Below are 140,755 nucleotides of genomic sequence, written 5' to 3' on the forward strand. Positions count from 1 at the left end.
CAGACCAGGGCAGAATTAAGGACCAAGGTAGGAGCAGCGTGCGAGGATTCCTCTCCTCTGTTCAGACTCGCTGATACACTAACGTCTGCCTAAGGAAGCCCAAGTCCCGCGTTATTCAGACCTCCCTAGGCTTTTGGATTTTGAATTAACGTGGCCGGTGTCTCCTAACGTTTTGTACTAAGAGAGATGCACGGCTTTAGCGCAGCAGGCACTGCCTTGCAAAGTGTTTTACAAGAATGAGGCTAATTTTGAAGCTTGGATTCAAAATCAAATTTGCTCAAAGTAAATTTGCCCTAAGAACGGCTGTGAAGATACTGTTCTCCTGTTGAGAAGGTAGAATATAGCCAGGAGGTTTTGACGTGGACAAAAAACGTGGGTCCAGGTTCTAATTTGGAGCCACAGGTAGTTTGTTGTATAGATCGCAGACTTCTGTCACGATCATGGACAGATGTTTTCAAACCATTTGTAGGGAAATTAAATATGAGGGTAGGTGTACTATTCTGTCCTCATCGTGAACCGTTTTGTACCTGGTCGTGCAGCTTTCAGACGGGAAAGCTTTGCCTTCAGTTTTGCTTCCCCACTCTCCGTCGCCCCCCCGCCAAAGTGGGATTCTCCCCTGCCTGCCGAGCCTGTGAGGACTGCAGCGGTAGCAGTATTTAGCCAAATTTTTTCATCCTGCGAGGCAGCAGGGAGAAGTGCCCGATTCCAGGGTGCGTGTGGACATAGAAACTGCCCCGGTTTAACCAAATCCATTTGTAATCACTTTCATTAGAAGGTACCGCTTCTGCTTCTGCAGCGGAGATAAGAGCCGATCGTTTCAGCGTGCTAGAGAAGCAAAGCGAATTCACAAATCAGATTAAACTGATTTAACAAGTGTTTCTGATTTAAGTAAATTGCTTTAGTAATGGGCTTAGCTAGATTAGGGTAATTTCTGCATGCCTACATGCGCTAAAACAGAAGCATGATGGGTTTCTCATTCCTCATCACTGACAACTCATTGATTTTGGTGATTTGCTGTAGGTTTTTATTGGGTGAGGCCTCTCCTGGGCACGTGAAAGCGTATGACACAGGAGGCATTGCTGTTCCTGCACAATGTAGGAGGGAGAACCGGTCCCATTCCGTGTTTTTTGACCTGCTGAAAATAACTCTGAGAGAGAAGAGGAAGGAATCGGGAATTAACGGGCTAAATCCTGTCCCGGGTGTAACCCAGCTGTCTGCAGTCAGACAGTGGTGCTGCCCTAGAATTAATTTGGCCAAAGGACTTATTTTACCAGGTAGGGGCAGAGAAGCTGATTAGTAGTCCACACTGGACTACTTTTTGACTTGAAATATGAAGTTCCAATATGTGATGGGAGCTATCTTGGTGGAGTGCTGCTTTAAAAATTAATAAAGACTTTCCTCACAGCCACATTATGCGGCATTCTATATAGACTATGATCTCATAACCTCCTCCTCTAGCCTGCACACGCACCGTCTGCTGAAACCTAAGATGAGGTCTTTTTTTTCACTTAGAGAGCACTCCCCGGTCTTCACGGAGGCGCAACTGCGAAGCTAATCAAAATCAATGACTTCTTGGACGCTGTAAGAAAAAAAATCAGAGGAGCAAGAGAGAGGAACTGTGCTTGTTTCCTACCCATTGGTACGGTACAGAAACCCCCACCATCTCACACAGCTGTTGCAATACAGTAAGAACAGCACTAGGGGAGTATACAGCATGCCTTCTTTTCCAATACAAACATCAACCAGGGTTAAAATGGATATTTTAAAAAGGATAAAAACACCCCTTGTCAAAAAATGGAGGCATTCAAGAATAGCAATTATACCAGAAAATGTAAGGCTTTGACAAATACATACCCTCTAGTAAGTAATTCGATTTATGTACAGGGAATGCTGGCTCTGAAGTGCTGGTAAGCTCTTTCTCTAGGAAAGCTTGCTTGACCCAGCAAGTAATAGATGAAAGTCTCCAAAACTCAACCCTCGGTTCACACTAAACATCCAATTTAGAATTACAGAAGTGAAGCAAATCAGGATTAAAGCAGGATTTGGGGTACTGGACATGCTCCTGTTTACACTTGGGAAGCACCCTAGATTTGGTTGGTTTTTCATGAGAATAACAATAGGCAGCACATGTCTTCTAACGTTTTTGCTGACTGCTGGGAAGCACCGAGGAGGAGACTGATCCCCTGGGAGCTCTGGGTTTTTTGGTTTCTTTACAGAAAAGCCTGTCCGTGGGAGAGGAGCCAATCGCTTCACTGCTGAGGTGGATCACAGACTCAAGGGGCTTTCCCAAGGTGAGGACGCCATGGTAAGGACAGAACTTTCTCTCCTTTTCCTTTGCTGTGCTGTCACGTGTCAGGGGAACTGCCTCTTTGGGAAAAACACTACAAGAAGTCTCAAGGCTGCAGACCCAAAGAGCCAGCGTGGCAGGAAAAGCAACGGCAGTGCAAACTGTACGCCCGGAAGATGCAAGGGAAAACGGAGTGATGCATATTCCGGGTAAGAAGTTTATTAAACATTCAGAACTCAGGAGCTGATCACTGTTAAAGATGAGGACTATGTGGGAGGGCCCTCTCTCTCGCACTGAGAAATGTACGGCGGCTCCTATGCCGGCTGGGTTGCCACCAGGCCGCCTCTGCGTGCGTGGGGTGCACGCAGACGGTGAGGGAAGGCTGTGCGGGGGTGGAGGGAAGACCTCCTGCAGGCTGCAAAGTGACACACCCAGTCTTCCCGATCAATTGTTTTCTGTTCCAATTTGACTCGTGCAATACCGTACACACAATTTCACTTCCTCGTTTGAGTGATCTCTGGAAAGTTGTATTTTGAAGGCTAAGCCCGATCCAGCAGTCACTAATCCAGCACGTGCAGTGCTGCTGAAATCAGCTGAGGCTCCTCCTTTTGCTAGAAGAATTCTTACTTATTTCAGTAGGAGACTGAGCTGGGAGGGAGGGAGTACAGGATGCCGAGTATTACTGAGCACCAGGCCAAAAATGCTCGGAAAATGTTTTATCGGTCCCTGTGGTTCTGAGGCCATCCAAACTCTATCAATAGACAAACTACACTTAGCTACACGATCCCTCCCAACACGGCACATAATATAAAGTAGGGCAAGGTTATTCATTAGGAACAATCTGCTCTTTCAGCATAGCCCTTTCTGCTGTTTGTGAACTGACTTGGATCAATAAAACCCATGAATATGTGTGCAGGGGCCCAAAACACATCAGTGAATATTTGATAAAGGGAGAATTTAGCTTTTAGATTCCTTAGAAACGTTTCACCTGCAGTAGTGAAAAATGCGAGGTTTGACTGGGACACGGTGACGACTCAGCTTGTTCCTGGGCAGGGCGAGGGTTCAGAAGTATTTTTAAAAGACAAGGAGCCAAACTTCCTTTGGAAATTGGGTTTTTAACATTCCTTTATGCTTTTGAAAATTCCCCCCTGCCACAAGAGGGACAATCTTCTGGTGCAAATATCTGAAGCTGGGAAAAAACGTTTCTAAAAAACTGTGCATAACAATTACTCTCAATAGCATCTGGAAGGTATCCTGAATCTGACAGGTAGGTTTGGCTGCAAGAAAAAAAGCGCTCAGTAGTAGACTGAAAAAAGCCCTTTGACTCCTAAGGACAAGTTCTCCTGTTATCCCCTAGCCTATCGGTTAGTCTAGATATAGTTCTCTTCCCTGGTTCACAGGATTTGAGACCGCTTAAACCACCATCCAGGAGAACACCCAGCTCCGAGGCTGTAGGAGGTTCTGCGCTAGCAGACCGTGACACGTACACTGCAGTGGAAAGAGCTGGCGTGTCTTTGCCACCTCAGTGAACGCCGCTTCCCCAGCTCTGAACCGTCAAAAGAAAAAGAACTGCACCAAAGAAAATTAGTTTTATAAAGTTCTGGGCTAGGTTATTTGTTTTGTCTTAATTTATGCAGAGATCCAAAAAAGAAAAAAAAAATAGCACCTTCTCAACAAGTATTATTTTTTTGCTATCTTGTGTATAAATATTAATAACCAAAATAGATTTCTCCTTGTCCCATGTTTCAGAACATCCTCTTAGGGAAACTGTAGCACCACAGAGAGGCAGGTTAGCCCCAGACAAATATTAAATGTAGCACCAGAGAAACTAAAGTCATAAGAAAAGCTTATTTCACCTGGTGCTATAGCGCTTAATATATACACACACAAACTGTCTGTTGTCCGAGCTGCTAAGCACCTGTTCCCCCACCACCACGGCTAGGACGTGCCCGCTTTGCAGCAAGTTTGGTCTCTCAAGATATTACTTAACTCTGGATGTATAGATTATTTCTCATCCTGCTGCACTGAAAGTAACGTTTACGCTGCCATAAACAAGGCGCGGTGGAGAAAATGCTGTCACAGCAAGGACATCACTAATCTTTTGACTCAGACTGCAGGAGCGTGAATGCTCAGACCACCATCATCTACAAGGAATGTTGCTTACGTTCTCAACAAGGCATGCACGTTTTAACGTATGCATACAGGAGGGTTTACATTCTTCTATATATAAGCATGTATGTGTCTCTGTTTTGCTGCTGGGCCCTTGAACAGCTCCTTCTGTGCAAATCCTTCTTCACGTTGCCCAAAGCACTTCCAACATCTTCCACTTCTTTCTTTATCTCCACTCTTCACAGCTGCTGCTCAGGTTCTGGATTCCCTGGAGGAAAAGGGGAAACAATTTTCTCCAAGGGCACAGGGTTTTCTCCAGCCTAAGAAAGCAAAAGAATTGTGTTTGGTTTTAATTATATTGATGCATTGGTTACAATAAAAGCTTCTTTTAAATTTATGATTGAACCCTCCTGCTAAATTTACTGACAAGAAGAGGTATATAATTTATGGGGATGCTGGTTTTGTGGTTCAACACAAGAGATTACGCCTGCAGCCCCGTGCTACTGCCGGATTTCTGGTGAGCTCTCATTTTGCAAGGCTCGTTATTTTGGGCGCTCCATCTTCATTTACATCACGTTAACAAAAATGTTAACTTTTCGGGAAGCCATTAATTTTGTCACAGGTAGGCAGTGGGTGCACTGAGTATCACAGGAGACTGGAAGAGCTTGCTCATTCCCGGTTCTGCCACTGATTAGATTTGTGGCCTTGGGCAAACCACTTCTTTCAGTTGCCGCTGTAAAATGAGGGCAGTAATAACTTATTTGCCTCATAGGTGGGCTGCGAGCCTTAATTAATAAAATGCTCAGAGAAAGGCACCTATCTAAGTGCAAATTAGCAGGAGAGGTGCCCAAGGGGCATCTCCGATGAAATTCCCATGTCCCACATTTATACCTAGGTTGGTTGATACCAGCATTCGCTGGGGTAGATCCCACCTCTCAGACGGTGTTGTCTAGCTTGCAGAGACTGTAACAATAAGTGATCTTATAAAAACCTCAGTGGAGAAATCTCTGCTGGCCTTCTGGATGAGGTGATTTCACGCGGGTGGGAGAAAGGAGGGGGGAGTAGCTGACTATGCAACTGCATCAGCTATGAAGTCAGAGTGTAATTAGGGCTGGCAAACAGCTTTGGGGCAGATTCTGGTCGGCATTACTCTGATGTAAACCCACAATCATTTCCCTCCCTTCTGTAGCACTACCCTCTATGCCAGTGGGAAGGTTATCGCGATTTGGTGGCACTGCCTCTGAGATGAACTGAAACCTCCACTGTGAGGAAAGTGGGCAAATTCTGGTGCTGCGATGGACTCTGAGTAACCTAGAATGTCTCTGGTTCAGCCTCGTAAGATTTAACCCTATCTGCTTCATCCCAGTCACCGTCAGCTGCTCCAGCCGCTGCTGCGCACGGGATGTGGCAGTTACAACCTCTCCCTCCCTCGGTTTACAGTCTTGCTTTCTAGTTTTGATGAATATGAAGAAACAGTGCAAACAGCTGGAAGGACTAAAGCCAGAATGAATCATCTAGACTTGAAGCACATTTTCATTTGTCTTGCTGTGATCAAGGGTACCAGCTAGCCACACAGTTTCTAAGCCTTCTGTATCTGCATGCACGCAGTCTTCCACATACACACCTGCCCTCTGGACGTACTGGAGGTATTTTGAAAGAGTTTTTGTAAAGCTACTTAGCTTTTTTGGCAGAACGTGAATAGGAAAGGTGTTCACTACTTGAGAAAGTATGAATATGGTAACACTGGCTCCACAAAAAGAGCCACCAGAGCACAGACCATCAATAAACAGCTGGCAATATGTAGCCCAGGAGCTGCAATGCATCCCTGTTCGGCATCCCGCCTGCCTGGGTGGGAGGGGGTGGGAGGCAGCCCTTCCTGCAGCCCTGCGCTCCCACACAGGCCTCCTGGGATCCCCGCCTGCAACTGCACGCGCAGGTCCGGGCCCGTGCTGAGCACAGACAGACAGACGGCACCATGGCTTGCTCTAGGCTTGTGAACCGTCACGAGGAGGAGGTGCTGGGCACCTGCATTCCTCACACAAGATGTCTTTATAGACATCTTTATAGCTGGGGTGGGGAAGCAGGGCACGACCTGAGCTGTGTGTAGGGTACTGAGGAACAGGGAGGAAGAGCCCATGATGTGGTTGCTTATACTCCAAGAGGTGAGATATTTACCCAAGTTACACTGGAATAAAGACTTCAGGAGTTGATTAAAGGATTTCCTCCAAAGCAAAAACATTTAATCCTAATTTATTATTTCTCCTTTAGTAGCACTTCCGATTGCCAGCGATGAACCCTTGTCCTGCTGTGCCATCTACGGCCTGCAGCATCATTCTTGGTGTCATTATATTTTACAAAATGTCTCTCTGTGTCACTTAGCATATAGAAAATCTATAAAAACCTGTAAAAGTTGATAAATCCTAGAATGTCTTGAACTCCGAGTGATAAATCTGCACGGGGCCAGGCAAAGAGCTCAGCACAATGTTTATGCATCTCACAAGCCCTATTCTAAGAGCTTAAATGGCTCTTAAGTTCTGCATCAGCCTTGTGCTGGTCTTCTGCATAAAGGTGAATTTCATGGAAAGAATAAAGGAGAACCCCAGAATCCTGGCCTTCAGCCCATCTTTCAATAAAACAATTCTGAATATCCTAGGCTGTGTTAAAGCCATTTCTGGGTGCATATTGGCTGCATTGCCAGTATCTGAATCGTTAATGGAATATACTTTGAGCCAAATTCTGATCTCATTTACAGGACTGTAAATCCAGGGTAACCCAACTGACTTCAGTGGAGTTACTCCAAATTTCCCACAATAGGCACTCAACAGATAGATCAAAATTTGGTACTTCAGGTCTGAAAAAGGCTGAGGAAAGCCAAACTACACCCCATTTGTTATACTGGGGTGGATAGTAAGATGGAAAGAGAGCCAGCAGATCCCCTCTGCAGAGCTGCTGAAAAATTGCTTATTTTGCATGCCATTCATAGAGTCTTGAAATTTTGGGGGCAATTGTCCACTACTATCAAAATTTTTCATTCACTTATAAAAACAAAGGATTATAGCTGACTCCGTATATGAAAAATGCAGCGTCTGTTGAAAACATGGATTGAAGTAACAAAGTAAAAAAAATCTCTTGCTCTGAAATTTTTCATGGGAACCAACATTCCCTTCGGTGGTGTATCCCTCTCTTCCTGGTCATTTAGGGAGATGCAGATTCTGCACAGAGAGTTGCTCTTATTCATTGCACCTATTAAGCAATAAGGTTGTGAGACGACAAATCACGTTGGCTGATACTTGCAAGACCACCTCAGCCAGCCCCGACACATCCCATTGCTTTTTACAGATACGGGCATCTCAGCTTCTCAATTACTTTGAACTCTCCAGCCTTAAATCCTACAGTTCTATCACACAGCTTGCTAAGCTGGTGTTTACCACAAAAAAGCAAGCTGCTCTTCTCAGGGATGCTGAGTCGGATGGGCATGAAATGACTCGGGTAGGGGGTCCCTAGTCTCATCTCAGCATTTCTTTGACTAATCTTTATTCAGAGACAGGACGCAAAGCCATGCTTGGGTACCACCTGCATAAAGCAATAGGAGAATCTGAGCTCATGTCCCCTAAAGCAGTTGGCAAAATGAGTTCTGCTCATGGCTAACGTGTCAGCATGTAACTTCTTGATTTAAATGGATTACACAGGCAATTCGGTTGGCACACGTTCCACTCCTAATAAACTAAATAACAGCTATTGATATACTTTAAGAAAAAAAAAATATTCAAGGGCTTGGATTGCTAAGGGAAAGCTTGAGGCAGGGACAAAACGAGGCGCTCTCGCTTCCGTCCTCACGCAGCAGCAGGTTAATGAGAAAACAAGGGCTGGGCAAGAGCCCTGTCAAATTCCCAAGCAGCCTGCATCCATGTACACTCACACTTCATTAGCATCTCTGCAGGAAACGGAAGGGTAACTTGGAAAAGCAAAATGCAGTTAGGAGGGGGGTTGAGAGGTAAGACAAAAGTAGAGTAGAACTAGTAGGGAAAAACTCAAAAGAATGGTGTGTCAAGAGAGATCTTAGTACCGCAAGACCAAGGAACCCAGACAGGGTAAACAAGTATCTTGGGGCTCCAATCTTTCCACAAAGTGGCCTGCTCGGCCACAGCCCACCTGCGGAAAGAGGCATTCCTGGACTGCTGTTTATTTTTGAAAGCTCTGCTGCTTGTTTATCATGAAAGTTAATGTTGAAGGTTTTCCCTGTGCGGTTCAGCTGTGAAGTTGGGGCAAGGGTGGTGGGGACCTTTGGCATTTTTGAGTAGGATGCTTGCCACTAGGAAGAGCAGGCTCCTTCTTCCTTAGTTATCCAGGAGGATAAACAGCAGCACTCGCCTCTTTGTGCCAGGGATGCGTATGGGGTGCAACACGCTGAACGTTTGTCCTCGTGCAAAACTGCAGCTCACTGCTGAGCGAGTCGGCTTAGTCCTGCGCTAGCTGTACTGCCTCTGGTCCTTAATTTTCTTTGCACTCCTGCACAGCTCAGTGTGACATCTCCAGAAATCTTATCAGCCCAGTTTTAATACAGATAATTAACTGCACTGAGACTTTGGACAGAGTGGCTCTGCATGAACCTCGCAGCAAACAGTGGGGGGAATTACTGGCAACACAGTGGGCACAGAACCAGGCTGGTGAAGCTGGCAGGGACAAGTAGGGTTTGCTTTTAATACACTGCCACTTCTGAACTAATAGAGCGAAATACAAGTGACACTGAATGCCAACCTGGCACATGACAACTATACTTCATGCCCTGGCTGGATATTTCAAGGTGATGTCAGATTATATATTATAAAACTGCCATTTGCAAAGCATTCATCCCCAAATCCCAAGCGTGGTCCACAGATACAAGAAGCCAGTCACATGCAGTGGCCCTAATCCTGCTTCCACTGGCATCACCTGTGGGCCGTGAGAGCAGAAGCTTGCAGTACACAGAAGTACACAGGATTATTCCCTAAGCTGCACTGTTGTGTAAAGCCACAAGGACCTGAGGGAACAACTACCGACCTTCTTCCTCAGAAACAGTACATACGCTCACAGCAGCCAATACAAAATGCTATTACTGCTTGCAAAAGCAGGAGGGGAACTCAAGTAGTAAGCCAAGCTGAAACGGGCCTTTTCCTCTAACTTCTCTGTTCCTTCTGCGCCCACTAGATCACAAGACAAATGCTGACTTTGCAGCACATTTATTAAGCGTACAAGTTACTCTCCTCTTATGACCTGTTCCATGAAATTCCAGGCTCACAAGTGCTCAGAGCCTGGACTTTACATTTCGTTAGAGAACAATATTATCACTGCAAAGGGTCTCTGAGGATGGCAGAAAAATATATATTTTGATCAGAAATACTCTGCTGAGTTAATAAAACACTGCTGCCTTATCACGTCTCTAAGTCTAACCCAGCTCACCGCACTGTCACCTGGGCTCTGAGGCACTGCAGAGCATCGGATACCTCCACTGTCATGACCAAAGTACTATTCAGGAAAAATAGAAAATATTTTTAATGGCAAAAATAACCCAGAAACTGAAGTGTAGATGATATATGTAATTATTCTGGGGTGCATTGTATTTTTATCTGCAGCTTGGTCACTTGTGCCTTAGAAGCTTGCCAGGAGTTGGACAGGTCTGCCTGCTGTGGATAGCGGCAACCAGGAGACTGTTACTAGTTTGTTATTCTTCCACATCTGGCCTCTTTATCCCTGAAGCTGCTTCACATCACACACAAGGATCTTCTTTTCAGAGACTCACATTTGTATTGGTGTCCATAAAGCCCCAGAGCATTTGGAGGCAGCTCAGCGCGTCCTGTCTGCGGCAGCCTTTGAAGCTGCGAGGAAGGACTGTGCATGCTGAAGAGCTCGCCTTGGTTGTGTTGAGGATAATGCTTTGCCTTTCTATAGTGTCTTTATCAAAGCAATTTATAAGCAACTAGTTACTGTTGGACCTGAAGCACAGAAAGCCAGGTGGAGGTGAGAGCTCCACAGAGTCAACACCAGAAGAGACTGGGAAACAAAAAATAATTCTGCCTAAGCAAAACTATGCAAACCTTCACAAAAAAATAAAAATCCAGACAGCTTTGGCCTCGTGGGATTGTCAGGAAGTCTGGGCTGAGTGTGTGCACAGATCCACGGGGCCGGCGAACAGGCTTTCTCTGCCAGCCCTTCTCACCTGCCACCTTCACTACATGGGATGAAGTCCCAGCCTGGGCAGGGAGGAATTTCCCTGGGCTTGTTAGGGAGAAAAGGACACCAGAGACAGTAGATAAGGGAGATCACTGCAGTCCCCCTTGGATTTCAACTTGTTTTGAGCTCAGAGAAGCAAGCAGAGTCAGACAGGTGGGTTTGCTTCCAAACACTAGAATCAAACTTTCCACAAACTGATGGGAAGGGGAAGAAGATCTCTAAGCTCTGCTCCTGACCACAGCCCCATGGCTCTAACCCCTGCCCTACACCACTGACACTCTCGGAGGGCTTTGCTGGGCACAGCTCTGCAGACACCATCCCCCATGATTCTATAGAAATTGAGGCTTTGATTCATCAAAACCTCCAGTTTTGTTCTGGTTTTGTTTTCAAAGAAAGCTTTCCAAAGGTAACCAGCTGAACCTGCTGACAGATGCGGCAGTTGTGGCTCAGACAGACAGACAACAACAATGCCCCCTCTATACACCAGCGCACATACCCCCCCCACACACCCCCAGTGCATACGCACATACCTGCTGGAACACCTTACTTTTAAAGTCTCTCGAAAACTACACTTTTTCCCACCACATACTTAGGTATCTAACTGTACTTCATTCACCAAAAAGCATGTAAGCCATTTTGCAACGTAAGACCTGATTCCTGACAGCCAAGGTCTGGCCCAAGCATTGCGAACAGCCCAATTAAACTGAAATTTTATGAGGTGAGCCCAGTATTGTTGGCATTTTTCAACTGCTTTATTTTAAGCTCTTTTCTAAACCCTATCCAAGCTGGTGGGTTATGAGTATATGCTGAAAGTCAGACAGGCACTTAAGGTCTTTCCTGAACACAGCCAGACTTTGAGGGACATTCACAGATATAATTTAAAGCGCCCAGAAGAGGACCCCTTGCTCCTCATGTCTGTGAGGAGAAATCCATGTCCCAAAGAGCACTTCAGAGCACCCAAAATCCCTGAGGTGACTCAGATATTACCCTAGGCTGGAGCCTCACATTTTAGGGTACTTGTGACAACTACCGCCCTCCCTTACAATGGCTGTGAGCTGCTTCCCTCCCGAAGACTTTATCCCTGTTAGATCGCTGGTGCTCCCAGGGCTGAGGGTGCAGAGCTGTCCCCAGCAGCCCAGGAGGTGTCACCGGGATGACAACAAGGGTTACAGGACCAGGTATGTCCCATTTCCCTGCCGCTGGTTTGCTCGGTGGCTCTGGAGCACAGTGGAGGCTCTAGGAACCTGCAGTAACCAGGCTTAGATGCTTTTCCCTGGCTGGTGACTTGAAACCTGCCTTGGCAAAAGCCTCTGGCACTGGGCAATGCATTATCCAAAACACAGAGCCAGGCACAGCAAAATTCCCAGGCTGTCTCGCTGGATGGTCCTGTGGTGACATCTCACCACCCAGGGACATTAGCGATGGGTGCCTCATAGCACCTGTGGGTCTACAGCCTGCCAGGGGATGGCAGGCCACAGGGGAAGCTCCTCCACTCGCAAGAGGGCTGGAGGCTTGGCAGGCACAGGTGTGCAGGGCAAGCACCCTCCATCTCCCAGGGCAGGCAGTCGGGGTGACACGGGACCTGCTCTGATCGCCCCGAGCGGCCCTGCACCGTTGGCCCACGGCGAGCACAGGCTCACTCCGTGCGGGCACAGAGCTGAAACCACCCCATGAGAGGATGGATGACCGGGCTGGGCGGGAGGCACAGGGCTGGAAGCAGCGGAGGTTTGGGGAAGGGGAAAGGGTTCGGTTGAGGAGGCAGAGGAAAGAGGGAGAGGTCGGTGTGAGGTTAGCGCCGGTTCCCGCAGCCCGGGGCTCCGAGCGCTCCCCGGCCGCGCTCAGCCGCCGCAGCCCGGCGGGTACCGCGGACAGCGCGCTCCGCCGGCCCGGGCCGCGCCGAGCCCCCCGCCGGAGCGCGGCCGGACAGAGCCGGGCCCCCCGGGCCGGCCCCCGCCGCTCCGCCGCACCACCCCCAACCGGGCCGGGCCACGGCGTACCGACCCCTGCCCCGCGGTGCCGCGCCGGGCGGTGCCGCGCCGGGCGGCACCGCACCCCGCCGGCCGCCCCGCCGCCCCCCGGCCCCGGTCCCCGTCCCGCGGCGCGGTGCCGACCTGTTGCGCGTCCCGCCTGCTCCCCGCTCCGGCCAGCGCCCCTCTCGCCTAGAGGCTCCTCCTGCGGATCAGCCAGGCCAGCGCGGCGGCGGGCGGGAGGGCGCACAGCAGGCACACCAGGGCGGCCAGGCGGCGGCCGGCCGAGGGCCCGCGGCCCCGCGCCTTGCGCCGCGCCGCCCGCAGCTCCAGCTCATCGCCCAGGCGGCGCAGGCGGGCGGCGACCAGGCGGGCGGCGGCGGAGGGCCGTGCGGCGCGGCCGGGGCTGCAAGGGCAGGGCGCGGGGGGGGCCGCCGTGCAGCGCGCAGGGGCACATGGCTGCGCCGCCGCTCGCCGCCGAGTGCCGCGCCGTGTGCGGGAGGGCGGGCGGGCCGGGCCGGGCCGGGGCGGCGGCGGGCGGGGGACGGGGGGGTTACATCATCCCCCGCGGGGCGGCGCTCGGCCGCGGGGAGCGGCGGGGGGGCGGAGGGGACAGTGCGGGGGGGGCGGGGGGACGGCGGTGGGGATGGAGGGGGGGATGGAGGGTACAGGGCGGGGGGGGGGATGGAGGGGACAGTGCGGGGGGGGCGGGGGAGCGGCGGGGGGGGATGGAGGGGACAGTGCGGGGGGGGTAGGAGGGGACTGTGTGTGGGGATGGAAGGGACCACGGGCGAGTGGGGGGGGGCAGCAGGGGAATCGAAGGGACAGTGGGGGAAATTGAGGGGACAGTGTGGGATGGGGGGAATGGAGGGAACAGCAGGGCAATCAAGGGGACAGCAGGGGATGGAGGGGACAGTGTTTGTGTGGTGGGGCATTTTGTTACCTAGGGATGGTGTGGGAGTTTGATGGGACAGAGTAGGGATGGAGGGATGCGGGTGACAGCGTGGGATGGCGGGGACAGTGTGGAGATGCCAGGGGGGCAGTGAGGCGATTACATAGAGCTGGAGAGGATTTCATCACCCAAAGCATTACTGATTCTCATCCCATTTCAGGTGGCCAAGGCAGGAGTGCACAGCCCCAGGCCCTCACCCAGGGGACACAGAGCTCCCCCAGCTGTCAGCGCACAGGAGGAGGGCTGAGACCCCCCAGGCATGACTCCCCATCACACACCAGCCCTGGGATGGCAGCAGGGGCTCCCTGCAGCTCCCTGTGGGGCAGGAATCACCCAAACTGGCCCATTTCTTTTCTGCCTGGCAGGGAGACTGCTGCCACCTCCTTAGCAGATCACTCTGGCATTGAAAAGGGGTGTAAGGAGACCCTCCTGGGGCTCACCTTCCCAACCCGTCTACTCTCCCTGGAGCAGCCCTGCATCCCGCTACAGGTGAAGCTTCTGCTCTGCAGCCCCTCCATTTGCAGGGCTCACCACGGTCAGCATATGCACCCCGGGAGACCCTTCTCTGAGTTCAAATGATTGTTTTGTAGTGAAAACAAGTCTTTTGTGGGGTTTCTACATACAGGAATTCCTCCTCAAAATGAGGTAGTTCAGGTCTTTCCCGATTCCAAAATGCCTGTTTGTGTTCATTAAGTTGGGTTTTGTAACCTGTGCAAGTAGCAACAAGCTGCAAAGCAGAAAAACCAGCAAGTGGCTGCTGAGGATGCTGAATGGCAGCAGCCGGAGGTGGAGGCGAGGGCGTAGGTACCTTGGCACAAGCTGCTGCCGAGAGCAAGGGCTGCGCGTTTTAACATGTTCACTTGTGCCCAGCGAGGACCAGCTGTCTGAGTGAAATGTGGACAAGTATTGCTTACCTGTTTTACTTTCCTAAGCGCTCCACTGAAGTTATGCTGAAGGCTTGAATACTTGTGGCCTTTCCACTCCTCTGGGCAGCTGGGCTGGCTGAAGCAAGAGTAGCTCAGTGCCGTGTTTCAGCGGTTGGGTTTAGCCATCATTTGGAACACAGCCTTTAAGCAACAGGGTGGGTTGATACTGGAGAGGCACGGAGCAAACATCATCTCCTCCCCACAGCGCCATGAAAGTGGCAGCTCTGGGGCTGCATTGGCTGCAGGAGGAGGTGGGCACGATTTGGGGTGCGCTGGGCAGGGCATCTTCCCCAGGAGGTGCGATGGACATGGTGTGGGGCAGGACCAGCCCTGCCCACAGGCTCCAGTTCAGATCTGGCCAACAAAACGAGTGGAAAAATGGGTTGACCTGGGCCCGTCACCTGGCAGCAGAGCGACACACCTCTGTGCCTCTTCCGTAGGCAATGGCCCACTCAGCGGTGTCTCTTCTGTTCTTCTGGGGGCAGCTTTTCCCCCGTGGGGCCACACGGGTGACCCTGGCAGGAGGCAGCTGGGGGCTTCCCTGGGGAGCCCAGGGCGCCCGCACAGGACACTGCCCTCACCCCGGCCCTCGCTCGGTCACTTGTGGCTTCCCAAGGCCGAGCCGTGGCCGCCGGGCCCCCGGGCCTCCCGCCCCAGCCCTTACCCCCATCCCGGGTCCACAAAATGGCGGCCTCCGGCCCCTGTCAGCCGGGCCGCGGCCCGCCCCGGCGGCACTAGGAACCTTCGCGCGGCGGAACGCGCGGGTGAGGGGGGCGGTTTCCGGGCCGGGCCGGCGGGAGGCTGGGCCGGGTCCGGCCCCGCCGCCATGGCCGAGGGCTCGGCGGAGCTGGAGCTGTTCCGCCGCCGCTGGCGGGAGGAGTTGGCGGGGGGCGCGAAGCGGCGGCGGCGGGAGGCGGCGGAGCCCGCGGCGGAGCCCAGGAGCCGAGCGAGCGCCGAGCCGAGCGAGCCGGGCTACCTGGCACTGGCCCGCGGCCTGCTGGACGGCGGCGCCCCGGCCTGCCGCAGCCCGTCACCCGCCCACCCTGCCGAGGAGCCCGCGGGGGACGGAGGCGGCGACAGCGACGACTTGTTGGGGCAGCTCATCCGGGACCTGGTAGGGCTGCGCGGAGCCGGGGCCGCGCTCGGCTGGCGGGGGGGCCTGGGGCGGCCCCGGCGCTTCGTCTCGGGGTCGGGGCCTGGCGTGGCAGGGGCCGGCGCGGGTGGGAGCCCTGGCGGTGGCGTGGGCCGGGGCCGGGGCCCTGGCGGTTTGTACCTGGGAGGGGGTGGGAAAGGGGTACTCTTGGGTTCCTGTGAGCTTATTCATAACCTCAGCTTCTGAATATGTTTTGTTTTATAAGCTGTTAACCCTCCCAAATTACCTTTTTTTTCCCCATAAGATATTTTTTTTTCTTCTAAAGGTTTTGATATTTGATGCAGGTGCAGTAATTAAGGGTATGCTTCATTGTGACGCAGCAGCGTAGTAAGAAAATAAGTATTAATTCTTTAAATAAAAGAGTTAATTTGAAAATAGTCTTAAATACAGTTCTGAACTAGATAAAAGTTATTTTGGTAAATCCTCCAAATGCAATAGAGATTTTATTTACCGCGTAAGAAAACTAGCGGGAAACCCATTTTCTTGCTTCTCACTAACCTAACTGTGACTAATTACTCTTTGCTTAAAAAAATTAAAAGGAACAGATTAAATTTCTGTCTGCAAGGCACAAATTAATCCATTTACAGAATTAGTGCTCCATTAGCACACAGGAGCCCAAATCTGTCTCAGAGGGGATGGTAGTATTTGAGTTTTGGATTCATTCCAGTAGACTTTTAGATAGGCTGGTGCTGACTTAACATTACCGCTTCGTTTGCAGCAGTGAACGCTGTGCTGAAGACAAGCTGTGTAAATTTTTGAGATGTAGGAAGGGAAAAGCTTGATCTGCCTCTAATGTTAAGGTTGCATTAGAATGGAATTAGGATGAGCCTTTGATTGTGCTTTGTCCCAAGCTCATGCTCACAGTTTGACTATAAATACTCTTGCAGATTAGTTTAAAAAAAATCTGTATAGCTGTTTCCCCCCCCCCCCCCCCTTTTTTTTTTTGCTGGGGAGGGAACTGTCAGTCTTGACTGTTGTGTCTGTACCAGTCTGTCTGTAGGCAGTCTGGCTTTCTGATGATATCTTTGGGTACATGCAGACAGACCAGGTTCTGCTGGTTGGATGCGAGTCAACTCCAATTTGGAAGCAATATATTCGTAGTGGTGCTGTGCCTGAGCTCATAAGCCTAGAGCTAATAAGCCTTGCCGAATGGCTCATCTTATTTGTTTGGGCAGCACGTTGCTCTAAAATGGTTATGCAGCTCCTGGATCCGAGATGATTCACATCTGGCCAGCTTGAGGTCTGTCTGCATGTGGCCATGGAGTTGTGCTCTCAGAGTTCCTTTTATATTTTTGTTTGGTGTCCCCTTTTGGAAATAGATGCAATTTATATCACATGAAAGCAAATAATCTTCTGCAAATCCGCAGCAGGGACTGGAGCCTGTGGTCCCTGTGCAGAGGGAAAGGGAGCTGTTTGTGCAGGAAAATGGTGGACAAGGAAGGAGAGGAATGGGAAGGTTGGCCACAGGTGTAGTTTAAATAACTTCAGAACAAGCGCAGGGTTCCAGAGTTTATAAACTGCGGCTGTTTTGCTAAAAATACCTAATGGGAACATTGCCCATATTTGTGCTGCCTAATCATTTATCAAGTGTAGAATACCTTTTGCATTAAAAACTTTCATGCAGCTGTATTATACGATAGTTTTCCTCTGTAACTGTACTTCAGATAAACACAGCTTTGCCTATTTTTGCCACTTCATTGGCACTGCAAAGTGTCCAGGTTTAAATGAACACGGGGTAGTTGTAGAAGAGACCTACAAAGAAACAAAGGTACTGGGGCTAGAGAGGTGCTAAGAGGCAGGGGGTGATCCTGATCTGGGTCTGCCTGACTTTCTGACAGCAAACAACTGAGATAGGTTTTAGCCGAGTAGCTGATTTTGTGCATGGGGATTGATGGAGAGCGGTGAGGTGTTTGGGAGCACCTGTGGGGGTACAGAAACCAGGAAAAAAACACTAGGGAGCAAAACTTCAAAATGGGTGCCATAGAAAGGGTCAGAATGGGCTGATCTTGCTTGCTTTCTGTATTATATAGAATAAAAATTTAGAATGTCCAGACAGAGGGAGTGGACAAATCTTGATGCAATAACTGCAGGAAGTAGGGTTAATAATTATGAAGTTAAAACAAACAAAAAAATCCAGGAAAAAAAATATGCTGCACTTCGCTGTAAGACTAAAATGATGGATTCTTTGGGTTTGATTTTTTTTTTTAGGTACTTAATCATTTAAAGCAGCAACTCCTTCAGAACATGTCATATTAAAAAGACATCTATATGTTACTAGTGAAAGACAGAAACAAACTGTAATGTGATCTCCATTCAGTTTTTATATCACAATATTTGTTCATTTTGCATCATCTGTGTTTGAAATCTTCTAAGTGAAATTAATAATGGCAATATGTCTTCCAAGTGCTTGTTTGATCTCTTTGACACTGAAACCTTAGACAAACCTTTTTACTAGGACTTGTATCTTGCCCTTTCTCTGTCATCTGACTATAGATAAGCCTTACAGTTCTCCTCAGTTTGCTTTTTAGCTCCTCTTAGCCTTCTAATAGTCTTTACCTGATATGACTTGCAGAGAACAAAGAGTAGCTCAGGTAACTTTGTGCTAGCATGCACTGGCTGATGTTGTGCTGATATAGGAAGGAAAGGCAGAATTACTTCTGCCTTTTTTATAAAACTGTAATTGCACAACAGGATGAGTGAGGATACAATGTCCTTTCTTCCTACTATGGTAGCTTTTGCTACTCTCTAGCTGTACGTTAAAGAAGCCTAACAAATTATTTTCTCTTCTTGCTTTTCAGAATGAAATAAATGAGGTTCCTTTCTTTGATATCCAGCTGCCTTATGAGCTGGCACTGAAGATATTTCAGTACCTAGGCAAGACTGAATTGGGAAGGTGTGCTCAGGTAAGTGCTGCTGACAGCTTGCTTCTCTGATACCCCGTAAAATTGGCAGAAATATTCAAGAAACAGTCAGGCACCTTGATGCAGGGGAGGTGTGTGGTAGCCCTAGTAGCTCAGCTGATTGTGCTTTTAGTTATTGGAAACACTTCCAAAGCTGAATTAAAAAATAATAGTAAATGGGCTGGATTTATAGCTTGCAGTTGAGTAGAGTTAAATAAAACATTTGTGGCTTGGGCAAAAGCAAAGCCTTAAAATTTAATACGAGTACTTGCAAAGGCCTTTTGATTCAAGCAAATGTATTTAGAAAAAAGTGAGTGCCTTGCTGCAATATTTAGAACTGAACACTTTGCAGTGCTAAGGGCATGGCAAAAAAGCTGTTCCCCCCTGCTTTTCAGTGTGTGACTTGACTTGAACCATAAAAATTGGAGTAGTAACTTTTTGTCTGTAGTAATTTCATGTGAGGCTGAACTCTTAAATGACACTGATTTCCTCCCCTCGCCTCCACCCTGGCAAGGTGCTTATATTTTCCTTTGGTGATACTTTAAGATAATACTTTCACCAGTCTGTACTCAGACACGGTCCATAATTTATGTGTAGTTGTAAACTGCCTGTCTCTTCAGGTAGGTTTACTAACATAGACACGCACACCTGACTACTTAGGACTGTTCAGGCCACACTGTTGAGATTCTTTATCTCCTTTCCTCGCACGTGGAATGATGAACCTCCCCTCTGAATGAGTCTTCAAAGCAAACTTCATTGGCAAGTGCTGATTACCCTGTGAAATAGAATAGAGTATAGTGGATATTCATTGTCCGCTTCTCCCATGGCTGCTACTCAGTGTCTCAGGCTGGTGTTCACTGAACTTTTATGTACAAAGCACATCTTGCAAGTTTGCAAAAATCCAACCAAACTCATTCTTTGTGTAACACTCAAACCATGCCCTGACTATAAGAGTAAGGAATGTTAACATGTGAAAATTGAAAAGTGACAGACAGGGTATAGCTTTGTTGTGGACGGTAAACTAGACACAAGTATTAGCCAAACGGCACGTGCATTGAAATGAAATTGGGCTCTTAACATTCAGTATGAGCAAGTCATAGTGTTCAATAGCTACAGGTGGTTATTGCTTGAATCTTTGACTTGCGAATACCATTTAGGAACAAGAACTGTTAGAAGAAAAATAATCCCTCTTTTAGGGCTTCTGTTGCAGAAGGGAAAAATTATCTGGGATTATTTTTTGGTGCTGTCCAGGAGACTGAAGCTTTCAGATATGCTCAAGTTTTTGTCGTTTGAGGTAGAGATATACAATCAGTGAAAGCTGCATCCCATGAAATGGAACAGGATTGCATTTTTGAAGTGGATTATTTTCAGGTTATTCTTTCTCTGTCATCCCTCAACTTAGGCATGATCAGTTTACCTCATGGCGTAGTAAAATGACTGGCTGATGAAGGGCTGCTCCTTTTCGCTGCACTTGGGCTGCACTTGATTTCTCTCTCTCTCGCTTTGTTGCTTAACTTGAACCTGTTCTCATAAGATGTATTTAACACTGAGAAAATTTTCCGTATTTCTCATTTGCCTCCTAAGACTTAAGTCAGTTGATCCTACGTGGCAGCTGACAGGGAGCTGAGCAAATACCCACTGTTTACAAAACTTTCTGAATGAGATGAATATCCAGTGCTTTTCGTGCAGAGCTGGCTTCTTTTTAAGTGTTCAAATAAAAAGCAAAGCAATAAAAATAAATACCATTTTCATTTTTCTCTTGGTGGTTTTGTTTTTGAAGGGTGGGAAGCCCTCTTCTGTTAAATGGAAAGCCCTGCTGCTTTACGGTGTTATCGTAGAAAGGTTTTTTTATTAAGGCGCCTTGGGATTTTAGTGAAATTGGGCCAGTTAGTGGAATTGGCATCATGAACTATGTGAGTGCCTTTGGAGAAAACTTGTTTGCTTAGTTCTTTATGCCAAATTGGTAACCGACTAACAGTAAAGTAGCCTGACTGCACAGCCTCTTTGAGATTTAATGACACCACAGACTGCTCTGGAGAACTTTAATTTCACCCTGATATTTCTCCCTCCCCCTCTTCCCCACAGCTTTTCTTTGATTTTTGGAATTAGTACTGTAAAACACAAACTATCTGTATGGCACTTGAAATATGAAAGCCATGTGCAGCATGTAAATTAATGGTGTCATCAGTTCCTGAGCTCTGGTGGGTTTGCAGTAGCAGTGCGATATTGAGTAGCATCCAGCTACTGTTCATATCCCATGTTTATATTTCAAAGGGGAAGGTATCCAGGACTTAACATGTCAGCAAAACAGTCCAGAGTGATGGCAGAATTTTCCCTCTGCTTTGTGCCAGCCCTATGAGCAACTTTTGATTCTGTTCTGATGCCTGAAAGAAGTATTGATGCTATGAATGACTCTCTCCTGACTTCTGTGACAAGTGGGTTTGAGAACAGTCAGTCCTTCCTCCCGGTTGTGTTGTAGAGGGACAAGAAAAACAATCACTTGGGACACCACAAGTATGACAAATTGAAATGCATCAGAAGTTCTTGTGGTATTTGGGGCTGATACTGCAGACATCTGCAATTAACTTCACTCATCGTCTGAACCCGGCCTTTAAACTCTCAGCTTTGTGATAAGGTGATGTGTCTAATTTATGAAAGTCTCCGTATACTTACAGTTGTTACTGCTTTCTAGTAAATACCAGAGACTGCATAAATCGCATTTTGTGGTGTGAAATGCTTCTTAACAATACGTACTGAATTTTGGCCATCCTAAAGCAGTTTTATTTCTGAACAGGTCGGTGGGAACTTGACTTGAACTGTTAGCATTTTCATCTGCGAGGTGGTTTAGAAATGTTTGCCAACAGAACAATTGTGTATGTATCTAGGACAAGAGAGACTGTTTCTAGGAATTGAAGAATGAATTGTCTTGCATAAATCAAGACTTTCAGATGCTTGCCTCTAGAGCTTCTGGAGTTATCAAACTGTTAGGCTTTTAATGTTTAGGCATTTAAAAAAAGAAAATCTCCTGTATTTTTTTGAGCATACTTTTGCATCAAGGTTGTATATGGGTAAAAGTAATCATCCATCTTCCTCATAGTTTAGAGAGGGAGAGAGCAGAGAAGTGGATGGATAAGGATATCCTGGGCTCAGGATGAGATTTAAAATAACGTTACGGCTCTGAATTGAAAAGATGAGCAGATTCCACCTGGTAAATGTGCATCTGAATGGCTTTGGATTAAATACCGTTTGATGCTACATATTGTGCTGAATTGAAAGTCCAGATATTTCTAATTGAGGCCCCTGGCTTCAGCAAATGAACCCTTAATATGTCTTTGTGTGACTAGGGAAGAAAATACAGCTAATGAAACAAAGACAGTTATCAGATGGAGATGGATGAATAAACCATCATTAGGATTTGAGCCAGTTGATTTAGACAGGATTAGAAGTAGTCTAGGATTTGATGGAAGAGCTGGGGTTTTTTAGGTTTTTCTTTTTCATGGGGGAGGAAAAAAATCCCCCAAAGGCAAAACAAAATAGCAAAACCTGTGTCAATGAAAGCCTGTGAAGTCCTTCAGAACATTATTACTTGCTGAACTGTAAGATATAAAACTGTTCCTGTGTGGAGCTCAGGGGAAACCAAAGTTTCTTTGCTGAGAACAGTCGAACTGTAGTAAAAAGAGAATAGGAACACTAAAGACAAAATTAAATTGGGGACTCTAAATCTATAAACAACTCTGTAAGATGTTGTCATTGATCATTGTTGGAGTTTCTACATAGTGTAGATTGGGAAATAATTATATTCGTAGTTTAATAAGAGCTGTGTGCGTCTCAGCTACTCTCCAACAAGCCGAATGTATGGGTGTGTATAAATAAAGCTGTAATGCTCTGCCTTTCAGGGCCTCACCTGAAACTCTTAAGTCAAGCAGATCTAATAAAGCTGACTTCAAGCCAATGGTTGGTTTTAATGCAGCAGCTCACAGTGGTGCTGTAAAGTGAAATGCTTGAGACACTTTTATTAGAGATTTCTTGCAGCTGAGGCTCACTCAGTGGGGCTTTTACAAGGGATTGTCATGCCAGTTTTGGTGCATTAAGGAAAGGCTGCGTTAGGGACCCTTTGGAAATTCATGCTTGTAAAGCAGCATGATTCGATGTAATTTGATTAAAAAAAAATCATAATAGGATAGGATCTTTATTCTGCTTGAATGTTTGCTCCTGAGAGTTGAAAAGGCAGTCTAAATTTTATGTAGTGTGTGTGTCCCCCCCCTTTTTTTTTCTTTAAATTGTCTTTATAAAATGCTTTTAAGACCTTGAAACTAGAAAGGTCTGTGCAACATTGTCTATTTTGGCAAACTCCAGAGATGTGTGTGTTGTTTTTTTTTAAGCAAGGCAAAAGTTGGCATAGGTTCACTTGCTTTACTTCTGCTTGCGTGTTAGCCTGTCCCCTCAATGTCAGCAGAAACGTGCTGGTGTTACGGGAGCGGGGCAGAGGTGCACTTACTGTCGACCGGGCTTGGCCGGGTGCTCAACTCCTGCAGAATAGTTGGTTTTTTGTGTGTCAGCAAAAAGCTTTTTCCTTTGAGCAGTAATATATGGATTTATATTACTTTAAAATCAAACTGAGAGCAAATTCCCCACTAAACTGTAATGGTTTCAGATTTGGATTGCTCTTTTTTTTGTGTGTGTGTGTGTTGTTTGGTTGTTTGGGTTTTTTCTGTTTTTGAACTTCCTGAGTGTGTCCCTATAGGGACAGGAGCATTAAGCACTGCTTTTTTTATTACAGGATGATGTATAATGCTAGAGGAGACTTGGTGCTGTTTGTGTTATTTCTGTCATTTGTAAGGCAGTTATTTTTGCCCTATCCAGGTTGTTTTCTTTGTCTGCTGATGGAAGGGGATTGTAATTTTGCTAGTTTGGATTGAGGTCTTTTAGAGATTATTAGTTCTGCTGAACTTGGGTATTCCTGTTTGAGAGCTGCTCGTATGTGTAGGTATATATGCAGGTGACTGGGTCCACCTCCCTTTTTTCTCTCATATAAAATTTTTGGTTTTTTCCTTGGAAGAAACAGGTCATGAGAGATGTCTTATGATGCAATTCTTGATTCCTAGTGGGATGTTGGTTTTTGAGAGCAGTAATTATATGTGTGTGTCTTTACAGCAAGACCAACAGACAGCACAACGTAAACAAGATGGCTGGAAGCGTCATAAAGTTTTCATGGGGGGATCTGTGCTGCTCACTGCAGAGCGTACTGTCCCTCTGTTTGGGGACTATATAGTATGCAGGGAGGTTTGGGGCCATGTGTGTAAGATGTTTTTGCACTTATTGTGACCCAAGGAGACCTGTAAGACACAGGGTTGTGTTGATGGGGCTGACCTGCTTTCTGGACCTTAGCTGCTGTCTCCCCGTGACGTGGGTGTTCTCACTTGGTTGGGCTGACTAGTCAGTCTTGGCCTGATGCTGCGCTTAATACAGCAGACTAAGGCATGGTTTTCCAAGTCATCACATGTCAAATTTCACAGATCACGTGACACTCTGATTTATTTTAGGTGGGGGATGTCGTTTTCCTAACCTCTCTGTAAGCCTGACTGTATGCTTTATTGTTCCAATGGCTTATCTTCTGCAGGACTTCTTGCAAATCTGTACCAGCCACAGGGATCTCACACTTTCAGTATTCCTCATGATATATAATTTTTTGACCCTGTACTTTGTATTTGAAAGCTGTGGTTTTAAGAAGTCGGAAGCAAGGTGTGCATGATAATGATAAAATACAAAGGAGGTTAATATTTTAAAATTGAGAAAATATAATAGTTCATCTTTCCTCCCCCTGTGCTGTGCTGTATCTGAGCAAAATGGGGAATGAATGGCAAGTAAACATGAAGATGTGGTCCTGTGAGAGTCTGTATCAATGGGAGACCTAGATGCTTGGTGTAATCTTGGGACTGAAAAGGGCATTAGAGGCTTAATTGTAAGTTGCTAAAAATGATGTCAGCCTGAGAAGGCTTTTTTAATCTTTTGGAAGCAGCGTACAATTGATTGCTGCTTTCACCAGTAGCAGTTTTCATTGGTTACATCTGTTTTTTTAAACTAAGAATTACAGAGAACAAATGCTACTTAAGTTGGCTCTTGCCTCTTGAATCTTTAATTCTAAGCCCACAATTGATTATGATGAAGCTGTTCTCTCTGAAATGGACAGCAACTTGAGGCTACTTGAAAAACTTAATAATTCATTCCTGTTTATGCATACTGTAATACAATAGGTTATAAATCACTAATGTCATACACCTAATCAGGCATTGTCAGTGGGACTTTAGAGATATGGTGGTGTCATCTGAGAGGTTTCCTTAGCTACAAATCTGAAAATAAATTCATATATTTGCACTAAACTTAAAATGCTGTCATAATTGTTTTCTTCTTTTTCCTTCAAAATTTGCTAATACACTGACATTTCAGGTTGGCATTGTGGCCACTAAACACTGGCATCCATGTTGCATGGAGTTTTAGTGCAGTAGAAAATCAGTTACTTTCAAAATAATCCACAGAATGCAAGCATTTTGTTAAGGGGGTGGTTTTTCTATATATATAGTATATTTGTTGAGATAAGAATTAAGGCCTATATTGCTTTATATGTGTACATTTCAGATGATATTTAAATAGTTTTATATTACATTTAATTTTTGCTTATAACTTTATGCTATATATATATATATATGTAAAAATTTGATTTCTAGGTTAGCAGGATGTGGAAAGTACTTGCAGAAGATGAGGTGTTGTGGTACCGGCTGTGCCAACAGGAAGGATATCTATTAGATACGAGCATCTCTGATCATCCCTGCTGGAAGCTCGCCCTCAAGAACTGCCGTGCCAGAGAGCGCGCTTTGAAAACCAACTGGAAGGTAAAAGGGGATTTCTTTAATGGGATCCAGATGCTGTAGAAATATGGGAACCTGGTTCAAGCAAGTGGTAATGAAAAGTTGGTCTTTTGTATTGCAGCTTCTTTTTGCCAGTTAAAAGGGGAAAGCTGCTGAAGGATTTATGAGGCTTTGCCCTAGCTGTAATACCTTTCCCCCCCCAATGACTGATTACTTTTTGGAGTGGGTCTTTGTTTGCTATGATACTCCATTGACTTTGGTGAAAGAGAGACGTTTATACTTCAGCCACCCCTTGATAATGATAATCAGCCTTTTAAGATGAAGGCTCCTTCCTCTGCTCATTACATAGTCTGGTTACAAGAAAGCTATCTTTGTTGTTGTTGTTGTTATAGTTGTTTCCCTACCTAAAGATTATGAATGATTACAAAAAGTGATAGCTTCATTCTCTTTCATTTCTGTCTGTAAAAATTCCAGGAGGCAAACATAAAATAGATGGGTCTTCTCTCTCAGGTGCACTGTCAGTAGCAATAGTAGAGCTCGGAATTTCCAAGAAGCAGCAAATAAACTTGGTCAATGAGTATATTGCAGTTCCCACGCCAAGTCTCGTCTTTCTGTGCAGAACCGCATCGGTGCTGTGAGCCAGCTGCAGTATGAGGTGGGAAAAATCCTTTGTGATGTACATTCTTGCGACGGAGTTGTTATTGCTGGGTGAGTATGAGGTTGCATAATGCTCATTTAATCCTCGCTGTTTATCTCATATACTGCTTTTTAACAAATTCAAAAGAAGCATTTGTTTGGGGCAACAAGAAGGAATTTTTTCTAATGGCAGTTCCTTTGTGGGTAAGGTAAATTGTTCTTAAAGTGACTGAAAATGGTTATCTATGAGTAATTTCAGCAGTGCAAATTTTTATTGTACTATTCAAAAAGCTATCTCACGTACATATAGTCCTTGTAAAAACTATAGTACTTTCTGATTAACTGTATCTATTGGTTTGCTGTGGAAGCACTCAGACTTTATTAAATATTGAACACATCTACTGAAAATGCTCTTTTTATGATTTTTTTCCATAAATATCTCTTAATCACAAGGATATCTTGCCACAGCACACAGAAATAACTTTAAAAGGACTGTTACTTTTCTCCATTGTTCTTTAAAAGACAACCTGGGCAAAAAAAACCACCCACCTGAAAACCAGAGTAACTCACTCTTCTGGTTTCCTAATATAAAGCTCTGTCAGGACCATGATTTCAAGTTAGCGATTTGTTTTACACTCTTAAATAAAATTTTAAGAACCTCCTGAACTCTTGGAAGAGGTGAGTGTGACTGTCTCATTAACTGTAAGGCTTTACTGTATTCTGCTTGAATTTTACAGGTTCAGTCATTAGTAGCCCTCCAGAAGAACTCACACAAGTAAATAAAAATGATATCGTCCTGGGGGCAATCAGAGGACGTTGTCCTTAACGTACCAGAGTTCCACATTTTATGGTAGTACTTCACGTTAATAGTATGCTTGTGCATTGTGGGATTAGAGAAAATGCTCAAAAGAGTATAAAATTCACTCGCTGGTTAAGGAAAGGTGCCTTCAAATATATATCCATAGAATCATAGAATGCGTGTGGAATCATATTGCGTGTAGATAACTCTTATTTACATTGAAACGTTTTCGAATGCTGTTGAGCAGCTGAGGGCAGAAATCTGAACTAACAGACGGCAGGAGGGAAAAGGGAATTTTAATCTTTGATGGGTTTGCTGGTTGTTTTGTGATTTGTGGGGGTTTTATTTCTGTGTTTGGAGGTCTCCCTTTCTATCCCCTCCATCCTGTTCGTTGACTATTGCTTCTTTTTCTCTGCTTTTTATGGAATGTCTTTGCTCCTGTAATCAGTTGCAATAAAGCAATGAAAATGCTTCTGCTGAAGAGCTGTGTAGTCTGTGACCTCTGGAGGGGCAGTGCCACACAGTGGTTAACCTAAACAGCGGCCATGGGAAGAGGCTTGAAGAATTTGTGTGGCTGGAGATCTTATGTTGACTCCTGCCTGATGCAGAGACTTCCTTGGGCCACTGATAAGGCACGGCAGCTCTCAGGCTGCTGTGGTCCGCAGCTGGGATCCAGCTCTGCCGATAGCAGCCTGACTTCTTTTGTGCCCTTCAGCTTGGGCAGTGTGTTTCCTGGCCTTGGCTAGGGATCTACACTACTGTATCTGTTCCACTGTATCTAATGAAACCTCCTGTACTTTTCTGGGAGCCAGAAACCCCAGTTGTCTCTACGCTGATGCCAAAACCTCCTGCTCTTCTTTTTCTTCATTTTCTCCATTGGGTTTATATCCAAACATGCAGTATATAAAAGGTAGGCAGAATAATTTTAATCTGTAAAAAATCAATGAACAAAGGAGATAAATCCTGTATGTTAAATTCTAATAGTCCATATTTAGCTTGTGTATTACAGAAATGGGGTTTAGGCAGTTTCACACAGTCTTTTCATAGTGGTTCCCCAGTTCCTCCAGTATCTCTTGATTCTTCTGGTGAGTTTGCCTCAATTGGCATGCTGAATGGAGGTGGTGCCCTTAAAGAGTTTAGGTTCCTGTAGGGCTCATGGAAATAGGTGAGCAGGTAAAGAGACCACTGAGGGAAACACTGCACGTGCATATCCATTAGGAAAGGCAATGTTATGGGTTTCACTCAAATTACTTTTCAGTAACTTCCCTTCTCTGAGAAAATGAATTTTAGTAATGAAGTATCTTTTTGTGAAGCTGTGAGCGTACATTTGATAAAACAACGTGGGGAAGTCAGACTTTACCTGGTTAGTAAATGAAATGCTTAGCGTATTAGAACACAAAAATTATAGTACTTCCTTTACTGTTTACTACTTGCCCTTCACTCTGCTTTGGTAGCTTGAGATCTCTGAAAGCATCTCTTAAATTGCTGCAAGCAGAAAACTGTTGTGTGAATCTTTCCCAAAAGAAGATTAATTTGTTGTTCTGCCAGCGATGATCGAAGTCTGCAAGACAGTAGCACACTGCTCCTCCCCTCAGTAATATCTCATAGTAAGTAGTAAATATCAAACAAGACAGACTTAAAGTTATAACTGAATCTTCCAAGGACGTTGTTAGATCTTGCAGGGGAATATTTCGTTCATTATATGCATTTGGTAAGTATTTAGGATAGGTAGGTTGAGGAATTTGTTGGAGTTTTGCTTTTTTGTTTTGTTTTTTTTAAACCGAACATAGCCATTCCCTTTCTCTCCCAGCTTATAATATTGTACCTAATGGCATTGTGCTTTCAAATTTGTCATAAAAGTGTAATGAATCTGGTGATCAATAGCTAGCTGCTACATTCTTTCAGTACTGAAGAAGTAATTTAATAGCTGAGGTTAACAGAAGTAAATTTTCTTCTCAGTATAAATATCAATTATCTGTTACATTTAATGATTATATCTCCAGTTTCCCAAACACTTATGTGCTTAGCTTTACATGTGAATAATCATAGATTACAGTGATACTTGCCATGTGCGTAAAGCTACACAGACGTGTAACTTTGCAAGACGTGAGGAGTTGGTGATGATCTTAAAGATAATTTTGTATGGATCATTTCCCAGATCTTCTAAGCAGTTTCTTGTGGCACTATTTACCTTTGGTCTATAGTCAGGTTGCTGCTCTGGAGAAAAATAGGGCCACTCAGTTTTTAGCAGGTTTTTTGATGTCTGACTTTGGGGAGCAGCTGCAGCGCTCTGGCTCAGCTCGGTCAGGCCAGCCAGGCATTATTCTCTGTCTTTACAGCTGGAAACTGGCAGTGTATAGCAGCTGCTCCCTGGTTTCAGGAGGTTCAGCTCAGGATCTTGGTAGATCAGAGAATGGTTATAAAAAAGGGGTGGGGAGAGAGGTTCTCCAGCAGAAATGCTGGGGCTGTTCTGTATTTGGGGCCTTTGAGCACGCCTGGGAAAAATCTTACTGGGTTTGAAACTGCTGTGATAGACCTTTGTTAGCCAATGTAAGATCTGCGGTAGATCTAGCATGCTGTATTATACTGCTTGAAACTCTTCTGGGAAGTGGAATAACTTTTATTTTGGTTGTTGTAAAGCTTTTTTTTTATTATTTTTCTGAAAAGGAATTTGTACAGCTTGTGGACAGTGTGACCTAAAACAGCAGCTACAAGTATGATCCATAGAGGCATAGTTTGCCTGAACTGGTTCAGGAGTGTATCTCTTTCCTTCCTTACACAAAGTTAACAAAGGTAAACTATACGGGGTTAGCTCTCCCTTAGAGAAATGTACCTATTTCATGCGCTCTCTTCTATTTTCTCCACGCTGCTGCCAAAGCTCAAGCCAGAAGATGGCAGAATATCAAGGATTGATTAAGTGCAACCTGAGCTGCGAGCCGAAGGTGGCTGCTAGCAGCTCCACTTTCTCAGAGCGCCTTGCATTTACTGGCTGACATCAGATAATTCAATCTGGCCTGCATGCAGAGCATCTTGTGTTTATCATTAAAATTTCATCCCAGTGGTTACGATGCTTGTTTTTTGGGTCAGACCTTGAATCCCTTTTCATTTGAGACAGCGGTGTTTGTGGTTACCTCACTCCCAATCAATGTTGTATTCGCTAGCCTTTCTACAGTTACATGTCTCGAAGGATCTTCTTTAAAGAGATGTGGTCCTCCCCCCTCTCCATATTCAATTCAAATGTAATTTCTTTAAGTCAGAGTTTACTTAAAGCAATTATGCATCTGCTCACTTGGCTTTTATAAATTTCTACTGATGATTAGGTTCACTGTACCTGACACACACAGAGTACTTTTTCTTTCTTGGCAGTGCTGGCAGCCACGCTGATGGGCATTTGTAGTCAGAGGCTAGGTCCTCCTGGAGATACCAATCTCGGAGCATGCATCTGGTCCTTGTTTGAACTGTGTTGTCATTACACAGTGGATCCTGTGGTGTAACATGTCTGTAACATGTTGTGAGACCGTTTTGCTGTCTGACCGGGTCTGTCTGAAATACTTAACGTGTCCTTGAAACTGTGCAGTAAACTTGCCTTGTGTCGGTGGTGATCATCTCATCTCACAACTCGCCCCGTTAAACCACACCAAGTCTGCTGCGAGTCAGGGTGATGTTTTATTGTGCACTGCATTAACTTCTCTGTGCTAGTGGAAAGGGCACTGTGGCTTTGCTGCTGCTGTTTGTAGCTCTGAAAGCTTCCCCAATGAAAATAAACGAGAGAGATCCAGAGTCAGACCACCTTTCCAAAGACCTGGAAATATAAAGGTGTCTGATGCTTTTTCATTCTTCAGTTTTCTTTGACTGAAGGAGGAGTTGTAGACTGTTAGTTAGGAGTTTGCATAAATGGAGATTTAAGGGCATGCCTCTGCTGTGCCATAGAGGCCCGTCTACCAGATGCTGCGTGAAATCCTGCACTCCTTACAGACCCTTCTGGGAGTCAGCCCTTGGTTCTTCTCTTTGCATTTTAACTTCAGAGGTTTTCCTCCTTCCCCCAGTAAGTACTATCTTCTTTCCTAGAAGTTTTATTTTCTTGAGTTAGGGCTAGTGAAATTCGTGTGCTTTGAGTGCCTCAATAAATTTGCAGATTAACACTTCCTCCCTTTTCAGGGTGGAGCACACCTGTCACAGATCTATTTCTCCAAGTGGTGTTCGATAAAGGCATTGAGAAGCAAAAGAAGAACTTTCTAAATATCCTGTGTGGTTAGTGGAATCATCTGTTTTAGAGGTAGTGATTGTTTTGATTCTCTCATACTGAGAAACTAAATGCACCGAAATAATTATCATAGTTCAGTTCGGTTGTCTTTGTTCTGAAGGAGTCTTATGGGATTACAGGTTAAACACTGCAGCACTTCTGAACAATTGAGGCCTTTCAGTTTAAGTCATTATGAGCAACAGACATACATAAAAGTAACTGCTACTATATGGTAGATCTCTTTGTTCTCTAGGATCACCTCCCACACTGCTTTCCTCTTGCTCAAAGGTGACCTGCAAATGACTTTTTAAAAAATGGGCTTGCCACTCTTTCTAGCTTCATAATGATGTGTGAAACTAGCCCGAAAGGCTTGAAAACACTTCTCTGCACCTTCTAAAACTTCATGTCAACTCTCATCTAATTTGGTTTTTTTGCTATAGGGCTTGTGGGCTATTCTCAAGGTATTTATTACTAGCTCTTGCATCTTAATTCAGTGTGCAGACCTGAGGAAACCAAAATATTAATTAGTAATGAAAATGAATAAAAGTTAACAAACCAAAGTCTTAAACAGCCTGAATAAACCCCTGCCTTATTTAATTGCTTGAATTTCACTTGTATAATGCCACAGCTTTGACAGGTTTCTCCCTCCCCTCCCAGTGACTGGGAGCCTGGATGTAAAACAAAGCAGTAAGGCAGAAGGCAAAAATACTTGACTTTTTCCTTCAACCTTCCCCAAATCCTGTGTGTTCTTTTCACTCATTATCATCACTGTTAAGAAGTAATAAGTGTCAGACCTTTTTTTTTTTTTAAGTGAGTCACCTTTAGGAGGGTTGAAAGCAGGATGACATCATGAGTTCAGAGGGGTCGGATGACAAACTATGGCAGTTAGGTAAGGTTGTGTTAAGTGACAAACATGTTGGCTTCTCTGTCATCTTGTGAAAAAGAGCCTTTCAGGTGAAACCAATAGTAGAAGCCTGATACTGACTTTTTGTGAAAGCTGCTCTTCCAGCCTGCCCAACCGTTACCCTATTGGTTTACCTATAGGTTTTGTTGGCTGCAGAGGAAGGCATTGCTGCAGGGAGATGCGCTGTGTGCATAGTGATGCCCAGTATTCTGAAGTCACAGTAGTTCTTTTTGAGCTTGTAAAGCCTGGGTTTCTGCTCAGGCCAGACAAACACATCCTTCTTTCTAGTAAACTCCTTGAATGTTTCATTTTTATCGTTTTCACAACATACCAGCCTCTGGGCGGTTGCCGTCAGTGCCTAGAGTTTAGGTAATACTTTTCCTCACCGTTTGCAGTGTGCAGCAGTTTGTGTTCCTTCCAACGGGTAAACATTATCAATTTGAATCACCATTCAAATGGTGATTTCTTGCTTGTATCTGAAGCTGGAGCCATTGTTTTTCTTCTTCGTGAAATAACAGGGCTGATGGATCAGATCCTTCCCAAATTGCATCATAGCTCCTCCTGAATTCTGTTGAAAAAGGTGATTTTTTTTTTTTTTTTTTTTTTCCTCCTGCCATGGCAGTAGTGTTAGGCAGTACCTGCAGTAATATGTTTCCTTGGTCAGACCAGCTGCTTTTAATTAATGGGCCAGGGCTGATGCAAGCCACTGGAACCTTGATCTAAATGATGGAAGATTCTTGGCCTTAAAAAAAGAAATTACTAGAGACGGTTTGGCTTTCTCTAACTTGTGCTTTTGTAAGTGTTCATTAAAATGTTTTGCCTACCTTATAACCCTTTGGCTTGTTTCTGTTCCCTTGGTATGACATTTGCATGCACTTAAAATTAATAAGAAAGTGAGGCACGCGGAGGTACTTAGGTTGGCGAAATGTTAATTTTGTTACAGAGAAAAATGATAAGCTGCAGAACTGCATGTTATCTCCAGCAGCTTAACCCACTTTCTAGAGCTACGATTTCCTAAATGAGGCCTTAAGAACAAAGGTATAAGCTTTTCCACAGCTTAGTTTCTGTGAGTGTGGTCCACAGATGGACGTGGGTTGATGAATTGGAAAGTCAAGTTCCCAGCAGATGAGTTTGGGAACTGATGGTAGGGATACTTAGAATGTATTTCCTACATGTTAAATCTTAAAGTGGTTCCAGATCTGTTTTGGTACAAGTTAGTCACTTTTTCATAGCTGCACTCATATATCAAGCAACCCAAAATAACGCTTAGAAGGAATCTGGGACATTACTTTTCTACTTTGTGTTCTTCTGTCAGTGTTAGGATTGTTTCAAATGCTGTTTTTAGTTTACCCCCACCTGTTTTTTTTCTTGTGGTTTATGGTGTAGCTTTCTGCCATGCTATATAATAGCAGAAAATTTTCTCTTTTTTCTTCCATTTGTATTTCATTTTTTTGTCATTGTGTTCTATTTATATTCCTTTCTCCTGTATCAAGTAGTTCTGTACTCCGTCATTGCCACTAGATGGTTTTCCTGGTTCCTTCCCTTAAGGAATCCCTTAGCCACGCTACCTGTTGGTCATGTATGTAGTGGCACAATCGATGTCTCTAAAGTGCAAAGGAGAACACAGGATGGCTTGGGAACTTTTACCTCTTTCATTCAGCCTTACTCTGTGAGGCATCTGGTGTGGTAAACTTATCTAATGTCTCCATTACCCCTCACTTGAGTAGCGGGTCTTACCATTGAGTATAAAGATGGTAACAGAATCCATTTAATTTTGGTGTTTTCTGTTGCGATGGAGGTATCTTCCAACTTGCAGTGTTTCTGATGGAGAATCTTTCTAAAATTGAACGTTGTGAATTACAACTGTCTTATTTGAGCTTTATAGAGAAGATGAAGCTTAGGAGTAATTGGAACCAACTCACAAAGGCGTTTGGGCTTGGGTTTGCGTGTTTAATTGGACCTTATTCTTAAGCCTACTGTGGGGGTCTTTGACTTGATACGTTAATTAACCACATGAAGGACTGGTTAGTTGCTTTTGGTGGAATAAGGATGAAAGGCCCGAGATGCTTGTTGCAGCAAGACAATGCAAAATACTCATTATTTTACTTGCTTATCAACAGGCATCCATTTAAACAGAGCTATAGCAGAGATTGTTACTTGAGCAAAATTCCTACTGGCTTCAATAAAATGCATTGACATTGTAAGGACTTCATAATAAGATCTTTTGAGTATTAACAGATGGTCACTGACTGCCTGAAACAAAGTTGTTGGGTTTTTTTTTGTTTTGTTGATCACCGCAGGTATCTGGAAACTGAACAGACTTTGCCTTCTGGAAATCAAACCTGACTGTGAAACAAAGGTTTCTTCTTTCTCCTTCCTTTTTATTTTCTTGCTACAAATTCTGCAGAGAAAATATGGAAAATGTAAACTGATTTCTGAAGTGTCTTATCAAAAGTCTTTGGTGTTCAGACCGACTTAGTGTAGTAAGACTTGCCCTGGAGAGGTGTGCTTGAGGCAGCCTACAAAATGCACTGACACCAGCATCCTGTTTCAACAGAAACCCGGCGATGGTCTAGTTGACCTGCTTGTTTGAAGTGAAATTCTGCAGTGCCAACAGTAAGCAAGCCATGAAGGAAAGCAGTTTGTCTTTGCTGCTGCCATGGACCGAATGAGTAGAGTCTCGACTGTTTTGAAAATGTTCCTGTTAACAGTTTTTCTTTTGTGTATTTGTCAGTTTATATATTAGTTGCAGTTGTACTTTGCACAAACACTAATTAGACAGCCATCAACACTCAGGGCCAAAGGCTTACTAACAATGCAACTGTGATAGCAGTGTCTTAATTGGTTGAGTATAATTGTCATTAGGCAACGATAAAGACATCTGGGGCTCTGGAGAGAGATCAGCCTCCCCCTCCTCCTCTTCCCCAAATTTGTTCTGGCTATTGCTATCCAACACAGTTGAGCCTTTTCAGATGAGGTTCTGTGTTTTGACCAGTTTCCTGATGTTTTTCTCCTTATGAAATCGTCTGCCTCTTCAGCACCACTTCATTAGAGCGGTGCCCAGCCTCCATCTCTGCTTCCTCCCACATGTGCTCTGCACTTTGCCACCTGCTTCCCAGCCATCGTGGGACATGAGCAGCTTTTAACCCTCAGCTCCTTCTCCTTTGGTCTTCTGCTTTCACTTATGTGAGAGGGCATGAGGAAATTGTTCATCTCATTATGACATCACTGCCAATAAAAAGTAGTAGTAGAAATGCTTTTGATTAATAAGTAGGTATTTTTATTATGGTACGTTTGCAGATACCATATGAATTTAATTTCTTTTTGTTTCTCTATACCATATGTATTCCACATATTGTTGCTCAATTTCAGCAAGGTTTTTATGCATATCTGTAAAGCTTAAGCTGAATTTGGGGATATATTTTTACAGATGTATACATATCTGTCCAAAATTATAGAACTGGCTTGTCAAGGAGAAGTACAGTTAGAAAAATATAGCTCTTGCCTTTTTCCTGCTGCTGCTTCTCATGTGTACACACTGAAATGTTCAGAAGAACAGGAGCGAAGTGAAACGTAAGTCCATACAAGAAGGGGAGTTACTTGGGTGGAGAGTCTTTGTTGACTGCTGAGAAGGATGACTGTGTCTGGTGAATAGGGAGAGAAGCACACAGAGCCAGAGCTGAAAGCCAGGGGCTGCACGGATGAAACACCTTGGAAGGCATCAGGGCAGGGAGTATCCGGAGAGGGGCAAACTTGGGGTTGTAAGCAACAGTCTCTTTCTTCTTCCCTGTTGTGCTTGGGAAAGCAAGACTTTGAACGGCCTTTCTAAATGCAGTAAATCAGCTATGGTCTCTAATGTGGTTTTGCTTTTTTGTTGTTTTTTGGTTTTTTTTTTTAATTGAACTTGAGAACTCAGAATTTGTAGGTTTGGGTGTTGGGTTGTTTGGGTTTTTTTGCACAAGTGGCTTGTACTATGTGTTGGAGTATTTACCTGCTACTGCAATAATCATGTCATTACACCCTCCAGGGGAAAAAAAGAAGCAGCTGAATGCTGTTGGTATTATCGCAAATGTATTTGTTGTTACATTTAAACAGGAAGTGGTTTGGGTATTTTTTTTTTATCTCATTCCAGCAGAAAGCGATATGGGCCTTTCATGGCCGTCTTGATAGAAAAATCAGTAAGTGAATGAGTTTGGAGGACTGTGCCTGTTCTGGGGCAGAAGACTTAAATCTAGGGTTCTTTCATTCAGTAGCTGGTAATCCAAACAAAATTTTCATGGTGAGGTGTAAACGTTGTTGGGGTAGGAAATTAATAGAAATACTGAAATTAGCTAAACATAGGTTCTGTGAAATGCAGTGTGTTCTCTTCAGCCATCTATGTTGATACAGCAGATTTGCTAATTATCTGTAATAAAACAGCCTTTTTATTTTTTACAGTAAGGCAATGCTTTAATAGTTTAAAAGCCTTTGGTTGTGGTTACAAACTGAAAGTGTGTTGCTCTTTACAATAGCATTAAAAGTGGGGAGTTGAACCATTAAATTTTTTAGTTCTGAATTGGATTCATCTGTGTTTGAAATTCTTCCAGTTCAGTTCTGGTACAAGCCCAGCGTACGCTGGAAGTGGGCATGCGGTGGTGATGGCCAATGGAGCGTGTTGTCAGCTGAGGAGATGGTTTATTTCTCCCATTTCCCCATGCTGGTTCCCTGCCCAAACCTAGACCTCCACTTACATTTCCAGCATGATCTTGTAACACCCCTCTAAATCCTTTAGGTTGCCGCAGGGGACTGATTTGTTGTCATGCTGCACTGCGAAGGATGTGAGTGGTGTTGCTGAGTGAGAAATGGGCGTAGGAGGGATACGGGAGGGATGGGGGCAAAGATGCCTTGCGGCCCTCCTCTTCCTGGTGAACATAAAGCACTTGTCCTGTCTTGTGGTGCACTGATGGGGTTTCTGGACAGACACGCATGAAGGTGGGGTTTAGTGGGCGCTTGTGCTCCCCGTTCTCTGTCATGACGGAACTGGAATGAGCACTATGGCCAGGATCCTCTTACGGACGGTTCTGTAGTATCTGTCTGAACCCACTAGAGCGTACCTGAGGTACACGTAACAAGCTCCCATGTGCAGCAGGTCCTTGCTAGGGGTGGGAGAGCAGCAGGGCTCCATGTTACAGAAGTGAAAGCTCTTCAGCATGTCCCTGTCCATCACTGGAGAGGATGGGGGTGAGGGTGAGGAGGCTGCAGGGTGGTCTGATGCAGAGCGACCAAGCAGAGACAGTTCCTGTGTTTAACAGGTCCCAGCACAAACACATTGGAATTTTAGTAAAATTTATTTCTAACTGATAGAAACGTTTGGTGGTTCGGTTCCAGTTTAAGCTTAGCTGTAGAGGTGGTTCAGGTGGTTCTTCAAGAATAGAGAATGGTTCAGACTAAATTTTTATTTGGTTGAATTCTCAGAAAAAATGAAAGCACTTGCTGTGGTAGTGTGTTGTTGGACCTTTAATTCCATGATTGTGGTCCATGTTTTTATTTACGTCTTGAGCTCTGGATCACTTGTGTTGCATGCTACATAGAAAAATCAGAAGCAGTGTGCTCAGAGGATTAGTCAGCCTGTGCCTCCTCTCTATTCCTGTCATTCTGTTTTCCCCATCTATTTTTTTCTTTTTTACATTCCTAGACTGGCCTGTGTAAGAGTAGGTATGTATATGCACTAGGAGGAGATGCTGTTCTTCCTTGCTCATTTGGGGATTAAAATTAACATTCTGTCACTTAGTTCTGTCAATTCTGCCAGTATTTCATGTCTCCTTGAAACTCACTTTTCATGGTCACATAGTTTGGCTTCCCCCTTGAGAATAATCTGCTACTCTTTGAAGTTAGGAGAAATTTGAAAACATGACCCCAGACAAACCAGACATAAAGACAAACAAAAAGCAGCTCAAAATTGAAGTGCTTCTGAAATGTTGTGTGTGTCTTGTTGAATGGGACTGCAAGAGATCTGTGCCAAAACTCAGTGGGACAGGTAATATCTCCACACTTTAAAATGTATCTGAAATGAGCCCTTTTCAGTTTTCGTAAACTGAAGATGTTTTTTGTGGACTAATCTGGACCGCTTGTTTAGTCCAACATGAAAAGTTTAGCGTTGCTTTGGGGAGGCTTCTTTCTTGGTCTGTTCTTTTTTAGATAGCGCTGCTGTAAATTGGAAAGGAAAGCGAGATTCATAGCGGGATTTGGGCCTTGTCTGCAGAAGGAGGAAAAGGGAGAAGTGCTATCCCACCCTAGTCTCTCGTTTTCTTCTATCTTGCTGTGTAAAGCACCGAAGAGGAAGCCAGGTGACAAGGACACAGTTCTCTTTTCCTGATTCAGTGCAGAAAATTAATGTGCATCTCTTTCTGCTTGACAGGCTTCACCGTCCCCTCAGGCACGTCAATAAGTTGTTTAAAGTGGAGTGTTTTCACTCAGAGATGTTGGAAGTAATCTGCTCCAGAGTACCTGTAGTCCTGTTGCAGGGTACTCCCCAAAGACCTGGGTAACATCCGTCAAAGTCCAACATCTTCTAAACCTTTATTAAGCCCCTTCTTTCACAGTAAATAACTGTTTTCTTATTTTCCTTATAAACATAGGACAGCCACATTTCTAACCAGTAGACCTTTGAGGCTTATAAGAGTAATTCTTTTGAAATATTGTTCCCCCAAAAGTCAGGATATAACAGCAAAGCTGATAGATCAGGAAGGACCCTTCATTTTCCAACAGAATCTGTGTCTTGGGTATGGCAGAGAATGACATCTAAGACTCTTCGACAGTGTTAATTGTCATGGTTCTCTCAAAACTGATCTTAAATAATTATTGAACTATTCCAAATAACTATTGAACTGTGTTCTTTAACCAGTCATAGAGGGAGCTTCTGCTCTACTTTGCCTGCAGTGGTTTTTTTCTTTAATAGCATGTTGTGTTCCGCAGCATAGATAGCTCAGAATAGTTTGTGTTGCTTGCTCTGTTAGAACCTTCATTCACTCAGATATATTCAGTATTATCTGAAAAGTTCAGTTCTGTTTTTTTTTCCTCATTGGCAAACTATAGTTTGTTAAACTGTAGTTTTTCTGATGCGTCAGTGAGAGCACCTTCTGCAAAGAAGGCAGCACTGCCTTAATTCTAGAGATGACACTTAATTGAATTAATAAATTAGTCTTCAGAGATGTAGGCAAATCTGATGAGTTGATGAGACATTAAGAAGTTTCTATAAAGAACAGTAAGCTGGATGGGTGCATGCCTGTGTGTGCTTGTATATGTGTACATAAATGCTCTGATTAAACAGCCTTTTCTTGGCACAACCACAATCACAAATTTTTAAAGACCAAAAGGAAACAGTTTGAAATTTTGCCATGATGTAATTTAGACTCGTTACTGATTACCTTTTTTCCACTGAGCCCGGGTCTCCATGCATTCTATAAATCAATAGCTGGTAACTCAGTCATGTCGTTCTTGTAGCTCCAGTATACCTGCCTGTCTTAGTAGACTTGATGCTGCATTCGGTAAATGGAAATAAAATGAGGAAAGCTGATGGGCTTGTACAAAGAGTGTGCAAAAAGGAGGAGAATCAGTCTAGGAGCTGTGAAAGGCATTAGGCTTTAAGACACTTCTTGTTTCTTCCTCCCTTTTCCTGCAGCTACCTCTTTTCAGATGTTTTGGGATGAATAATAGCCTTCCTTTCCAGATATACATCAGGAGAAGTGAGGTTGTGGGACACTCGCACCTGGGACTACACAGCCCCCATCCTGGAACCAATGCACGGTCCTGGTGATGCTGGACCTCAGCCACATGTCTCCTTTGTGAGGATAAACAGCTCTCTGGCTGTAGCAGCTTACGAGGATGGTAAGTAACCACAACTCTCCTCCCTATTTAAAAAAAAAAGGCTTTACAAAAATGAAGCAGCTGTGCTCAGCTTTTTGTCTGTCTGTAATCCTGTATATACACAGACACGCACACACTTGCTTTTATGTGAGAAAGTTGGCCAATAATCCTAAATGCATTAGGAGGCATTGGAACATAGCACCCATTAAAACTGATGTTTAATTCCTACTGGAGCTGCTACACAAAGCTTGAGTGCCAGGCTGTAGTCCAGCCAAACTATCTTAAGCAAATAACTTGTTTTGGTATAAAAATATTAAATATTCTTCCACCAGACTTCTTGTCTGTCCAAAACTCCCTTGGGGTGCTGTGAGGCTTTGTTATGGGAGTACTGGTAAACTTGCATGTCTGATTAATCTGCGTCCTCTCTTGCTCTTGGCATAGTGTATGGATGCCCATTTTCTTAACTGAAGGATCGGTTTGCAGTGGAGGGTTATTATATACTTTGATATAGAGAATAAAAACTGTGACCTAGTATTTAATGAAACCATAATAAAATCCTGGTTATATGCATTGTTTTAAATATACTTAATTGTTTTAAATGTACTTAGATGCTTATATAATGGGCAACAAGAGCCAGAGACCAACTGGACATCTACTGCATGTGGGAACGGCAATTAAAAAAGGCAGGTTTGAACGGTGCTAGCCAATTGAGATGCGAGGCTGAGTTGCTCAGGCAGAGCTCTACTCTGCCTGTATGTACGATTTGACACTTCAATACCTCTCCTGAGGTATGAATAAAGAGTATTTTTAAAGTTAGGGAGCCTTGTATACATACTGTCTTTGATCCTGGCGTTTCTGCATGTGGAAACAAAACCACAGCTGGGTTATCCAAACAAAATCTCTAATCCATGTATTTTATTTTAGAAGTAAATTAAATGCTTTATATGTGAAAACAACTGTTTTAAGATGATCAACATCCTTAGCTGGTTTTCGGGCATGGGTCATGCTAGAACGGTTTTCAGTGGCTCAAAATTGTTGACAGGCCATGTTTTCTGACAACAGCAAGTCTGGTATTACAGAATGCTCATTAATATTACTTACGTGAGTCATAGGAAATTATAACACAGTGATAGTTTCAAGTGTTGGCTCTCTGTCCACTGTGCCAAACAATGATTAGCAGAGGGTCTTTTGTTTGTTTTCTATTCTCCCACTGACTAACCTAATAATTTGTCTAGGTTTCTTCTTTTCTGTCATATTCCTTGTCGTCAGTCCTGTGTGTGCTGTGACTAAACTAGTTTGCATAAAGCTCAGCGTCTTTTATTCTTTTGGGTAGAAATTTTAATGGGCTCTGTGATATGGCAGTTACTCTGATTTGAGAAGCCTGGTCAGAATAGATTAGCTTCTGTGTGAATAGGGAATTATAAAGACTGATATTTAGAAATGTTTACCAACTGGAATCTGAAAGTGTATGTTTACGGTTTGCTGGAGAGAATTATTTTAAACCTGGGGAAGGGGAGGATGACTTTGAAGATTATGTGTTTGTTCTTTGTTGTACTTTTCCAGCTCCCTTTTCTCTTTGTTTGTAAGTTTGACTAACACAGAGAAACCATCTGCTCGTGTTGGAGGTGGTGCTGTCAGGCAAAGAGTCTAGACTTCTCTTTCGAATCCCTGGCTAGCAGACCCGTTCAGATAACATCAGTTTCTCCCAGTTCAACAGAGCTCACACAGCGATGTCCTTGGCATCCGATCACAGGGAAGAACTAACAGGCAGATTCTGCTCATGCCGTGCCTGCCTTACAGCGCTGTTTTGCTGGTTCGGTAGTAGCAAACGCTTCCCAAGGCATATGAACTATAGCAAGGAAAAAGATTTGTCTTGCTGGGATGCCTGCATCTGAAGTGAATTGTAACTCCATGATGGCACTAAAGAAAAATTGGATTGTGACTTCTGGTGAATGTTTCCAACGGTGTCAGCCTCTGAGAAACAAGCTGCAAGGAGAGGTAAATGAGAGAAAAATGTATGGGTAGGAAATGAAGTTCCCTCCGCCCATGCCAGTGCTCAGTGGGGGCACTGTGCGTACACCTGGGGCAACGGGACTTGGCAACTTGATCCACAGTTGTGATTTTTGAATTCCAACCCACTGGCCTCATATTTCTTCTGCCTTGTTTCCTATTGTCAGCACTGGCAGTCCTCCAGTTTGATTTTACCACTAATTGTGTTGCACGTTACCGAATTGAAATGAATCAAATCAAAATGCTTTTCCTGGAGCATTAGATAAAGCAGGCGAGGGTTCTGGGTAATGAGCAGATGCTGCTAATGCAGGGACAGTAGAGGCCTTGCCAGGACTCCATCTGCTCCATGCTTGCCTGACTTTGGCTGTGAGCCACAGCTTTTGGGAAACAGCAGTCTACTTTAGCCATCACCCTCCCCCCTGCCCTCCGGAGTCTCATAGTTTGACTTGAAAACAATGTGCTGCAACAAGACAACATACTTTTTCTTTGCGTTTTTTTTGGTATTTTTTAAATGCTGTGCTTCAGACTTGTGTAGGCATGGTGGGGAGATGCCACGCTGCCCCTGTTTACTGGAGTGATTTGAGACCCTTTGGGAGGAGTTAGTGGTACTTCACAAGTTGCAAAGTAGTAACATGGAGCAAAGGAAGGTGGTTTCTGCAGGGATCAGAAGTGCTCCTGCTTGTTGGCAGGCATCAGGAAGGGAATTTTGGCAGCGCTACTTTCTGGGACTGGAAATCTGCTGTCTTATCCATTCTGATGCCCTTTAAGCTGCTTGTGGGTGTTGTCCCTTCTGTCCCCTCTTTGCAAAGACAGAAATGGAGTAATGTGTTTGGAGTCTTCCCCCAGGTGCCAGGACATGCTGTAAGATAGCAAGAGCAGGGAAACAGGCTGGCTTGAATAAAGGAAAAAGTTTTTGAAGAAAACCACATGTAGCATGTGGTAGTATATTTATCCCCATCGGATACATAGAGGTGGCTGTGGATGTAAAACTCTTGGTTTGGGTAAATGGCGTGTGATTTCACATCATGGTCAGGGAAGTCTGCCTTTTGAGTACTCAACCTGGGAATGAAATCCAGACTTTCTCATCTGTGTCTTTTCTGAGGGGACTGTACAGGGATGGTGTCATTTGGAAATCTCTGTAGGAAAAGGGGTGGAGATAAAACCTGACATCATTTGGTGGAAACTGATGTTGTAACGGTAATGTAAAGGCACGACTCTTACGACTGAGGTCTGGTCTCTCGCTGTTTAGTACGGTAAGTAGCTCGCTGTACCTGCTGGAAGTTGAGAAACAACATTGTTGTGACAATAAAATGTAAAATTTTAGTTGTTAAACAGCAAGCACCTACTAGGGACGAGTTGGCTGTGTGTTGGTGATCCCTCTGACTAGAAGTGTTTCTGGGAGGAACTCAAAATTCAAGATAAGGAGCTTTGAGACATAAGACTGGTGCTCATTTTCACCTATGTGTTTTATTAACTGTCTGTACTTCATAGAAGGATGATGTTATCTGAAAATTGTAAGGAAATAAATTTATGTTCCCAGCTTAGAGGAAAAAAATTACATGTAAGAAGTGTTTTCAAAAGATGAAAACAAATTTTATTTTGTTTAAATCAAGATGGGAAGTGGCAAGACTGTGACCCACAAACAGGGAAAACGTCATGTAGATGATGTGAATTAAGCAGTTTCGGGCCTTTCCACACAACTGTGTTTAGAAGCTGAAGTGAATGAGCATGGAGGCCACGAGCGTGTCCAGGTCCCCTGCCCTAGCATATACAAAATCCTGGCTTTGCTTTTATTTTTTGTAGATAATTCACATGTAGATTGCTCTACAGCTTTTCTAAAGCTGACAGCAACTGCTAGCCGTATCATCTTAATGTGGAAGAGCTGATGTAATGGGTCATTAGGATCTGAGCGTAGGATCTTTTGCACCAAAACGCAGCCCTCCTTCCACTTAGCCCAAGGGTTTGCTGTTAGCAGGTAGCGCTGGCAGGCAGCTGTCCTCCGCTCTGGCTAGCTCTTAGAAGGAGCCGTGACAGGCTGTATTACACTGGCGAACACAGCAGTATAATATTTACAAATGTGATTTAACATTTTTTGCCTCTGCCACCCTTCCCTGTTACAAGATTAGAGTATATGATATGCAAACAGATAAATTTTTTTGTCTTGCCTTTTACACCAGAGACACCTATGTGAAAACAGATGTAAAACCAGCAGCTTTTGCGGGATGTCTTTTGTGGTTCCAGCTTTAAAGGGGGGAATATACTAGTGACAGGCACTGATAACGGAGAACAGCTTCCAGCCGTCCACCTCTGTTGTAGCAAGAGATGTGTAAGACTGGCTGATGTTTACTACGACTGACCAGCAGTGCACTGCGCAAGGCGCAATAGACTCATAGTTAAATGTTTATCCAAATACCTTCCACTCTGTAGTGAATTGCAATACAAGGACCTTTTCATCAAGCCACATTTCAACAATAGAAGTTACAAACCTAAATTCTTTGTACAATCTGGGCCAAAATGATAAACAAGACTGGTACAGTGATTGTAATGTCAAGTGTCAGCAATTATACCATCTTCCTCAGCTTCTTGCGCTTAACTCATTTCCTTGAGCCAAGATTAAATATAAGCAAGCTGTAAAGTCGAAATATGTTTGAGCAGTTATTGTTAGAGTTCGCTTGGAATAATCACAATTGTGGTGCAGATTTTAGTATGCTGTGAAACTATTGCTTATAATTTTGATTTAATGACTTCCTAACGCTTTTAAGATTACAGTATTAAAAAAAAAAAAAGATACTGGGTGCTTGCAACCTTAACTTCACCTTAGCAAAGATATTGCTTTGGAAATGAAGTACTGGTCACTGCTGGAGGCAAGAAGATACACTATGGAAAGCAGTGATCTCATCTGCACTGGTAAATCTTGTGCCTAATTTTTTTTTATGTTGCCATACTAATAACTTTAACTGTAATGGTGGCTTTTTTTTGCTCTCACACAAACATGATTGACTGTTGCAAAGGCTTGCACTCTAATAAATACATTTTGCTGTTTCTGCAATGAAATACAGAATATTCCAAGTAGCACTTTTAGACATAGCAATAGTTTTGCCGGTTGATAAACGCAGTGGAGTGTTTGCTTTTTCTGTGCAAAACGTGATAACGTTTTCCTGCTGTTACGAATGAACGTGTACGCCTGTTTTGCCAGTAGTGCGTTTCTGTGAAGGTCCTTCCATGCAGTGGTTGAAGCTTCTGACTGGGAGCAGGTAACAGGTGACGGAAGATGTACGTACAGAACCGTACACTCTTTTGGAGGAGGGGAGAAGCCAGGGGGACAAGCAGTCCTTTTGCAAGCAAATAATTGTTCATCCTAACGAAAGAAAATGTTTTTCATTTTGCTTTTGATATACCTTTTCAACTCTCCTTTTTACTCCTTATGTTTTACTTCTTCATTAAACAGATGTTAACTTGTGACCTTACAAGTCACCCGTGTTTTTGATATTACCTGGCATGTTTTCACACCATTACTGTGCATCAGGTGTTGCACACTCTATATTTGCCTTGTGAAATTTTCAGATATTTTGAACAGATTTAGCTACTGAACATCTGGTTTAAAAAAAAAGTACCCGTCTCAAGCTGTTTGTACTATTGCATGAGCCATTTTCACTGTCTTCTCTTTTCGTGACATTTGAGATGAATAATAATAATAATCATGGCCTGGTTGCCCAGATTTGGTGAGCAGAATGCTGAAGTCTTCCTTTCCCAATTTCCTACGTGGCTGGAAGAAGGTTGTTTGACTTGAATATTTTTTTGTATTTTGCAGAACTTTCATACATTAATACACTCTTTTAAAAGAGTGAAATGCTCATTGCAGAGATGTGCAAACAAAAGACTTGCGCTGGAAGCAAATCAGCTTCCTTTTCTCCTACACAAAGTGGTCTTTAATTTGGATAAATGTTTTGCAAAAAAATGAAAAAAAGTTGAAAATACTCCTGCGCAGAGGAGTTTGGCAGCAGTGTTAATCGTCTGATGAAAAGGTTCAGTTCTAACATCCGTGATCTGATATCCCTACAGTCTTGTATCATTGATGTTTGTTCGCTTGTTTAAATCAGCTGCCCTGGAGATGAGGCTTCACCCGTTCCCTTTGTTTTAGTTTGGAGCCGAGGACTCGCTGCGAAGGCACAAGAGTGCCGCGGCTAAGCCGTCGCGTGGGGCAGACCGGGCTGCAGAGGGAATTACGGTCTGGGCTGTCCATTTGTATTTGTTAACTTGTTTTAAGCGTGTGTGAGATGTGAGCTAGCATTCTGTTTTTCAAAACCAGTTCAGCAGTTATTTACCTTTCAAGCAATTAACATAATTACCATTATGCTAAGAAGTAATTTTTGGAAGTTCTGCTCTGAGCCCTTATGACTCCATCGGGACAGTTTTAGTCGGGACTTATCTTTTTGATGGAAGCCTAATTGCAGTTTTGGCTTTGTGTAAACAAACAGAGGCGGCTAATTGTTTAGGCAAATAGCAGATTAATTTAAATATGCATCCCTAATAAAACAAAAATGGTCCCCATTATGGTACTCATTCCCATGGCGAGGAATATAAATATTCAGTGGGAGTGCCATTAGACAGGGATCTTAAGGATTATCTGCATTATTTCACATGGGTAGCACTTTCCAGATACCAAATAATCTTTACAAAAGCAAACATAAATCAATTTAAACTCATTTAGATACCATTTCACTATGTGCAGTTTCATTACCACACTCTTGCTTCACCTCCTTTGGGACGTGGGAGGAGTGTTTGCAAACTGGCATTGGTGCCCGTCCACAGCTGTCTGTCAGAGCTTTTATGTCTCCTTTTGAAGGAATAGCTACCATTAATCATTTCATCATTAATGGCCATGCTCAAGTAAAAGGAAGGCTTCTCCAGCCCTGTCTATCATGTCTGAAGATTGCTTCTCCGTTAATTCAGTGCAAAGGTGGCCCTGAAGTCTCCAATTCCGTCTGGCCCTTCTGTTCTGTAATACACTCCTGATTGCTTCAGGTTGCTCTTATTCAGATTATTGCTTTAATGCACCATGCTTTTAAATGGAGTATCGGTGATCTGTGCTGGTAAAAAAATGCAGTCGCAAATGTCTTTTGACTTGTACTCCTGTCTTCTTTGGGGTTTGTATTCTTCAGCTTTCTGGAAGCTTTGAACTCTTTTGCAGTTTCTGTTTTATCCAGAGCATCAGGATGAGGAGCTTTGCTGCTGGTCGGAAACTGTTAAGGGTGGTATTAAAATCCCGATTGCTGTGTGCAGAGCTTCCGGTTCTTCGCTTTAAAACTTTTCTGTGTGCGGCAGAGTGACTTAAATTTGAGCGTGGGTTCCTCAGTGGTTTTGGTAGTAATTGAGGGTGAGCATATAGGAGGATAAAAATGTAGGTGTCTGTTTAAGTCTGGTCTTCTCCAAATGTGGAAAAGTAAGGGAATTCAAGCAGTTTTTCTCAAGGTAGATAACAAAGTTATCTAAAAGTTAAAAAAAAAAAAAAAAAAAAAAAAAGAGTTACCTAGAGAGCTATGAGCCTCTGATGCGAGAGACCATAATCTTGGAAAGTTTCCTCCGAACCTGTTACGTGGTGCTATGCAGCGTCCTGAAGTTCTGGTTTCCTGCCCTACAGTCTCTCTTGTGTATATTCATCTTTTCTCTTAGAATGCTTATAAGCTTACATCTTTAAATGATCTTTTAAAGGTTTGTTAAATTCTAAGGTAAAGCATAGCATTTGTGTTTTGTATACAGGAACCATTAGTGTGTGGAGTCTGATGTTCGGGCGGGAGCCAGTCCATCATTACCAGCACAATCAGAGGATACAGGCTTTAGCTCTTGGTTCAGAGAGCGCAACAGTAGTGACGGCATCTGGCTTCGAGGTCAAAGTGGAAAGCCCTAATGACAGAGGATTCTGGCAAACTACAGAAACATTTGAAATCCAGAAATTGGTGAGTGTCCAGGCTACGCAGCTTCATTCCAGGAGCTCCTGATCCACTAATTATTTTTGTTACAGTTAAGAGGGATCATATAATAATCTTACAAGAGTGTTGCCTGAACTAGATAACGGCATTATCACTAGAGGCTATGATTTTGAAGCAGGTTAATGGTAGAGGCTTTCATCACTGAAGAGCAAGGGTGAAATGCTGGCTTAAGCTACAAGTGAAAATGAACAGAAGTCCATATGGTGCAGGAGGTTGGCTGTTTTTAATTAGTTTTTTGTCAACTTCAAACTAAGTTGGCTGATTTTATAAATCAGTTTTCTCACGTAGAATTGGAGCTAAAACTCAAGGTCTCATTCCAGATCAACGCTATCTGATTAATTCTGAGGCAGGATATTGCAGACAAGCTAATGGTATCACTTGTGAAGTTGTAACTAGTTGTGCAGTTTCTTTAGGTTACACCTTCTGTCGCTGAAGTTTTGAGACTATTTTAATTAAAAATCAAAAGCTGTCCCATTCTCTGAAGTTTTATGTCTCTGAGTATCAACATTTTTTAGAAAGGGGAGGACGTGCCTAGGAATAAATTGAGTCTTGCAGCTTCTCCCCTATTGCAACAAGCTACTGTGCAGCTAATGGGTATGATGTGATTTAAACCACTCCTGATTAATCACCTCTTTTAAAGCTAAGACAGTCTTATAATACTTCAAATGTTTGGGGACTTTTTTTTTCAATTTTTAAGGTTTCCCAACAAAAATGTTAAAAGAACAGCACCCACTGCCTTGTAGTTGGATCCATTTTACTCTTGCATCTAGCTTTGCCCCACGTGACAGGCAGACACTCATAGTCTCTTCTAAGGTTGGGTTAGAAATCAGCTGTGCTGTTAAGGCGTTTAAACCCTTCCCGTGGTGAGAGTTTTTAGCAATGTCTTAGCCGTTTACTGAAATGGGAAGAGCAATGTCAATCTCGTCTTGTGACAGAAGAAAGGGGAGCTGATGTTTGGGCTGTCCTAGAGTCACGTGATGACTTTTCTTTTGATTTAGGGTATATATACATTATTTCATGTAAGCATCAACTATTTCATGTTAGTTGCATGAATGTGGTGCGTCTTCCGGAGCACTGTATTTGCATTCTAGCCTTGGTATTTGCTTTGTATGCTTTAACCTTATGGCTTTCATCTGTATGAGACTTAAGTCTTGCTCCTTTCTTTGATGTGACTTGGTGTGTTCCGTTGTAACGTGTTCCGATTAGTTTTTTTTAAAATGGGCTCATTCTAAAGACTGTGAGCTAGATTTCATCATAGGAGCTAAACTTGCAAAAGTTCAGAAATAAAGTTGATACTTGGTCTTTGTGTGAAATTAATCCATAACTGGGATGATTCAAGAGAGCTGATAACCCCACATCAGTAGTTTGTTCAGCTTAGTATGCGGCAGTAGTGATGTAAAAGAACTTTTGGCTGTAATGAAAATTAAAGGTCTGCTCTTTTTAGGTCAACTTCCTTAACCTGGTTCCAGATGTTACGGGGAGTCCAGTGACAGTAGCAGCTGCAGAAGACATTGTCTATCTCCTGAAAGCAGAAGATCCTGGCAAAATCCTCCATTCCGTCTATGGTCAGCCTGTCACATGTCTTGATGTGTCTGCTCATGAAGCAGCCTTTGGGGTCAAAACCTTTGGCTGGTTATTGAATGAGCCCAACCAGGTATTTAATTTTTTTTTTTGCAAGATTTTTATACTTTCATAATTAACAAGGGAAAAAAGAATTCATGCTACTGACCGTTTCCTTCCTTGCTATTCTGCTTTTAACAGTAGAGGGAAGACATTCTTTTAATGCAAAAATCTGATGCTTCTGTTAGTTTTCTTCCACTGGGCTGATTTAAGCGATTACTGTTCAGCTGACTGTGTTCACTGTAAATACTTTGCATTCTCTGCTCCTCAGCAAGTCCCAGCTCCTTCATATGTCTCACATGTATGCTGCATCAGTGGTCCTCTAGGGGGAACTAGTTGCAAAAAAAAAAAACCAAACCCCCAAACTAAAAAAACCTAATGAACAACCCCACCCCAAAAAGCAAAAACATCCCTCAGCCTTTCTGATGGGGGCATCCTGAGCAGCGTGTCAAGCCCTGTACACATGCAGATGTGCAGTCTTAGGGGGTCAGGGGGATGCTTTTTTTGTGTGCACTTGAGGGTTTGAACTAAGTTCCTTCCAATTTGGTGAGAATGGTGTGACTGTTGTATTAAAGGAAGCTAAATGATAATCATAGGTTTAAAGCCCCCTGTGACACAGTCAGCTTCTTTTATCAGAACATCTTAGCAGTGGCAGGGTAGATCAAAACAGACTCTTTTTGTAACCTTGCTGAAGACTCGTGGCTGAGGCATGCTTTAATGCAGCTATTCTCAAACTTCTCTGCTTGCAGGAGGGGGGCTATTTTGGGCTTGCAGACCCAAATAGGAAGTATAAATAATTGTATTTTGAGGGCACGCAGAGTCGTACCTGAGATCCCAGGTAGCTGGTGGCAGCAGGCTGCTCCTGGACACAGCCCCATTCCAGGGCAGGGACCAGGCTGTGGAAAGACCTGTTTCCAGATGCCTTGAGAAGAGTTTCTGTCCCTTTCCTACATCTCACCTACCTTTCCCATTCCCTAATTTCATTCTGTACTTTTGTGGTTATACTTCAGGCATGTGATGGGCTATCAGCAAAGAGGGAAGGAGAGTGTTTCAGGCAGGTAGAGAAAGAAGCAGGAGGTGAGCAACCAGATGAAAGGAGCTGTGGTCTGTACTGTACAAATGCAGCATTTTCTTTGGCAAGTGTCTAGAACAGGAAAGCTTTATTTAGGACTACCTCTGTGTTAGGAATAAATGTGTCCAGCTGCATCTAATTTCCCCTTAAAATTCACGCTCACTAGGGAAATGCTGAGGCCACCATAAATACCTCTAGGGTTGAGAGATGCTGTGAGGCCATGCTGTCTTTATTAATTCCTTTGCTGTCCTAATCCAATTCTTTTCCCTACAGAGGTGGGAGGTTAGAAGGTAAAATTGCCTCATTCAGGGGCATTACATCGGTGATCACCTTTGTGCCTCGTAAAGGAATAGAGAAATCTACTTAGGCCCCCGAGCGTCACACTGTAAAGCCGGACATATTTCCTAATTTAGTTCTGAAGTATTTGGCATTTGATGGCAGATTGTATTAAGCAGTGCATCAGCGCGCATCCTAATCAGGGAGATGGGACTGAAGTCGTCCAGACGGCTGGGGTGTGTTTGACAAGGACGCTTGCTTGGCATTGCCACAGCAGCTGACATCACGCCGGAAATTAATTACTAATGTCTATTATGATAATTATTCGCCTCGTGCAGACGTGAAGGGACTTCACATTGGCTGATTACGCTGGTCATAAGTTGACAATCTGTCTTTAGGAGAGCTTTTGGTCTCAGAAACGTAATGATGAAGAATTCCAGCCCCATTTGCTCCTGGCTGTGTTGCTGTAGTGGGAAGTCTGTGTTCCTTCTCAGTTTGGGGTTTTCTTTGTTTTTCCTGAGGGATTTTTTTTTTTTTCTTTAGTGTAAGCTCACAGTGCTAATGCTACTGCCTAGTAACGTGCTTTCTGATGAAAATATAGCTAGGGAAACCAACTTTTCCCCTATCTCTTTTTTAATCATTATCTAATTTTAACCAAATTTGACAGCAGAGTAGAGATCTGAGGCATAAATTTTGTAGGAACTTTTATGTCGGAGAGGAGAAAAACATCAAATCTGTGGTGTAGACTTGCTTACTGTTAGATGACAGACATCTGTGCAGGAGAGAGGGAAGACTATAAATGCATCATCTGTGAGAACTTCAACTTTCACTTCATTAAGCATCAGACACCCCAAGTATGATGCTGTTTCTTGAAAGTTCATCTATTTAGTGTTCCTGGAGCTCTTTATTTTATGTTAAGTGAAGATCAGTTTCTTTAGTAAGTGTTATTTCAGCTGTATTAACTCAGTGTGGAATGTACTATTTTCCTTAAATCCCAAACTCTTGAAATGTTGAGATATCTGTTCCTATCTAAGCTCATGCATGGCTAATAATATAGATCAGATAATGAACGACAGAGAAAACCTTAACCCTGGCTTTCCCTTTCAATGTAAAGTGGTGCTCGTGACAACCCAGTGGGCATGCCCTGAAGGATGGCGTCTAGCGAATAACGTATTACCCTATGTCATGTGGTTTGGAGACCCGTGATCTCAACGCTGCAGCAGCATCGCAGTCTTGGCATTCACTTGTCTGAATTTTGGGTTTGAGCATTGTATGTAAAATTAAATCCACAGATTTAAACTAGGGCTCGCTTTGGTCCTCTTCATGTCAGGATCTTAAACAAGTAGCACTATAACTGTCAGGATTAACATCATCTGATTTCTGATGCAATTCTCTCGCTGATTGTAGGACCTGACTGAAGCTTTTCTAATAGTTGGTATATTTATAAGATTTCCTGAATGGACCATCTGCTGTCAAGTAAGTCTGGTGTCCTACTGTAGCTTCAGGTGAGCGCTCTCCTGCTTGCAGATTATTTCTATGAATTTTTTAGTGCTTTATTCTCTTGGGGGGGGAAAAAACCAAACCAACCAAACAAAAAAAGTCAAAACCAACTTTGTCCTGTGTTTAAAATTTAGTTGAAATTTTTTAATGTATTTGACAGTTCTTGGTGAAGAAGATAATCCACATGGGAGGATTTGGGGGTTTTATTTCCATCAGAGAAACTTCATATAGTACGCAAGAGGATTTTATTTTAAACCCATGCAGCTGAAGAACTCTTTATGTTACATGCATTATAAGGCACAGTTTAGAATATGCTTGTGTTTTTGGTTGCTTTGTGCACAAACTTGACCTTTATTTCAGAGCAGGTAGATGGAGAAGAGGGGAGTGATTGCAGAGCCTCCAACTTGGGAACAGAAGGCTATGTTGAGATCAGATGTCTTGGGAGTTGTTTGTTATGCTGTCGCTTTTTCATCTGTTTTGAGCTGCTGATTGGCTTGTACTTGATGAATGGCGTTCAACATCACCTGTCTCTTCTCATCAGCAATTGAAATACTGCCTAGTTTTCCTCCTGTATTTAATGTTTCAAGAGTTCTTCAACTGCTTGATAATGTGAGCGTATCCAGTAGAATTAACCACTTGAAATGGATGTTATGAACTAATAGGAAGTGAAAAACAAATTTTAAATATTCCTTTAAATTGAATTTCATACTCTGTAGTCTCTCTTGGATGATGTATTTAGGCCATAGGTGCATTGTATAAGCCGTTACATCTTTCTTGCATCTTAATGTAACTAAAATCCTCCTCTTTGTTAACTGGTAAGCTTGCATTGTCTTTTCTGGTGTTGTAATGACTCCAGTTCTTGTGGTGTTCCCAAAACTTCAAATTTTTTAATATTGATTTTTCTTGTTTAAAAAGGTAGGTGTTTTTCAGTTTTGTTAACCACTGTGGCCCTTGTGAAATAGTTAATTTTTCAATAAACTGATCTTTATGCTTGTTTTCATACCAGTAGGAGGACAGGTCTTGCTGGTGACTGAATTTGAACATATGGGACTTCCCCAAACATTTCTCTTTAGGGAGCTGTAGGACTGTAGGGTGTTAGCAGATCTTTGAAGGTGAAAGGTGTTATAAATACCTTTTTCTTTATAAACTCTTTGGTACCACGTAGGAGAGACAGAACTCTTTCTGAGGATCTGAACTGTGTAACTTTTTATAAGTTGAGCATTGCAAGTAAGTGCAGCAGAGAGACCAGAAGTTTTCCTTGTCTAAATTTTGTATGATGCATTGATTAACCCCTCTCTTGCTGAAAAGTAACAATCATCCGTCTTGGTTTTTCTGTGTTTGTAAATGACGAGAAATAATGTTGCCAGTTAAAAAAAAAATCCCTTTTGTATTGGCTAGTGTTAATGACATTCTGCTTTTTCTGTTTTCCCTATTTGTATGTTAATGTGAATACTTCAAAATCGGCCCAGCTGCTTAGATAAGTGTCTCAGGTTTAGGATGTTCTGTGGGTATTCAAGGTGATAATCTATGAAACCAAGAGAATTAATACAGTTTTTAAGAATTACCTTGCCTTCCTTTTCCCTGCCCTATCCTTAGGTTAGGGAAAATGCGTTTCTGGGCTAGGGCTTGTTTTTTAGTGAGTAGGTGGTTCAGTGGCTAAACATAATATCACTTTATCTCTGGGTACCTGAACTCTTACATCAATCTCCAGCCACAAGTCAAGTGAGTCTGGTGACCTCATTCCAGGTCCAAGCAGACATCTGTCCACATCACAAGCCCATCAAGGCTGGCAGAGTGCTGGCCACTGGCAGCCCGGGCTCGGGTAGTGTCCAGTGCTGGAACAGCAAGGGTTGCAGGTGTGTTGGCAGAATCACGTTGCTGAAGCTTGCGCTCTGCCTGCCTGCACAATGCTTGGCTCTACTTCGTGCTGCCAGCTTGGAGTCTTACTTTTTAACTCCAGTCAGATGAAAACGTAAAAGGAAAACACAAACTACACTTGCCTTTAGCTTCATGTGTAGCTTTTACAGCAGGTGTAGATATTTGGAGGACCAAATAGCGTGTATGGCAGACTGCTTTTGTGGCTGGATTTGCTGCAACCTGTTTAGACTCTGTTATTTTTGCAGTCCTCTGTGTGGGTCTTTAAGCACTGCTTGAGGCTGCTTGGTGCAGCTCAGTGCATGCAGAATAAGAGCACTCGTTTGCCAGCGTAAAGTCACCTTTAGGATGGCATGAAAGTCAATTTTCCACATGCTCGGAGAAACAGTTGTGTTACCAGCTTTACACAATGACTTATATCTGGCAAGAGCTTGCAAAATAGTCTCTCTGGCTGATTGTCAAAAATTACATCATATTGGAGTAAACTGCTTTTAAATCAAACATCCATTATTCATGTATATTAACTGCTTTTTAAATTTTTTTTTTACAGGCTGTTTTGTGTATGATTTACTCTTTTTCTTTCTCTCTGATTGTCTGTCTCCCTCAGCTGCTCCTTTTAAATCTTAGCTCATCTTTAAATTTATGGAGCCAGAACACTTACCTCTGTACAAGTATCAATATGCTGACCTTGCATTTGTTAATAGTCAAATTTTGTTGTTGTTGTTGCAGTGTTATGTGCCATATTTACAGTAGGCAATTCAATATATTTGCGCTGGGGAACTGTGCCCCTGGGGCTTGTAAACTTTGAAAATATTCTTTTTCCACATCCCTTTAGAAATAAAATTCAAACTTGTGGCAGTGCGTACCATATGTTGTACTTAATTTGATGGCTTCTGCTGCAAATGCATATGAAATAGCCTTACTGCTTTTGTAGATACCCTTTGAATTGAATGGTTTTGACCTGAGCAAAAACGAGATCCTTCCTTATTCATGGTGGACTCAAATTTCATGACCCTTTCTTCTGTTGGCAATATTTTTATGTATTCAGGCGATGTGGGGGTTTTTCCTCCTTGGCAGAGGGATGAGCAGAAAGAAAGGGGGGGAAACAATCTGAAAATAAATGCAAATTCTGTTGCCAATCTTGCTGCCTGTTCCTCTGCCTGTTTCAGCAACTCAGTTTTTTCATTTGGATCCTCTGTCTCTGAAGCGACAGTTAGAAACCTCTATCCTAGACGGTTCTGTCTGAGAAAGTGATTCTTTCATGTATCCTGTCCCTTATTCAGTAAGTAAAAGGACGTAGGTTTTGTGTGGTTTTACAGTATACTTTTTACTAATATTTATGATACTCTGTTCAATACTTCATCTAGATAAGAACTAAATCTACTCTGTATACAGAGTGCTTTGCCCAGTTCGGAGAGACAGCTCACTTTTTACGAGCCGTGCGGTGTGTAACTTTTGACGAGAAGCAGAGATGCGATTGCAAAGGGAAACCAGCTATTTCACAAAGCAGTTGTCTGCTGGCTTTCAGCCAGGACAGTGGGCTGAACACCCCTGCTCTTGTTGAAAGTACCACAGGCTCTTTGATAACAAGTGCTTGGGGATTTGTTGTTTTAATGTTCCATCCAAAAAAGACATCTCCAACAACACAGGATCCCAAAACACCTGCTGGGGTATTGGACATGCATGGAAGAGTTCCATCAACAGCATTTCCTTCAGTTCCTTGGTTTCTCTTGGAAGTATCTCAACCAGAGTACATCGACCACGCTTGACCTCACTTAGCTGCGAGATGTAACAAAGCTCACAGCTTAGCTATTCTGGCTACAGAGACTGTAATTCTTTGTAAATTAACTTAGTCTTCTTTCTTGAGTTCTTGGACAGCATTTAGAGAGAGTTCCCTGTACCCACTGCTCTGTAGTTTCATGAAGTACAGTAACGTTTCCCTTCTTGCTCTGCCTGGTCTCGTGAATTTGCCAGCTTCTCAGCACATCTAGCTGAAAATAGTGGCCACAGGTTGAGACTTGCCCAACTTGCACAGTAAAGAGGGAAATTAGTCTAATGCACTGCCTTAACAAAAGAGAGAGTATAAGCATGAATAATTAATACCACTAGTCTGTGGCAATCGGATAAAATGAAGTCCCATTTGCTCAGCCTTATTAAAAGAGAGAGAGAGAGAGGGAGAGATGGTAAAGGTCGTTAAGGGACTTGTAACATGGAAAGAATCGCCTCTGAGATGGATAATGTGTTTTCTAATCTCTGTGGTCTTTAACTAAACATAATGGTAAAGGTACTCTGGCTATTTCTGGCTTGCTGAATTATTAAGCATTCTGGGAGATTGCTTGGGTCTTATCCAATAACTTAGATTTTTTCACTTGAACAGTGTTAATAGGTAACACTTTTTATTTTGTGCGTTAGATTCCTGATACATCTGCACAGAGTATTTAATGCTTTTCCTCCCTTGTGTCCCCAAAGTCCCACGGGGGGAAGGGATGCTCGTTAGTGTGTTATCCCAGGGTACTTCATTTCACACCCAAATGGTCTTGCTTCACTTACCTTCAGGTCGGTACCTATTAGGTCACTGGTCTTGGGTGTCCATTATAGGATTTTAAATATCTTTAAAAGGGTAATCCCTTTGCAGTGTGCATTATAGGATTATAAACCTCCTAAAGATCTTACGCTTTATCTGCCCTTTAACATACAGGCCCTTCTTTCAAGTCCCTGTTGACCAGGTATTTTCATTCGTTCTCCTTGGCCTTTGTAAGGAAAATCCTTGTTGCCTTGGGATATTATAGGAGAGCTCATCAGAAGTGTTCTAAAAACTCAAAAATTGTCATCAGTATGTTTTTAAAACCTCTGACGCTAAGAAATTATTATGCCAACTTTCAAAAGCATTCTGAGTTTTTTGTTTCTTTACCTATCGGTTTGTCAGGATAAGGTTTTGAAATTGATTTGCAGACCATAACATTGCTCAAGACGGTAGTTGAATCTAAAGATAGGTAAATCCTGGATGCCAAAAATCACAAAGAGAATCTTTCTTCCAATGATAGAGCTAATTGGCTAGAAATACATATATCCGTTATGAAATTTGGAAAAAAAAACCAATACCCAACAGTGTTTAAAAGAATGGAGACTGATATGAGAAGAGAAGGAATTGGAGGGGGTAGGAGAAAAAGGTAAGACAAAAGCTTTTCTTCCAGTTTTGTGGATCTGAACCTTTCTTTTTTTTACAGATTCACTTTCTTATATACAAACATTTTAAATTGTTGGCCATCTACAAGATATGTGAGGAGAAATAAATAGCTTTTTAGCTGGTGCTACCTACATAGGAGGATTGCCACAGGTCTAAAGTTTAGACTGCAAACAGGAGAATACATAATATTTGCTCCAATGTAAAACAGGGATCTTTAAATGCTATGTGGAAGCTATTTTTCATGGTAGTCTTTCATGGCCATAATTGAATTTTCAAGTATCTATCATATGTTTACAGGATAGATGGGAGCTATGGTCATTTATATAAATTAATAGTTTATGGATGTTCACTTTAAGCATTAGCCCCAGGGGACTTCTGAGAAAGCAGCATTTGGCCCGCTCCTCTCCAGAGTTTTACCGTACAGCTGGGAAGGGCTGGTTCAGAGGCTCAACTGGGAGCTGGAATGGGTTGCTGTTGACCTGATCGTTTATTGTTCATAAGTTGAATTCAGCAATTTATTGAGTTTGTCTCTTGTTCAAAACTTCCTAAGGAGAAATTTGGTTGCCAGGCACAGATATTAGTTTCCTTTGCACTGAAAACTGTGCAAAGTACCTTTGCCAGAATGCCATTACCTCTGGGATTGGTTAGTGAGCTGTTGGAAGCTGTGCTGCAACTGAGAACAGGCTATAAATTGGTCTTTACCTTGAAGATTTTCATGCAGTTTGTAGCAACTTTTTCATAGTATTGGAAGTTTAAATTAATTTTTCAGCAACCTCTAAGTCCTAAGTCTCCCTGCAAAGGTAGAGTCTTCCTTGCTTTACAGAGCTTCAGTAGAACTTACTTGGTTTTTTGGGTCTTAAGGTGGAAAAATCGCATGCTAAGGACCGGTATTTGACGCAGATAGATTCACAAAGACAAGGCTGGGAAAGGGAACTGGTTGGGAGATTATAATTATCACATGAAACTGAGGAAGGCAGGTATGAATGTGTTGAGTCTAATGGGGACCTGATAATACATCTGAATAAAACTGTGCCTGCTCTTTAGCTGGGAGAAATGGCAGGTGGAGGAAACCTGCAAATTCTCTGCCTTCCTTTGCAGTATTCCTAGAGATCTTTAAAGCTTTGCTTTTGTTACCTAGAGGCATCCATCACAAAATGATCCCCTCCTGCTCACTTCACTCGACCTCTCAGATGTTTACTAAAATTGCAGATAGGAAGGAAAAGGCCAGGCAGCATCACTGTCGCTGCTCTGGCAAATGTTGAAGGAATGTGTACAGATAGTGTAACATTTATTAAGCTGCATGTGGATATAATCAGAAAAGTAGAAGTTAAGAATATTGATGTGACGTTGACATGGCCACGCTGATGCAGCCACGGAAGCCATCGGGTTTTTCCTGATGTTTTAACTACTGTTACTCTTTCTATGGTCATAGGTTTCTTTTAAATTAAAGGAGCATCACCATGAAATTTAATAATATTTATCAAGTTACGTAAGACCAGGTACTGCGCTGAGCTCCACTGGGCTTTGACCAGTACATTTCTTCTGTTGCCAAAAATACTTGCTCTCCTAAATTGAAAGACCCAAATAGATAAATCTCATCTGGCCCCCCAGGAAAGACAGAAAGAGAACGTGATTAAACTGATTGCTGTGCAAAGGAGAGGAGGGTGAACAGACGAGAAACAGCTCGTACCTCTCTTCCAGTCTCTGGTTGAATCATCCTGGATGTTGTGTAAAATCAGAGTTGCTTTTATTCCTTTCCCATCTGAACTGCCACTTCAGATGTAATATTTCTCTTAAGCTGTTCCTGCCGCGTGATCTATACAAAAGCTATCAGCAGGGCCTGTCAGCGCTGAGTCAGTGTTCAGTTCTGCTCTTCAATTTTTGCTGTATTTGACTGAATCTTTCTTGAACAGTCCATCTGTCTAAACCTTCCAAATGTTGATTCTGTTTACTTTTCTACTCTTCTAAATACTAAAATTGATGAAGAAACTATTTGCTTTTCCATGTAAGCCTTAAAAATATGACCTGGAGAAGATCTGTATGGTTGGCTTTGCCTGCCTGAGAGCTCTATCTATCTGATACTGGTTGATGAGAACCTTGCATACCTGCTTCTTGATGGATTCCATTGTGAAACTTGATTTCCTTACTTCTGAGGGTGTTGTTGCCCTTCTTAATAGGGGTAGAGATGTGTCTTGTTTCTCAATATGTTAATACATAACTGAGTCCTGCAGATGATCTCTGATGGTAACAACTCTGCTCTGCTTCATGCTGCGGCAAAGTGTAGTAGTTGTGCTCATGCTACATTTAGCCGGTGTTTGTTCTCTTTCTGCCAGATCCTTCTTTACAATCTGGAAACAAGTCAGTGCCTGAAGAAGATGGGCAACTCAATAGGTGACTTTACGTGTGTCAACCTCCAGAACAGTCCTCCAAACATGCTTGTTACAGGCAATAAAGACAGAAGGTAGGTGCTACCAAGAGCTGCAGCCCATCTCAGATTAGCTTACTTCCTGTCCTTCTGTCCTACATCTGGACCTGCTAGAATTTGTTTCTCCTCTAATGTTTCAAATGCAGCCTGCGTGAACTTTAGGAACAAAATATTAGGTAATAGTTGGATGTGGCTGCCAGTTTGCTTTGTTTCGGAAAGCTCCATGGGAAGACTTTCTTTTTAAGCCATTTGGTGGACGCAGTTGGTGTACAGCCCAGCGAGACCACTTGGAACATCTTCCACTTCCCCACCACCACCCGCAAAATTAGTTTGGCATTTAAAAGCTCACTTTCTGATATTAAAAAAATAACCTAAGGGATGAATCATGTAGGATGAGATGGGTCTGTCTGCCAAATGATGTCAAGAGTGTATTTCAGAACACTGTGATGTCCCTCAGGTGACAAAAAAAAGAGACTTTCATATGAACAGATTCCAGCTTCTATTTAGCTGATTAGCAGCTTTCTCTTTAACTCCTTGGCTTGGGGAGTAGGATTTTCCCAGCACAATATCTGGTGCCAGGAACGGACGCGCTGGGAACCGTCAGCGCGAAAGGATTAAAGTGCTTAAAAAGACCCTTTGAGTCCAATTTTTAGATTTTCTTTTTTTGGCTAGTTATTTGTGGGGTCTGATCCAGTGCACCAAAGGAGATGTGGGATGGCGAGGAGCCAGTGTCTAATGGCTCCCCATTCCTTCCCCCCTCCTTTCTGCACTGGGCATCAGGCTGCAGGTGGTGGTCTGGTGTGGTGGTGGGTATCAGCTTGTAAGGCGGATACTTCCCTTTGCCAAATCCCAGACCTCTGTCCCGCCAGTGCAGCAGCTTGCAAAAATGATTATTTTGTCAAACAGCTTTTTTCCCTTCTCAGTGAATAGGCAGTGCAAGCAAACCTCACACTTTCTCAGCAAAGAGGATAAAGGAAATATCTGAAGTTTGACACATGTAATTGAATCCTTGGGAGTTTTTTCCCTCTAAAAGCAGACAATTGATTTTCCAAAGCACCCAAACTACCGCCAATTTTGATCTTTTGCACAATGATGGGAGAGTAGATAAAGTTGATATCCCTTAAGTGAGATTGAAAGTTACTCTCTTCATTCTAGAGTAAATGGCTGTGCCCTTTCCCCTCCAGAAAGCTTTTCAGTTTTTCAGCTCAAGCATTGACTGAGCTCAGGGGTTGGCCATCACTACAATAGCAAGAAGTTAGGAATCAACAGTTCAGCAAATAAGTTGGCGTCCAGGAGACAAGACCATGTGTATCTCAGAGGTCAGTTCCTCGTGTGGTGCTTTGTGAAGGGTATTAATAGGTGCTGGACATCCACAGGTGGGATGTGACATGGACCTCCATAGCCCTACTGTGGAGCAAGTGTACTAAACGGGGACCTTGCCACGTGAGTTCAAACTACTGATGGCCAGTGGGGAAATGTATTGCTGGAATTAAATATAGCACTTCCACAATTTTACTGCTATATGCTAATCTTTTATTCAAAGCCATGATTTTGAAAAGTAACACAGACCACCCTGTTGAAGTGAAATGTTTTTGGTAGTGCCTATAAAATCTCTTTCCATCAAAAAACACTACTGAATCCTGAATTTGATTACTTAGCTACGCTTCATGCTGGCCAGAGATCTGATAACAGAGAGCATATGCTGATGCACTGCACAACCACAGCCTGGAATCTGAGATGGTGAATAGCGTTGGAAAAGCAAACATATGGCAAGCCCAGTGTATACCATTGCTGAAAAGTGTGGATCAAAACATGTATTCTGTGCTCTCCTAAAGGCAAATGAACTTACTTCTAAGATAGTCTAACAGGAGAGTCAAAGCCTGGTCTCAAGAATACCTTCCTTTCATCCAAGCTCAAGGGAACTGTATCTGATGTGCTCCCACTGAGCCCAGCTGTTGACACTCAAGTGTGTCTCTGATTCTTCCAAGGGTGTGCCAGAATGGACACCTGCCTGAAACCTGGGCCCTTGCTAATGAAGTAACCAGGACACAGTCAGATCTTCATTTCCAGCTGTGCTTACCAAACAGAAGCAGCTCTGATTGCCCTGCAGAACACATGCACTAGGACAGGGAGAGTGCGGGGTGTGAACACTTCCAAAATATCCCATCCTAACCCAAAGCATAGCTCTCATATTTAGCCAAAGCTTCTCTCTGCTGGAGTTGGAGAAAGCAAGAAGTCCTTTTCACCATCAGCAACTGTTGTGATGGGGTTTTCCCAAGGGTGACTCTGGAGCCACACAAAGCGTGCTCCTCACTCTGTTCCAGCACGTTTGCCTGCACGCCGCATGGGTGTTGCTCTGTTGGAGTTTTGGACTGTTGTGTTGCCTTTTATTTCAGTTGCTGAAATGTGTTGTTTGTAAAATCCTATGATGCTGTCTCCATTTGAGAAAGGAAAAGGGAAGAATTGCAACACAACTAGGGGTATGGAAAAAAGTACAGTTAATGTGTTGGAACAAGTATGGTTTGGCCTTTTCTGGAATTAATGTGTGCCTGATGGTTTCATTCTTGATAGCCGGCAGCTGGAAGGAACTTTCTCTGGCTTCTTTTCAAATCTGAGATCAGTATTTCCTTTTTACTTCTGTTTTCACTCACTGCATTTGTTTTTTATTCACTGATGTACGTTGCTTTATCTCTTAATCTTGATATATGAGGATCAAAAAACATACTCCTTTGTGATATGTGCTGGGTTTAAATCATAACACCATTAGCTTTAACTGGTTTTGTGGACTTGTTGCAGTGGTTGAAATTCTAAGCTCTTTTTCTACAGTTCTGCTTTTAGCTGAGTCTTCGATACGTTTCTCTTCAAAATGACTGGCCTGAGTGATCAATAATTTCTGAAAACCAGATGTACCTAAAAGCTGCCCGCAGTCAGTAGTTGCGTTTTTGAAATCAGAAGAGGTACTGATTGCTGGGTGTTTGTGGATAGCTTTGTTTCAATATCGGTGATTAACTCAAGCGTATAAACCTATAATTCCCTTGACTTGTCTTTTGAATTGCCATACGTTTAGTCTCTTCCTAAATCTCTGTAATAATAGTCCTTTCCTTGATCTTCATAATAATATTACCTCTCGGCCATGGTGGACGTGAGTTAGGTACCAAGGGGTAGGATGTGTTAGCAGTACGCCCAGAGCAGGGTACTTTATGCCTCATGACATTGCTAACGTTTTGGGAGGCACAGAGAGGAGCTTTCTCCAAATTGCACTTACATTTTACATCACCTAGGACATGAAAAGAGACAGGCCCTGTACGGTGGGAGAAGTCTGCCTAAAAAGCGTCCAATAATAGAAGTCAGAGTGAAAATTCAGGGCTGTATTGGATTTCTGGCCCTGTCACGGCCGTGGGACTACTGCTGTCTTAGACATATTTTCATAACCCCAAAAGTACTTGTGCTCATAGAACCCCCGGGCTGCAGATCCACACCTGTTTTTGTCTGTTCTTTATTTGCTCTCATTTAGGGTCAGGGTATTCGATCTCCGCCAAAGCGAATCTTTGTGCTCCCTGTATGCCCACCAGTTAGGAGTGTCTGCGGTCCAGATGGATGACTGGAAGATCGTCAGTGGAGGAGAAGAGGGCTTGGTCTGTGTGTGGGACCAGCGGATGGGCACCAAACTCTGGGAAATGCATGCCAGGTAGTTTTGTTTGCATGGGGCCCCATTGCAAGGGTGTTTATTGGATCTGGCTGACAGGAGGCATGTGGGAATGGGATGATCCAGAACCATAAATGAGAACATGCCCATGTCTAAAGCTTCTGAGAATTCTTTTTAGTTTTCATGTGATTTGAGAACAGATTGTGTCCCCACCTGGAGTCTTGTGCGTGTTTCTGCGCGTGCCCTTTAGCTATTGTAGGCTTTTTACTCGTTAGTTAAAAAGAGCGCTTCAGTCAGCATAAGGGAGCATGGAAATTGTTCCCTGTGGATTTTCTGTGAAGTTCAGTGAGTGTCTTTTCCCTCTGCCTGACCCCTCCCCAGCCAGCATTTGCTTTATTGAACCTTGGATTTAAAATGCTGGACTCCTGGCTGTTGTCTTCAGAGTGACTGGTTCTGGCTGTCTCGATCTGCTATATCCTTACAATACCTGCGTTTCTGTTCACCTCACTCATGCGGTAACAATCAAAGCCAGGCTGGTATTTAAACTCATTTAAATATTAAAATACCAGTTTGCAGTGAAAGCACAAGAAGCACAGTATGAAAGTACAAGCAGAGATCACTATCCGGGAGTTGACCGAAGACCGTCAGTCGCTACTGCCAAGTCATGATTTCCTGATCAAGGCACAATTCCCAGGGAGCTAGCTTTGTCTGAATTAAGACCTCAAGGATTTAGCTCCTTGTAAGTCTGAGTGATACCCTTAATAAGACGAACAGATAAATCCTGATTATTATTTTTTTATTTAAAAAAATCTTCCCCAAAGAGGAGCTAGATGAGGTATTTACAGTCAAGGAAGCTCAAGCTGGAGTTGTCGTTGATTAATAGCAGGTATCATCTTCTCTTTTGACCCTGTGAATTATAAAGCCCGTTGTGATGCGGCTGATGCATTAAGGACAATATTGCATTGACTGTCTCCTGGAGCAGCGCTAATGAGCGTGCCAAGAAGGAGGGCAGGCAGTGCAGATCTGAGCTTTGGGGGTGTAGTAAAAGTGAAATCATTAGATTTAATATTTCAAATACTGTTGAATCTATATAGGAATCAGAAGGGATCACTTCAGTCAAAAAGTCCTTCATCGATAACAACATACGCACCTTCTCTTAGCTGTGCCTACAGCCCAGTGTCATGGATAGAAACCAAGGGCAGCAGCTAAGGGAGACAACAGCAGACATGTTAGGGTGGTGGAGATGAGCCATCCTAATCTGAGAAGATAAATTACTCCTACTTGGAACAGTAAATGCTGCTATAATGGTTCAGGGTTAGTTTATTCACCAGCAAGAGGAAAAGGAGTGAAGACCAGACCTCTTAGCTTGTGACATATAGTGCATTTCTAAAGCAGCCATAGCTCAGTGCTTGGGGGTTTAGGGGTCCTGGGTGTCCCTGTCCTTCATTTTGGGAAGCATCCTGCTTTTCCCGGGAGTGTTCTCCCGCAGTCCTTACAGCAGCAAAGCAAGCAGGGAGCACAGATCCCTTGCAGCCTGTGTACTGCCAAGTGTCCAAAATATTTTTTGGCCTTCATGTGTGTTCTGGTAACAGCCCACTAGATGGGGATAAAAGTCGTGTTTATCTGCTCCAGACAGGCGAAGAGCCAAAGGTGCAGGTTCCCAGTCTCTGGCCATAGAGAATGATTTAAATGAATTCTTGTTTAATCCAGAGCAATTCCTTTACTGCGCTTGGATTTTAGGAGTCTAATGCAGGTGACGTCTCACCCAGTGCTGTGGGTTATTTTTCAGACATCCAGTCCGCCACATATGGTTTAATTCTCATAGCCTCATCACTGCAAACATCCCTGACGAGAAAACTCCCCGAGGTGCCAGCATCACGGACGATGACCTTACCGCACACCGCAAGTGAGTAAGCCAGCTTTGAAGGGTAGGATTTTTGGCACTGCAAAGATCTGTTTTATTATATATTTTTAAATGGCACACTAAGCACATGAGTCATGATCCAGAGCAGTAATAGAGAAAGTATAGCTGAAAAATAAAATAAAGTTTAAAGAGAAGGCTTTCAAAACCATTGATGAATTGGCTCTTTATTTACTTCTGAGCACAAAAAGAAGAGGCATTTCTTTTTCAGCAGGGGAGTGTAAAGGCCACTGAAGCCAGGCAGAGAATGCAGCCCTTTCCTTGCTCTAAATATTAGTAATGATCTCTCCTCTTAAAGGAAGACTACTGATATTTAAGCTCCAGGTTTTGGTATTTGCATTTCAGATGGCTGTTAGCATGTCTAATTGAACTATCAAACTACAGTGTACTTATCTTCCCCCTTCCTGAATAGAGCAGAAATGTTTCAGCAGATGACAGTCACGTCTCTGCAGTGCTACAGTGAATGATTCACCGTTGGTTTCCAGGGCTTTGTGGGGTCCCTGGAAGGGAGCAGGAGGGAGTTTTCTCCATTAAAACTGCACAGACAGCCCTGGCAAAGAAGGGATGGGCTTTTATAGTCAGCCTCTGAAGCACTGAATTCTAATCCTTTATGGCAATCTCTAACTTCCTTTCCCCTGTTGAAATATATAATTAAGGTAAAACGGTGTGTCCCGGTTGTCTTTTTTTACAGGCATCGAGGAATCATTTATGCCTACGAGTTCTCAGTGGACCAGCTGGCTGTAGAAAGCGTCCTTCCTATTTGCCGCTCTTCCTACGATGAAGTGACTGGTTACAACTACAACATTGGCCTTGCAGTTCCCTATGATAACATTTAGGTAACTCGCTTTACTTGGCTTCCGTGGTCCGGCCCTCTGCCAAGCACATGGCCAAAGGCAAGAAGGAGATCCATGTGGGACAAGTGCCAGAAAGATGGCATCGGCTGCAGGCACATCAAATGGGCTGCACGTTTGCTGAAAACTTGGGGATCTGAACCAGAACAGAGGGTATGGCTGCCGTCAAGCACAGCACTAAAACATGTCGCTGCGCAAATGTTCAAAGGTCCGCTATGGTGGAACGGAGGGACTGAAGAGTGGAAGGGAACGGTACACGTCAGTGTAAACAAAAATGTTCATTCCTGCTGCTTGTGGGAAAAACGCTGCTGACCCCCTCTTGGCAGAGGACATGGTCAGGAAGTGAGAGCCCCGAGTGGCAAACTGCTGAAGGGGCGGGAGGCTGGGCGCACATTCAGTTGTTCATGCCTGTCCTGAGAAGGGGGAAAAAAAACCACTAAGGGCTTGGAAAAGGCATGTTGCTGAGCACGTGTTTGAAATTTCTTTCCTTTTAATGAGCTGCTCGTTCTTCTTTTCCTTGGAGTGCATCAGAAGGTGTCTCGGAACAGGACCGTGCACAGAAGGTTACAGTGCTTGGGAGAGGGGAGTGTGATGGAGAGAGGGAGGAGAAGGTTGGCCTTGGCCAGGCTGCATGCTTGGAAACTCAGCAGGCCACACGCATCAAAATTATTTTAAAATAAATTATTTTTTTAAGCCTCTAAAATTCTGAATTAAATGTTTTCTAATTGTACGTGTATGTGTGTTTGTGGGTTTTCTGTTCGTAAGTCTTTGTAGGGTGAGCTAACCCCTATGCACTGGAACTGTCACGTCTGGCTGTCATGTCTCAGGTTAGTTGTCAGGTATGTTCTTGGCTGGGTCATGCCCTTCCTTGGCACCTGGAGGTTTTCCCCAGGTGGCTGGGACTTGGGCTTCTGACGCTGTCCTCGCTTCTGAGCTGGGAATTGATCATGTTGGTGTGGTGAAACAGAACAGATGAACTGGCCGCAATCTCTCTGCGTGGGTGTTGGCACTAACGCTGTGGAGAAGCACCCAGGCTGAAGGGTAAGATGTGGTACCTCAGGTGAAAATGAGGACGAAGGCTTTATCTTAAGCCCAAGTTGCACTGACGTAGGTAGAACCAGTTTGGCGGACAAGAGCTCGAGTCCTGCATGGGTATGTTTTACAGTTTTAAAACTATTTTTTGGTTGTGATTTGCCCTTGTAAACTGCCTGGTGCAAGCCAAAGCCGTGTAAATTCAGTTTAAATTGAGGTTAAGTTTTAATTTAACACTTCTTTGCTGGCTTAATGGAATCAATTTAAAGGTACAATGCTGGGGAGGGGTACAGGAAATGTACCCAAACCTGCAGGAGAGGGGCTGGCTGGACTGTCACTTCAACCCTTGACCAGTCACTGGGGCAGCTCCTGCAGAGTTTCGTGCTGCCATCCTCCTGCCTGGAGAGAGCTGTATTTCACAGCTCTTCATTGTCTTTGGCTTGGGGCGGTTTTCCATGACCCCTAGGCCACAGATGTGTGTGTTTGGTTTTTAACAGTTAGCTTTTTCCTTTTGATGAACTGGTACAAGAAGAGCAAGGCACGAAGTCTTTCTGTCTCACCAATAAATTTTATCTTTCGTAAAGCTCTAGTCTTTTTTTTTTCTTCCTCTGCCCTTCTAAGCCAGCTCCCTTCCTTCATTCCTGGAAGAGCAAGAAGTGTCACGGCTATGTAGTTTGGACAAGAGCTCAGCTGAAACCTGTCGTATAAATAATAGTTTTTGCAGCACAAATGATTTTGTGGGTTGCTCCAGCTCCGTGTCTCCTGATGTAGCTGGACAAAGAGAGCTTCTGCCATCATTGTTCTCTTCCCCTCTCCCGTGACCTGCTGCCCAGTCTCACTTAATACACCCGTAGCTTGTTCTGACTTTGACTCTCCTTATCTTGCCTCATTATCTCAGGACAGCTTTGTTCTTTCTTCATCTCCCTGCTGCAAGCAGCAGCAAAGTTTGTCTTGTGCCTTTTTCTGTTGAGCCCTTTTTCTGGAGTCTACCTCTGCACTTCCCCTCTCCCTCTGTGCTGTCCGCAGCAAGGCTGCCTCAGTATCGCTCTTCGACTGTGGTAGGCATTGAGCTGCAGCACCTGTGTTTGTAATTTGTTTGTAAATATGTTTATTTTCTTGTGCAGAGAAGACCTACAAGCCATCAATTCACTGGGGACCAAACATCAACCCATCCAGATAATAGAAAGCTTGCATTGTCTCCAGTGGAGAAGTCTCTGTCCTCACAGCCACCGTGTCCTTGGCTTATGGTCTGGGTGCAGCTTCTCAGGGTGGATTGGAGGGTTGTTCTTTTGGTCTGTTTTTCCTGTCAATGGAATTCATTTAGGAAGGTTGTACCGCAGCAGAAGATTTAGCATTCATAATGCGAATGAGGGCACTTAGGCGGTTGGAAAGTATCCATGCTGGGAGTTTAATTCTTGTTTCTGAAAAGGGATGTTGTCCTACTTGGTAGTCATTAATACGGTGCTGAAGTGGGTGCTGGAGTGTAGCAAATGCAAGCGTGACTGTTTACATCTTTGCCAGCGTTAGGTGACATTTAAGTGGAGCCTCTTCCTTCATAACTTCAAGAGCGAGAATGGAGCCACCATCCAGTCTTACCAGAGATGGATCCCACCTTTGGATTTCCCACCTGGGGACTCCCTAGGACTTGTTAGTGCTACCAGTTTGTGGTAGGTAGGGGCAAAGGTGGACTCCTGTCTCGGCAGATCCCTGTTGTATCCCCCAGCCAAAGGTTATCACCCAAGGAGGGGGCACCTGTGTGTGGGTGGTGCCCAGGGCTGACGGCAGCGGTTCGAGATGAGGAGCTGCACTCAGGACATGTTGGGCCGGTGTTGAGGCTTGACGTGGTTGGAGTGAAGGCGGAGGCACGTGCTGTGCGAGAGCGGGGTACAGGGTGCCAGGCCGGTGACCATCAGATGGGCTGGGTGGTTGGAGACAGCTAAAGAACCAGAAGGCATCGAAGAAGGAAGTAGTTTGGGGCGAAGAGCCTCAAGAACGACTTCTGGTTTCTATTGTTGATGACAGTGATACTTAGCAAAAAAGAGGTGTTCTTTGTCTTTGTGAGAAGCATCCCTGGATGTAAGTTTCTTCCCTACTTATTCTCCAAAGAGAATATCTGATCAAAGCGGGAGACTGTCTCTATACCGCAGCCTCCAGCTGCTGCCAGGCTCCAGCGCTCTGACTTCAGTGAAAAGCGATGGGTGGTGCATGGCAAAACAGTCTTGATGCAAAGGCTGTGGTAGGACACACTCAGCTGTAGTGCTGTACTGGAAACCCCCCTAGCTGTCCCTTCGCATATTTTGGGTCCAAACCACCGGCAAAGGCTCCAAGAAAGTGCCTTTTGCCTCTATTTCATATCCTTGACCACCTTGGAAGTGGGGGAAGAGCGATTCCAGCATTTTGTGGTCTGCTGTCCATCTCTCGATGCTGAGGAGCGGTGTGAGGTGGAACAGCGGGTGCGCTTTGTGCAGAGAGGAACTGTGGGGGTCTCTGCCTCCTCTCCCCTTCCCTGTAGCTCGGCTTGGCAGAGCAGCACCTTCAACTCCCACGCTGCAGCCTTTCCTGCCCTCAGCCTCTGCGTTTGTGCGCCTGTCCAGAGGGGAAGGTTCCTCAGTTGCTCTCAGAGAGGGGTGAGCACATGATATTGATGAGCCACAGCAGTGCAAAAAATACTACTTTATGCCCTCTCTGCTCCTCTTTTCTTTCAGTGGCATTTGCTCATTTCCCCCTTCTATGGATGGTCCTAAAACCTGCAGCTCGCTTTTGGCCAGTGCTGATGTTCTCCCAGCCCCTACCAGTCTCTCGTACCTGTGAGGCTTCCCTGCTGCTGAAGGGGAAGATGAGGCAGCAGTGGCTGGAGACCTCGTAAGAACCAAAGGATGAAGCAGTAGGAACCAGTGGGGAAAGCGCCTGTTCCAGATCAGGCTTTGTGCCATTGGCAGGCTCTGGTCAGAAACATTGACCTTCAGCCTCTGGGCCCAAGTCATGGAAAGCATCTGCTGGCTTTGTTGATGGGGGAGTTCCTGTGTCACCTCGGCATCAGAGGGAGCCATCTGAAGGAAGGGGGAGCGCCTCAAAACTTAGCTTACGGATACCAGCTGCAACTGGCTGCCTTGGCTGCATCGCTGCGTGCTCCTGTGCTACGCCCCTGCTTTCCTGCGCCTCCCATCCTTCCCGGGCAGGTGCTCCCTCTGGTTCAGTCTCCTGCCTTTCCCAAGCTCCACTGTGGCTGAGGGGTGGGTGGGTGGGGATGGTGAGGTGGGTGTCGCTGGTGGGGAACTGGCTCAAACTGTCTGTTCCCTCTGTGCCAAAAAAAAAAAAAGCCACCCTGCCTGGGGCATCGGCCCTGCAGTCGTGCGGGTTGCTCTGTCCTGCTCTTCCAGAGCCACGGTCGCTGCTCTCTGCGATGAAGGCTGAGCGGCTTTACAGCCTTCCCTGAGTTTTCCAACATGCAGCAAAGCTGCTTCAATTTTCCAATTACCCTCTGCTGACACCGCTGGGGTCTGCAATGGAGCTGTGCGCCACATCACAGGTCTCAGCGTCTTGGCAGCTCTCGCTGTGCCCTGCAAAAGAACAATTATCCTTTATCGAACGCTCTGGGCTTTGCAGGATTTTGCTGTGGTCTGCGACAGCAATGTTACCCTTGCCAAATTTCCCAGCGCTCTGCCAGCTTGTCCTGCCCTTTACAGAATTATTATCCTCCATCTCTCTGGGTTTTGATGTCCGTAATGTCAACATTGCATTACACAGCCCTGGCTTTCACTGGCTGTGGGAGTGATGCGCCTGCCCACCTGGAGGAACCGTTACTGCGGGCAGGGCTGTTACGCAGCCTTGGGCTCCTGGCCTTCACCAGCGGCCCTTGGCCGAGGTGAGGGTCAGGCTTATCTTCCCCGTCCCTCCTGTTCCACCCTCCCTTTCGTCTGCTCTGTGCAACCCTCCCTCCCACTCCCATCTTCATCACATTTCCCACAGAGGAGACAAACACAAGCGACGGTCAAAACATGCTGCACCCAGTTTGCGTTGGGTCCTGCCCCTGCTTTCCCACAGCGTCTGCTCCCGTGCTTTCCTTGCCACCTAACAGAATAGCTGGGGGACAGCTACGTCCTATGTCCAGCTAAGCTCAAGGGATAATAATTACTCTCTTACTGATCCTCTTCAGTCCTCCTGCCTTCTGTTTCTCTGCGTTACATGATCTAGCCAGCCCTTGCCGGCTACAAGAAGTACTGATGTCTCCTCCAAGAAACCCATGGCATGGAGGGGGAGTGGGACCCCGAGTGGACCGCCAGGCTGCAGCAGCAGCAAGGGCTTTGCTCGGGACGGCCTTTCAGCCACGCACAACAGCTGCGGGGAGCAGGGTGAGGCTGCCAGCACGAAGCCTGCAGCTGGTCCTGGGCACTAGTTCCCGTGAGAAGACGGGGGAAGGAACCTGTGCCTGTTCCTGAAACCTGGGGAGAAGCTGGACGTTGTGCTTGCGTGTGTGTGTGGGGAGGGAAGGGAGGAGGAGGACGAGGCTCAGCTGGAAGGTCAGGCTCTGACCATCTGCACCGGACAGTGCCAATGCAGTGCAGCTGGGGCCGAGCACAGCTGATGGAGGCGTCCGGAGGAGCAAGAGAGCAGAACTGAAGACTCCCAGAGCCCTGCAAATGCAGACAAGGCTGTGGCTGCCATCAGGCAGCACCGGGAGACCCTCAGAGCCTGAAAGGCCGCACTGGCGGAGCTGGGAGCTGTATGGCCACCATCCCCTCCCCAGCCCTGCCGCGGCACCGGCACCAACCCTGGCTCTCACCACCCAGCCCACGTGCCAGCGCCACAACGGCTCAACCAATGCCACCCATGGGTGGCAGCAGTGCAGGCCCACGGCTTTGCGGCACGTCCAGCCTCAGTGTGGTGGCATCCCTGTGCCTGGAGCTGCAAGATGGGCTCAGCTCCATCCCTGCGGCTCCCTCTGAAGCTGGGTCAGCCCCGGCATGTCCTCGGTGCTGCCGAACAGTACAGGTCTCTCTAGGACAGGACTGCATTGCAGGGATGGGCTGTCCTTAGCTGGGTTAGCGTGGCTGCTCTCCTGCTGCTGGCTCCGAAGCACTGCTTTGGTGCAGGGGCTGTGGGCAGCAGCCGTGAACAGAGGGCCGGGGGGGGGGGCCTCCTCTTGGCTGCACACCCCACACTGATGGGCAAGACAGGGCTTTTTGGAGGGGCAAATCTGCACAAGCCTGCCATGGCGAGTCCTTATCTCGGCCCTCAGCACAGGGATGCCTGGGCAGTGCAGAAACCCCCCCCCCGCCAGCGTGGAGCAGGAGAAACTGTTTGTACCCTGAGCCAGGGAGCTGGCAGACACTTGCTGCCCATGGGGGGGATGGAGGGGGCTGGACATGGCAGCACCTCCATCGCTCCCTGCAGCCTTCGCTCATGTGCTGTCAGCTGCTTGCTGTGGCAGGGGCTAGTTTCCCATTGAGCGTTCATGTCACAGGGGAAGCTATTTTTGATAAAACAAACAAATCTTTCCAGCTTTCCTAAAAATAGTTATTGCCCTTTTTTTCCCCCTCTCCCTTCCCAGCTCAGGCTGCCTTAGAGACAGAAATCCGCCTTGAGCCATCCAGTTATTAATACCAGTAAACAAACCCTTATCTCTGGTGCCTTGTTCTAGCAGGAACATGTGGGGGCGGGAGCCACCTGGCTGCCAGGAGCCCACATCCCCAAGTCCCCCCCATCCCTGCTGCCTGCCTCAGCATGGTCCCACGCTGCCCCTCCTGCCTGGCTCCATCTGGCAGGTGCAGCCCAGGTGGCTGGTTTGCATTTGATTTGGGGTTATTCCTCATGCTGCTGCCACCTCCACTGTTTTGAGCATCTCACGGGATGCAGCGGGGGATGTGATTGCCCTTCAAGGTACTGAGGCTGCTGCTTTTACCTCCTGCCTCCCCATCCCTGCCTGCATACAGTCCCTTGGCATGGGGATCGGGGGGCTCACAGCACAAACGGGCAGCCTCTGCCCCAGAGCAGCACAGGGCAGAGGCCAAAAATTCCAGTTTAAGAGGAGCCCAGGTTTTGTGGAGGCTCTCTGCACAGGCGGAGACCCTGCCAGGTGCTGGGTGATGGAAGGACAGAGTATTTCTCAGCAAGGAGTAAAAAGAGAAATACCTTTTATTACAGATAAAAGCCTCATGTTTCTAGAGAGCAGAAGGCAGCCCCACTATGGGACAGGCACACAGGCGGGTACGAAGGGCTTGGTGCCAGGATCATGGAGCTGCTGCAGTGTCCTTTCCCTCCTCCTCCTCCTCCTCGTGCAGCTCCCACCAGGAGGGAGCTGGAGGTCAGTAGCAGTGTGCGATGGGCTCCATGTTGAGGAAGCGGACGTGCATCTTGGTTTCAATGTCGATCCCCTGCCACATCTGCAAGGGGAAGGGCATGAGCAGGGCTGGGATGGGGGCTCAGCTCAGTGCCCACACCGAACACCCAGGTCCCTGCAACTGCGGGGCAGCCTCCTCCTGGGGAGACAAGCAGAGATGCCACCAACCTTAAGGAAGTCTTCAAAGGTGATGCCCTCATACACCTGGTCCGGCCCCTGGGAGCAGTGAGAGAGAAAACATTACAGCTGCCCCACACCAATGGGGCAGGAGCCTTGGGTCACCGGGCGTGGGTCCCTTGGGGCTACGGGCCATACCTGCCATGGGGGTGCAGCGCTGGCCCTGCACCGTGCCCCATGGCCAGCCCAAATTTGGTTCCCAGAACCACCACAGCTGCAAGGCACTGCCTTTTGTGTAAGCGATAAAGCCCCAAGCACTGAGGCTGGTTCTTTATGGGGTGCTGTTTCCTTACACCCCCCCTTGGCCTCTTATAATGGGGAAGGTGGAAATAAACCAAAAACAAAAATCTGAAAGCTGCTGCCTGCAAAAGAAGCTTCACCAGCCAAAGCAGCCTGGGGACGGGGGAGATGACCCAGACAGGACAGACACCTTCCAGCCCCATTTTCAATACCATCATAGTGCCTCTGTGCCACAGTAGAGCAAGGAACTAGCTCCCACCATTTGTCCCACACAGATGCTGGCTGCCTCCATCATGGCCCCGTCGGCAATGGACCGCGCTGACTCCTTCTCCAGATGGGGGTTCCCCGACAGCAGCTCCTCCACCACCTGTGAGGCAGTGGGTCAAAGCCGAGGCGGGGAATTGGGTGGTGGTGGGGCAGGAGGGACCATACGTTACATTTCTGTACTCCTGCAGCGTGATCTTCCCATCGTGGTCTGAGTCGTACATGTGGAAGAGGACTGGGAAGGACGAGAGGAGCGCGGCAGGGTCAGGGAGCCCTGTCCTGCCGTCCCCCTGACGCCCCTGGGCTGTGGACAAGCCTCACATTTGAGTTTCTCTTTCCGGAAGCGATCGAGCTGCTCCTCGTCCATGTTCATCTCGATGGGTCTGAAGTAGGACATGATGGTCAGGAAGTCTTCAAAGTTTATCTCATCTGCCAGGCCATCCGACTCCTGCCGCAGGTTCCTGCCGAGAGCAGAGCCGCTGGTGATGGGCAGCTGGGACCCACCCCCGGCCGCCCACTCCTGCCTGCCACAGAGCCCCACGCATCTCTCGGCAAAGCTTTAGGACTGGGTTTTCCCTAAGACTTAGCTTAACGGTCTGTAATTTTCACCCTGGCTCCATCCCAGGCTTTAGGAAGACGATCTTTACCCAGCCATGGTCCACTTTCAGAGGAAAAACCAACTACCCTGACCCTCCCCACGGTGCCAGGGATGTTCTTACCGCTTGTCAAAAAAGGCATCGACGATTTTCCCCCTGATTGGGTTGAACTCCAGATCAGGGATGCTGTCAAAATTCTCCTTGCTGCGAAGGAAACAGAGACAGCCCGAAGCGTGAGGGAGCCGCGGAGGAGGGAGATGCTGCGACAGTCACCAAAGGGCTGGGGCAGAAGCTCCAACCCCGTTCTTTCAAAGTATTAATGAAAAGAAAAAGAGGTTATTTGCCTCAATTCAGACTGAAAGCACACCATGCTGCTGCGTCAGTCTGTGCTTGGTGCAGCTACAGGGGATTTTTGTCCCCACTAAAATGGGTCTTTAGGAAGCACAGGACCGATGCTGGGTGTTTGCATGACTTGATCTGCAAATGGCTGCATGGTTTTCAAAGAGTTTTCAGAGGAATCAGGTACTGAATGGGGCTCGATGAAGCGAGGGAAGGAGCTTCTGCCATCCACTCCCCCCCTTGGCTTCCTCAGCCCTGCACTGCCCCACTGCCTCTCGCTGCCGCCCTGTGCAGTGCTGCACAGACACCAGGCTGAGCCTGTGCTGGTTGTTTGCCATCAACTTTCTATAAAGCAAATGAGCCAAGAAATAATCTCCGGGGCGGGGGCGAGCAGAGGGCAGCGGGGCTGCCCGGCCTGTGCTGACTCCCAGCGTGGCTGGTGAAGCTGGCCGGACAAGCCAGAGCGTTTCCGAGGAAGCGGCGCCACAGCTTTGGTGCACAATTGCTTGCACAGATGCTGAGGAGGGGGAAACCGGCAACTGCAAACCCACCGCAGCTGCTGGTAGGAATTTCTCACTTCCCTCCCAAAACTGATTTTAAAGCTGGGGAAAATGGGATGCTTGGCAGAATGACCCTGCTCTCAGGCCACGGCTTCACCACTCACTTTTCCTCACATTATTTGCAATGCCACATTGCAGAGAGCCAGCTCAGCACAGCCGTGGGATGACGGGGGAGGACACACTCGTCCTCGCGGCCTGGGGAGTCGGGGGTCTTGACTAGGCACCCTTCACCAGCCCAGGCACCGCAGGTGACGCTCCTGCCAGCCCCCAGCAGGCTTATCCCCCTTGGCCTCTTGTAACGGGGAATCACCCAGTACCATCACCCCGGCAGTGGAAACAGAAGCGCTGTACCGGATCGTCAGCTGGTCCCGGCTCAGCTGCTTGAATCGCCGGTGCAGGTGCTCGATCTGTTCAGAGGTGACTGTTGGGGGAAAAGAGAGAGGTGACAGGGGGTGAGCTCCCTGGGAACCCCAGGACACCCAGCTGCAGAGCTCGTGTCCTGCACCAAAACCTGCCGCAACACTTGTTCCCTGGGGACACCACCAACGCCCGCCCCATCTGGCAATAGCCAAAAAGCTGCCTGCTCTCGCAACCCCCCGGCAGCGGGGCAGGGCCCTGGGCACGTCTCGGCACAGTAGTCCCCGTCCCGGCTTCCCTTTGGTGGCCTGCGCCGCCCTGCAAGGTCCCTCTTGCTGTGCTGGTCCCAGTGTGCTCTGCCCCTTGTTCACTGCAGGGGGGTGACAGGGTGACACCAAGGGCTGGTTTATCAGCACTCCCAGTCTGCAGGAACTGCCCTGGCCCTGACTGCGTGGCGTGGCACGGCGCGGCGCGGCGCGGCGCGGCACGGCAGGCTCCCACCCCACCCCACCCCACCCCATCCCAGTTTAGGATCCTCAGTAGCAGACCCTTCAAACAGGCTTGACCATTTAACTGGGGGTTTGTTGGGGCCGTGCCCAGACAGCACGTCTCGACCTGCCCTGGGACACCTCTGCCTGCAGCTGGGAGGTTCATGTGCTCATGTCCATACCCATGCTGGGTGACAGAAAATAACGCTTAAGGAAATTAAAAAAAAAAGAAAACCCCAAAGCTGAGAGCAGCCACCTGTCTCGTGCCTGTATCAGCACCCAAAAAGCTAATCTGGGCTTCGAAATAGCTGCTGCTGCTCGTGGGGAAGCTGGGGCACCGGGAAGCCCCGACCCATGGAGGTGGGCGCTGCCTCCCCTAGGGGTGCACCAGCGCCCAGGCAGCGCAGCTGCACCTGCCGGCGCATCAGCCTGGGGCAGGGGCTGGAAGCGGGGTGCCCATCAGCCTTGCTTTGAGACCGACGAGCGCTGAGGCTGCAGCGTGAGGCTCAGCAGTGCCTTTTCACCTCCTTAATCCCATGACACAGGTTATTTTATTTATTCCCAGTTGTTCTTTACAGGCTGTAACCAAGCTCTTACAAACCCCCAAAGACATGCAGAGCCTCTCTCATGCAAATATTGACAGTAGCCATTCCCAGGAGCCAGGGAAGCAGCTTCCAGCTCTGTTTGCAGGAGCTGGTGGCGTCTGCCCAGGCGCCAGCTGGACCCACAGGCTCGCTGCGGCCCTGGCCGGAGCCGGGCATGGCGCGGGGCTGCGCCGGCAGCTGGTCATCAGCCTTTCCCGGCGGCGGGAGAAAGATAAAAGCATGCTAAAGTATAATTGAGGGGTTGCAAATGGTTAACTGCTACGGCTTAAAGACAATAGGTCGATGCTGAGCTCGTGTGCTCGCTGTCTGGCGCGCTTCCTCTTTCTCTTTTATTATGTTTAAATAATGTCCTTTACTCTGTTTCTGGCTGCTGCTTCACAGCCTTGAGATAGAAACTATTGATCAGTAAGGGTGAGCATTTACAGACCTCTATTAATGGACTGGAAAACCCATCTGTGCTTGCTGCTGGGGCTCTGTGCCTGCCCCACGTCTGCCTGCGTTGGCAGCTGCCCGACCCTTTGTGGAATGAGGCCGTTTAAGCCCCTGGCCTGGCTTTGGGGGGGGTTCCCCCCTCTGAACCCACTGGCTCTCAGGCAGTGATGCCTGGCGGCACGGCTGCTCAGGCACCACCTGATTTTTTTTTACACACACACACAAACTTTCTCTGGACTTTGCTTTCCAATTTTTCCCACAGAGGAGCGACCTTTTACTTTCTCCCTTGACAACACCGCCGTCACCATGGGAGCAGCTAGGCCACCAAGCCTTCAGCATCTGTGACTTGGTTGCACACCAAAAATCTTCGACCTCTCGGAAAAATGTCCCAGACATAGACATGACAAAAAAAAACCTGGGGTCACTGGCTGGATGCTCATGGTTGCTCCAGCCCCACTCCCCGTCCAGCCCACAGCAGCAAGGCAAAAAAGAGGGCTCTTCTTCCTCCGTCTTTCCCCAAACCCAGGTCTTCCTTGCCCCGCTCCAAGCTGCAGCACAGGGCTGGCGGCGCAGGCACGTCTCCGAGGGCCACACCGGTCCTGCAAAGGGCAGCAGCGCTCGGCTGCTTTCCAGAAAAAAAAGCTGCATCTTCACAAAGGGCAAAGGCTTTCCTCCAGCAAAGGCTGGCTCAAGGGCAGCAGAGGCCGCTCCTATCACTGAGGAACAGCGCTCTGATGCTGCAGGCCCATGTCCAAGCATGGCAACCTACGCTATAGGAGAAAAAAAGGTACACAAACCAAAGAGTGCTGGGTTTGCTGTTTCCCAGCCTGCAGAGGTTTGTGCTACTTGAGCAAAGAGCAGCCCCCAGGGGGAAAATGCACGGAGGGGCTCAGCCACGGGCTGCCCTCCCTGTGCCATATTTCGCCTCGCTGGGCTGACCTGGGCGCAGGAAAAGAGCACATCGTCCTGAGAAAAGCCACTTCAACACCAGGCAGGTGCCACTGCTGCAGCTTCGTGATCAGGCATGCAGCAGCAGGCATGGGAACCAGTCCCAGTGGCCCCGAGCAGACAGCTGTGAGTGCCCCTGCGGCTTTTGGGGTTTAAAGCACTGAGGTAAAAGGCAAAGGACTGTTCCCCGAGCACATCCTGGGGACCCGCAGGGAGCTCTGCCCTGTCCCCGCTCCTCCCATGGGACCAAGGGTCACTGCGATGCCCTCCAAGAGATTGTACCGCAGCAGCAAGCCTGTATAAAAACTTGCATTCCCTAGGTTTTTCTAGCAGCAGCTGCAGCATGGTGGGAGCCCTGTGAATCCTGCCGGCAGCATACTCCATGCACCCCCGGCCGTGGCATGGGGTCATCACCCCTCTCCTTCCTGCCCCGACCTCCAGGTTCAGTGAGACTTTTTTTGGGTGTTGCCTTTGTAAACCCTTCTCTGGGGCGGATTCACAGGGGCACTCAGGTGTGAGGCAGGTGCCTCCCACAGGCAGGTGCTAGAGAAAAGCCCACGGGCAGCCCTGCCTGTGTGGGAGGTGCCTGTGCAGGCAGCCTGGCAGCACTGGCATGGCAGGATCCCCGAGCCAAGGCGTTCCCAAAATCTTCCTCCAACCCTGGGCTGCCTCGCTCGCACCCCGGGGGCTCCCCAGGCTGCTGCCTGCGGGGAGGGCTGAGTTCGCCCCGGGGCGCTGCGGTGCTCAGCCCTCACTGGGGGAGGAGGAGGAGTGAGAGGGGAGGAAGGGTGGTGTGACCGTAGGGTCAGTGGCAGGGCTGGGGCAAGGTGCCGGACCCCTCCCAACCACGGCACATCCTTTGGCAGCGGGCAGAGCTGCCTCCCTCCAGCCCTCCCTCCATCACAGCCTGCTCCGGGTACGGTGGGAGCCGGAGGAACCAGCCAGGAGCACCCTGATCTCTGTGCCCAGAGCTGGCCACGTCCTGGGACATCCCGGAGCGAGGACATTTCCAGGAGGGAGGCATCCACCCCGTCCTATGCACCAGCCCCTGCTTGGAGCTCTAGGCCATGTCCCCGCCGCGGAGCCCTGCCTGCTGGTCCCTTCGCCCCGCACCACCGGGCACTACGCACCGTCCCAGCCCCAGAGCATCACCGAACGGCAGCGGAGCCGGTGGCTCCTGCGCAAAGCAGCGACGCGGGGACGATTTCTTGCAGTAGCGGGGTGGGTGGGCAAAGCCCTGCTGGGGCCCACACGTGTGCACGCTCGACGCCCCGGCTGGCGGCAGTGCGGCACCGGGGGTGCGTGGGTGCATCCCTGTGGGTGACATGGCTGCACCCCCGCACCCACCCGGTGACATACCAGCACCCCCGAGTGACCTGCCTACGTTTCCTCCCCCCCACCCCGCCCCCATCCCGCGGTGACATGCCTGCGTCCCCCAGGTGACAGGTCCTGCGCTCCCCCTTCCCTCCCCCCGCCCCGGGTGACAGGTCCCCTGCGGGGCCGGACCCCCGTGTCCCCCTCCGGGTGGGGTGCGCGGTGCCCGGCGGTGGGGCAGGAGGGCTCCGGGGGTGGGAGGGGGCGAAGGCAGCGGGCAGGGCCCGGCCGAGGCGCCGCCGGTCGCGGCTGCCCCGGGGCCCCGCGGCGGGCGATACTCACAGCCGGTCCTGTCGGCCAGCTCCCGCGTCTCGGCGGGCACGGAGTGCGCGGAGCCCATCCCGGGCCGGGCCGGGCCGAGCCGTGCCGGGAGGCGGCGCGCCGGGGGCCGCTGCACCGGGCGCCGCCGCCGCCGCCGCTTATAAGGGCGGGCGCGGCCGGGAGGGAGGCGGCGGCGGCGCGGCTCCCCCGGGTCCCTGAGCTCCCTGCCGCCGCGCTGTCATTAGGTTCCAGAGTTAACAGACCCTGGTGTAGATGGGAACTCCCTCCGAGCCCCGGCGCGGGGGCTGCTCCCCTGTGCGCTGGTGGCACTTGAAACCGCTCGTGGCTGTGGACACCGCATGGCCCAGGTCCCAGGAGGAGGTCAAGGAGAGGACCCCATGCCCCCCACCCAGCGTGGCTGCAGGCACTTGTGCTGAGGGGTCTCCCCTGGGGACCGCCTGCCGTGGCAGGAACCCCCACTCCTACATCAGCCCTTCAGCTTCCCCCAGTCCTGGCTCTGCCCAGGGCAGCTCAGGGACCCAGGAGGCTGGGAAGAGAAAAAGGGGTGATAGAGCAGGGTGGGAGCAACACAGGATCCCCCAAAAGAGAGAAACGCAGCCTCCTTAGGCCCAGAGGCACTGGCTGTGAGCCCAGGCGGTGCAGGGCCAGTGGGGAGGAAGAGGAGGCAGCAGCGGGCAGGCAGGTTTGGCAGGGCCCGGTGCAGAGGTGGGTGTTTCTGTTAGCATGTCTCTTGCTGCCAGACTGGGCTCCAGCACTGGCAGCGATACGCCAGCCTTGCAGGAGCACGGAGGAAGAGCAAACCCCTTTCAAGAGACAATGCAGCTGTTTTGAGAGGCAGTCAGCTCAGAAAGCACAGCACGCTCTGGCAGCAGGTAGCAAGTCAGTGTGGTTTATTTTTTTAAAAGCCAAGTATAAACAGGAAAGGAACCAAATCATTTCCAGGCCCCAGCTGCCCCAGATCCAATAAAATACCTGTTAAAAAAAAAAAAAAAAAAGACAGATGTCCCCATCCCCCAACTTCTGCTGTCAGTGTCAGGAGGACCCTGGGGCTCAGGGGTCCTCACCCTTCAGGCCTGGGGCAGACAATTTTTCATCAAATGTGCCTTTTTGCCCAGCCCAGGCATCTTGCAGCCACCCCGGGAGCAGGAGTGAGGGGTAACACTTGCACCACTCTGCCCTTGCCTACACAGGCAGTCCCTGTGTCCTCATGTGGGGGGAAGTGCCACCAGCCAGGCAGGTAGGGCCCACGGGGCTGTGACAGCCCTTGGAGATGCTCAAAACTAGTCAGGACACTACCCTGAGCCACCTGATGGAAATGTGAAGGTGGCCTGGAAGGGACCAGAAGATCCCCAGGGCCCTCCTATAGCCCAAAGTAGTCCTTCCTGCCCTTGCCCTCCTGTGCTCAGCAGCAGAGCCCCAGAGAATGCAGTTCTCCACCCACTGGAGCCAGGGCTGCCTGGCACGGTGGGTCTTGGGCCCTCCGTTCTTCCTGTAAATGTTGGTGCCAAGCTGCCACGGGTCATCTGAGGCCACACTCCATGCCCGCGGCGCTGGGGGCCATCAGGGCACTCCAAGTGTGTCCCCACTGGCCCTGTGTGTCAGGGTGGGGCCAGAGGGGTTGGAAGGGCTTCCCAAGAGGATGCTGCACCATCAGCCGTCCCTCCCCTGCCCTAGGGAACACCCCTTGCTGATGGAGAGTCTTCAGCCCCTCACAAGCAGCAGCACATCAAGACATCCTGTAAGGGAGGACGAACCTCCCCCAAAGAGGCTGTTGCCAACAGCCCTCACTCCCTGCTAGGGGAAGTCTGGGAAGGGCACTACCCTTAAAACCTACCTGAGCCCCGAGACCCAGTGGCACCGCTCAAAACCAGCCCATGGCTGCTGCTCGGCTCCGTGCCATTTCCCAAACGCTCCAGACAGCGATTACTACTTGCTTCCTGCCCCCTCCCAGCCTCCTCTTCCCCCACTCCGTATTTTGTTCCTTCATGCTCCAGAAAGCCATTTTAACATTATAGCACCCTGGCTCTTCTGTCCAGAGGCCAGATGGCCGATGACACAGAAAGGAAAGGGAGAAGATAGTATCAGCTGCAGGAAACCCACCCTTCCGTCCCCAGGGGACCCAAGAACCAGAGGACTTTGGTACTGCCCCAGACCAGCCAGGACAGTCTTTCTGCTCAGTGGGAGGGTGGGTGAGGGAAGTCAGGTAAAAGAAGGGTGGCAATGCCACCTTGCAAAACATCCCTTTCCCATGAGGGAACTCTGCACAGACACGACAGGACAAATGCCAATGTATATGCACACGTATCATCTTTAACATATGTACACTCATGTGGACCCAGACATCACTCACGGATACAAGGAACATTTGCGATCCACTGCTGTCTTCTTGGGGAAATGGTGACTGCAAGGACCGAGGCAACGGGCATGCCTAACCGAACAGGGTAAAAAGGGGGAGCCTTTATAGACAGTTTCCTTTGGTTTTGTCTGAAGTCCCAGAATCAGACTTGGACCCTGTGCTGACATTGTGCGGTGCCTACTGAAATGCCTCCAGTCTCTTCCCAATTTGGCACGTGCGAGGCTGTGTCGGCGCTCCTAGACAACACAAGCGCCCACATAACTGTGCACGAACATGGTCTGCGCAGCAAGGCAGGCAGGTAGAGCTGCCTGAGGACACAGTTTCTCTACAAAACATTTGCTGAAGGGATGAGAGGTTTTAGGTACAGGGCTGGCTGGGTTGCCTTGCGTACATGTGTCACTTGAGCACTTCTGTCCCCTATTGCAGAGTAACACTCCCCTTTTGCACCCCACGCAAAAACGGAAATGGTTACGGGACTGTGGGTGAGGGAAGTGCGCGTGAACAGCGGCTCCCATGCTTCCTCCTTGTCCAGACCCTTTTCAGAGTGTAAACATAGGGTGGCCCCAGAAAGATGGGTATAAAGGGCTCTGATGGCTACTCTGGGACGCCCATCTTAAAGTACACAGCTTGTTTTCAAGTGGGTTGGGTATGCACTGTCCAGCACCAGCTTTCAGAGAAACTTTGGGCAGCTTTCTGTTGCCCTCCTGTGGCTTTTTTTTATGGCACGATTGTACCTGGCATCCAGGCAGCACCTCTTGCTCAGGACTCCTACGAGCTCGGTATGTGGCAATTCTCTTGATACACTTGAGAGGGGCAAGGTGTCAGCAGACTGCCCGTTTGGCAGAGGGGAGCGTAAAGCCCTGGGAAACTCACTAATACCTGCGCTGTCACAGAGCTAGCCTCCTCAAAGCTGGGGCTGGGAATGGGGAGTCCAAGCGCTGTGCCTGTATGCCTGTTCTCAGCTACCAGCATCAACCTTGTGACTCAGAAGTCCCGTTCCCAACCTTGCGTCCCTTCCTGGAATCTTTTGGGAACTGCTTTCAACCCTCAGAAAGGGTTGGGGTCTACTTCAACCCTCAAAAACAAGAGATAGATTTTAAGATTTTCCCTAATGACCCCCTACCCTGCTTTCAGTTGGACCCATTTTGCTTCTGTAGCAATTCTTCAGTCCCTTCCTCCTTCCCTCCCTCCAAGCTCATTTCAGTACAGACTTCTTTAAAGACAGTTCTACTCAGAGCACACCACCTTCACCATTCCTCGGCACTAACCACGCAGGGCTATTCCTCCTAAAGCACCAGGATTTCTGCGGACCACCACCACTCCACTGGCAAAAGCGCTGGGCTTTCAGTATTTATTTCTCATATTTAATCAGTGCTCAGTATTTCAATAGGACGGCATGCAGTTTAAGCATTCTTCTAAGAGGAGGGCTGTGTGATTTCACGTGGCGATACCTGAAGTGCTATAATAGACTAAGAGCATCCACCTAACTCTACAGGGCACAGTACCTAATTCTCATCTCTGATGTAACTACTGTATTGCAAGTGGACAGTGACAGGAGACACTAGCTGCAGCTAGTCTATAGCTGTTAATTCACGAACCGCAAAGATATGCAGGCTCTGTGTATGCACAAACACTGCGTCACTCTGCACCCTGTAATCCCTGAGCCCAGAGGAAAACCTTCTCTGCAGTGGTTCTGCACTTAAAGTGGGCCTTTAAGTCATGTAGAAATTCATGTGCCTTGAGCTGCTAAAGCTCTTCCCTCCTGGGCAGCGGAGTATGCACTCCCCCAAAATCCGTTCTTTTTTGGCAAAAAGGAAGAAGGCCTCAAGCTGCAGGAATTAACATCTCTCTTCCATACACGGTTTTGCTGACTCCAGGGTTGGCCAGTTTCCAGCCACAGTCCCACTGTATTGCATAAATACCTATAGATTGGAGACGGCAGTGAGTGGAAGCTCCCCATACATCAAAGTCATTCTGGTACTGACCTCAAGGCTTCCATGAAACAGTGCCATGAGGTCCAAAATCATCCTGGGAGCACTGACAGCTGTGCTACAGATCCTGGCTTGGACATACACAATGAACAGACCAGAAAACAAGGTAGGAACAGGGACTGGGTGTGTTTAGCAGGCATGAAAAAGGGCTAGAAGCTCGTCTTCTGCATTAGGAGAGTTTGTATCCACCAGTGAGGTGGCCAACTGGACCTCAGTGCACTTGCCACCTCCGGAAGCAGAAGCCGAGCTGCTTCTGTTTTTGTTGCTGGGGCTCTTTCCCAGGCCTGTAAGGATATTCAGAATCGAAATGGTAGCTCTGTGAACAATCAGACTACAGAGGTGAAGCAAAATCTGACCAAAAATTCAGAGTGGAGAAGACAACAGTGAAACGTAAGAGACTTTAAGAACTACCACCTGCATGAGATATCCATAAAAAACAGGACAGAACAAAAATCCCCCAACCAAATCCCAACCAAACAAAAACCCCACAACACTGCAATGACAAGCATCTTCCACCTCTGGGGTTCTTCCACATTCCACACCAGGGATCTCACTGCGTCGGCCTTCTAGGCAAGACAATCACAGAACAAGGAGTATGTGCAAATCCTTCCGAAGGATAACACGTTTCCTAGCACGACTGTCCCACAAGATCCTTACGTTTGGCCTCAACTACCAATGTGTCCCTGTGCCTTTGGGCCAGGACAGGCAGGCAGGCAACAGAAAGATGCTTTAGCACCAGTTAAAGTTCAATGCAGTTTTCAATGCATTAAGCCAAAGGATTGTCACCAAACTTGCCTTCCACGCAAGTTTTGCAAAGAGGGTAAAGCTACACTCCAGCTGCTTCCGTCCTTACAATGCCTTCTGCACTCACTCCTTGCCTGAACTGTAGAACTTCTGAACTGTGGCACGTGTGAGCTCCAAATCCTCTGGGTACCGAGTTTCTAGCTCAGTATTTGGTAGGTAGTGAATGCCAGTAAACTCTGAAAAATAGCGGCCGATGTCAGGATGAGGGATCTCCCGAGGCTCAGAGTTATATTCCAGGTTCTCTGTTAGGAAAAGAAAGAATCAGTTATCACCACGTGAAATAGCCTGCTACAAGGCAATAAATCCTGCACCTCTTGAGTCTTGTTTCTGTCTCTAGAAACACCACCTCCTGATGCTTTAAAGAAAAAAAAAAAACCCTAATCCAGGAAAACATGTAGAGAGTATGCCAGTACGATTGCTCACAGAGCCTCCTCTCCTAAGTGATGCTGACCCCATTTGCTAGTGGCATGAAAGCTATTTTTCACCTGAGACCACATTGTCTGACATTAGGTCAGAGCAGCAGGATGCTGACCTGCTCCCACTCTGTTGATCAGAGGACTTGGCTGTAAGCACAGGGAGAGGCTGCGGCACAGAGCTCTCATCCCTCAAGGCCCACGGGAGATCGGTTTCTCGAGAGATCCCTCCCAAATGCTCCAAGGTGAGGCTGACTGCACAAAGTTGTCCTGGCAGAGGAGCAGAGTGCTTTCTTGCTCCAAGTGATCAGCCTTTGTTTCAACCATGCCAAGTCACCAGCCTGGTTTTCAAGCATGTCTCAGACAGCAAAATTAACTTTTCTAAATCAAAACTTCCCAGAGCTAAGAGAAAGTCCCCAAGAAGTGCAAGATGGTTCTTTCCCAGAGCACCCCACTTCCTCTTTTGTATTAAAAGATAACCCGACTAAGCACAACAGTTAAACAACACAGAAGCACTGGCATTAAAACGCAAAGGTGACCCAAGCCAAGGGCCCCTTTGCTCCCCCATTATGTGTATAAAGCGGTGGGACTGGGAGGCAGCCCAGCAGTAAATTGCATGTGCAGGTGCCTTGCGGCAGTCCCCAAATGATGTCATTTTTTCCAGCACAGTGCCAGATATACAGGTACGAAAAAGAAGCTGCCTAAGTCTCAAAGTCTGACTTATCTGCAAGGCAGGGCAGGAACAAGATGGGATGCAGAGACCAACATTCAGGAATAATTAATCTGTTTCTCAAACTATTCAGTTCACTATAGAGAGCACATACAAGCCATATGAATCCATACAGGCTCTTTGAAGCTACTGTACGTCAGTGTGTGCAGCCAAAAGCACAAGAGCCTTCTATACCTCAGCAGGCTGGTACAGACCTAAGGGCTTGCAAAGTACCTTTTTCATATACTGCACCACTGCGGAAAACAATTTATACTCCCATGTGCTCTGCAGAAGCATGGCAGAGCAGTGAGCTGTGTACAAAGGGAACAATGCGGTGACAAAACAGAAGCTGGCAGGGGGGAAGAGACTGAGACAAGTAAGTTTGGCACTAGGTGGGGAGCCTAAGAAACATGCTGACTACAAGTTTTTGAACGACAGATATCTGACCTGTGCTGCCACAAAGCAAACAGAAGAAAGACAACGGTGGACAGGCAGATACCAAACTCACTGTACAAAGCAGGTGGTTTTGGAATTAGCTACAGCTCAACCTATGAATTTACAGGAAGGACTCAAAGTGGGGTAGAATTACCTATAAGCTTAGTGGTATTTCCAAGCTGGTTAGATAAAGCTCTGCGTGCAGATTTGTTTAAGATTCAGTAAAAAAAACCCAAAAACAAACAACCCTGTTGTCCCCTCCTCCAAGTCAGGTCAGTTATGAAATAGTCCCTTCCCAAATGATCTGAGAATGTATTTTAGAGGGGGTACTCAGTAGTCAGGAAGCAAGATTTCAGCAAGCAAGGACAAATCCTTCAGTTTTCCCTAGGAGTATCAAAACACTCGGATGTCAGAGATGACTGTGTCAACGTACAGCTTGCCTAAAATACCCTGTGCTCTGGAATGAGCCAGCCTTATACTTGCTTATAAACAATTAGACAAATATACAAGAGGTGACTCAGCCCCAGAAGCACTGTGGACAATTACATGATTAGTTTTCACTGAGACGTGTATTTTAATACCAACTCATGGCACACGAGAGTTTTTGGTTTTTAGGAAACACTGAGAGGCCAAGTACTGCCTAATATGAGCCCTAAGGCTAAGTTACAATATTCCCAGTCCCCACTTCATCTTTTTGGACTGATGAATATAAAGTAACTCTCAGGACAGTGAGAAACACCTGCACTTTAAACCTACAAAGGTAGGGGTGTCCCCTCCCGTCAAACCACCTCTTGCTCACACGTAGGGACCAGAACGTACTACGGAGCACCCCCTAGTGAAATAACTGAACTGCATTTTGTTCAGCATTTCCCCTCCAGCAGCTTCCATGTCTTCTCTTAGGAAAATACAGTCAGGCTGTGCAGCTGCCCTGCCAGTTGCATGTGATGCCTCCGTATCACAGGGAGAAGAGCAAACATGAGGCAAAGAAACGCTCTGTTTACAATGTACAGAGTTACACATATACATATAGAATTTTTTTTTCCCCTTTTGAATCTCAGTTCAATATTTCTTGTATCCTAACCTCATATTCTGATCATCAGACAAGAATTTCCTTTCTTATGGTATGTTGCATAAAGAACGCGTGATAGAGATTTCACCAATGCAAAGCTGTTTAGAAGAGACATTCACTTTTGTCCCACTGTTATCAGAGGTGGCACTAGAAGCCACGCTACCTGTGTTCTCTGGGATCTTGGCACGTACAGTCTCTTAATGACAGCTGCTCAGAACCATGCACTGACAAGCAAAGTTTGTGTGCTCTCTCACTAGATCCTATTTTGAGGTCCTGCCCAAAGCACAGCTATAATTTCAAAGAACGAGAGCTGTTGACAGAACTTCAGACTTCAGCAAAGGCTGAATTACCTTTTTTAAAAACAACCGTCCTGGTTTACACCATAAAACCCAATCATGTCCAAAACACATTTCTAAGGCAAAAGGAGATTACACCAGAGTGGTCCTTAATGTTCATTCCTAGGAGTACTGATTTCATGGAGATCGAACAAGGCAGGCCACGAATTCAAGATCATTTTCCTTCCCAGCTCAATATTAAACAACAGTTTACGTTTCATACTTAAAGGAGTTAATCACTTAAGCATCCTTTTATCCTAATGTACTACTTAAACAGATAGTAAACACAGGAGACTCCTGCTCACCTTGAGCAGCATATCTGCAAGAGCCATCTTCCACTAGCACATTGTAGAAAGGCTGGTGGGGGCCACGTGGAAGGCTGTGGACGTTCATATTCCGGATCCATTCATGCCCCATCATGCAGGCGGGATCCCAGCCATAAATCACACAGTTATAGCCGTATCTAATAAAAAAAATTTGCACACCAAAGACTGAAAAATCCAGAGCCAGCTTTTTTTCCTCAAGACTAATATAGGACAAACAGCATAGGAGCTTCCTGTGAGTTGGCACAAGGAAGAGAGGACAGGAAGGGCAAGGAGGGATACATTAAAAAAGATTGTGTGTGTACAAGTGCGTCTTTTGAGGTGGGGGGGAAAATGACTAGGAGTGATTGGATAAATAGACAGGAACAAACAGCTGAGGACAAAGGAAAACCAAATATGAGCAAGAGATGAAAATGGGAAAGAGACTAGAAGTCAGCAACTGGGAGAACAGGAAATAAGAAATAGAGAATCAACCATCCTACTGTGTTGTGCAATTAATTCTGTGCCCAACACACAGATGTGGTAACCTGAACTCCCAGAAACAAAGCCAGGTATTATAACTGTCACTGCTGATGCCCTTAAAATATGCTCCAGATGCCTTGTTGGGTTGGAGAAGCAGCTGAAGCAACCCAGTGCTGGCATGTCATTCTGGCAGAGTAGTACAGACAGCAACGCAAAGCCTCTGTGCAATGCAGGAAGAGGGGGCAATAATAGCACAGGGAAAGATTCATAAGCTGTCTTAGGAATCTTACAATCTTTTTTGAAGTCGATTCTGTTCCATGGTCCCTCATTAAGTAATTACTGATGTTTCTTCAAGAGCTCTGGGCTGTGGAAATTTTAGCTGTGTGATATATGATGACCCAGACAAGTCACCTCACAAACTTCTCTCTGCAAGCAAACAGCAGTGAAGACACTCCCTCTCTCAAAGGACAGACAGAACTGCTCCCATTTGCCTTTTTTGTTTTTTATATGAAGTACATGGCATAGATGCACATGCCTGGCATTTTCCATTCCAGGTACCTCCTTGGCAGATAAAACCATGCCTCATTACTGTCAGAACAAACACTTCTGAACTTGTTACAGTGCAGCCTGCTAATGGGGGGAAGGTTTTGAAGAGCTCACCTCTTGTGTTTCATAATCAGCCCGATTGAAAAGCAGACCTCTTTGTGCTTCTCATCTGAACGGTGCTTCACCTCAGGTCCCGCTTCCTCCTTCCGGCGCTCAATATGCTCTAGGGTATGTTGAACTAAGTACCCGACAGCCCCATGCTGGGATGGGTCCAAAGCCTGAATATGCTGCAAGATGTCCAGAACCTTCAGCAACCAAAACAAAAAGACAGATTCAGAACAAGTCTCTACAGCAGTCCAACACTTACAAACATACACAGACACATTTCTCAAGTTAGCTGGGTCTAAGTGCCCAGGCCTAGAGGTCTGCCACATGAGTTTTCCACACAGGACTGAGAACCTTTGCTCTAGCTACACACTCCCAAGGAGTTCTTCACACTTGCTTAGCCTGCAGAAATTGCAAATAGTCCTCTCCTTTTCTATTTGTAAAGCTCCTTTCTTCCAGGGAAGGGCACTGCTGAGCGCAGTAACTTCTTAAAACTAAGTCATGCAAACTAACTGCGTCGCATTTCGCGACCACAGGGCATTGACAAGAGCGTTTCAAGTTTCTGAAGTGTTAAGAGAATACCGTTGCTAGTCTCCCAAACTGCTGCTGTGAAGAGATTTGAGATGACTTCTGCTGTACTTGAGAAGAAACGTTTCAGGTTTTTTTTGAAAGAGTTCCTCAGCATGTCTGTTGGAGCCTGCCAGAGGAAAAACAGGGCAGCACCGAAGGAAACACAAATAACCTCTGTGATGCTATACCATGTAGTAGTGAACAAGAGAGAGAACAGGCTTGCCTCAGGATGACTAAAGAACACTACCTTTTAGAAATGCTCTCAAAGCACCAAGCCCTGTAGGATCCAGAATACCAGAATACCAGCCTACCAGCACCCTCTGGCACACTATCAGAGCATCTGCTGCCCAGTTGGTTAGTGGCAGGCAATGCAAGTTTTATTCTTTTTTTTTTTCTTCTTGCTCTTAACAAAGCCATTGTCCAAACAGGGTGGGAAAAGACAGACACATCCATCCCAACATCAAAAGTCTCAAGTGCTGCCAAGTTCCAAAACGTGACACACTTTAGCACCTGGCAAAAGGACTGTCCCCTTGATCACACACTGGAAATTTTGGTCACTCTAAGTTCAGAGCAGCAGCAGAAGAGGAACAGAAATCTCAGGCTATTGGGCATGAACATCTGCCAAGAGGTGAAGAAAATAACTTCAGAAAAAGAACAGGTGAGTAATTAGGTATGAGAAGAAGAAAACACAGCTCAGACTTCTTGGCCACCTTAATCCTCTGGCTGGCATCTTAAGGATGATGTGAAAATCCTGAAAAAAATCCTACAGAAAGAGGAAGGCCTAGCACAGTGACCATAGCTGCCAGAGATTCTTGGCAATTTCATTTACTGATATTTGCAAACATGTAGGACAACATACTGTGTAGCTTTGCTTGACTTTTAAGATTTTGTTCCACTTTCCATAAATCTGGCAGACCTCTATTAAATCTGGTATCTTCTGTTCTGGCAGACATAGAGCATTCTCTCTGGCTAGCTACAATCCTACCCAATAGTCCGGAATGACTGGTGGCATATGAGGATTAAATACTGAAAAGTCCAAATTTGCACCTTTTCACTGCATCTGGCAGTGTGGTGCAGAGTAACTACATGTAAAACTCAGCTGTAGGGTTGTATTATCTGTTCTGACGGGCAGCAAAATGCAAGTATGCAGTGCTTTGGTGCTTTACAGTTACGTCGCTGAGTGCCAAAAAGGCAAAGGAAGATCTTTGCGCGTTTCACGTAGCTGTCCCCTATTTATGTACGGTTGCCATTTCAGCTCAGTGAGTCCCCTCATACACAATTTCTTAGTTTGTGCTGGTTTTTTCTGTGGCGACCCTAAAACTTACTGCCATAAGAAAGGAATGGCAAGCTTAGCACAGTTTGTTCTTCAAAAGAAAGGCAGCTTCTCCAGCAGTCCTATGCTTCGGTTACTTTGGTGGAATGAGCTTTGTTTTCTGCTCAGCTGTGCAGCCAATACTTCTGCCCCCTCACCTAAACCTCATATTTGCCTGAGTGTGTGAGCTTCACTAAAGTAGTACAGGGAATTTTGACTAGGGAATTAATCTTTGCTGTAGTGACACACTAAAGAAATAATACTTTTTTGAGTCACGTGCTTCTTCCCCATGCCTTCCCAATTCAGTGAAAGTCACGGATGATGTAGACAACTTAGACAACCTGTAAGTCTCAGCACCTTCTTTCCCACATTCACAAGATAGCAGGACTCAAGTTGCTACGCTAAAGGTGATATTAAAAAAGAATCCCAAGGACAGGAACATTAATTTGCTTTTTCACAAGAGCCACTGATTGCGTGGCTAAGGTTTCAGAGAACTGCCTTGGTCATATTTATAAAAGACAACTTCCTACAAGTTTTCTGTTAAGACAATTGCTCCTTTTACATGAGTCCAGAAAGTTTTACCACCACTATCACAATCTAGACGTAAACCAAATAGAATGCTCCTATAACTTACAGCTAGAAGTCCACAGTATTGGTTGCAAGATAAGCTGTCAGACCTGGGCGGTAGATCATAAATTATGACTCAGACTCGAGGCTGCTCACAAGTTTCCCCTAGGACAAGCAAGCATCATCCTCTTTTCCCTGCTTCATATAGTAGAAATTGATTCCCTGAAATGTGATAACTCGTTCAATTGTGTTTATTACAGAAACAACTTGTGGCAGGCTGCAATGCAAGCTGACATAGTCCAAAAATCAATAGACCAATGTTAATAGTGCTTAGCCTATCAGAAAACATACGACCGAGTGGCGAGGTACCTTTTCTGGCCAGATTCCCAGGTGGAAGTATAACCTAGCCTGGAGCATTAGATGCTGCACATTGTCCGGATACATGGCCAGGTATAGATCCAACGAGTCTCTCAAGAGTTGGTAAGACTGATCAGTGCTTTCTCTGCCAGCAAAAAAGAAACTCAGTTGTAAGGCTAGCTCTTCAACCCCTATCCCCAGTACTCTGATGTTCAGGGACAGTCACCAAAATGATGCTACAGGTACAGGCATGCTCATTCAGTAATAGTGACTCTGGCACTGACTCATCACATCCAACAGCCTGCTCAGAAGGAAAAAACACTAGATAAGTGAGGATTGGACTCTACCCTCCCACTTTACAGGTATTCTACCTGTTCAAATAATCCTACAGAGAGAATTCACTCTCCAAACCATTTCCTTTTGAAATCTGCTTTTGTTCCCTTAGCTTAATTACACCTAAAGCAATCTTTTCACTCCGTGATTTCTGTCTATGGCTACTTGGGAAAGCGATTATCACATTTTCTACAAACCAACAGTACTTTTGAAACTGATCATTTGAGCATGTGGGTGGGCTTACCAGATGATAACAAAGGTCTCCGCTCTTAAGGGAATGGTGGACAGTCCCTACCAGCTTTTCAAAGAAAAAAAAAAAAATCTGTCCATTTTCTTGAGGGGAACTAGCTTTACTAAACATTCTTGTTTCCATACAATACTGCTGCAGTAAAAGTAAGTAAAAGCAAGTAGACAATGCAACATGACAGAGATTTTCAAGATTCCCTGGGGTGACTAACACATTTTTAAAGCACTCACTCAAATACTGTAAAGAAGCACTATCAGATACACAGACTATACTCTGGGCCCTTTTTACCACAGGCCTTACAGGCCAGATGATCCTCAACTCACCGCTTGCCAAGGTTTAAGAGATTTCCCACCATACGCTGCAAGACCTCTTTTGAAGTCACCACTCCATAGAACTCCTGTGTCACATGGTGGCCAATGAGGTACTCGCACTCCTTCACCGTCAGCTGCTTCCCCTTCCCAAAGGCATCAATGTAGGTGTAGTCAAAAATATCTGTGCTTCTAATGGAACAAGGAAACTGAATTGTGATGATGGGTCTGATGATAAAACAAGATTACCTATTTCTGTTCTTTGCTCTGTACTTCCAAGCTTGTTTTTAAAAGAAGTGTCATTCATACCTCAGCTCCGTCCCAAAAAGAGATTACTTGCTACCTTCTCTCTCCTCCTAGCTTTTTTCAGGTAAACATATATGGGAAAAGACAGAGAAACTAAGCGGACATTTTCACTCCATCATGCCAGTTCTTTCCTTCAGATATTTTCATGTTTGCTGCATCCATCGCTAGATTATGTTATGAAACTGCACTGGGAAGCGTAACAGAGCCCACGCACATGGCATCTGAAGCCTAGTGCCAAAAGAGGTATATATAGACAAAACCATTGCTCTGAATTGGACTGCTGATGTCATTCACAAAATACAGATTTCTGTAAATTGATCATGATCTGGTCAAAGATGTATCCTGCACTGACCCAGATAATTAAATGAGTTCACAGAACAGCAGCAATGGTCTCTAGCAACTGTTCTGTATGAAAAGTTATGGGAAGTCGTAACCTTCTCTCCTTTTCAGTTTTTCATAATTTTCTTAAATAACAGAAACATTAACCCATGGTTGCTATTATTTCCCACTCAGAAAATCTGTTTCCATCCACCAACAGCAAAGCTGAATTCTGGGAAAACTGTGGACACAACTTCAAAAACTCAGCCGACCACTTACCCTTCTTTTCCTTGACACCATCGCAGCAGAAAATGGCTCGGGAAGTTGACCGGTTCAAGCTTGACTCCTAGCTGCCTGGCAATTGTTAAATAAAGCACAGACAAACTGATGGGAATTCCTGTCCTGCGGATCAAAACCTGGGGAATAAAAGTGTGATAAAAACATGCGGGATATTAAGAAAAACACAAAACCCCAAGGTTTGATTTCACAAATGAAAATACACCAACTTGACAGAACATGCATGAAAAGATGACATTGTATTGACGTTACAGCAAGTTGTTCTTCAGAGAGAATTATTTGCCTGACTACATTCAGAGAAATGAACACCACAAATAGAATGCCTTGAGCCTTGCAGCCCCCTATTTTTTGCCCAACATACACGTACCTGGTGAATGTATGAATTCAGGGAGTTATAGTAATCCAGCTCGTTTCCTTTGTATTTTAACTGCTCATACAGGACACAATTCATAGCATCAAGTACCTGCCGCTGAAGCTCCACTTCTGGAATCAGGACCTCTCCTAAAAACACGTGGTAAAAATAGTGAGCAAACAAGTGTACTTAACCTTTATGCAATGAACCTCATACCATAATTCTTCACATAGGCTAAGAACACAAGGCATTCATCTCAATTCAGATAGTCGAGACTGGCTGGAGTTGACCACGGCAGTGCCCTAGCACTCTGCTCACAGCGTGGCCTGGCTCAGTGGATTGCCTTGCACCTCAGCTGTGCGACAGTGATGCCTCGTTTCCTTCTGCAGCTGGAGGACTGGATCCTAACCAACCTGTGCCAGCACAGCACTGCAGCTGGACACGTCACACTGCCCAAGCATGGGAAGTGTGCTTTCACTGCTTGAGCGTCCCAGCTTGGCCACTCCAGATATATAAAGATACAGGCAGACCGCTCATTCTCTCTTTGAAAGACAGCAAATGCTAGACAGCGCTTATAAAAAACAAGGAGCAAGATGCTGCCTGACCTTTGGAGGTGTTACAGCACACACCTTCCCTACTGCTGCTGACTTTCTGAGACTCAGAGGAAAAGAGGTAAATCCCCTATCCCACAGCTCTTCTACAGGTATCAGGACTACTTAAGACTTCAAGGACAAATGGAGGGGGAGAAAAAAAGAAAAAAAATAAGAATTCCCCTCCCAATTCTTTTTGCTTAAACAGCATCAGACAGACCGACAACCCCAGGCTATTGAGTCCTTGTCGCTGAGCAAATGGCTGTTTCCTCAATGACGGTTTAAGCAAATGTCAGAATATGCTTGCCAGGCAATAAACAACAACAGCTCTTTAAGCTGCAATAACTCAACAGCTGTTTCACCTTGTCTGCCCGTATCTAGACTTACAGAAATCCTCTGCAGTAAAGCACACGTTTCTGTACAGTACCTGCCTTGGAAGCCAAGCTGGGGTGCCTTGGATTTTTTGTCCGCAGGACTTTGCGCACTTTATCTGTGATATCATCCACCTGCGCCTGGACACTTTTTAAGCAGATGTCTGACAGCGGATTACAATATTGATCAATTAAAACAGCACCTGGAAAAAACAAACTATATAAGAAACAGGACTTCAGTTTTTTCTTTGCTTAGTTTTACCTGCTCTAAATTCCAGGCATGCAGCAAGCAATTGCAGCAGAACACAACGGCTTTCTTTTTAAAATCTGCAGTTGTATATTGGATGTACCACATCAAATGCAAATAATAAGCTGACATGATAAATACCAGTTAAATTTAGTATTTCCCTCTCCACCATCTTGAAAAGGAAAGCAATAGGTTTGTACACTGAGCAGGTATGCTGCTAGAGCAGGCTTAACCAGGCAACTCTCTGGTCACACTGTATCTCACGGCATCCTCCCAAACAATGTTTTTTATCCAGAGCCTGAAACAAGCTCAACTTCACTTCTGCTTCAGTTCCGATTTCTTCCTGCCATAGCCTCCATAGCTATCATTCTTGCTTATCATTCCCTCTTCTGCTACATTCATCTTTCTCTTCCACGCCTGCTCTCCATCTTCATGTCAGAAACCCACTATAACAGAGCGGATTTTCATTTTCCTTCTGCCCAACCTTTTATGTCAAACTTCTCCAGGAAAAAAATAGCCCTTTCTCAGAATCTCTCCTTGTCGTCTTGTCACCATTATTTTTTCCAAAGCCTCCATATTGTTCAACCTTTGGAATCAACTGTATTCATCTGCAAGAATTTTGCATCGATCATACCTCTTCCAGTTCCCTACACTACTTTGTTAGCACGTCCATGACAGGCCTGTATTCAAGGATTTCAGCAGGGCCCCAAGCCATGTCTTCTTCCCTGCCCCCTCACCCCCTCCCCACCCCCAAAGTGTTCCCCATGCTGACCACGTAAAACTTCACAAGACTGGTTGGTGCTCTAATAATACCTCCCTGGCAGAAAAGTGTATATATATGATTAAGTCACAAATTGTCTTCAGTTGTTTCCAGCAAAAGCCACTTTCGTTTTCCCTTCTTGACCTAACACAGTCCCTTCTCCAATGTCTATTGCCACTAACAAGAACCAGCTTTGGTGTTAGAGACTCTTTCATATGACATTTTTGAGGTATATACGAAGAGTAAGGGACTCTTCTACAGACACTGGCAGCTGTCGCTCCATTCAGAAGACTATCTTCTCCATAGGAAGCTTGAAGAGAATAATCCACCAGACTGAGGAGACAAGTGCAGAAAAGCCTTTTCTTTCTTCATGTCAGGTGTATGTACCTTCCCACCATGTGACTGGACTTCCCCAGCTCTACACCGCACAGCTTCAATGGTCCAGCAGCCTGACAGCTCTCGAGAGAAAGCCACAGTGCACAGGCTATGAGCTGCAACAATTCCCCTTGCCTGCAGCTTGCTCCTTACCTGAGAGGCTCTTGGGAAAGGAGATAGAAGGGAGCTGACTTGAAATCAGATGAGTTGGTCTGTTAGGTTCCATTCAGCCCACGGGCCACAGTTAAAATGTTTCTGCAAAGTCAGCTAATTAGGATGCTGAGCTACTGCTGATTTCCTCAATACATTGTTCAAGATTCAAACGCAAGTGTTTTAACGTTTTCTCCACTGCTTTTCAGCTCATCTGTCCACAGGCAATTATTCAAGCATACAGCACTGACAGAAGCTAATGCAATCCTGACATTCTGTCTGATGCAACACTATGCAACTACTGCAAGATCTTAAGGATTTCAGGTACATCAAAAATCCAAACTTAATTCTGAGTCATTGTCCAAGGGCTAGTTGAAATATAAGCAAGAAAGGCTCTTTACAAGTAAATCAGCAATGATAGAAAGCTGTCATTAGGTGTTCTACATGGGATTTCTGCCAAAGACTTACCCTCCAAAAATGACTGCCGATCAGTTGGGCGTTGAAGGTACTCCTTCAGATTTTTTAATATATTCTGTTGCCGTAGGAAGTATAGAATTTTCTTTGCATAGTACTTCCAGGTGAGACCTTTCCTGCACATTTAAATACAAAAAGTAGTATTGCCCTAAACAAGCACTTTAGGGGTGAGCATTTCATTTAACTTAAATTGTAAACCTGTGAATACGGGTTTACAGTTTAGACTATTGCTTTTCTAAACCAGTCTTACAACACTACTATTACTTAAGAGTGAAACAAAAAGGTAAACGTTAAGAGAAAATTCATCATTAGAAAACCACAATATAAGACACTTTCAAAATATTGGTCTTATTTCCGATTTCTCTCCTACTACCAATATACAATTTTGAGAAGATACAGTACCATGGGAAACAACACAAATCCTAATTAAAGTAGATCAGGAATATCTGATTAAAATCATATATTTTATTCATAAAACATTACCCTCTGACTGAATCCCTCCAGAATCAAACTTCAAGTATCCTCTCATTATTAAAAAAAAATTGATGAGGGATACAAATGTCGATCCATTAGTATACAGAAGAAAAAAAAAGTCCCCAGAGGAAAAATACCTCTGTTGCTCTGAAAAGGTAGGAACAGATCAACATTTGGAGTGTAGAACACACAATCCAAAACCTCACAGCTTTTATATAAAGCCCCTTCACTTTCTAAATTAACAAGCGAAGGCAGAGTGCCCAAGAAGAGGCAAGAGAGCACTGGTTACTATCCAGGTAAGGTCTGAAGAGATCACCTGACACATGACAGACCAACTCAGAGGCATTCAAATCACATGCATCTAAGCAAGCCCTCGCCTTTAGCAAGGGGTTACCCAGTGCCTCACTGAGCACTTTTACACCAAATAGTTAGGAATGGCACAAAGTCCTGGCCCCAGAAAAAATCCAAAGGGAGAACTCTACCAATTCCCAGGCTCCGCCCTTGCCATGTGTGTAAAACAAGTCCAGTTTGCTTCTTCAGAAAAAACCCCTCTTTCCCTGCTTTCATTTCCTCTCCTGCAGATTGCAGGTCAAATCAGCCTTCTCCATTCTACTGGACAGGAGAACAATCAAACCTCCTAACACTTTATCCTCGTCCAATAAATTGGGATGCTCAATAGGGACAACTGCTTTACTGGGATATCTTCCAGGGAAATGATTTAGCCTAATGCTCCTGAATGGCAATGACTACAGCTTAATCAGGGTGTAATTAGCATCAATTCTGCTTTATGGGGAGGCATTTGGCCAGTACAAAGGCTCAAAAGCTTTTTAACCAGTTGTCAAATGAGAGATGTTTAGTCCCAGTTCAAATAGAGAAGGTAATAAAATGGATGTGAAAAAGCAAAAATGAGATGATTGCCATTCCTGTTATGTTTTTTCAAGCTCTACTAACAGTCCCTTTAATCAAGGCTATTAGACCCCATTAAGAGCAATCTACCACTGGTTCATATCACAGCAAAATCAGCACAGTTTATACACTACCAGCAGAAGAATCTTTCAGTAAAGCAGTGATTTATTCATCTTGCCCAGTGTTAACCATGGTGATCAGAACACCTAGGCAGATGCAAACTCAGAGTTTTATTTACCTGCTTGGCAGTTTGCCTGTCTGAATCATTTACAGAACTGCAAATTTTACAGTGGCTGAAGTAAACTCAGTTACTTATTTGGGGACAAAAATTGTACCAACCTACTACAGCTAAGAAAAGCAACAAAAGGGAAGGAAAAAATAAACAAAAAACCAAGAACTGTAGTTTCATGCTACAGGGATTCATGGTGGCCATCCTCGTTGAGTATTCCTGCTTCCCTCTGATGCTGCGGGGCCATGCTGCAAATCAGTTCAGCAAACTGATCCAGGTTTAAATAAAAAAGAAGCGTGAGGATGGGAACTTCTTAATCCAAAACTGCTGCAGAGAAGAGGGTACGTGGAACATGTCCTGAGAGATGTCACGAACTGGCAAGGAATCAAGCAACAAAGTGCAACACAAAGCCAGAGGACCTCCTCATAGACTAGTTTACATGGTTTTTTTCTGGGAATATTAAATTAATTCTGAAGTTAAACACACAGCAATACTTCCCAGCCTCAGTAAGCCTGGGGATGTTATTTTATAAGAGTGACAAAAGGACAGAAGCCGAGGTCAGGCATTCACTGCAGTGCTGTTCCCCTTTAACTGGTGAAAGGGAAAAACCTCTTCCATTTCTAACCCCTCACTCTTTCTTACCTTCCTTCCATGTTAAGGATACACATCAGTTCATCTTCAAAAAAATGACTTGGGCAGCCGAGAGTCTCAATGTCACTGAATCCATCGCAGGGGACCTGCCAAACCAGACAATGAATTATACAAAGCCCAACAGATTCTTTCCAAAAGAATATAATTTCATTAAAAGTCTCAAAACCAATTTTGTTCTATTTTTCAAAGATCTTAAAAACTTCCAGCTACCAAGTATTCATAGACTCCACTTCATCGATTTATTACAAGGATCCACTGAGAACCCCCGGAGCACCCTACAGCAATTTGAGCTAACTCCGACAGCATTTAGGGCTCCTACGGAGGGAGCCCTCCTACGGAGGGTTTACAGACCAGCACAAGCGTACCAGATCTTATGCAGGCTGGGCCCAAGCTGAAATTTAAGGTGGAATCAGCTTTTGCCCATGGTTGACAGAACCTCTGCAAATCCTCCCTAGTGTAGCATGTTGCTTCTGGGGGAAGGAATGAAGGAGCAGGAGCCTTCTTTTCAGCCTTAAACTTATGCTTAAAAACCTACCTGATTAATGATGAGCACCAACCCAGAGTTACCAGCTTGTTAATGGAACAGCATTTTTTGAAACAATCACTTATGTATCTATATTCAGAAGAGTTCTTTTCTTCCAGAGTTGTTCTTTTTAAGCTTTGATTGAACTGTAACAAATCTGTTCGCTTTCAAGCTTTTCACTATAGGACATGGGCTAATAGAGTAAGGAAAAAGCAATTCCCATTATACTGTATCTTAGCAGGCACTCCGCAGGATCTAGTGGAACTGGGTTGAAAGTCCCTTCCCCTCAATTCTAAGCAGGGAATCAATCTAGCCCCACAGGAGATGGTCCTAATTATTAGGCCTTTGGGTATTGCTGAATGGTGTCTCAGTAGTCCTTGCAACATGATTAAAACAGTAGCAAACCAGGAGCTTTTGCCTCCAGTTAATGCCCTGACACACATTTTTCTACGGTCAAATGTCTATCTGCTGCAACTAGGGTGGAACAGTTGAAAACGAACAGCTAAGAGAGATGTGTCTCCAAACACCCTACTGGCCCCACAGCTGCCTTCTCCAGGGGTGAAAACCCAGGTGCCAACCTTCGCTTAAAATCAGGTAAGAGGATTTCAGCCTGGGTCTCCTATATCTTGGGTGCATTTTCTACTGGACCACAACATATTCACAAAGGAGCCACAAAGGGGTGGCTGTTTAGTGGCTCTTGTGTGAGCCTTTCAATTCAGCTGAAGTTATGGGCAGCATTTATGCCTATTTCACAGAATTTCAGGTTGACCCACAGCTAGTCAAAACCCACAGCCATCAACTAAGCAAGCAGACAATGAAATAACTGTTGCTCCACATGCAAGTAAGTCTTCTCTGAGAAACTACATTTTCACCTTTTTCCACACTGAATGCAAAAGCATCTTGGTATCATGGTTGGGTAAAGAACTTTAATATACGTTTCAATTCAGTGAGCCTATTATGCCCTGGTCCTGTTTTCAAATGACTTCTTATGCCTCACAGAATCTACCCTTGCACAAGGGCTGCAGTGAGACAAATTCATAGGCTGTGGCACGTGTCAACAAACTATCGGGCCTTCAGAAGTTCCCAGAGCCAGGTCTGAACACATACCAATGAGCAAAGAGTTTTTAAAGCTGCAGCAGCCACAGCTTAATGTGATATGCAGAATGCGCTTTGGACTCTACGCAGTTTGCACCTTCGGATTTTGAACTCTCTCTCCCCTTTTGGCTGGTGATCTGGCATTTTCATACAAAGTGAAGAAATACGAATTTTCTGACTGCATAGTTGAAAGGTATGAAGAGAGAGGAAAGACAAACTAAAAAAAGTACTAAACAAGTAGCTAGGCTGTTGCACATATATAGATAAGATGACTTACATGTTCTGAAAAGAACCTTTTGGAGAATGAAGCTACAATTCTCTGGGCTTCTAGACCAGCATTGTGCCGTGCTTTGTATTCTTCAAGCCAGCTAACACCATCCGTGTGGCTATAGTATTTCAGCAGTGATGGCCATCTGCACAAGACATAAGTGAACATGTTCATTAGTATTTCAACATCATTGAGAACCTCCGGAACTGTAAAATGTCACTTAGAGTAACAATGTGACTTGAGGGGCTGAGACACTGCCAAGACACCGTACAACTTTAAACGTGACTGTATAAATGAATGTAATGACTGACTCAAATGTCACAGCATAAATCCAACTGGTTTCACCCGTGTATTAATGGTTATTTAAAAGTAAGCTCTCCTGAAGCCTGCCAACAGGAAACCTTCAGAAGGTGCATACTCATGGTATTTCCATGTTCACATCCTAACCACTTTTGAGATTTCCTCCAGAGCTTTGCAAGATAAACAAAGGTATCACATTAACAGAAGAAAGGCAGAGTTTTATAACAAAAAAAGAAGCTTGCCATCCTGAAGATGTATCACATGTAAGCTAACTTGTCATCTAACAGAATGAGAATTCATTGTCCTGTGTTCTTTATACCACCCTGTGGGTCTAATCAAAAGGATGCACAAAACAGAGCTCCCTTTACTGCCCTTGTTGGTGACATCTACTGGAGGAAAACAGAGAATTCTGAAGTCAAATTGTGACAGCTAAATGCTTTTGCAATTAATTTTTAATACAAGAAATAATGTTTTTTTTTTTAAAACCCACACCTTTCTCGTAAAAGACAGCTGTGCCTGCTTCCTGAGTCTAAAAGTCAAAACGCTAAAACACATTTGTCGTGGTTCAGCCCCAGTCAGCAGCCAAGCCCCATGCAGCCGCTCGCTCACTCCCCCCTGGTGGGACAGGGGAGAGAATCGAAGAGTAAAAGTGAGGCAATTCATGGTTTGAGATAAAGACAGTTTAATAGGTAAAGCAAAAGCTGCACATGGAAGCAAAGCAGAACAAGGAATTCATTCACTGCTTCCCATGGGCAGGCAGGGGCTCAGCCACCCCCAGGACAGCAGGGCTCCATCACACGTAACTGTTACTTGGGAAGACAAACACCATCACTCCAAACGTCTCCCCTTCCTTCTTCTTCCCCCACCTTTATATACTGAGCATGATATCGTATGGTATGGGATATCCCGTTGGTCAGTTTGGGTCAGCTCCCCTGGCTGCGTCCCCTCCCAGCCCCTTGTGCACCCGGCAGAGCACGGGGAGCTGAAAACGTCCTTGACCAGTGTAAGCGCTACTTATCAACAACTAAAACATCTCTGCGTTATCACCACTGTTCCCAGCAAAAATCCAAAACATAGTCTCATACTAGCTACTACAAAGAAATGTCACTCTATCCCAGCTGAAACCCGGATAACATTCCACCGCTTACTAAGAAGCTTTTCAAGGTTTATTGAAAAACCTAACTTTAGGGAATGTTTTGGGGGCTATTAGCAGCAGCACCGTTTCTAACAAAGTGGGCATGTGCTGCCACAATGCAGCCCTGTGCAATAAAATATGTGCCAGGGCAGCAATATCCATGACTGTCTGAAGATACAAAGATCACTTGTGTATGAAGCACTAAGAAGAATCAGCACAGATGGAAATATTTTGGACAGCATGAGAAAGAAATCTGAAAGGCCTCTTGTAATTTACAGGGGCATTTATTTCACTTTTTGAAATTCCATTAATTATTACTGGTTTCCATAAAACGTATTCCTTCAACTACATGGATTGCCTTAGGTTCTTTCCAGGTTATATATATAAATTTCTCTCTCTCTCTCTCTATATATATATATAAAATATACATCTATATATTTTTACCTTTATAGAGAATGCCAAATGTTTAAATCACAACTTCTGTATAAAAATCATTACCAGCTGACCAAAATGCACAGTTGTGCCCATCCATACATGAAAGATGTTTTACTACCAGCTAATAATAAAACTACACTGCAACTGCAGTTACAAAATAAAGTAAAAAACTAACCAAATAATTAACTTCACATTATATAACAACCTCTCTCCTGATGGATCCCTAGCCGTTCACCTACCACTGAAATGCTGCCACATCGTAATAACAATTACAAGCATTTATTTTAGGATGAGAAAGAATAATTTCTTGGGTTGAATTTATATTGAAAATTTCAGGAAGATAAAGTACAATTACTCCCGATGGAATCCAGCCAGGACAACAAGGTCAATGTGCAAACTCCTGCCAAAAGTTCTATTATCAAAGACAGAGGAGGACAGCAGCATGTACTAATCACCTACCACATTCAATTTCAACTGTTGGAACTGAACCATTTTTAAACTTTCAAGGTTTGCTTCAGAAATTAGAGCCACTGAATTGGTGAAAGGATCTGGCCAGCCATCCCAAGCCATAGCTCGGCAAACTGGGGAAGCTGTAATTGTTCAGCAGCTTTTTTCACTGGTGGAGAGAGAATAATCCTTTTGTTTGAGCTATGCTAAATTTTAGAAGCCAACTGGCAAACAGAGAAAGCAATATTGCTACTTTTCCTGTGCCAAAACACAGACAAAACCAGGTAGCAGATGAGCATGCCTTATTCAAGATAGGCTGGCAGCCCCAGTGAAGGAGTGGTGTTGCTAGAACTGCTGAAGCCACCGTGGCACAAGCAATACCAACAGTAAACGCTCATGCTTTACTCCCAGCTAAAGTCTTAGCAGTTTCACTGCTTGCAACACAGCTATGCCTGCACCCTGTGGCTGCCTTTCGGGGAAACTAAACTCACATGCAGCAAAAGTCGATCCAAAGGATTTTAGTTTCTGTGAAAATAGCTGTCCCAAAAGCACTAAAAATAAACACCTCTCTTTGCTGTAAAGCATTCCTCCTGCGACAGGTCAAGTCTTGGCAGTCGTTTTGGAAGCCGCGAGCTAACACTGCCTCCCTTAGCGGGACAAGGGAGGCCAAGTGACTACGCTGGTATCCATGTGGCCCTATATCTGCACCACTGCCAGACCCCAGGCCGGATCTGGGGCCTGCAGGTAATCCAAGCACCTGGCTGTGGAAAGGGCTGCAAAGAGCGGCCGCCTCCGAGCTGGGGGGTGGAGGCTCAGCCTGGTCCCATGCCGTATGATTTAGGAGGTGAAGCAGCCTTACAACAGTCCCTGCCATGGCTGCTCGGGAAAGACACCCCCACCTCCTCACCCCTTAGGTACACAGCAGAAAACCCCAGGGCTCGTCCCACACGCGAGGGTTCTGCATGCACCTTGCAGAGCCCGGAGGAGAGACAAAGATGGTGTGTGCGTGGTGCACTTCCACCACCCCAGGAGCACCCAGCCCCTCCCGGGCCGAGGGACCGCGGGCACCGTCCCCTGTGCCACGAACCCCTCCAGGCGGGGCCCGGCCTGCGCTGGCAGGGCCCGCCCGGCCCCGGGACGCTGAGGAGACCCGCGGGCACCCCTCGCCCTCCCTCACCAAGCCGGGGCGCTGGCGGAGCCCCCCGGGGGGCCGCGCCGTGCCGTGCCGTGCCGGGCGGCGGTACCCACCTGAGGCGAAAGCGTTCCCGCCACACCTTGCCGCGGGGCTGGCACGCCTCACGCAGCCGGCGGCAGGTGCACGACACCCGCCCGATGTCGGCGGCTCCCAGCACGTCGCAACAAAGGATCAGCTCCAGCAGTTCGCCCGGCAGGTCCGTCAAGCCCATCCCAGCGGCGTCGGCCTCCGCCGCGCCCCGCGGCTCCCCCGGCGCCGCCGCCGGGCCTGGACTCTCCGCCGCCGCCATCTTGGATGTTTACCTGGCCGTCCCCCCGCGGGAGGGGTTAGGGAGCGTCTCCCGCTTCCGGCGCGCAGCGAAGGCGGAGGAACGGTCCGGGGAGCGTCTGCCAAGTGCCTCCTCCCCGCAAAGCGCAGCGGCGCCTTCCCCGTGTAGGCGCTAAGGGAGCGTCTGCCAAGTGTCGCGGCGCAGAGCGGAGCGCTCCGCCTCGCCGGGTCAAGGGCAGCGGAGGGGCCTTAGGGAGCGTCTGCAAAGTTCCTGTCTCCCGAGGAGAGGCGGCAGCCCCCGGGTCGGTGGGGACGGGGGCCTGGGGACCTCCAAACACCGCCTGCTCCGCCGGCCGCCCCGGTAGGGCTAGGGCTGGCGGGAAGAGACGAAGGGCGACCCGTCCCGGGAAGGCTGCCAGCCAGGTGGGTGCAAGCAGGTTTTGCTCGTCTGCTCAGGGCTAACAGGGCCCGGGGGGGCAGGCGTGAAGTGTTAACTGAGGTCTCGCTGCCCCCATATCTGCGGCAGCACCTGACATAACGCCACCTCCATGTCTGCAGTAACACCTGAGCTACCGCCGCCTCCTTGTCTGCGTTAGCTCCGCCGTGGGGACCGAGGTGGCCCCAGTGTGGTGTGTGAGGTGACACCGAGGTCTTTGCCGCTGAGTCTGGGGTAACAGCATGGCCATGTATGAAGCAACGCCACTGCCATGTCTGAGGTCACACTGTGATGGTCTCTGAGGTCACACCACTGCCACGTCTGAGATAACGCTGCTGCCGTGCCTCGCGTAACACCACTGCCGTGTCTGAGGTCACACCACTGCCATATCTGAGGTCACACTGTGATGGTCTCTGAGGTCACACCATGACGGTCTCTGAGGTCACACCACTGCCATGTCTGAGGTCACACTGTGACGGTCTCTGAGGTCACACCACGATTTTCTCTGAGGTCACACCACTGCCATGTCTGAGGTCACACCGTGATGGTCTCTGAGGTCACACCACTGCCATGTTTGAGGTCACACCGTGATGGTCTCTGAGGTCACACCACTGCCATGTCTAATGGCCACACCGTGATGATCTCTGAGGTCATACCATGATGTTCTCTGAGGTCACACCACTGCCATGTCTGAGGTCACACCATGATGGCCTCTGAGGTCACACCACGATGTTCTCTGAGGTCACACCACGATTTTCTCTGAGGTCACACCACTGCCATGTCTGAGGTCACACCATGATGGTCTCTGAGGTCACACCACTGCCATGTTTGAGGTCACACCGTGATGGTCTCTGAGGTCACACCACTGCCATGTTTGAGGTCACACTGTGATGGTCTCTGAGGTCACACTGTGATGGTCTCTGAGGTCACACCATGACGGTCTCTGAGGTCACACCACTGCCACGTCTGAGGTAACGCTGCTGCCGTGCCTCGCATAACACCACCACAGTGTCTGAGGTCACACCACTGCCGTGTCTGAGGTCACACCACTGCCATATCTGAGGTCACACTGTGATGGTCTCTGAGGTCACACCACTGCCATGTCTGAGGTCACACTGTGATGGTCTCTGAGGTCACACCACTGCCATGTCTAATGGCCACACCGTGATGATCTCTGAGGTCACACCGTGATGGTCTCTGAGGTCACACCGTGATGGTCTCTGAGGTCACACCACGATGGTCTCTGAGGTCACACCACGATTTTCTCTGAGATCACACCACTGCCATGTTTGAGGTCACACCATGATGGCCTCTGAGGTCACACCACAATGTTCTCTGAGGTCACACTGTGATGGTCTCTGAGGTCACACCACTGCCATGTCTGAGGTCACACTGTGATGGTCTCTGAGGTCACACCATGACGGTCTCTGAGGTCACACCACTGCCATGTCCGAGGTCACACTGTGACTACAGACTGCAACAGACATGCTGTGTCTGAGGCGTAACTGCAGCAATGCCTGACGTAAAACTACTGTCAGGTAACACCGCAGCCACGTTCCCCTCATGCCAGCCTGGCACTGCAGGGCTTGCCAGGGGAGCAGCCCTTCACTCCTGCACATGGGTGCCCCTCATCCTCTCACCTGCTCCTTGCAGGCAATTTAGGATCTTACTGCCCTGATCACATCGATGTCCTGCTGCTCTTCAGGGAGCACTAGTATTTAAATAAAGGCAGATCAGTATCCCCTTGCAACAGCACGCTACCTTCCCATGTGAAAAGCCGTGTCCGTACTTCTGGCTCATTTGCCTGGCCACATGTAGCCATTCTTTTTGCTCAGGTCTCTCAGGTCCTGCCTAGACTACTGCTGCTGTGTTCCTGAGGCTCCAGCATCAAAAGTTGCCCTGGATTGTGTGCAAACAGCCCTCCTTGCTTGACTGTGGCATTTTCCCAGTGAACACGGTATAAATGATGTGAAACGAGTAATGCTGTGACTCAGGTAACCTTACAAGAAAGTGTTTCTGTCTTGCAGATAAATAGATATTGCTGATTGACGCCACCATCCTATTTATAATGCTTGGGCATTACAGGTAGCGAACCAGAGTAAGACCAAGATACAGGAAAGGCCTTTCAGCATTAAAAACCCAGAGATAAGAGAAGAATGAGGTCTGCTAGATTTTAGTTCACTTTTTTATTTTGACTGTAATGCAAACAGGCATAAGTATTCCATAAAATCAGAAGATTGGAACTATACAGAAAGAGGTGCATGCTTTAGAACGATGTGGGTATCTTGCAAACAGAGCCAGAGTCAGTCCGAGAGAGGGGGCTGGAGTACATTGTACGAATGGCAGAGATTTTAGCAGCATTGAGAGCTCAGAGGTAGGGGAAAACCATGTTTCTGACCACTTAAAGCACTGGTATGATCAAATACAACACCGGCTCATCCCTGCTCCCACTGTCCCCACCCCTTTAGTCCTCAGAAGAAACCCACCTTAGGATAACACATAAAGCTACAAAATGAACTAACCCCCCTCCACATATACCTTATGGGATGCAAAGTGAGAGTAAAGACAACGTGCCAGTCTTAAATCATGGCATCTTTTTATAAACCAAATGAAGGCACAGTGACATGAGGAGGTGCTGAGGGGAGGGAGGAAGGAACAGGAGGACCAGAGAGCAGCGAGAGGTTGCCAGCCCATCTAGCAGAGCAGAATTTACCAATGTCTGAACAGTTTAGAAAAATCTCTGCAATAGAAAGTTTGGGAGTTGCCCACCCCAGTGCTGCTACCCTTCACAGACTGGTCCCCTTTCTCATCTCGGCACCACTGCTCTTCAGAAAAAAGGCCACTGGAATTAAAAAGTCCAAATCAACCTTTGAGGCTTACGCTTGTCAAAGGTGCCTAAGGGAATCAAAGGAATAAATCCCTGTTCCTATTACAAAAATTAATTGACACTGAGTATCAAATTCCCGGGGCGGCTGGCAGAACTCACTTTTCTAACTACATGCAATCTAAAAAGCAATGAGTCCTGGCTGAAAGTCATCTTACTCTGTTCATCTACTGCCTGGGGAATTGTGTACACTCTAGAAGAGCTGGGGATGTTGCTGCAGACCAGGGAACCTATTCTCAAGCTCCTTTCAGCATAAAGATCCCAGAGTTTTTTGAAGGCATCTGAAGGCAGCAGAGCATGTTTAACCTTGGGAATTGCGGATACTTGTCTATTTTTGTAGAATTCTAGCAAAGCAGAAATTTTGCATTGAATTTCATTGGCTTCAAAGCCATCACTTCAATGCCGGGCACGGGGAGAATCTGAAACAGCCTTCTGTTTCTGGACATCCTGTTGAGCACTGCAGAGAGTATTTTGTTAAGACATGATTCCATGCCACGATCACACAGAGAGAAAAATAAAAAAGTATGTTCAGAAGTGGGTAGCACTAATGCCTCCTGTTGGAGCTGAATACATATTAAAGCAGTTTTGTTGCCCTTGGAAAATTTTAAGATCTCCATTAGCAATTACGGTGGGGACAAAATATTCAATTTTGTCCGAAACAATTTGATATACTCTTTTTTTTTTTTTGCTTTCCCCACCCAAAGCCAACACATGAAAGCAAAGCAACAAAAAGAAGCCCAAAATCAGTTGCTCTTTTAGATCAACTTTTTCAGTATTTAGTCTTTACATTTTTAAAGTATTAAGAATACTCCTGGAAGAAATATACTTTGCCCAGTGTTATTCACTATCAGATTTCTGAACCAGCCCTAAGGAGCTGTGTGCAAATACTGCAGTTAGGAGGTGCAGGGGTCTACCCGCAGCCCAGCTCCACACTCCTGCTCTTCTACAGCCCCAGAACAGCTCCTGCCAGCTCTGGCCCACAGATACAAGAGAAGACCCCGGTGTCTTGCCCATTTCTGTGCCATGGTAGTGAGGAGTAGATGCAAAGCCTTGGCCTGTAGGCTCCGGTTAAATGAGAGATCTCCTCAGGGCAAGACTCACAGGTTTGATTTTCTTGCTTTTGAAGTGTTTCCTTCCTCCTCCCTCCCTGAAATCTGGCCAGGTAGGTACATGAATGAGTAAGGCAGGAAAGCAGCAGCCTTTGCAGTGAGGTATTCTCACTGCTAAACAAGCTGCAGCTGCTCAGCTATGAACTCACAACATGTTTTTTTCCTGTGATTTCAATGGCTCAAACTTCTATCACAGCCAAACATCTGTAGGGGTGGAGGCCAAAAGTTTCTAGTGTGCTTCATTCCTGGCACAGCAGGAAAAAAGTGTATCTGCATTACAATACTTAAATATTTCATGAGCTGCCCTTGTACCCATGCTAAAATCAAGTCAATTTTGACCTCTGGTAAGGTCTGTTTTACTTCTGGAACCAAGTGCTTTAAAGCAGCAATCTCATTAGCTTTCTCCAGCTCCCCTGATTTCCTATTAAACACACATGGCCATATGGAAGAAGCTAGAACTCAGATCTCCCCATTGAGGGTAGATTTCAAATGGATTACTAGAGTCATGCATTGCAGGCAAGTGCAAGTGCAGATTGACACATGCAAAAATACTGCCATCGTGAAATTGCTGCTGCTGCTGTGAAAGCCTGATCCTGCAAGCTGCTGAAATCCCCAACACCACTGAAGCCAGTGGGTGTGGAAGGCATTTTCTATCTGGGAGGACTCGGATTCTAGACTAAGTTTGTCCGAGTTCGGGAATCCAGTTTTCAAGAGCATTCAGCACTGGCCAAATATTGCTCCTCCTGTTAGAGCAGAAGAAACTGGTGTAACAAAGGCAGAGTTTCAGCAAAGTTGAATGGTCCTGAAAATTTGTCTCCATCTGTTCTGTAAAGGGACTGCACACCCCTCTGGAACTATCAAAGCAATTGCAAAGTTATCAGAGCAATTCTGAAGCTGAGAACTGGTCCCCAGTGAAAGCAGGAACAAAATTTAGTTTTGAGCATAAAATTCTCCCTCCAAAAAACCACCGGAAACTCTCTGCAGCTTCCCAACAGGTATAAATCAGAGGACTGTGGCTTCAGTGGTCGTAAGTCAGGGGGCAGCAGCTTTGGCTTCGGCTTGGTGCGAGTCCATGAGGCTTGAAGCACGAACATGCCCTCTCCCCCAGCCCCCAGCTTAATAAAAACGTGGTACCATCCAGTATGTGGTAGGCGTTCACAGACCCATGGTGCTTGTACAAAGTGGTATCCAGTTTGCACCCACGCTCTAACCCTCCATGCCCCTATAAAACCCCATCACTGTGAGATTAACTGCAGAGCACAGCTGAGCAGGGCTATAAATTTGCTCTCAGTTACCCAAGGGGGAATTTGCTCACCAAGAATTTCACTTGTAAAATGAAGTCATCTCTTCCCCTCATCCCCCAGTCTCTGTGTGCTAGGAGCATCTCCGGAGAGAGCAGGAACGGGAGGGCAACCCTGGTGCAATAGTCTCTTCCCAGCACAAGGCACGCTAAGTCTGTCGCCGCCCGCGGGACCCACCCTTGCTGAGCAGCTCACTGCACCTTTTGGCTGGGCAGGCAGGGCTGAGAAGGAGAAAGGAGGGATCTCCAGAGGGAAGCAGTGGAGGGAGCCTGGGGGCACGGCCTGGGATGGGGCGAGAGGCGTCACATACTAACAGTGAGGGAACTAATGGAGCAGTCACAGTTAGACTGGACACAGGTTCATGCAGCTCCTGTTTCTTCCCATCTCCTCTTCTGCGTAGGTGCCATCACGTTCTCTCAGCACACACTTGCAAGTTTGCTGCTCACGCCTGGACACGTTGGCTCACACTGCTCTGGGTGTGAACAGAGTCCCCTGCTCGCCCCAGGGACGTGTAGGCACAGAACGGGACAGGGAACGTGGACAGCCCGAACTCAGACCCCATTTCTCTGGCCAGTTTGAATGTAACCAGCTCGGTTCCTCTAGTGCAATGAGCTCAGGCCTACCCAGCAGCGACTGAGGAGGTGTCATCTTTGCAAGCCTGCTCCTGATGGCACAAGTCTCATTATTTTCCCGCTGTCTCTCATAAATAGAAGAGCAGCAAACTCCTAGGCAGTCCTTCTGGGGAGGTGAAACCTTTGAAGTCATCAACAACATCGGCAGCAGATACGCTTGCACTGAATGAACAACTTATTTTTCCCTGCTAGTGGACACAGCAGGTTGGGAAAACAGAGAACCATTTCACATGAGTTTTCAAGTTCATATATAACTTTCTGTGGGCATTTGAAAAACCTACGAATTAAAATCATTGAGAAAAAAACTCCTTACTTCATGGTATCTTGAAAATCAAATCTCCTGTTTAGAGAAAAGCCTCTTTACGTTTAATCCCTGGGGAGCGAAAAGGAGCTGAGCTGCTGCAAAACAGGCAGTGATAAGCATCCTCCAGGAGAGGGACTGGGGCAATGGATCAGGCTGGGTGTCCATCAGGTCCAGTACCCCGTGGATGTGTGGGGCTGTGCAGGAGCCTGGACGGGTAGCAGGGAGCCAGAAGTGACAGATTCATGAACTAAGTGCCCGAGAGACACAACCCCTGCACGCATCACACCCCTGAGCAGCTCATGGCACCGTCTGCAGCACACCCCGCCTTGCTCTCTGCGTTTATGCGCGCCGGAGACACTGTAGCTACACCCACGCGTCAGAAATGTCACACCGAGATGAGCAGAGTCTAGACAACTGGAGGAATAGCCGCATTTGTGGAATGATAAAGCAGACCCGCAAGTTTAGTTCCCCCTTTGCTGTGGGAGGAAATTAAGCTGGAGGGGAGTGCAAAGCCCCTGCAGGTAAGGGGGATGAAGGAGAAGTTAAGACGTCTGAGACTGACTCAACAAAACATAATGAATCAAAATTCCCAGTGGTGAGGCTTGCAAGGAGCGAACGGTCCTACTCAGGCAGAAGGAGCAGAGAGGCAGCCTGGACCCCTGGGGGACATATTAACTTCATGGACCTTCACAGCAGGGAGGGTGTTTCTTCTCCAGGGCCAGGCAGGCTGACTGGCCTTAAATCAGCATTTTCTTTCCAAAGGGCTCTCCAAAGGACTCACCTAACCGATGCCTGTTGAACTTGGGACGGCTTTGGCTGTCTGCCCTGCACAGACCCCTTTGGAGATCCCGCCGAAGGCAAGGCACGCACCCCGTTCCCTTCTCCGCTGTGCTTCCCTGCTGTTTTCACTGGTGGCGCCGGGGGAAGGGGGAGATGGAGGTAGCAAGCTTTGGGGTGCAGTAAAAGCAAGCCAATTCATCTCAGACACAGACTGCAGCAGCGATATGACTTCTGGATGGGAGATGTTATACCAATACAGGCAGAAGGCAGGACAGGAGAAAAATAGTTGCCAGCAACGCAAGATGAGCTGGAAAGAGGACAAAGACAAGGGCATTTCTTTGGGCACTGCCTCTTCTTCAGGTTGCATTGCTCCTTCTACTAAAAGGAGGACCAGAGCACAAAGTCCAGAGCCAGAATCAAATTTCCCAAAATCAGGGGATGGGTTTTCTTGGTTTTCCTTTAGCTCTGGTTCTGCAGCCACAGGATTGGGACTTAGGTCCAGGCTTGCTGAATGTTCACAGCTCTAAGCTCTAGGGCGAGGGAGCTGGCTCCCACAGACGGGAGCTCTGCCCAAATTCACACATACCAGCAGCAAAGGGACCCAGCTCCCCCATCCCATTGCCTGCCCTGGGATTAAGGCACAACCCACAGAGGTGGACCAGCGGCTGCCCTTTTTCCTGTCCTGTCCTGCTTTCACCTCCAGCTCACGAAGCCCCCAGGCAGTGACACAAACCTGGCCTTGCACCTGGCTCCAAACCCTTCTCCAGCCACCCTGCCAGCCCAGCGAGCTCGGCTCTGGCCACACCGTGGCAGCATTCATTCGCATTGTACGCCACGCTAGATGCTCTGCTGGGACCAGCAAATCTGAGGCCTGGATCTCAAATTCTCCCAGTGCCTGGAGGCCTTTTGCTCCTGGATTTTGGGCTGGAGCTGCTTCAAGCATTCAGGGAATCAAAGTTGCAGAAGATGGTCACAGCATGTGGAGATGTAGCCAGCCAAGCGGCAGGAAAGGGCAGGAGGTCCTGACTGGAAGTGGGGATAACTGCACAGCCTGGGGCCAGGGGAACCAGCGTGGCTTGTGCTATGGGATGTGAGAGCAACAAACCTCCTACAGCTCTTTTTGGTCCAACTTTGGCTTGGGGCAGCTAATCTTAGCCTTCTGAGAGCAAAGCTCACCATGGCAGCTCCTGGACAAACCCTCTGCTGTAGCTGGTGCAGGTGCTTTTCTCCATACAAGCTTCAGTGCACAGTGCAGCAGGGCCGGGGCAGAAGGAAAGGATCAGCATTTACCAGCTCAAAATGTCAACCCCATATCCCTGCCTCTAGCAAAAGCTGCAGCCATGCCTTGCTGTCCTCATCCTGGCAGTGAGGGAGGACAAACCTTTCCTCAGGGTGAGGAAAGGAGAAGGAGGAAGGACACACAAGGTCACGCATGCTTTACCTTGCAGACAGCTTTTCTCTGTTAAAGGGTCTGATACCTTTCTGTGACTGTGTTAACAGATTGCTTTTGAGGCCAGATTTTTGCAGCAGGGCTGAGGTGTGAGTGTGTCAGAGCCCAGAATCACACAGCATCTTTGCAGCCGATCTCACCTCCCTTCTCACATGAGATGTCCCGGCAGAGAGAGCTCGTGCCACTGGCAGGTGGTGCAGAGCCTACAGAGGGGGCTGGCTTGCCACCGAGATGCCACATGTATTTCTTTTGGCAGGCAGGTCACTCCATGCTGGCACTTTCTGCTCCCTAAGGTGTGGAAGTGGCTTGGGTCTGCTATCCTAGAACTTCTTGCAAGACTGCTCTAAGGTAGAGCTGATGCTCTCTGGGCTTTCAAGAGTCCTTGGTCTGCACATCCTCATCAAGGAGCCTCTGTAACCCTCCAAGTGCTGCCTTCCAAACAGGCTTTGTTACCAGGAGGTGCCTCTTGCAGCCGGGGCTGGAACTGCTTCTCTCCCATCCTCGTAGCTTTCCAGTCTCACCTGGGAGAGGGTTCACATGTTTGCAGCATGCGAAGCTCTGGGATGCAACCGGTCCCTGAATCTCTCTGACCAGCATCATGGCTGCAGATCACATATCTCCTGTAAAGCCTTCCAGAGGACAGCCTGGCCAAGCAGCAGCCATTGCCATGAGGCTTTCCCTAGCATACACATCAGCCTATGTGTTCGGTGCTTGCTCCTCTGTGGGAGGACCTTCATGCCAGCAAAAGTGGGGACTCAGCAAAAGGAGAGGCTCATGGGGAACAGGGAGCAGAGGAGGCAAACATAGCGCAGAGTCCATTCAGGAGAAAACACAACACATGAATCAGAGACATCCTACCATTCAGATCAAAACAGACACATTTGCACCCAGGCTGCTTGGGGATGAACAAAGTTCATAGGGCATTGCACATCATTTGCCCCCAGCCTCAGGCATATGCACAGGTCTGTACAAGTCCAAAGGAAAGGCAAGAAAATGCAAGGATTCAGCCAAGCCCCGAGCTGGGGAAAGGGGGAACCTGGGGGAAACAACCCCCAGCTCTGGTTAAGCAACAAGATCTAGTCATTGCCCAGCCCCTGCCACCTCTGCTTTACCCCAAAACACCAAAAATGCAGATGGTTATGAAGGTGGTGATTTCATGCAGCTGCAAAATGCCCTCATGAGAAGAAGGAGAAATTTTAAGTTCTGTTAAGAGCCACTGCAGATTATAAAGCCATCATACTTCAGTGGGGAAATACAGGGAAAGAGGGTGAAAAGAAATGGCCACAGGACAAGAGCAAGAGAAAGAGGAAGAAAATAAAAGTCATCATCATCATCAGGACACAATCACAGGATGAGAGAGAGAGTGCTTTCCATGGGCAGTTCCCCGTGGAAAAGGAGCCACCGTGTCCATGAAATACAAAACCCAGTGCCCTCTGGCCGGAGGGGACAGCAGGTGCTGGGACTGGTTTGGCATCCCCTTGGGGTGAAGGGTCCAGTTAGGAGCAGAAAACCCTGCAAGGGAAAGGGGAGAAAGGCTGGCCTTAGAAAGAGCGGTGAGGGGTGTCTAGGACTAAGGACTTCCCAAGGGACCATGCTGTAGACAGGAATTTACAGAGCCCTTTGCAGCTGGGTGAGGTGGGCGGGTAGGTAACCCTTATCCCTACCTAGATGGGAAACTTAGGCACGCTGTATACAGTGCTGACCCCAGAGAGTGTGCTGTATTGGAGAATTCCTACCAAACCTCGGGGATGTTGGGAAACCCACTCTGGTCAGCTGGGCACTACACGGCACAGCCAGGAGTGCAGGGAAGGGGTTGCACCCCAGGCTGCTGAGGATCAGGACAAGGAGCAAGAGCCATGCAGCCACTCATCCTTTATCCTACATAATTCTTCTGCTCAGCCAGGGAAAATCCCATTGAGACGGAGCTGAGCAAATGGCAGGACATGGTGGAGGAGAAACAAACATAGCAAATGTCAAGGTTTTTTGTTTCTTATGGTTGTTTTTAAAACAGTGGAAAGAGAATTCTCCAGATCTTTCCTAAGTGGGCACGTAGCAGTCTGGAGAGACCTCCTGACACTGTGGGTACCAGCCGCCTGCACCCCTGGAGCCGGCCAGGCCCCTCTACAGCCAGCACAGGAGCTGAGGAGAGGCACTCCTTGCCACAGATCCTGCAAACCTTCCAGCCCATCACCCGCCAGCTCGCTGGCCGGGGAGCAGAGGCAGGCAGTGGGCAGGACTTTTGTTTGCATCATGATTTGTATGGGATTGTCAGGTCTGAGCAAGTTGGTATGATGGGTGCAATAACCCGGGAAGGCCGGGGGAATTTGTCCTAGTGAGGTGACAACTATTTCAGAGAGACTGCCAGGCAGCATCCTCTGGTTCCTGTAAAAAATCAAATGTCTTTTCTCGGCCGCTGCTGTAAGAAGGACCACAGGTGTGCAAAAGTTAAAGCTTCCTTCCCCATCCCACATCCCATGTGCTTGGGAGACCATTGCAGGGGTTAAAATAAACATGTCAACTCACTCATCCGTGTCTTTTTTGCTCTCCTCAATGAATGCAATAGACTCAGATCTAAGGCGGTTAGTCACTTCGTATGTACGCAGGGTGACTCCAAAAATATCCTCGTGGTACCGGCTGTCATCCTGAAACAAAGGATGCGAGAGGGAAAGTGGGAAAAAGAAAGTATTTACCGGTGGTTGGTATTGCACTAGAAAGCTTTTGTGTTGTGGGTAGGTACCAAATGCACAGGCAAGTGTCCTGGGGCCTGTCCCGAGAGCTGGTGGGACAGGCAGGGCAGAGGGGCAGGAACAAGCAGGGAGGTGAAATGACCTTCCCAAGGTCACACTGTAGGACAGTGGCAGAGCTGCTCAGTGCGTTAGACCTCCTCAACTGCTGGCAACCCAGGGACTGCCTGGCCGTCAGGGCCGGAGGCCAGCCTGTGAATGGGAGCTTTTGCTTGCAAACCAGCTGAAAACGTGGCTCCGGGCTCCCTCAGCTCCTGGGTGGAGTGTGGGGACATGGTTCAGAAAGGGTAGCCCTGCAGGAATTGGGCTGAGTTATCTTCCCAGGCAGAAGCAGAGCCGTTCAAGCATCTGTCCTTGGGCCTGTGTCCAAAAATGAACTCAATTCTGTTTCAGTTGCAACATCCGCAGCAATGCGCTTGCCCAGGGGCAGCGGCTGTCCAGCCACACAGAGGAGATTCGGGGAGGGGGGCCCACAAACTGCCCTGTTACCTTGCTGCAATAATGGAGGGACAGTGGGGACGTAGCCAGGTGAATAAGCCCTGTCTGGGCTACCACGAGTTCCCAAAAGAGCTTGTACCACCAGTGCCCAGGACAGCACCAGGCTCATCGCAGGCGCCCAGCACAGGCTGAGGGGGCTGCAGCCTGGAGCAGAGCTCGTGCAAAGCAAGGTCACTTCCAGTGCTTACCCAAAGCTTTGGAAGATCATGCTCCTGACCTTGCCCAGGTGCAGGCAGCGTGGGTGGGAGCCGCAGTCCCCCCCCCCGCTCCCGTCTCCTCGGTGCTGCCCGTTCTGCAGGAGGAGGCACCAGGTGCAGCGCCTGTGGCAGGAGCTCGCGTCATGTCTCGTGGTGCAGCGCTACTCACCCGCAGCTTGCTGATGAAAGCGCCTGCCTCCTCCACCGTGAGCCGGCCCTGCTGCCTCACAATGCACTGAATGGTCTTGAGGACGTCCCTGGCCATGGTGACATCCCCGCAGACGTAGATGTGGCCTCCCTGCTCCTTCAGCGCTTTGAACACGGTTTGGGCCAGCTGCTCCTGTAACACGTCTTGCACGTATTTCTGAGGGAGCAGGAGGAGGTGGGAGCTGAGATTAACTACAGCTTCTCAGCCCTATCCACCTGCACACCCCGGCCAGCCTTGTGTGCACCAGCTGCCTTTGAGGCAGCAGTGCAATGCAACCATCTCTTTGGGGGAGCATGCCTGCACCTCATGGCACCCACAATGATAGGAAAGAGATGAGGAAAGCAGCAAAACATTGTTTGCTCTTATATTTTCACACCTTCACCATATATCTCGTTGCCAGGCCTGCTCAGGTGGCGGTGGGGGTTTAGACCAGATGTTTGTGCTGGTTCTGGGCCACGCCACTGCATGATATCCCTTCCTGCCCACTTTCTTGGGAAGAGATGCCTTTCCCCTTATCATCTGCTCCTACCTGGGAAGGACGGCTGCAGCCCGCCAGGGCAAAGTGTGAGCAATGTGGGCACACATTCAGGCTGGTGCAGGGCCGGGGCTGTGCCCTAGGGCCGGGGCTGTGCTGGGAAGGGCACAATCCTGCACATGTATGCAACCAGGGCGCCCCAGGGCACGAGCCGCTATGGCCGTGCCAAAGAGCCAACATCTCCGCGCCGTGCCAGCTAGCCACAGCCGCGCAGGGCTGCATGCCACGCACCTTTGGTTTGTCCGGTTCTCGGGAGTAGGCTGTGTACAGCTCTTTGAAGACACCTTGGGTTTTGGCAAAGAGCGTTTCCTCTTTGTAAATGTGGTCAATCCTGGACTGCCGGCAGCCAAATACCAGGACCATAGGACAAGGCTTCAGGCCTGGGGGAGAGACAGAGGAAGCAGTTAGCCCGGAGACCACCGATACCTGCTTTCTGCAAGCCGCTGCCCTCCAGATCTGGCAGCAGCCCCAGCACCTGGTGTGAGACTGCCAGGAGTTTTCCCTGGCCAAACTGGGAGGGAGGGAAAACCAGCAAGGAGGAGGTAGTGCACTGCCTAAGCTAGTGCATGGCCTGGGATCACATGGCAGGGGCGTTTGTGCCAGGTTTTGGTGAGAAATGAAATTTTTTTTTGTCTAAATGATGAGTGGAGACCACATATTTTACATGAATTTGCATTAAATGTTCTTTAAAAAACTAACTCCAGCACTATAGTTGTGCCATAAAAACTTGCAGAGTTTTACAGGAGGGTTTTCATGGAATTTGTTTTGGGAGTTTGGGATGACCTCCAAGCCTGCACTTGGGTCAGCTGATGTTTCAGGAAGCCCTTTGCCTCTGCTGGGGCAGCCAGGCAGGAGACTGGACCCCCATCCCTGCACCACCAGCCCAGGTTTCTCCTGAGATGAGAAACAGGAGGAACAAGCATCAACCCACCTTTGTGCTGGATTTCAAAAAGCCGCTGCTGCCAGAAGCTCCGGAAAGGGGCGATGCCGGTGCCGGGGCCGATGAGGATGCAGGGCACCTGGGGATCCTGGGGCAGGTGGAACCCGGGCGCACTGCACACATTGAAGATGACAGTTAAACCCAAGCAGGATGCTCCCTCCCTCGCCTCTGCCCGTGGCAAGCTGAGACACTACCCATAGAGGGAGGGGTAGAAAATGAAGTGAAATCCCAAAAAGTGACATTTTAGCACAGAACTGCACCCGAGAGGGACCCGTTCGCTCACAAATCCAGCCCTGTTTTCTCCACATCCTTAGTGTTTTGCAAAGAAGACTTGAGGGCAAAGAGCTCATCCTGCAAGGGGACTCACCCCATCTGTTTCACTCCTCACCGTGTGTGGACCACTTACCCTCTTACAAAACAGGGCACTACTTCATCGGTCTGTATCCGATTGAGCCAAGAGGAGCACACTCCGTGGTGGATTGGTCCTTCTCCATCTAGGAGGGGAGAAAAGGAGGTCTGTACTTGACACACCAGCCAACTACTCTAGCCGCTTTCCTTTCTGAAACCCTCCTTGCTACTTTCCACATGAACATCTTACTGAAACCTTTACTATCTCTGCATCCATGCCCCAAAAATTTGGTAGAAATTTGGTACTTGGATCCCTCTGTGGAGTTATCCAAGTTCACCCAGGACCCAGCCCTGGGATAGTTGGACCTCCACAATACTTCGGAAGGACCCAGCTTCTCTTTGGTCCTTTTTGGTAGAAGCAGCATCATGCTGTAGTGCTTCCAGACACAAGCCCTCTGTGGCAGACCCAGAAGAATGGCCAGTGTCTTCCCCTGTGTCCTGCCTGTTGAGGGGTGACCATCTGTCCATCTACACCATGTCCAGGGCTGCTTGGACACATCAGTGATTGCACAGGTACAGAAATCTGGCTAGTTGTGGCAATGTGGACTTTGGTGTGGGCAAACAAATGATCCCACGTGGAGCTTGGAGCCACCGTGACTGGTCTGTTGCTGGTACCTGACCTAGATCTGTCATCTCAGCAACACGTTGCCCTCTGATGGACGGCCATTCTCCATAACATGAGACAGCAGCATCATGGGTTGAAGGAATCTAGGCACTGCAGCAGGTAAAAAGGCTTTTAAATAATATCTGTCTGCCAAAGACCTTGTGGTGTTACCCATGTGCTAATGCTCTTTCCCTGCACGCTACAGCAAGCCTGTGTCCACTGACCCTTGCATAAGCATGGTACCTCTTGTGCGATAGGAGACCACTGCCACGGTGAGGTGGACCTCGCCTGGGTACATCTCTGGGGAAGAACTGATGGAGTAGTAGCGTGGTTGGAGGAGGGGGAGCTGTGTGAGCAGCAGCGTGGAGGGCATCTGCACTGAGGGGAACTCCTCCAGCACCTCCACAATGGTGGGGTTCTTGGACCACTTCCATTCCTCATATTCCTGCAAGCCCTGCAGCCAGGGAAAGAGGGAGAGAGGGAGGGAGGGAAGGAGGCAAGCACTGCAACACTGACCTCTTCCAAGCCAGGGGCCTCTACCAATATCCCACTGGGCCTATGGCAAAGCTGGGGTGGGTGGCACTGAAGGCAGGCAGGAGGAGCCCTGCTGTCATGGGTAGAGACTCAGCCTAGCCACCATATGGGATGAAAATGCCCTGGGGTTGTTGTCCCCAGGGCCTTGAGGAACCTGGGGTCTGAGTCTTTACCTTGCTAAGGATCTGCAGGCGTTTCTTCTCCTTGTCACTGGTGGCCAACAAAGCAAACTGCTGCAGCAGCAGGGGTGTGGGAGGGGTAGTGATGTCCAAATAGTACTTAAAAGCATGGAAGATGGTGCATGGTGGGACACGGTTCTCGTCTGTCCAGTTACTGATGACACCTACCAGGAGGGAATTCAGCACAACCATGGGATCAGCTAGCCATAAGGGCCAGGGTGGGCAAATCCTTGCTTTCATTCCCCCTTATCAGCTCTGAGTCATTGAATGATAAAGAGCTGGAAAGAAAAGCTGATGAGATGACCTCATGCTACAGGTGAGGTGCTGTACAATGAGCACGCATAGGAGCCTGATACTCCACCACCTTCAGCCTCAGTCACTCTGGGTTAATACTGGTTTGCATCTCCTGTTACACTGTGTGGCCGTAGGGTATTGGACTTATCCCTGAAATACAGTGTTGGGATGGTCCATTAAGATCCCTTAACTCTTCTTTCCAGTCCCAGACATTGCTCTTTTCATGAGAATATAAACACATTTAATTTTTATGAAGAACAAGGAAACATCTTCTCCCCAGGGCCCTGCTCACCCTTCAAACCCTTGCTCTTACCCCAAATGCACATGAGCAATGGCTCTGGCCAGAGGAAGCCTGAAGGAGGTGCTCCAGTCCAGGCAGATGCACCAGTGAGATGGAAATTTATTTCTCCTGGGGGGCCACCTACTCCCCTTAGGAGCTACAAGACCTGCTACCAGGGATGGGTGAGGAGGAGAGAGGCCACCTCTAGGTAGAGGTGGCCCTGGTTACCTAGAGCTGTGTTCCTCTCCTCCAGGAGCTCCACCTTCACCAGCTGGTTCGTTGGGGGGGCATCTTCAAGTCTGTCAATGAGGGCATTGACCAAGTCTTCGTGGTTCCCTGGAAACACACCCAAGTGGTCCCCAGGCAGGTACCGCAGTTCCTGGTGTCCGTCGGTGTGCAGACGCAGGAAAATTGTCAAGCGACTACAAGGAAAGGAGAAAAAGCAGGATGTGTTTTGGGGGAGTCCTTCAGGGAGTTGCTGAGTTCTGGCCTCACGAGCCGCTGGGTGTGCTGGGCAGCGGTGGCATGTCCAAGCCCTGGTGCCCTGATGAGCATGTCACCAGTCGCAGCAGGGAGCTAGAAAGGACATTACAGTATCAACCACCCGTCACCGCTGACTCACCCTCAGAGACTTTCAAAAAGGGAAAACCAGTTTAACCTCTTGCTTCAGCAATTTTGTCCTTTCTTTGCATGTACCCTGCCACTCCACAAGTGTAGCTACCCATCTTCTCATCCTTACAGGAAACAGGTTCATTTATGTAGAGGCAGAGATTTCACTGTATACGAAGGCAGGACACACCCTTCACCGTGTTAACGTTGCTTCCAGGCTTGGTGATGATTTGCACAAAGATGGTATCCCTGGGACGGTCAGTCAAGGGGTATTTGCAGCACTGTGTGCATGGATGTTTGGGTGCACCACGAGAGCATTCAGCTCCCACAGGTCCTGGGGCAGCTGCATCTCCTACCTGGACTTTGGGCTCTGCAAGTTCTGGCGTGTGATAAGCCGGGCTGCATAGACACGCTTTTTGTGGATGCTATACAATCCTGTGGAGGAAAAGAGTCAGTGAAGCCATGCAGCAGAGCACGGCCAAGGCAGACAGCTTCTGGCTTGTGCAGGGCTGTTGGCTGCTGCTGTGGGTCCAGCTCTTTGGACCGGAGATGGCTGACACCAGCTGCAGTGAGTGGACCATGGGATCGACAACGCTTCTGCACCCATCTCCTGCAAAGCTTCAGTGAGCCTGGGGGATCAGAAGCCCCAGGGGGGAATCAAACACCTGTCCCTTTTGTTAGTGACTGAGGAGGACTCTGAAACCACCCGCACGAGGCGCGGGGACGAGCCCTCACGTGCAGGCATACACCTCTTGCTGCCAGTACCACCTGGCTGGTAGCAAAGAGCATGAATTTGGGAAAGGCTAAGCCAGTGAGGCAGATCATCAGCTGCAGGAGCCATGCTGAGGGGCCAGGTGTCGGTGGGCTGGACCTGCCATTGCACCGCAACGCTCAGCGGAGCAGCATTTGGACAAAGCAAGCTTGGAAAGCTCCCAGGTTTCCAGCTCTTTGCTTCAAAAAATGGGGTCAGGAGGAGGGACATCAGATCATATCCCAACATCTCTGTTACAGATACAGTCAGAGACCAGTCAGAGGGGCCTGAGACCATCACAAACGGCTCCTTGGGCGTGTAATAGAGGGGAAAGGCAAGACTGAAATGCTAGGAATTTAATATAGACTAAGTAAGGAGATTTGGCCCCTTTGCCCCCACGTGAGCCCGCTATATCTTCTCCTCCACCTGCCCCACACCTAGAGCCCTCCAGGGTGACCCTGCCTTCGTACCTTGTGTGAGTTCTGGGGCTTCAGCCACATAGGTCAGGCGAAACTTGCTCCTCTTCCAGCTCCGGTCATTGCTGATGAGGGAGTTGTTTGCTTTCTCGATGTTGACGTCATCCCCCACGCAGAACACGTCGCACGCTGCCTGTGGCATGCACCAGGCTCTCAGGCATCTCCCTGCTGCCCCTGGGCTTTCCAACGAGCCCCGTGACCCCCTTGTCCTACCCACCTCAGCCAACATATGGAAGATATACACATACACACCCCAATGGTGTAGGGCTGTACCAGTGGCCATGGGCATATCTCGTAGTGCCCTCCTCCCCCAGGCATCTGGGATAATGCAGGAATTCAACATAGGGCTCACCCTTTGGCGGTCAGCACAAACCCGACCATCAGCTCCACCCAACTATGGAGAATCTCTTTATTGTGGGCCAGGGTGATGGACGGATGTCCCGGTGTAGGGAAGAGGAGGCTGGATTTCAATCCAGCTCTAACCAGCAGCTTTGCTTTGTCCCTGTGTACTTCTACCCCCTGCTCCTCCCTGGAGCACAAGGAAAGCAGATTACCTTGAAGACCTTCTTGGCCCAGGTCCTGAAGGACTCCTCTTGGCCACAGAGCTCATCCCCTTCTCCCATGCGGAGAATCCGCTCTCCACCCAGCTCCTCCAGAAGAGTGTCCACCGCCCGGGCAAAGGCGCAGAAATGGGGGTAAGCACGTGACCCAAGACCAAACACGGAGAACCTAGGGAGAGGTGAGACAGCTGTGGCTACTGAGCTGGGAGGGACACCAATGACTCCCCCTCCCGCACCACCATGGCCAACATCAACATGAGGGAGCCTGGAGGGATCTGCACAGTGCAAAAATACATCATGTGTTAGGTAAGAGCCGAGGAGGGAGAAAGAGGCTCAGTGCAGCACCATCTCCAGCTCTGTCCCAAGAAATTGCTGCCTCCCACACCGTCCTGTTTACCTGACATTAGCCAGGGGCCCTGTGCTTTCAAAGTTGTCCCTAGAGTCAGGGCCATCACTTGAGGATTTCCGTGCTTCCGAGTAAGAGGAGACACTGTTGAAACGCACCTTGTAGCTCCTGCAAACAGCAACCACATCGAGTATTACCCTGGTGGCAAATGTGCGTGCGGTTCCCGCCAGGCTGCATGCTCAGAGGGGCTGGCTTGTGGAGGAGACCAAACCAGCGCAAGGCTCAATATTTCTTGATCAGGCACCATGATCAGTGGTTGGAGCAGAGAAATGTGCTCCCTCCTGGGGGTATTCCATAGCAGCTCATATGTTGCACCCCCCCAGCTGGACCTTGTTTGCTCCATGGGGTCCTCCAGTCACCTCCCAGTGGGTTGGCCGAGGAGTTGGCCACCACATTATCCCCAGAGGTGCAGAGCTGACAGGACCTTTGGCTTTACCTGTCCTTCTCTGGTTGCACACAAGGTCGGGTATATGTCTGAACAGATATTCTGAAGGCTTTTTCATTCATAGGAAGTAAAAGAAAAAATAAAAGGAGTGAGAGAAGAGGCTATGAGGAGGGGGGAGGGGAGCAGAGAAAAAATCTGGCAACAGCAGAAGTATTTCTGAATTGAACCATCTTCAAAAATTGCTCTACACAAGAGTTTCTAAATATACTGCCAGAGCAATGAAGCAGTAGTGTGTGGATGAGTCACAGCAGGCCTCCTGCACCCAGCACACCACACAGAGGAGACAACCCCTGAGCAAAATAACTGCCAGGGTCATGGAGCCCTGTGCTCCACCTCCAAAGCCTCCTCCTTTCTGCCCAGACCTCTCACGCTATCCTGCTTCACTCCATCTGGATGGACCTACTTCTTTCTCCACTGTCCCTGGGCCATGTTGTCACGCTGGGTTATGCGGTGAAGGCAGGGCAGCACAGCCCACCAGTTTAAATGGGCATGAAGCCCATGTTCCCCACTTGGGTGCTGGGCCCATGGTCGGGGCACCAGCACCTTTTGCCGAAATGAATAGCTCCTTGCGGCAGCAGATGACTGTTGAAGAATGGGCTGCGTTTGAACAGCGGGTCCTTAAATAGGAATGGCTTATGAATGCTTCTGAAAACCCTTGGAAAACCCTTGCTATAAGACAGAAGGAACCAAATACAAAACACCATAGCAAAACCCCTGGGCTGTGGTCAGAAAGCTACGGCCACAGTGCCCTGGCAAAGTCCTCGAGACGCTGTGGCTTAGAGAGGCCACCGATCCCCACCCTGCGCGGTCTCAGCCACCCTCAGCAGCCCCTGGGGGACATGAAGCTGGGAGTCTATGGGGTGCATGGGCAGGAGCTGCTTTACCCAGCCCTTTCCTAAAGACATCAGGCTGATGCTGCCTTTCTTCCCCAACAGTCTCCTCCAGGCCAGCTTTTCTCATTGCAAAAGCTTTTTTTTATGCTTAATGTCAGTACCATTTCCTACCACCCAGGGCCATGACCTGTCCTGGGGAGGGCCACAGGGAGTAATTTATTCCCTCTGCCTGAGCAGTCACCTTTTCTATAGGTGAAGTCTGCTACCGCACTGCATTTCTATCTCCTCCAGATAAAATAGCTCTCACCCTTTTGATGCGTCCTGGCAGGTCACTGTTCCCAGCACTCTGACTACTTTTGCTGTCAGGTGACCAAGCCACAGGCTGACCTGGCTCTTAGAAATTCCTGCCAGTCCCTTAAATTACATTTGGAGGTGACTGGGACAGCCAGCACTGAACTCAGGTGCTTTTGTCCTCTTCAGATCCACCTGGCTTGCCACACATGGCACCTCTGCACCCAACCCAACGTTGTACCAACTGAGCCCCAAAAAGTGAAGATCCCTGGGGTAAGAACCACGCACAAAATGGCCCTTATCAATCCAGACACCTCCAGGGCAGCCTGCACATCCCATTTTGTCAGCTCTCCCCATTAACGCCCAAGGCCATTAGAAATCTAATGGGTTTTCGGCTCGCGAGCCCTGCAGGGATCCATCAGATGACTTGGCCACACAGCAAGGAGACCACTTCAGGGCTGCTGCATTGCCAGCAGCAGAGAGGTACAAATAAAGCCCCTGCCCTGCCCTGCGGTGTTTGTCACTGCTCTGCAGCCCCAGTGGCACTGCTCTGCGCGGCTCGAGCAGAAAGTCAGGGTCATTAAATTGCACTTCATCACCGGCCAGTGCTGATCCTGCCTTAATTAAGGAGCAGCCTTCCACCAGTTGCAAGCATCATTGTGTTAACTCGGGATAGACTCCAGAGCAGACCAGTGTCCTGGTTAAGCAAAATATATTGTACTTAACAGCTAAAATAAAAGGAGGCCCCAAAGATTAACACTTTGCTGGCTGCCCTCACTTCCCAGCCTCTGGGATGTGCAATGACATGCTTGAGGCTCATCTTCCACCGATTGGGGATTTTTTAAAACCCCAGACCCTGTCTCCGAGCTACCAGTTCCAGACTCACTGTTACAAACATCACAGCCAGAATTTATCACAGTTCTTGTTTTCCCTAGAAATATTTTCACATGATGCAAGAAGTTAAATTTGGTTCTTAAGCCCTCCCCCACCTACATCCACATAGCTGGAAACTCCCTTCTACCTCCAAGTCTTACTATTTTGGTGTCTCCTGGACAGCCTCAGCAATCAGATTTGATGATTTTTTGGGGGGGGCGAATTCCTGCTTTTATTTGTTTCTTTTCATAGATGCCTGCCTCTTACAGCTGAAAAGAGAAGCTTTAAAATGCCAGCCCAGGGCATTACAAGCTGCAGTCCACAGGCGTGCCTGACTCAGTGCTTTTATTTTCCCTGGGACCTCCATCAGCTCCATCAGCTTGTTCTCCAGGCAGGTCCCATCACTTGGACCTTTGCAAACTTGAAACCTGCATGAGGATTTCATGCTCCCTTCTGAAAGGAGGAAAGCAGAGAAGCAGTCTGCCCTGGCTGCAGGGCTGCCTGCTTGCTGGGGTTGTGGGTAGGAAGGGAGAGTTCTGGGGTACTCTTACTTCCTCTCCTCCAGGTTGGAGTTGGGATTCTTCATCTCCATCAATGCGCAACCAAATTTCTACAGAGAAGAAATAAAAAAAGGCCATCAGTTTTGCTGGTCTCTGCAGGGAACAAAGCCGTGACCAAAGCCTGGACTGTGGCTCTGCTCTCTGCTTGCTGTTCCCAGCAGCCTTCAATGCTGTTGCACAGGGCTGGGTGAGGCTGTAGCTCCCCAGCCAAGAGGCTGGCACCTTTTGCGTGACACTCACATCAGTTGTACAGGATGAATTTAGCAACAGATTAGTTACTTGTCTCACAGCAGGGAATAAGTAGATATCCCTATTTCAGAGCAGGCTGGAGGCAGGCACCAGGTATTGCACACAACCTGGACCTCTTTTGGGCATCCCAGTTCAGGCTTCCCTGTTCCCCACTGCCTCTCTTCTGCCCTTGTCCCTGCTGTAGTCATCCATCCCTGCACTCTGTCTTACCTCTCCATTCTCAGGTGGGTCTCCATTGCCAAATGTGCTTGTGACCACCAGGACCATGGTTTCATGCTCTAGGTGCACAATGTCATACTCGTCCATGGACATCACCTGGGAGCAACAGACATGTTAGCAAGAGGCCCTGGGTGGGGAGCTCTACCACCAGCCAGTCTCCTGGGATGGACCCCAGTCCACCTGGGGATGGGAGCACAATCTGACTCGATGCCAGTGCATTGGCAGAGATCTCCGCAGAGGGAGCCTCAAGGGACACAGGCAAACCTTGGGGCTACCACCGGAGAGGCAGAAGACAAATGTATGCCACAATGCCTGCAGGAGCATTAGCTGGAAATGCTATTCATGTGCATGCTTCAACCCGGACCCACAAGGTCACATCCTGGGAGTTTTTGAAGACCTTTGGGCAGCTGGGAAGCTCCACATGCATTAAGCCGTGTATCTGCCTTGGGCAGATGTGTATTTCCTTGGGCCACCCAGATGCACACATAATCTTGCAGGGGTTGGGAGCTAGTACAATACCTTGGCATCGAAAGCATGCTTGAAGATTTCACACAGAGTTTTTGCATAGACCTGCGACTTCCCTGTTTCAGTGGCATACAGGATGGTCGCTTTGACCCTCTTGGCCATGGCCTGTCCCATCAGCTTGGCTGAGAACTTCACAGCCCTAGGAAGCAAGAAGAAATCCCGGTAAGAGAGCTGGCTTCCTTGTCAGTGCCTCTAGCTCAGACTATTCACACCATTTTATTTGTTATTAAACAAACAGCCTGCCCTAAAAACTTGCAGCATCACTCTTTTGTTGCTATGTGCTAAACGGAAGCTGTGGAAGAGCGTGTTCATCTTGACTTGTTGGAGAGGAAGACTGGGCGGGCGAGCTTGAACACAGAGCTGAAATACATTAATAGGTATAAGGAGGATAATACTAAACCAGGTGTAGAGGTGGTCTTTCTGCAGGGAGAGAGAAGCAGAACAAGAATCAGGGGCAGCAGTCGCTGAAAGCAGCAACCAGATAACCTCAAAGGAAAAGCTGGAGACCAACCAGAGTCTAAGCTACGGGAGGAACAGTGGCTTTCTCCATGTCTTCATGTCTTTAAATCCTACCTGGCTGCCTTTCTGCAGGAGGTGTCCTAGCTGAGCAGGAGCGCCTGGGGTCCACACATCACACACAAAGCCCCAAGACACTGAGAAGGTCAGAGGAGGCTGGCTGTAGTCCCTTTGATTTGCACTCCAGCGACGCTATGAACTTTACTTAGAGAAACAGCCCTCCTGAGGCTGAGAGGTTGCACATTTATTTGAGTGTTTGCAGGGCTGGGTCTAGCCAGCTGCCTCCTGTGGCTGCAATCGTGACTGGATGCATTTGCTCCAGTTTCCCCCACTGGCTCAGCTCTGACGGCAGGGCAGAAGGGCCCTGAGAGGTCACCAGCCTCTGTAATCCTGGCCAAGGTGATGCAGCACTAGAAACACTGGCTCCTTATCTATGCTAATGCTGCTGGATGAGCTGGCATCAGTGGGAACACAGCAATGGGGGACAAGGGAGGCTGTCTCATCAGCCAGCGTTGGGTTGCACAGTGGGGCACTGAGCCCAGCGTGGCAGGTTTGTTATTTTAGGGCCATTCACAATCACAGAATTTGGACATCAACATTTTTTTTCCTAGGTCCAGAATATCTTCACCTTTTCTAAATGGACCATCAAGCCTTTAAGTGGGGCCACGAGAAAGGCAGGTCTGGATTTAGCCTGGTGTATTGCAATAGGGAAGGGTCAGTTTTTGGGGGGCTGAGAGAGCACAAAGTATCTCTGTGGCCTTTAAAATCATAAGGTCTGCTTGATTCACTTCGAGAAGGTGATCAGCCCCTGCCCCGGGTGATCAGGTTCAGCAGGACTCCTGCATCCACTTCAGATGAGCTATGGGGAATGGAGATTGCAGCTGGTCACACTGGCAGAAGAAAAGAAGCCCAGCTTCCTCCTCCCCCTTCTGCCAAGGAGGGAAGAAATGCTCTAGGTTTGGAAAATCACTTGGGGGGGAGGGGAGGTGGGGAGGAAAGAAGCAGTAGAAACCCCACCAGGCTGCTATGCGCTGCCTCCTGTGGGCAGCTCCGCTCTAATGTTGGAGTCAGCCTCAGGAGCATTTATATTTGTTTCAAGACAATCACTCCTCAGCGTAGTTCTGCATACTCAAGTTGCCCCTTTGCTTTCCCATGACGTTAGTGTCCCCTGGCCCCAGGGCTTACACTGGCCCCAGGGGAGGGAAGGGGCAGGACGGGCAGGGACTGCAGGTTTGAACACTCTGATGTGGCCAGAACCAGCACAGCCTGCCTAAACAGGCATCAAGATCATGCTGTGACCAGTGCCAAGTGCAACACTCAGGACTGCTGGGCTCGATTTGCCACTTGTTCAGCTGAGTAGCTCAGATCCAGGCAGGATTAATGGTGAATTACAAAAATAATTCCTCCCCACTACACCAGGAACAATGGAGATTTTTTTTTAATTACCTGCTATGCTCACTTTTTTATAAAAACATTTATCAATCACACACACAAAAATAAAAGCATTGTTTCTTCTAACTCAATGGCTCAATTAATCTTCCTGCCCTTTCCACCAGCCCCAGGCTGCAGCCCAGACCCAGGCACCAGTGTCAGCCTAAGGAGCACATTCATCAGCTGCTGATCATGTTTGTGGATGCACCATGGAAAATAGCTTACAGAAGGTGACAGCTGAAGAGTGGGAACAAACTGATAGTCAGGACTTGGGGAAACTGAAGCATGGGGAAATGCTGTGAACAGCCCAAGGCCACCTGGCAGCCTGGCCACAGACACTGGGGCAGACCCAGTCCTCCCCAGGCTTGGTCCAGGGCTCTGCTGCCACAGAGCCAGCAGCTCCTACAAGAACCTCTCTGCCAATGGCCCACAGGGAGGCATTAAGGCCAGGATCAGCCAAAGGGTCCAAATTACACTTCATTCCTACACCCCTGCTGACTAGGAGCTTTGGCAGGGGAGAAGGACTCGCATGGCCCATTACTAGGGGTTGGCTGGCCATGACGTGCAAAGCTCAGCTCAGCCCTGATCCACCTGCTACCTGTAGGGAGATTCCTCATTCCTATCTCTCCCCTCCTTACAAAGTGGGTGTTTGGAGGTTTAGACATGCACTGGAGACAAGTGCTCCTCGAGTAGCTAAAGAGTCAGTGCGAGAAAGAGAAACAGGGACACGAGTTTCATCTCGCTTGTGCCAGCATGGCCCTGAACAGTGATGAGTGATCCCTCTGCCCCAGGAGGCTGTGAAAGAAATGGGCAATGTACCCCCAAGAACTGAGAAAGCCCTTCCTGAGCATTGAAGACGACCTTAATGGAGAATGAAGCAGTCTGGGAGAAGAGACTACATGCAACATCCAGTATTCACCTGGTCACACACCTTTTGGTGGTCTAATGGGGTGTTCAAAGGACTGTCTATTTCTCCAAATGTCCCTCTTGGCAGCTAAAGCCTTCAGTGGCCTGAGATCCAGGCTCACAACCCATCAGTTTGCATGTATCTCTGGGGTAATGCTATCAATTGGCACAGCAAACAGAGCTGCCCAAACCCAGGACCAGCCCCAAGCACCCCAGGGCTTTTCAGAGTCCACTGGTACTTACTTTGCTAACTTCTTAAAGCCAATGGCCCTCTTCTTGGTTGGCGTCCCGTTGACCCCTTTCCAGACGTGGGTGTTCCAGGGGTCCGGCTAGGAGAGAGAAGAGCAGCACCGGCTGATGGGCAGTGCTCAGAGCTTTGAGAAATCCTGTATCCACAGCACTGAGTATTGAATTCCTCTAGTCATGACAGGGAGGACTAGCTGACCTATTCACAACTCTTGATCTCTTGTATAGGTCCCTGATCCTTGAGTCCTGTTGGATTCTTGGGGCAGCTGAGCAATGGAGTATGCACAGAAAAATTGCAATATAATAAAACCTTGCTGGCTTGTAATAGCATCTGGCCAAATGCCTTCTCATGTCTGAGATGGGCACTAATAGACCACAAGCAAAAAGAAGGCAGGCAACGCCAGAACGGGAGAGGAGATGGAAACACATCCTTCCCTGCCCAGCCCACAGTTGTGCTGGGGTTTTTTGTGTGTGGGGTTTTTTTTTTTTTCCCCCATAAAAGGCCCTTTGGGAAGGGGAGGCATCTGAGGCAAGAAACAAATGCACAGAAACTAATTCAGTGCCCTCACAGGCGGCTGTCTGTAATCAGGGCCAGGAACCATCGGGGTTCCTGGTGGATTGGTTATAGAAATGAACAGACTGCTCCTGTTTTGTGATTGTTCCTTAAGGGCTCTTGACTAAAGGTCACATTGTGTGAAAACCACCCTAGCAGGGATGGTTGGCTAATGAGGTTGTGTTTGCTTAGGGCCCTTTTTCCCATGGTCTGAAGTATTAAATATGCTGGCACCAGCATTTCAGCCTGATGCTTGGCCTGTTGGGCAAGAGCCACACCCATCAAACTGTTGGATCCCTAAGCTGGCAGGAGCCATCCGCTCAAACCTGCAGGCTGGAGGGAGGACGGATACAGCGACTACCAGGTCATTTCCTCACCTACTCATCAAAATGCAAAGTTAGGCACTTCTAAAGGGAGGAGCTCTGCTTAGTTCCACTTCCAGGGGTATAAACTCTGGCCTCAGCATGTTCCCATGTTCCCATGGAGGGGTAAAAAGCCTGGGAAAACCTGTAACATCCAGGGAGTTATTATGCCACGTTAAGGGGAATCATGAGTTATACTTGTTCATGGACTTCACTGCCTCAAGGGTCAGCTTGCTGAAGGGATTAAGTGTCCCTCTCCTTCCTGCATCTTCTGAGCTCCAGCTCCCACCCTGCTCTTGGCTATACGTTTGGGCATGCAGCACTGGTGGAAGGTAAGGTGCAGACAGTACCTGGTACTCAAAGGAGGGTGTGAGACGGTAGTTGAGCATTTCCTGATGGAAAACTGGGGTGATGCTGCCAGACATTGGTGGGACGATCCACACCCAGTCGGCAGGACAGCCTCCACGGCATCGATACTCATTCTCCATGTGCTTGATAAAGGACTCAGTGGCTGAGTGGTGATCCACAATAGTCACCTTGTCGCTCTGTTGGAAGGAGAAGAGGGCAGAGCCAACAACTGTAGGTTAATACTCCCCAGAAAATGCAAGCCAAAATTTTATATCTGCAGCTGTTTGACCCAAATATGCCTCATTCCTATGGTCTTACAGGACTGTGCCTTTGGAGATGGCACTGGGTGGCTGCTGACCCTGGTCTTCCCAAGGAGCAGAGTCACTGAACAGTGCCTTTTTCCTGGGCTGAGAAGCTGCCCTTATCCTTCCTGAGTAGATGTGCTATGGGATGGCTGTTCCTCTTGTTGTTTGTCATCAGCCAAGCAAAGGCTAAGATGTCATGAAGGGATGAAACATCCTCTCCTCAGCCCCTTGGGGAACTCCTTCATGGCTTGCACAACTCAAGGAGCAGTTCTGATCCAGTTCTGGATCCCAGCTTCCACCCTCTGAATCTGGGTTGCCAAGGACTAGTTTTGCTACTCAACTTTTAAGTGCAAGTGGGAGGAGAACTTGGGCCAATTCTTGCCTCATGGATGGGACAGAAGGACTGGATCTTGCGCCCTTGGGACACTCCCTCTGGAACAGCAGAGCTCAGATGCTGGTAGTGATGTCTTTGCAACACCCAGGGTACAGAGGTTAATAAATGTCACTGCAGGCTCCTGGAACAGCCCAAAACTAGGATGGTGCAGCACAATTTCAGCTGAGTGTATCAGCTGCTGCCATTGTCCTTGGACAGACGTCTCCATCCTTGTCCCATCCAATACTTGTGTCCCTCCAGCCTGACCCAAACACAACAAGGCCCTGCTGCTCAGATACCTGGAAGCTGTACAGCACAGCAATGTTGATCTCCACCAGGGCCTGGTCCTTCCACAGCGATGAAGTTTTCCTCATATCCAGATTCATTTTCTTGGCCACTTGCTGTAACAAAACGTGGTAGAAGATGAACACTTTTAATGGCCAAGAACCAAGGACTGAAGGTCTCTGCCTGGGAAGAGGAACCCAGAGGAGGGACTCAGGCTGACACAAGGCACCCACAGGGCAGGGCAGCACACTTGCAACAAAGGGCTGACATTTTGCCTTCCTCTGAGAAGATGTGGTCCTGCCTTTCCCGCTCCATGACAGGAACAAGACCAGCCTGGCCTTCCTTCTTTGCCCAGGCACAGGAAGATGACTAAATGCTGCTGAAAAGTGCCATCAAGAGCAGTTGCTTTTTGTGGGAGGAGAGGAAATGGGGGGGTCTATGGGACAGCACCCACCGTGCTGATCCATGTGCTGGCAGGAACAGACCCCTGCACCCTTCCCATGCCAGACCTCGTGCTGCTCCCAAACTCTATTCTTTCTCAGCCCTGCCTGGAGTCCTCCCAGACACTATCACAGATGGGCATGAGTGTGCACACACACACACGCACGCTCACTCTCACCCCTCTGGTTTTCAAGCAAATGGGGAAGGATGCAGCCCCTCCAAGTAACACAGTGTGCCCCATGGTAGGGCGAAGGAGCCACTCTTGTTGGGTGCAGATCCCTAGCACCAGCACCTCCCATGGCTTGGCTTTGTCTCTTACTCACCCTGTCCCCAGGGTGGAAAGTCCCTGAGCCATGGCAGAGCACTGCAGAGGGGCCAGCTGGAGGGTCCCCATGAGCAGACATGTCCCTGAGGAGTCACCAAGTGCCTCAGCACCCTCTCAGTCCCACTCTGTCTTTTCACTTGACCTCAATCAAGGACATGACACAAGCCTGCTGATCCATAAGATGCTTTAAGAAGTCTGTGGGGAACTCAACAGGTGCCACACTCACTGTGTTAAATCCCAGCTGGCCCCACAGGACGCAAAAAAACTTGCCAGCCCATCACACCTTTGGCTGCGTGGCTCCAGGAGAACATAACTGCTCTCTGTAAGGGATACTTGGATGTTCTGTACTCTCCCACACTCTCCCAGTGTCCTGCCTGCTCCCCAGTAACTTCACACACACACTGCACCCCAGGCGTGCCTAGCCTCCTTGAGGAGGGGAATTACCTCCAGGATGTTGTAGCGAGAGTTGTCACAATAGTCACGGACCCCAATCTCTGTGCCCATGTACCAGCCGCTGAAGGGGCAGGCGGAAAACTCCAAGCCACCAATCTCAAGGAGCATGTTGGAAACTGCTGGCAAACCATACCACTTCAGGCCCAGGTCCTTAAACCATTCAAACCTGCCAGGATACAACAGGGTTAGGCAACCAGCTAGATCTCCCCTGCCCAATGCAGGCCAGGGAATGGAGGAGGTTACTTTGCCGCTAGCCACCAGGCTGAAGGACATGTGAATGGTTCCTGGAGGCAACATATGCCTTAGGGGATGTTTATGGGGAGAAAGTGATGTATCAGGAGCATTCCAGTGGCCCAAGGCCCAGGAGACTTCGAGGAGGAGGAACCAGCCTTGAGACAAGGACACAACTTCCCTTCCACCTCCAGGCTCTGCCAGCTTTACAGAGTGGAGGAGAGAGCTGGAAGAGGGTCTTGGGTAAAGCACCCAAGCCACAACAAGGAAAGACCAAGCACAGGAGATGGCTTAGGGTGAAACCAGAGGAGCTGAGTCCTGCTGATCCCCTCAAGCAGTTTCAGGGCTTACTCTGACTTACTTGGGGTGCCGGATGGGCACTTCCAGGACGAGCTCTGGGGGGATTTCAAAGAGCTCTGGATCATTGCCGTTGGCTTGGAGGAGCAGAGGCAGGATATCAAAGCGTCCATGCGGTGCCTTCCACCCTTGCTGAATGCAGATCTACAGGCAAAACAAAGGTAGGGTTTAGAAGACGCAGCAGATCACCTGCTTTTCAAGGATTATGGGCAGGGAGTTGCATGGCACTGAGCAGCATCTCCTAACAACATCTCTGCTCAGCCCTTACGGTTGAATAACAACCTTCATCCAAGGGAGCTACAACATGGGGTTGCCTGTCATAGCCAACCCCCATGGCCATGTAAGGGGGATTTGGGCTGAAAATGAGACTAGAACTAGATCCCCAGGTAGGATCACGGCTCTGAAAAAGCTGCTTTCCCTATTTGTGTTTGTAATGGTGAAGAAAATGGGTGAGAAAAGCAGAGGAGTTTGGGAAGAGCTGAGCAGAGCACTGATGCACTGACGCTTGTGGGCAGCACCAACAGGCAGTGTCAAAAGGCCAGTCTCATTTCTGATTCCCACTGGCCCAGGTCAGCAGTCGGCACACATGTCTTCCTGCAGCAATTCCCTCAGCACCACTAAACGACCCATTCTCAGCAAAAGCAAAATGAGATAAGTCTGTTGATGCAGCTATGGTTAACTCTGGCATGCATGGAAACAGCTTTTATTCCTGGAAAAATATCCAAGGGTGAGACTAATCCAGCTTCACCTTATGGCACTGCAGTGGGTGCAATAAACCCTGCTTGACCCAGCACACTCCTCACTCCTGGGACGGTCAGAGCTTCTGCACGCCCCCACCCGCCCCATGCCCATAGTGCCCAGGAAGGCTGGCTTCAGCTGCTACCTCTGTCAGCTCCACGTTTGCAGGGTCTCCCAGAATAGTGCCATCGGGCTGCTTGTAGCCTGCGTAGCGGATGAGCTGGGCGTTCCAGATGCGGAAGTCGTGCTTGTTGTCTGTCCTCTGCGGGAAGATGGTAATAGCAGATCTAGAAGGAAGAGGCAGGGCTGGTGAATGCTGAGGATGTTGCAAGGGCACAGGGCAGGGGTCATCAGAGGAATGGTAAATTGTTGCAGAGGAAATGTGCTGCCTCGGCCTGGCACCACCCTGTGTACTACCTCTGCTTGTGCCTTGGACAAGCCCCAAACATCTATTATATTTCCTTCACCAGTAGAAGTCATGGCCAGCTGCACTCCAGCTCTGGAATTTTCCAGGAATTGAGCTCCAGGCAGAAGCTGGCTGCTAACATGGGGTTTCAGATAGATCTACAGAGCAGCCTGTGCTCTGCATTTGGTGGAGAATATAACAAAGGAGAAATAATTGGAAAATCTGCCTTTTGAGGTCCTACAGAGAACAAGAAGAGATATACTTGGACCAGCAGGACACCTTCCCCTGATATCAGGTCCCTCTAATGCTCCCCAGGACAGGTGCTGGCTACAACCATCCTGCTGTGCAGCTGCTAAAGGAGACACTGTCAGTAGGGCCCAGAGCTGTGTTGACACTCATCCAGAGGCCTCTGGGTATAAACCCTGGTGGCTCACCTGAGGTTTCCTTTGTTGGTAGCATATTTGATGTGATTGCAGATATAATTGAACATCCCATGGGCTGTGGTGCAGTCCCGGGCATCAAACACCTGAAACAGTGGAAGCAATTGTGGTGATGCTACAGGATGCTCCAACTCCTAGGGCAGAGCCAAGCAGAAGAAACACAGCTCAGGGAAAGCCCTAGAGGCCACCGTGACTTGTTAGGTATCTAAAGCGCCACAATTTTATGTCCCCTGCCTTTACAACATGTGGATGTCTAGTCCAGCTGCCCCTTCTGCTTTGGAGAAGTGAGTCATCTGCTGCTTGGGGAAAAACCTCCTGAATCCAGTGCTCTCAACCTGCTGCTGCTCCTGGCTTATCCACCAACAGTTTTGGGCGGCTCTTTGTCTCTTGTAGATCAAGACTCAAAGCTGAAATAGGACAGGTATCAGTCAGGCCTGAGATCCACTGAGAGAGTGGGTAATCATAGAATCATAAAGTGGTTTGGGTTGGAAGGGACCCTTAAAACATCACCTAATCCAACCCTCCTGCAGTCAGCAGGGACATCTTCAATTAGATGATGTTGGTCAGAGCCCTGTCCAACCTGACCTTGAATGATTCCAGGGATGGGACATCTACAAAAGGATGGGGAAACCAGGAAAGAGAGTCAACAGGAGGCTTGAAGACAACTTCTTGCAGAAACGGATCCTCCCACGGTTCAGAAACAGTGGAAGAGAAGAGCTGAAGGCTGAGCTGAGAGGGAAGAAGGTCCAGCCTCCTGGCCCCAAGGCAGTGCCTATACCCTATGTGAAGCAGCCGTAAGAATTGCTCAGCAACACTTAAGCTGTCCTCCAGGTTACAGAGGGAGATGTCATCTCCATACCAAGGGATTCCACTAGAGATCACTAATTCAGATTCTACCCTACGCTTCCAACTAGTCAAAAGGGCACTGAACCAAATCTTCTCCTGCCATAGCATCTCTGTACCAATGATGAGTGTGTCCTGCTGCCTCTCTGCAGGCAGAACAATAGTTTTGGAAGCAACACATGAGATATTGGAGCAGTATCTGATTTTGGAAAATCTTCTCTAGAGTGCCAGCTTCTGGTTAGCCCCATTTCAGACACAGACACCTCAGCTACATCTACCCCACAGATGCTTTTCCAGCTCCTGCTGACTTCCCAGCCTGTGCATCCCCAAAGCTGTCAAGGACAGCGTAGCTGCTGTGCGCTGAACACCCCCAACTGTACCTCTGCTGTGCTTCTCTGGGTGTTTGAAAAGCAAGTTTTGCCTCTCCAAAACTCCAGTGCATCATCCTTTGGCAGGCAACGTGCTAGCTGTCTCCAGCTGTGCTGGTGCTCACCTGCAGCTTGGACCACTGAATCCTGCCCACACAGCGGGCTGCATTTCTCCAGGCATGCTTGGCTCCATAGATCAGCTCTGTGTCCCGCAGCTGGTAGGTATCAGTGGCTTCAATCTCCTTGGTCACTTCCTCCAGCCTTTCCATGTGGGCCTTGGAGCCAGATCTGCATGTGTGGGGAATGGAGATGGCAGTCACCAACCTGGCTGGAGGGCAGAGAATCCTGCTGCTGCCCACCTGGGCATGAGCTCTTTTTTCTTAAGCACGTGTGTGCACTTATGCACACACACGTGTGTGCTTTCAGATAACAGATGCCCAAGTGCCAATGGGAGAGGTCAGTAATTTGCATAGAGGCGCAGAACAAATGCTAGGAATGAAACTCTCCTGAAGAAGCAGCTGAATGTGGAGCACCACAGTCTAACCCTGCTTTGACTCGCAAGTGCAAAAGATCAGATCCTATGTGACAACAGCCAGGGCCTGTGACCTTCTCCGGCCAATACTTACCTCTTTATGGAGGAGTAGTACTGGTCAATGAAGTCCTTAGCCAAGAGGAGCACCTCCTTTTTTGTCCTGGTATCTTCTGACTTGCGGATGTGCTGGCTAGGGGTCATTACTGAGCCCATGCAGATCTGCTCAGTGCATGCGGTGGCCTGATGAGACAGGAGACAAGCATGTCTTGGGTTACTGAAGCACTTTTGGTTACATGAGCTGTGCTGGGGGAAAGTCAACAATTAGCTACACAGAAATTGGTGGCATCTTTGACAAACAGGGACTTTTCCAGCTTATTTTTTTTCATACCTATCAGTAACATTGTGTAAGACAGCTCAAGCATGTGCAGCCATGTCTTGTCCCACCTGGTATGGACAATTGGGGCTCACTAGGTTCTTGCCCCAACTTGGCATAAAGTCATATGCTTTTCCTGAGTTATCCCAGATGGGCTTCCCTCTCACCCAGCTTATTGCACCAGAGATTTGAAATTCAGACACCACAAGAGACAAGAAACCTGGCCTGAATTCATCCAGCTCTGCATTTCCAGGTGAAGCCATCTGGGAAACACGGTGATCCACTCAATTATGCTCTGACAGCTTTTGGCCAGTCCTATCAACTCCACTCACCATCGCCGTCTTGAGGTGCAGAGTGTCGTGAAGCACGGAGCCTGTCTCCCAGTTCTTGATTTTGACAAACCGTGGGCATTTGGAAGGACTTCCATTCACTGTGTTCTTAGTTGGGGACTGCCGCCCGGATGGCGGTGGCTGGACCGGTGGAAACCAGGCACAAAGTTAGTATTCAGCAATAAGATACAGGGAAAAGGCCACAACAACAAGCAGCGTCTTATATTAGTGGATGCCTGTGCTTAAATCCTAGCGATAATATAGTGAGACAAGGTACATGACCCCAAATATTGGCAGCATTTAGGATCCTACAATGGAGCAACCAACCCTCAATGCAATTGAGAAGTCACCTCTGTTTACAGAACAGCCAAACCTGTAGAAGAGGAGTTAAAAAAGAGAGACAGAAGTGACTTAGGAGGACATTGCGTTCAAGTTTCCCAGTGGAATATTTACCTCACTAAAATATATTAGATGTTTCTCTTCAAGAAGCATCGCCTACTCAGGTTTACATGTGCCAAGCTCTGCCTCACTAATATGAGCACTGTGAGATAGCACCAATTGTTCCTCTGAGCAAGACAAACACAGAACTCCTTTGATATCAATGCTGGAAGATCGCAGGAATAAGGATGGATATATTATGCAAGTGGGAGGGCTGCTGAATTATGCATCGTTGGATTACTTCAGTCTCAGCTCTGAATCTCCAGCCCTCCCTGATACCCTGCATTAGGGTGTGCTCATCCAGCATGTTTTGAGTTATATGCCAACATAAGGAAGAGCCTCAGCCAGCAGAGAGCTTGTAACCAGAAGAGCTGGCTGCAAGTGCTTGTATTTGCACGTGTTTTCACAGATAATATCTAGTATTTCTACTG

General features: G+C 47.4%; 4 protein-coding genes and 1 long non-coding RNA gene across 7 annotated transcripts in view; 1 reads left to right on the forward strand and 4 right to left on the reverse strand.

The window, feature by feature from the left end:
• Nucleotides 1-4,484: 4,484 nt before the first annotated feature.
• LOC142064876 (uncharacterized) lies at nt 4,485-14,528 on the reverse strand. The gene is made up of 2 exons (XR_012663225.1): nt 14,440-14,528; nt 4,485-4,716 (listed from the first exon to the last, which is right to left on the reverse strand). It is a non-coding gene; the product is annotated as an uncharacterized LOC142064876 (long non-coding RNA).
• Nucleotides 14,529-15,277: 749 nt separating this feature from the next.
• On the forward strand, nt 15,278-66,900 carry FBXW8 (F-box and WD repeat domain containing 8). The gene is made up of 11 exons (XM_075110374.1): nt 15,278-15,565; nt 18,403-18,507; nt 25,230-25,394; nt 25,990-26,078; nt 39,661-39,818; nt 47,568-47,764; nt 49,242-49,451; nt 59,661-59,788; nt 63,267-63,440; nt 65,188-65,304; nt 66,011-66,900. The coding sequence occupies exons 1-11, from the start codon at nt 15,278-15,280 to the stop codon at nt 66,153-66,155; spliced, it is 1,776 nt and encodes a 591-aa protein (XP_074966475.1). The 3' UTR covers nt 66,156-66,900.
• A 6,419-nt stretch (nt 66,901-73,319) lies between these two features.
• On the reverse strand, nt 73,320-80,352 carry TESC (tescalcin). The gene is made up of 8 exons (XM_075110317.1): nt 80,205-80,352; nt 76,070-76,139; nt 74,943-75,023; nt 74,545-74,684; nt 74,397-74,458; nt 74,219-74,326; nt 73,711-73,758; nt 73,320-73,585 (listed from the first exon to the last, which is right to left on the reverse strand). The coding sequence occupies exons 1-8, from the start codon at nt 80,260-80,262 to the stop codon at nt 73,508-73,510; spliced, it is 645 nt and encodes a 214-aa protein (XP_074966418.1). The 5' UTR covers nt 80,263-80,352; the 3' UTR covers nt 73,320-73,507.
• A 2,142-nt stretch (nt 80,353-82,494) lies between these two features.
• On the reverse strand, nt 82,495-105,677 carry FBXO21 (F-box protein 21). Its single transcript, XM_075109865.1, has 12 exons — nt 105,398-105,677; nt 101,842-101,977; nt 99,938-100,032; nt 97,681-97,802; nt 95,737-95,883; nt 94,735-94,868; nt 94,350-94,486; nt 93,462-93,638; nt 92,571-92,703; nt 89,762-89,952; nt 88,622-88,779; nt 82,495-85,597 (listed from the first exon to the last, which is right to left on the reverse strand). The coding sequence occupies exons 1-12, from the start codon at nt 105,631-105,633 to the stop codon at nt 85,419-85,421; spliced, it is 1,845 nt and encodes a 614-aa protein (XP_074965966.1). The 5' UTR covers nt 105,634-105,677; the 3' UTR covers nt 82,495-85,418.
• A 2,547-nt stretch (nt 105,678-108,224) lies between these two features.
• NOS1 (nitric oxide synthase 1) overlaps nt 108,225-140,755 on the reverse strand; it is a 77,888-nt gene continuing 45,357 nt past the window's right edge. For all 3 annotated transcript variants that reach the window (XM_075109898.1, XM_075109897.1, XM_075109899.1), the window contains exons 4-29: nt 139,890-140,027; nt 139,279-139,424; nt 138,778-138,940; nt 137,436-137,527; nt 136,741-136,882; nt 135,862-136,001; nt 135,261-135,435; nt 134,065-134,166; nt 133,090-133,284; nt 131,822-131,907; nt 128,720-128,864; nt 128,192-128,296; nt 127,724-127,782; nt 124,722-124,838; nt 124,319-124,493; nt 123,759-123,897; nt 122,894-122,972; nt 122,157-122,350; nt 121,349-121,518; nt 120,885-121,095; nt 120,036-120,123; nt 119,621-119,742; nt 118,921-119,069; nt 118,116-118,310; nt 117,031-117,149; nt 108,225-116,019 (exon numbers count right to left, since the gene is read on the reverse strand). In XM_075109898.1, coding sequence (XP_074965999.1) covers nt 116,004-116,019; nt 117,031-117,149; nt 118,116-118,310; nt 118,921-119,069; nt 119,621-119,742; nt 120,036-120,123; nt 120,885-121,095; nt 121,349-121,518; nt 122,157-122,350; nt 122,894-122,972; nt 123,759-123,897; nt 124,319-124,493; nt 124,722-124,838; nt 127,724-127,782; nt 128,192-128,296; nt 128,720-128,864; nt 131,822-131,907; nt 133,090-133,284; nt 134,065-134,166; nt 135,261-135,435; nt 135,862-136,001; nt 136,741-136,882; nt 137,436-137,527; nt 138,778-138,940; nt 139,279-139,424; nt 139,890-140,027 — 3,462 coding nt within the window. In that variant the 3' untranslated portion in view covers nt 108,225-116,003. The remainder of the gene's footprint in view (nt 116,020-117,030; nt 117,150-118,115; nt 118,311-118,920; nt 119,070-119,620; nt 119,743-120,035; nt 120,124-120,884; nt 121,096-121,348; nt 121,519-122,156; nt 122,351-122,893; nt 122,973-123,758; nt 123,898-124,318; nt 124,494-124,721; nt 124,839-127,723; nt 127,783-128,191; nt 128,297-128,719; nt 128,865-131,821; nt 131,908-133,089; nt 133,285-134,064; nt 134,167-135,260; nt 135,436-135,861; nt 136,002-136,740; nt 136,883-137,435; nt 137,528-138,777; nt 138,941-139,278; nt 139,425-139,889; nt 140,028-140,755) is intronic.

This window comes from Phalacrocorax aristotelis, chromosome 15 (genome assembly GCF_949628215.1).
Source record: "Phalacrocorax aristotelis chromosome 15, bGulAri2.1, whole genome shotgun sequence".
NCBI lineage: Eukaryota > Metazoa > Chordata > Aves > Suliformes > Phalacrocoracidae > Phalacrocorax > Phalacrocorax aristotelis.

Bases quoted from the DNA above. Each gene is read 5' to 3' on its own strand.
- FBXW8 (XM_075110374.1), top strand. From the start codon at position 15,278: ATGGCCGAGGGCTCGGCGGAGCTGGAGCTGTTCCGCCGCCGCTGGCGG. The intron at 26,079-39,660 runs GTGAGTATGAGG...CTTCCTTTCCAG, and splicing joins GACGGAGTTGTTATTGCTGG to ATATACATCAGGAGAAGTGA. The intron at 59,789-63,266 runs GTAGGTGCTACC...GCTCTCATTTAG, and splicing joins ACAGGCAATAAAGACAGAAG to GGTCAGGGTATTCGATCTCC.
- TESC (XM_075110317.1), bottom strand. From the start codon at position 80,262: ATGGGCTCCGCGCACTCCGTGCCCGCCGAGACGCGGGAGCTGGCCGAC. The intron at 76,140-80,204 runs GTGAGTATCGCC...TTCCCCCAACAG, and splicing joins GCTGGCCGACAGGACCGGCT to TCACCTCTGAACAGATCGAG. The intron at 75,024-76,069 runs GTACAGCGCTTC...TTTCCTTCGCAG, and splicing joins CGGGACCAGCTGACGATCCG to CAAGGAGAATTTTGACAGCA.
- FBXO21 (XM_075109865.1), bottom strand. From the start codon at position 105,633: ATGGCGGCGGCGGAGAGTCCAGGCCCGGCGGCGGCGCCGGGGGAGCCG. The intron at 94,487-94,734 runs GTACGTGTATGT...TTTATTCCCCAG, and splicing joins TGAATTCATACATTCACCAG to GTTTTGATCCGCAGGACAGG. The intron at 88,780-89,761 runs GTGAGCTCTTCA...TTTTTTTATTAG, and splicing joins CTGATTATGAAACACAAGAG to ATACGGCTATAACTGTGTGA.